The 144,179-nt window shown below is 38.0% G+C and overlaps 9 protein-coding genes, 1 non-coding gene and 1 pseudogene across 20 annotated transcripts; 5 read left to right on the plus strand and 6 right to left on the minus strand.

The window, feature by feature from the left end:
* The first annotated feature begins 15,267 nt into the window (after positions 1-15,267).
* Positions 15,268-24,888, plus strand: LOC104108555 (O-fucosyltransferase 29-like). Of its 5 annotated transcripts, XM_070177691.1 has the most exons (10): positions 15,632-15,770; positions 15,940-16,504; positions 16,584-16,673; positions 17,345-17,421; positions 17,586-17,674; positions 17,795-17,984; positions 19,568-19,749; positions 22,262-22,364; positions 23,074-23,402; positions 24,042-24,888. In XM_070177691.1, the coding sequence occupies exons 3-10, from the start codon at positions 16,664-16,666 to the stop codon at positions 24,379-24,381; spliced, it is 1,320 nt and encodes a 439-aa protein (XP_070033792.1). In that variant the 5' UTR covers positions 15,632-15,770; positions 15,940-16,504; positions 16,584-16,663; the 3' UTR covers positions 24,382-24,888. The 5 variants fall into 5 exon arrangements, with proteins under 5 accessions (XP_070033790.1, XP_009615914.1, XP_070033792.1 ...); XM_070177689.1 differs by lacking the exon at positions 16,584-16,673 and having other exon boundaries at positions 15,268-15,770; positions 16,420-16,504; positions 17,258-17,421; XM_009617619.4 differs by lacking the exon at positions 16,584-16,673 and having other exon boundaries at positions 15,270-15,770; positions 16,420-16,504.
* A 14,329-nt stretch (positions 24,889-39,217) lies between these two features.
* LOC104108556 (probable aquaporin TIP-type RB7-5A) lies at positions 39,218-40,777 on the plus strand. Its single transcript, XM_009617621.4, has 3 exons — positions 39,218-39,431; positions 39,726-39,976; positions 40,261-40,777. Exons 1-3 carry the CDS (start codon positions 39,305-39,307, stop codon positions 40,633-40,635), a joined length of 753 nt encoding a protein of 250 aa, XP_009615916.1. The 5' UTR covers positions 39,218-39,304; the 3' UTR covers positions 40,636-40,777.
* A 415-nt stretch (positions 40,778-41,192) lies between these two features.
* Positions 41,193-46,241, minus strand: LOC104108557 (formyltetrahydrofolate deformylase 2, mitochondrial-like). 2 transcript variants are annotated; one of them, XM_009617623.4, is made up of 8 exons: positions 46,043-46,241; positions 45,740-45,852; positions 43,421-43,571; positions 43,248-43,321; positions 42,967-43,126; positions 42,594-42,692; positions 42,394-42,480; positions 41,193-41,544 (listed from the first exon to the last, which is right to left on the minus strand). In XM_009617623.4, the coding sequence occupies exons 1-8, from the start codon at positions 46,145-46,147 to the stop codon at positions 41,398-41,400; spliced, it is 936 nt and encodes a 311-aa protein (XP_009615918.1). In that variant the 5' UTR covers positions 46,148-46,241; the 3' UTR covers positions 41,193-41,397. The 2 variants fall into 2 exon arrangements, with proteins under 2 accessions (XP_009615918.1, XP_009615917.1); XM_009617622.4 differs by having other exon boundaries at positions 46,013-46,235.
* A 3,436-nt stretch (positions 46,242-49,677) lies between these two features.
* Positions 49,678-63,639, minus strand: LOC104108558 (phosphatidylserine decarboxylase proenzyme 1, mitochondrial). The gene is made up of 12 exons (XM_009617624.4): positions 63,380-63,639; positions 60,286-60,374; positions 60,090-60,140; positions 59,914-59,979; positions 59,773-59,833; positions 59,506-59,615; positions 59,145-59,398; positions 58,578-58,684; positions 57,346-57,413; positions 56,282-56,359; positions 53,930-54,052; positions 49,678-50,311 (listed from the first exon to the last, which is right to left on the minus strand). Exons 1-12 carry the CDS (start codon positions 63,549-63,551, stop codon positions 50,171-50,173), a joined length of 1,320 nt encoding a protein of 439 aa, XP_009615919.1. The 5' UTR covers positions 63,552-63,639; the 3' UTR covers positions 49,678-50,170.
* A 10,367-nt stretch (positions 63,640-74,006) lies between these two features.
* On the plus strand, positions 74,007-75,366 carry LOC104108565 (serine/threonine-protein kinase ZRK1-like). Its single transcript, XM_018774978.3, has one exon. The coding sequence runs from the start codon at positions 74,184-74,186 to the stop codon at positions 75,258-75,260; it is 1,077 nt and encodes a 358-aa protein (XP_018630494.3). The 5' UTR covers positions 74,007-74,183; the 3' UTR covers positions 75,261-75,366.
* A 1,074-nt stretch (positions 75,367-76,440) lies between these two features.
* On the plus strand, positions 76,441-77,794 carry LOC104108559 (non-functional pseudokinase ZED1-like). The gene has a single exon (XM_033659265.2). It carries the CDS (start codon positions 76,441-76,443, stop codon positions 77,239-77,241), a length of 801 nt encoding a protein of 266 aa, XP_033515156.1. The 3' UTR covers positions 77,242-77,794.
* A 1,684-nt stretch (positions 77,795-79,478) lies between these two features.
* LOC117279692 (U6atac minor spliceosomal RNA) lies at positions 79,479-79,606 on the plus strand. The gene has a single exon (XR_004510098.1). It is a non-coding gene; the product is annotated as a U6atac minor spliceosomal RNA (small nuclear RNA).
* Positions 79,607-80,741: 1,135 nt separating this feature from the next.
* On the minus strand, positions 80,742-81,916 carry LOC104108560 (3-isopropylmalate dehydratase small subunit 1-like). The gene has a single exon (XM_009617626.4). It carries the CDS (start codon positions 81,736-81,738, stop codon positions 80,962-80,964), a length of 777 nt encoding a protein of 258 aa, XP_009615921.1. The 5' UTR covers positions 81,739-81,916; the 3' UTR covers positions 80,742-80,961.
* A 1,893-nt stretch (positions 81,917-83,809) lies between these two features.
* Positions 83,810-89,221, minus strand: LOC104108561 (uncharacterized; annotated as a pseudogene).
* Positions 89,222-98,253: 9,032 nt separating this feature from the next.
* LOC104108562 (2-oxoglutarate-Fe(II) type oxidoreductase hxnY) lies at positions 98,254-105,253 on the minus strand. 3 transcript variants are annotated; one of them, XM_009617627.4, is made up of 12 exons: positions 105,024-105,253; positions 104,719-104,911; positions 104,058-104,138; positions 103,743-103,794; positions 103,365-103,486; positions 102,798-102,898; positions 102,657-102,715; positions 101,228-101,284; positions 101,013-101,058; positions 100,288-100,367; positions 98,780-98,843; positions 98,254-98,535 (listed from the first exon to the last, which is right to left on the minus strand). In XM_009617627.4, the coding sequence occupies exons 1-11, from the start codon at positions 105,099-105,101 to the stop codon at positions 98,780-98,782; spliced, it is 933 nt and encodes a 310-aa protein (XP_009615922.1). In that variant the 5' UTR covers positions 105,102-105,253; the 3' UTR covers positions 98,254-98,535. The 3 variants fall into 3 exon arrangements, 2 of the variants coding, with proteins under 2 accessions (XP_009615922.1, XP_009615923.1); XM_009617628.4 differs by having other exon boundaries at positions 98,254-98,540; positions 105,024-105,247; XR_001971703.3 differs by lacking the exon at positions 101,013-101,058 and having other exon boundaries at positions 105,024-105,247.
* A 14,212-nt stretch (positions 105,254-119,465) lies between these two features.
* LOC104108563 (uncharacterized) lies at positions 119,466-124,901 on the minus strand. Of its 4 annotated transcripts, none has more exons than XM_009617631.4 (8): positions 124,602-124,901; positions 124,089-124,140; positions 122,844-123,114; positions 122,647-122,741; positions 121,075-121,225; positions 120,862-120,958; positions 120,341-120,423; positions 119,466-119,638 (listed from the first exon to the last, which is right to left on the minus strand). In XM_009617631.4, the coding sequence occupies exons 2-8, from the start codon at positions 124,134-124,136 to the stop codon at positions 119,631-119,633; spliced, it is 753 nt and encodes a 250-aa protein (XP_009615926.1). In that variant the 5' UTR covers positions 124,137-124,140; positions 124,602-124,901; the 3' UTR covers positions 119,466-119,630. The 4 variants fall into 4 exon arrangements, with proteins under 4 accessions (XP_009615926.1, XP_009615925.1, XP_009615924.1 ...); XM_009617630.4 differs by having other exon boundaries at positions 124,089-124,149; positions 124,602-124,845; XM_009617629.4 differs by lacking the exon at positions 124,602-124,901 and adding an exon at positions 124,417-124,565 and having other exon boundaries at positions 124,089-124,149.
* Between the last annotated feature and the right edge of the window lie 19,278 nt (positions 124,902-144,179).

The raw sequence follows: 144,179 nt of genomic DNA on the forward strand, positions 1-144,179 counted from the left end.
CTTCTCTGATGTGTTGCATAGATGTATTTATCATTTACTCCATTAAGCATAGAACATATTATCTGTAGTCAAATTCAATATGTAAATGTGATGTTCAAATCCTTGGTAAGTTGCAATTCATGTAATATAGTTTCACTGGGGTAATAGAAGTAGAAGTAAAGTATTTGAAAAAATCCAGTATCCAACTACCTATAGGCCTCTGTAATACATATTCAAATAAATCGATAAACCGTCCGATAATAACTAAATCGATATCAATCCGCCTGATATCTTATCGGATGGCTAGCGAATTAATATATTTAAAAATTAATAATCGATAAGAATCGTTAAAAATAAATAATTACATGATCCACCCGATAATCGACCCTAATAGGCGTTGTCCGCCATATTTATTCATGAATAAATGAATTGAAAGGCTGACTTTTTCTTTGATTTCCGTGATTGGCTTTGGCTTCTAATATGTTGATGTGTTAGGCGATTGCAGATTACAATGAGGTGTACTATTTAGTCAGAAAAAGGACGTAGTTTCTGTCTCTGTAATCCTTTTCTTTAATTGCATGTGATTGCTTGTTTAATACGGATGTATATCGCCCTTTAATTCGGGCCCAAAGATTCTTTATTGATGCAAAGCAGCAAACCCCTCCTCATCTACTCTATTCAAATCCCCACATCGCACCAGAAAAGGGATTTTTTTTAACAACTAAAGCTTAAACAGTGATGTTTAAGTAATGTGAGGTCAAAATCTCTTTACCCTTTTCTGCAATTACACAGTCTTTCTTCCAAAGCAAAGTTTATAAATTACTCTTAGGGGAAATTTCAAAAATAAAGGCATGAAATAGTCACTATATTTGGTGTATCTTTGAAATATGTGGTACTTTTACCATATACTTGTGTTCTTTTCGTCCTTAATTAGAAATCTTTATTGCATAGACAAATTTAAAATAAACTTTATAGGTTCGAGTTCACAATTTGACCACAACTCATTTAGTGGGCGTTTGGGCATAAAAATTATAAAAATCCGAAAAACGTTAAAAAAAAAAAATCAAGTAAAAATGATATTTGAAAATTAGAGTTGTATTTGGACATGAATATAATTTTGTGTTGTTTTTGAATTTTTGTGAGTGATCTGAGTGAAAATTTTGAAAAACAGCTTTTGGAGTTTTTCAAATTTTCGAAAAATTCTAAAATTTATCTTCAAGTGAAAATTGGAAATTTTATGGCTAAACATAGATTTCGAAAAAAAAAGTAAAAAAAAAAATCGAAAAAAATTTCATGACCAAACGGACTTTTAATTTACTAGATTTAAAATTAGTTATTTGTACTAATATTGTGAGTTTTTTAATGTATATAAATGATCCAAATCAAAGACATTAAGGATCCGTTTGGCCATAGATTTTACCAAATTAAATTTGGATTTTATTTGGCAAACACATGTTTGGCCATAGATTTTACCTACATTTTGGTCAAATTGAACTGGTTTTGGGCCAAAATATCACTATTATATTTTTTAAAAATTGCCCCAAACTTTTGTATTTTATAAAAGAGCCCACCATTTATTATTTTGTAACGATGTTGCTTCGTCTTCTCGGTCATCTGATAGTGTATCATGTAGTTCATTATAAAAATGATAATTTTGTATCAAATTTATTTATGTTCAGGACTATGTTTTGCGATAATATAATGAATGTTATTGATAATGGTATTGTTGAGTATTTGTGATAGTTTTTAGAACCTGTGAGTATACGTCATTTTCATATTTTTTCAAACCAAACTTCACCCAAAACAGATGTCCAAACACATTTTCATTTTCAAACCAAACTTCACCCAAATTAGATTTTTCAGAATAAATTTGAGAATTTATGGCCAAGCGCTAGCTAAATTTAGATGAATGCATAACTCAAAATCTACCTGGCATAGATTTGATTAGTCACGTCAGCAAATTTGAAATATCAAAGATATGAAGCAAAACAAAAGCAAAATATGAAATAGAAGTTCACGAAATATTTTAATTAAGTGCGGTGAAATCTATAGATCGGGCTATTTGTTACTGCTCTTAACAGGATGATTGTCAGTTATACCCCTATTTCTTGAAATTATTTGGCCACTACCTCCTGACCTTTGCTATATTTACACTTGTATAACACGTTTTTCAATCTATTTTATATTTTTATTTTTTCCCCTGTTTTTTGTAAAACACCGTCAGAGGTATTGAGTAATTCCGTCAACTAAAACTTATATATAGAAAAAAGGGTTGCCTAGTTTTTTTTCTTAAAGATCATTTTTAGTTTTATGAAGCACGTGAATATGTGAATTCATAATGTTGCTACTACTCTGTTTGATGCATTTTATAAATCACCCTCGCGTGACATGTTTAGCAAGCTATCTTAAGCTCAAATTGCACACATAATAGAGACAATATATAAACAACTATTCTCTATTCTTTAAATATTTCCAAATTGAAATTCTTGGACCCAAAATTTTATCTTCTTCTTCTTCTTCCTAAAGTTTGGCTTGAGTTGAATTTTGGTCCACAGAGTATATCATTTACTATAGTTGGTATATTTAGGTGGTCCGAAAATCACCAGCTTTCAGAAATTTCGATCTCGTGCGAGAATCATATGATGAAGCTGGAAGGTAATGGTAGAAAAAATAACACTAGAAGGAGAACAAAAAAGTCAAAATCGCAAACAGAACAAGGAAAAAAAAATGCTAATATATGAAAAGAAAATAGTAGAAGGAGGAGGAGGCAGTGACGGAGCCAGAATTATCTCTAAGGGAAGTCAAATATAAATAAATAAGCAGATAAAAAAGTTAATGAGAGTCAACACATAATATATATACATAAAAATAAAATATTTAACCTATCTACGCGCTATAGTTTTCCGACGAATGAGTGTCAGTTGGCTCTCCTTGCCACCACTGGAGGAGGGCAAAAAAAAAAAAAAAAGAAACAGATCTTTTAACTTAGTGCAGAATATTATTGTATTTATTTACTTTTGTGGAACTGTCTATGAAATGTAATATAATATATATATCCCTAAGAATTATTTAACAAGATATATAATTCGAGTCGATAACAAAATAAATCACTACCATAACAACCCCCTTCTATTATGCCTTCGTTAGTTCCAATTTTGGGTGTCAAATTTGATCTTGTTGCTGCACGATTGGTTCCATAAACATTAGCAAGCTTAATAAAAATTTAATAATTAAAAAGTATAAATAAATCACTCATAAAATTTTATAATTATAAAAAGCAAAATAACAACAAATGAAGCTTTTTTCCCTCAAATCGTTGATAAATGATATCTTAAAATTTGAAACAATATATGAGTTTAATACATCATGACTTCACTTGTGAAATTGATTGAAAGAACAAAAATTGAAATATTTAAATTACACATGATAAGGAAGAAACCATACAGTTAGAATCAAATGTTTAAATAAGCAAAACGGGATACTCTACAATAATTATGGTAATAAAAATTACGTCCCACATAAGGATCAAGATCATGTCAAATCTAGTTTTAAAGAGAAACTTATATAAAATTTATTGTTTATTAAATTATTATATTTATATATCGATTTAGTACAAATCAAATTAATTTTATTTTAAGTCACTGTATACGGTCTAAATCGAGCTCGCCTACGACTTGGTAGATTAGGTTTGGAACGTGGCAACTACGGAATGAAGATCGACCTCGAGTCCCATCGAACTAGGACCCGAGGTCGGAACACCTGCCTTCGACTAGCGGTGAGTCTGATGTCGACCTTAGCCTCGAACAAGCTTGGAGAGACATTGTTGAGATAACTAACAGAAGACCGAAATATCCGTGACTGGTCGGATATTGCGGCGAGAATCTCGACACGTATCAATAAGGAACCGGCAATCAGCAAATTAAGAGATTTTTTACCTTCTATAGAATTGTACCTAAAGTAGGACTCCTCTACTATATAAAGGGGGTCTGATAATTCATTGAACATATTGTAACACACATCCCAAAGCTATATATTATTATTGTTAGTTCTTATTATTCTCTTGTAATTCTGTTCTGATGTCGATAAAAGCACTTTTGGCTCGAGGGCGGCTAACCTTCTAAGGCTAAGACTGTTCAACTTGTGTTATTTGCATTTACTTTCCCATTGTTTATTTCAATTTCAATCTTATTTATCATTTTGTATGAAGCTAGATCACGTATCGTTAAAACTGCGTATAAATTTAATTGTTATCCGATTTTGAGGGTAAACAGTTTGGCGCCCACCGTGCGGCTAAGGATAATAGTGGTTATTTGATACAAATCTCCATAACACACACACTACTTTATGCTTGCTCTTTGAAGTGTCTATGATTTTAGGTTAAAATACAAAATGTCGAACTCTCAATCAGCATCCTTACATGTTAACAACGAGTCCGGTTACCACGGGGAAAATAACAACGTAGCACCCGGTAACGAGGTACTGCCCACTGATCCAATCGAAATTCCGGTCGCAGACCCAATTGACGCTAATTCACATGTGGCTATCGACGCAAACTTGTCAACTAACCCCGAGAATAGCGTCCGTGGTGGAGCCCGATCGGCAACTCAAAATACACAAAAAATTGGAGGGGACGGGATCAGTTTACGGGTAATCTTCGAAATGCTGTAGGCTCAACATGCAGTGATAGCTCAGTTACATAGCCAAAGTCGAGCACCGAGCAGAGTTGAACCCGATCCACCCCGGGAAGTCACCTATAGGGATGAACCGGTCGCAGAAAGGTTGAATGAACATGAATCGGGGGCTAACCCCAAGATCATAAAGATACTCGAAGAGTTGACAAAACGGATAGAAATAGGGGAGAAGAAAATCGAAGCTAATGACAAGAAGGTGGAAACCTACAATTCCAGGGTAGACTAGATCCTAGAAGCACCACCAATATTGAAAGGCCTGGATTTCAAGAAGTTCGTGCAAAAACCTTTTCCTCCTAGCGCGGCTCCGAAGCCGATCCCTAAGAAATTCCGCATGCCCAAGATTGTTAAGTATAATAGAATGATCGACCTAAATGAGCATGTGACCTCTTACATATGTGCCATCAAAGGGAACGATTTGGAGGATGACGAGATCGAGTCTGGCCTATTGAAGAAGTTTGGAGAAACCTTTTCAAAAAGGGATATGATATGGTATCACAACTTACCTCCTAATTCTATTGATTCATTTGCTATGCTTGCGGATTCTTTCGTGAAAGCGCACACCGGGTCCATCAAGGTCGAAACAAGGAAATCAGACCTTTTCAAAGTAAGACAGAAGGACAACGAGATGCTCAGAGAGTTCGTGTCCCGGTTTCAGATGGAACGAATGGACCTACCGGCGGTTGCTGATGATTGGGTTGTTCAAGCTTTCACTTAGGGACTTAATATTCGAAGCTCGGTGGCTTCACAACAGTTATAGCAGAACCTGATAGAATATCCGGCCGTTACTTGGGCCGACGTGCATAACCGGTATCAATAAAAAATCAGAGTCGAAGATGATCAACTTAGGGCCCCTTCGGGGTCCGTTTATCATGTCAGAAACGTTGATAGAGCCAAGAGAGACATATACCGTGAACCATGATCGAGCAGGGATCGCTATCAACCTACAATAGGGACCGAAGAGGTAACAGATCTTCATAAGAAGCGAAAAGAGAAACGATCGAGATTAACATAGTAGGGGACTCATGAGTAAAAACGGCTTCGACAGGCCCGTCGGGCCTAAGGAAGCACCGAGATTATCAGAATAAAACTTTCACGTTGACGATGCCGCCATCGTATCAGCTATCGGACGTATCAAGGACACCAAATGGCCTCGGCCGTTACATTTATATCCATCCCAGAGGGATCCTAAACCATATGTGTAAATATCACGGCACTCATGCCCACATAATGGCGGATTACCGATAATTGAGAGAGGAAGTAGCCCAATTATTTAACAATGGGTATCTTCGAGAATTGCTTAGTGACCAGCAAATAATTATTTCAGGAATAGAGATTCTAACAAGCAGGACTAGCAAGAAGAACCTCAACACGTCATTAATATGATTATCGGTGGTGTCGATGTTCCTCAGGGGCCGATGTTGAAACACACCAAAGTATCCATCACAAGGAAGAAATGGACTCGAGATTACATACCGGAAGGAACCTTGTCTTTCAATGACGAGGACATGGAAGGAATCGTGCAGCCCACAATGATGTACTGGTAATATCTGTACTCGTGAATAAATCCTGAGTTAAACATATATTTATTGACCCAGGTAGCTCCGCCAATATCATCTGATTGAGGGTCGTGGAGCAACTCGGTTTACAAGACCAAATCGTGCCTGCAGTTCGAGTTCTAACTGGGTTCAACACGGCATGTGAAACCACTAAGGGCGAGATAACGTTACCAGTAAATACGCCGGGACCATCCGGAAAACTAAACTTTATGTGATCGAAGGAGACATGAGGTACAATGCTTTATTTGGAAGGCCATGGATCCACAACATGAGGGCAGTGCCCTCGATACTACACCAAGCACTGAAATTCCCAACACCTAGCAGAGTCAAAATAGTCTATGGTGAACAACCGGCTGCCAAGGAAATATTCGCGATCAAGGAGGTGATACCGGCATCTACAATCTCAACATCGAAGGATCCGAACCACATGGTCAAAAATGGGGTCAAATAGCAATCACCGATACCAGTCTCGGCAGATTCGGACAAACGAGGGGAAGACGGGGATGATGATTACGGGGTCCCCAGATCTTTTATAGCCCTCGATGATTCCGATGCCACTAAATCGATGGTCGAAGATCTGGAACAAGTAATATTGAGAGAACACTTGCCCGATCAAAAGGCATACCTGGGCACGGGTTTAAGCTTCAAGCTCAGGATAAAACTCATTCAATTTCTTATAAGTAATGAAGATTGTTTCTCTTGGTCCCATCTTGATATGACAGGGATCCCACCGGAGATAACCACTCACAAGCTAAGCTTGGACCCAAAATTTCATCCGGTCAAACAGAAGAGGAAGCCCCAGTCCGAGGTTAAACATGCTTCCATCAAGGACAAGGTATCTAAACTCTTTAAAATAGGGTCAATTCAGGAAGTTAAATACCCGGATTGGTTAGCAAACGTAGTGGTAGTCCCTAAAAAAGGGAACAAATTAAGAATGTGCGTAGACTATAAGGATTTGAACAAGCCGTGTCCCAAGGACTCTTTTCCTCTGCCCAACATCGATCGCATGATCGATGCCACGCCCGACCACGAGATCCTCAGTTTTTTCAATGCATATTCCGGGTACAACCAAATACGGATGGACCCGGATGATCAGGAAAAACCTCTTTCATCATAACGTACAACACGTACTTTTATAACGTGATGTCATTCGGATTAAAAAATGCTGGTGCCACTTATCAACGCCTAGTAAACCGAATGTTCGAGGAACAAATAAGAAAATCAATGGAAGTTTACATTAACGACATGTTAGTTAAGTCCTTGCGAGCATAGGACAATTTAAAATATTTGCACGAAACGTTCAGCATATTGAAGTAATACAATATGAAGTTGAACCCGAAAAAATGTGCATTTGGAGTTGGGTTGGGTAAATTCCTCGGATTCATGGTATCCAACCGGGGAATCGAGATCAACCCCGATAAAATCAAAGCCATCGAAGATATCACGATTGTGGACAACGTGAAGGCCGTGCAAATACTAACCGGATGCATTGCCACCCTAGGGCGATTCATTTCGAGGTCATCCGATAAGAGCCACTGATTCTTTGCACTATTGAAGAAGAAAAATAACTTCTCATAGACCTCGGAATGTCTTGGAGGAACTCAAACGGTACTTATCGAGCGCATGGCTTCTTCACACACCGAAGGTAGACGAACAACTATACTTGTACTTGGCAGATTCAGAGATAGCGATAAGTGGAGTCCTGGCCCAGGAAGAGCAAGGTACGCAATTTCCAATTTACTATGTTAGCACGACCCTAGGTGAGGTCGAAACTAGGTACCCTCACCTAGAAAAACTGGTGCTCGCTTTGCTAAGCGCCTCTAGGAAGCTAAAACCATACTTCCAGTGTCACCCTATATGTGTCGTAACTACTTACCCGTTGAGGGACGTTATGCATAAGCCCGATCTCTCAGACCGGTTGGCCAAATGAGTCATGGAAATAAGTGGGTTTGATATTGAATACCGACCCCAGACCACCACTAAGTCTTAAATCTTGGTAGACTTTGTGGCCGACTTTACGCCGGCCCTAATACCCGAGGTCGAAAGAGATTTATTAATTAGCTCAGGGACCTCCTCGGGAATCTGGACCCTCTTTACGGACGGTGCCTCAAACGCAAAAGGGTCTGGACTAGGCATCGTATTGAAGCCACCAATAGAAAATGTAGTTAGACAATCTATTAAGACTGTGAAATTGACTAACAATGAGGCCGAATATGAGACCATGATTGCAGGCTTTGAACTAGCCAAAAGCTTAGGGGCATAAGTGATCGAAGCCAAGTGCGACTCCTTCTTTGTTATAAACCAAGCTAATGGAACATTCGAGGTCAGAGAAGAACGAATGCAAAGATACTTGGATAGGTTGCAGGTAACATTACATCGGTTCAAAGGATGGACTTTGCAACACGTACTCCGGGATCAAAATTGTGAGGTCGATGCCCTCGCTAACTTAGGGTTATCAGTGGAAGATGATGAGTTCAATTCGGGGGCAGTCGTATAACTTATGAGATCGGTAGTGGAAGAAGATCATGCCGAGATTAATTCAACGAGCCTAACTTGGGACTGGAGAAATAAATATATAGAATACCTGAAGACCGTAAAATTATCGTCAGATCCAAAGGAATCGAGGGCCCTACGCACAAAGGCAGCCCACTTTAGCCTATCCGGAGATGGAACCCTGTTCAGAAGGACATTCGATGGCCCACTTGCGATATGTCTAGGACTAGGGGACACCGAGTACTTTTTGAGGGAAATCCATGAAGGTACATGTGGAAACCATTTAGGCATTGAATCATTGGTTCGAAAAGTTATCATAGACGGCTATTACTGGATCGATATGGAAAAGGATGCAAAGGAGTTCGTACGAAAATGTGATGAATGTCAAAGACACGCTCTGATGATTCCTCAGCCCGGGTAGCTGTTGCATTCGGTTTTGTCACCATGGCCATTCATGAAGTGGGGAATGGATATTGTCGGTCCCCTTCCATGGGCACCGGTAAGGCTCAATTTATATTATTTATGACTGATAATTTTTCTAAGTGGATGGAAGCCCAGGCATACGAAAAGGTCAGGGAGAAAGAAGTCATCAACTTCATTTAGGACCATATCATATGCCGATTCGGAGTGCCATCCAAGATCGCGCGCGACAACGGGAAACAATTCATCGGTGGCAAGGTCAGCAAGTTTCTCGAATATCATAAGATCAAAAGGATCCTATCAACACCCTAACACTCTAGTGGGAACGGGCAAGCAGAATCGACCAAAAAAACCATACTCCAAAACCTCTGAAAGAGGTTAACTGACGCCAAAGGAAGATGGAAGGAAATCCTGCCCGAAGTCTTATGGGCATACCGAACGACTTCAAAGTTCAGTACCGGGGCCACCCCGTTCTCACTGATCTATGGTAACGAAGCTCTAATACCGGCCGATATCGGAGAACCAAGTCTCAAGTTCCGATATGCAACCAAAGAATCAAACGACGAGGCTATGAACGCGAGCCTAAGTTTATTGGATGAAAGGCGTGAAACAGCCCTTATTCGATTGGCTGCCCAAAAGCAGCGAATCGAAAGGTATTACAATCGATAGGCCAACCTTCGACACTTCAATGTCGGGGACTTGGTACTAAGGATGGTTACATAAAACACCCGAAACCCGAACGAAGGGAAGTTGGGGCCGAACTGGGAATGCCCTTATCAGATTATTGAGATCACTGGTAAAGGGTCATACAAACTCGGAACGATGAACGGTGAGTAACTACCGAACAACTAGAACATAGATCACTTGAAGCGATACTACTGCTAAAGTACGATCCCATTCATTTTCTTTTATTTATTTACATTCCGAACTAACACTTGCAGGGAATCATCAAAGAACGATACAACCTTTAGGCCTGAAAGCACACGTTGTACTTTTTTTCCCTTAAACCGGTTTTTTTTCCAAATGGGGTTTTCGGCAAGGTTTTTAACGAGGCAACAAGTAAATTATGCCAACTTAGAATTGAAGGCCGGTTATGAACCGGTATCGAAGAACACAACAGTATTCGAGGCCTCTCTTCGATAGGCCCCGTACTAGGGGAATCACCCTCGGTTAAAGACTTTAGCAAGGAAGGAAATTTTATGATTGAACGGTCACGGCTCGATCGATAGCATTTACTGTAAGGGCCAAACGGTCACATGAACTGTGCCCGCATAGACTAATTGAGCCCTGGCACAAAACTTGTACACATGTGTAACTATCACGCACAAGAATAAAAGTTTCTACCTTGCGGATAACTATCTTGTCCTTTAAGAATTTATCTTTTTTCTCTTAAGGAATTTCTTACATTCGATCCCCTAAAGGTATTGATCCCAAGGGCCGCCTTTATCCGGGTTCAAATGATCACTCCCAATCAGAGGTTGCCATCCGAAAACAAACTCGGACGACTCGGATTATCGGAGCCCGGAGGCACAAAGCCTATTTGGCGTTGCCTGAATTAAAAGGCTACGACCATTCCGGGATATAGAAACCCGAGGGCACAAAGCCTATTTGGTGTTGCCCGAATTAAAAGGCTACAGCCACTCCGGATATCGAAACTCGAAGGTACAAAGCCTATTTGGCATTGCCCCAATTAAAAGGCAACGACCATTCCGGGATATCAAAACCCGAGGGCACGAAGCTTATTTGGCATTGCCCGAACTCCAAAAAGCTACGGCTAACCCCGTTTGGGGATGGTTATCTAAGGCAAGTCCGGATAACTCGTGATGACAAACCCATTGGGCAACACCCAAACTAAAAAGGCTACTGCTATACTAAAACGGCTCGGAGATGCCCGAGACCCGTAGCAAAAAACAAGGCCCTCAAAATTTCATAACTAGTTCTAAAGGCTACCCTCGGTAAGCTATAATCTAAACTACTTTGGAAAAAAGTTTCCGGTAATACCGAACCCCCACGATGCCTTAAAATGAAATAATGTTGAAGGCAAGGTTTGTTCGAACCTCCGAACGTAACCTAACTATTTCATGCTAAGGCATTTCGATCTTTGCAAAGATAACTGTTGAAGGGAAAAAGCCTTATATACATATCAAAAATTATTTTTACAAGGGTCAAACAACCCCGTTGCAAGTTTTTACAAAGGCCGAACGACCTCCACAAAAAGATAATACAAAAAGTAAAAACCAAAAACATCTGACAAGGGCCTAATTGGCCTAGTCTTTGTCGGGGATCACATCATCACCTTTGGGGTCTCCGCCACCCTCGGACTCACCCAAATATTCAGACTTGGAATCTTACTCCTCGGGATAGGCCAGCTTTCTGGCCTCGGCTTCGAGCACATTGGCATTCTTGATCTTAGCCGGTAAATCAAAACCCCGAGCGTGAACTTTCTCGAGGGCCTCCTTTCGGGATTACCACTTCATATGCTCAACTATATTTTTTACAAGGTCCTGAGCCTCCTCGGCATCGGCCTTGTACTAGGCCACCATTTCATCAGCTTCGGATTTGATCGCAATGGCCTCTGACTTGGCCGTTTTAAGCTCCTTGGCCAGACTTTCTTGATCTGAGACAACCGAACCTAACCGGGATTGGAGTTCCTCAACCTTTTTGGTATGAACCTCGGCCCTCTCCTTTGCCGCTCTAAGCTGGATTTTAGCCGAAATTAGTTGTGCCCGAGCAGCCTCTTTTTCTGAGACCAGACGATCCATTCAATCTCTCCATTCATCGGTCTCAGCTTTGACTATATCCATTTTAGCTCGAAGCTGGTCAATCCGATCGAGTTTTTGTTGGACCTGCATATTTTGACCATCAGTCACCGAATCAAATTCAGCGTCACTAACCTCAAAAACTTTTACCTACTCGACAAAATCCGCATGTTCCTTTCGAGCAAATTCCAGCTCGGCACGAAGGTTCTCAACCTCCTATTCGAACTGCTCGCTAAGAATTTTAAAGGCGTCTCTCTTCTTAGTGAGCTTGTGAATTTCAACTTTGAATTGTTTTAGCTCGTCCCGATACCTTAAAAAGGTCTCGTGATGAAGCACCGAGGCCTACGAGCATGAAGAAAAACACTAAGTTATTTATGAAATAATCCAAGTGTAAATCAAAGAATCACTTAGGAAAGCATGAAGTTACCCGGTTCAGCGCCTGTTGTGCTTCGTTGAAAAGGCAGGGTGCATCCACCTCGTTCATCTTGGCTTGATCATACTCGGTCACCAACCACCAAAGATAACTGGTCACCCCTACGGGGGCGAAAAAGACTCTGGCATCCTCCGAAAGGAAGATAACAATGGATCGCTTCCGATCGGGATTAACACTTGGGGCAGGGAATCGATTGGCCAATTTCGGGCTCGAGGAAGGCCCGTTTGCTTCAAAGGGTGAGATCTTCCTCGGTATCTCTAAATCGCCAAATCCAGTGGCGTTTTCAGTGGCCACCGAATCCATGCCGTCGAAAAATCGCGGAAGAGGTCATTCACTCTATGGGTCCCCTCAATGGGGCCTTCTTTTGCACCTTGGGCCTCGTTGAACATTGACTTTGTGAACGAGGGTGACTCAGTAGTCTCTATCAGGCTAAGTTCTTCCTGCGGGGCTTTGCCCGCATCCCGGGAAGTTTTAGTTCTTGCCTCTTCCTCGGCCTCCCCGACTTGATAAAGATCGGCCTCGACTCCCTCTAGTTCGGAGCCCCCTTGCCCTTCGTGTTGCGACGTCATGCTGGCCACCAGATCGAAGGCTTCTCCTTCCCCCTCAGACTTATCCCTCAATCGATAGAGTGAGTCCGGAGATAGTACTCGAGCACTGGTGCTTTCCTTGGGTTTACGTGCCAATCGTTTTCTTGGCTTCTTCTTCTCAGAACTCGGAGAACTCGGAGCCCTTTTTCTTTTCTTCTCTTTGTCATGCCTCGGAGCAGATGGTTCGGTAAGGGTATTGTCGTCACCAGATGGAGGCCTTATTGCGACATCTTTTTATAAACCTGCCAAAAGAAATAAAATGAGTAAGAACTCAACATCGCAGAAGGGAAATAAAATACCACTTAAGAAAAATCTTACCATGGGAACGAGCCTCCCATCGGCCCTTTGAAAGCTCGCGGCACGAACGCTCGGAATAGGGCCTTTGTGTAGTAATGCCCTCAACCCATTCCTTGAGTCGAGGAACTCCATCCGCCATCCGAGCAATAACTGCACCACCATAAAACATCGATAAGAAGGGAGGAAAATGAAGAGCGATGAACAAAATCTTGAAAGCAAAGAATATACTTACGTGTCATGTTCCACTTCTCAGGAAATGACATATGATCTGCTGGGATTAAATTCGAGGTCTTCACTCGGACAAAGCAGCCTAACAAGCCTCGATCCCGATCTTTGTCGATGCTCGAGAACGGGGCCTTACTGGCCCGACGACCAAGCTTGATTAGTCCCCCTCGATAAATTCGGGGACTATATAAGCGCATGAGATGGTCGAGGGTGAAGGGATACCCCTCGATCTTGCTTACAAAAAAAATGGAGGAGAATTACTATCCTAAAAAAAAAGGATAAATTTGACCAAGGGTCACCTCGTACCTCTTACAGAAGGCAATAATGACCGGGTCCAAGGGACCCAGCGTAAAAGGATAAGTGTAAAGACTTAAAAATCCCTCCATGTGGGTTGTGATGGCTTCCTCAGGCTTGGGGACCAATATGTGCTTATTAGCCCAGTTGCAATCTTTCTTGACCTCGGAAAGGACGTCCTCGGTGATCGAGCAAATATATCTCGAGACCAGCTCACACCGACCCAGTACCGAGGAGGGCTTCTCGGTCTTGAAATTAGCACCAGTCAGGCAGCCCCCGAGGATAAACATTTTCAGAGGAGGTTCCGGTGCCGGTTCCTCTGTAGCAGTAGATGAAACATTTTCCTCTACAGCCGGTCGCGAGGCAGAGGTAGTTTCTTTTTGGGAAACGGATTTTGAAGTTTTCGCCATTTCTTTGATAAATGAAATAAAGAGAGGGAGTTAAAAGATTGAGCTTGATGGTTTGGAATAAAAACAGAGTTGAAGTTCTTATAAAAGGATTTCAGAAGAGTCAGAAATTTAATGCTCGGAAGTGTTGAAATTCCTAAAGGTACGAGGTGGGGAGGTTTGAAAGTAAAAGTTTGAATGAACTAATGATTGGCTATTTATAGCTTCCCAACGACTGTTCACATCTGGGAATGGCCGATCGGCAACTGACGAGCATTTAATGCCATTAAGACTTGACTGACGAGACGTTTTGACTGTTTTGTCGTTTCTGTCACAAAATATCGAAGTTGGGATCGGAAATTAAGTTCATGCCGTTTTTCGTCATCTACTCTCCGAAAAACTAGGGGACTATGTGTATACGGTCGAAATCGAGCTCGCCTACGACTTGGTAGATTAGGTTTGGAACGTGGCAACTAAGGAATGAAGATCGACCTCGAGTCCCACCGAGCTAGGACCCGAGGTCGGAACCCGTGCCTTTGACTAGCGGTGAGTCCGATGTCGACCTTAGCCTCGAACGATCTTGGAGAGACATTGTTGAGATAACTAACGGAAGACCGAAATATCTGTGACCGGTCGGATATTGCGGCAGGAATCTCGGCACGTATCAATAAGGAACCGTCAATCAGCAAATTAAGAGATTTTTTACCTTCTATATAATTGTATCTAAAGTAGGACTCCTCTACTATATAAAAAGGGTATGATAATTCATTGAACATATTGTAACACGCATCCCAAATAATATATTGTTATTGTTAGTTCTTATTATTCTCTTGTCATTCTGTTCTGATGTCGATAAAAGCACTTTTGGCTCGATGGCGGCTAACCTTCTAAGGCTAAGACTGTTCAACTTGTGCGTTTTGCATTTACTTTTCCATTATTTATTTAAATTTTAATTTGATTTATCATTTTGTATCAAGTTAGATCACGTGTCCTTAAAATCACATACAAATTTAATTGTTATTCGATTTTGAGTGTAAATAGTTAGTTTGAATCATTTTTTGGTTCAATTTGATTTGTAGATTTTTCAATAGCACCCTGTAGGGGACGTGTTATTTTTTTTTTTTGGGAAGAAAAGAGTATTACTCCTATAATTTATTACCTAATGAATAATGATTCCAACCTCCTGACCTGTGATTCCTTCCTGCATCTCCGTTTCCCCAAAATTAAATCAAAAAAAAAAAAGGAAGAAAGAAAAGGGCTATCACACTCTACGTTTGAGAAAGCTCCACAGTCTGTCACTGCTTGTAGCAGCTTCTTATTATATGAGACATTGATTCATTGTCATTCCCTATTGTGGGTTGATAGTATGGTCGTAATATGATTTTAAAAAAAGGTTAGCAGAAAAATCAAAATCAAGTAGCTGTAGTTATGAAATTTTGGATGTATAGTTGTGGGGTATTGGCTAATAATCCCCAGAAGCAGCAGCATTTCTTGTTTAGCTGTTGTTCGCGGCGACTGATCTCATGTACCAAATTTTGTGGGTTCATGTTGTTTGCCTTAGGCTTGATTTCACTTTTCACTGGCCACGTCGCATCCAATCTTGAATGGTACTCTCACCCACTCCTCAAACCTTCTTGGTTCTACAATCAGGTAATCTAAACAGAAATGCTCAATTAGCTTCATTTTCACTGTATTTATATTTTTCTCAAAATGTTTTTGTTTCGACCAATTTAGAATGTAGCCAAAATTTGATTTTTGTTTCAAAATTTGACAAATTATTTCAACTCTTTTTTGCTTTTGGGTTCGATAAAATACAAAGGGAGAGTTCAGAATCTCATGTTATAATGCACCTAAGTGTGTGGCCTAGTGGTCAATGAAGTGGGTGAGAATCGTGAGGTATCAGCTTCAAATCCCACCGGAGTCAAATACTAGGTGATTTCTTCCCATCTATCCAAGCCTTGGTGGATAGAGCTACCGGGTACCTGTTGCTGGTAAGTATCCCGTAGAATTAGTCGAGGTGCGCGCAAGCTGACGCCGGCCCGGACACCACGGTTATCAAAAAAAAAAAAAAAAGAATCTTATGTTATAAGTTTGCTGGTGAGTGATCGAATGATTTTTTATCTGTTGGGACAATGATGAATTTCACTATTCCTTTGCTATCTGGCAAGAAGTTTATAGGAAAACTGAAATTTATGGCTGCAACACTAGCTAGCTGCTATGAAGGTGGAAGATTAGTTTTCGCTTGCCTATCCAGGTGTTTTGAAGCATCACATTTCTGTTATTTGATACTATATTTTAGGATGGAGGTGCACCAATTGATATTTGGAAGTCAAGGTATTCCGCATCTTACTTTGGATGCAGTGAGAGAGGCCCTCGTTTTGCTTGTAAGTAACCGCTTTTCGTCAGATACTCAGTGTCCTAACTGTTTATGATGTTACTACTCGTATCACATATTGTTTTTAGGCAACATTATTTGGTTGGTCAAAATCTGAAAGTGAGGTCTTGAAGGTTCAACTCGACGCTTTTGGCATCTTAAATGGGTTATGGAAATCGGTATTTATATCTTATATCATGATTTCAACTAAAATGTTATGATATACTCTCCAGACAATTATAAAAAAGTAGAGTACTATGTTTGGAGGAAGAGGCTGGAGAGAAAATTGGTTACTTTTGGGTATGGTAAATATGTGAAGAGAGTTGACTTGCTGGCATCCTACTTTTAAGAATAGATGGTTTTTAGTTCCCACGCTTTTTCTCATTTTTCTTATATACGCTACTTGCACCTGCTATTTGTTGCTTGATTTGATTTTCTTTCCAACAAGAAGGTGAAAAGAAAGTCAATGAAAAGCAAATTTGCTAAGTTGCCTGATCTAGTGTAATTTTCAAAATAATATTATTCTTATCTTCACTCTCCCATCAGTCATCTTAAAGGAAAGAGTAGCCTTATTGCTATCTAGCATCGTAGTTGATGTGTATAAGTGAGTAAATTATTGTTCAGGTCTGCCATTGCATTGGATTTTGCTGCTTTTTGTTATTTGACACAATAGGAGTTAAAACATGCTTATTTAAAATACTTGACAAGCACTTGCACTTAGTTATTGTTTTAATTGCCTAAAGTCTTTCTCCTGCCTATTTAGGTTTGAAGTTCACTTATATGCTTCTGTATCTCTCTTCAATTTTGGTGAGAATAACTTGGACTCTAATGTTTCCGAAACGAAATGTAGCTGCTGTGAGTGTGCGATCTTCAAATGGATATCTACTTATTGCAGCTAGCGGAGGACTCAACCAACAAAGGACTGGAGTAAGTATAATGTTCTTGACTTGATATAGTTTATCCACTAATCTTTGGCATCTCTCAAGCAGTTTTCTTTTGTATTGATAAGTTCTCTCAAACGGGTTGCTTTTGCTAATTTCATTTCTTTATCTCAGTAATCTAACCTTTGGAACCTATCTCGTGCTTACCAGATAACTGATGCTGTGGTTGTTGCACGGATTCTTAATGCCACTTTAGTTGTACCTGAGTTGGACCATCATTCATTTTGGAAGGATGATAGGTTGGTGGGCATTTTAAAGTTACTTTTGGGAGTCTGTCTATTGCATAAGTTCATAGTGGATCATAATAGCAGAAGCAGTTTGACTCTTTTTTTTCACTAAGATATCCTTTTAACCTGCAGTGATTTTGTCAACATCTTTGATATTAAATGGTTCATCTCATACCTTGCAAAGGATGTCAGTATTGTTAAAAGAGTTCCAGTGAAGGTCATGAAGTTAATGCAAAAACCTCCATATACCATGCGCGTTCCAAGAAAATCAGAACCTGAATATTACTCGGACCAAGTATTGCCTGTACTTTTAAGGAGACGTGTAAGTAAACAAAAAGCAGAACAATTAATACTGTCTTTTATCATATCTGTTCAATCATTTACTCACCTATACTAGCTTCTGTTTTCTAACCGTAACCTCATATTTCCCAAAAAACTATAAGTGAACTTTAGGGAATGTGGTCACTCTTCTGGGTTTATTGTTCAGTGAGCTGTTTAGGCAGTCAAGTTGTAGAAATCCTAAACTATGGTCTATTTCAGGATGCACACATCTTTATGTTTCTAGAATCTAACGGAGCCCATGTATGACGTAGCTATTCTCAATCTCAGAGATGTAATGTGGCACAGATAAAGCATGTATTGAAGCCATTGTTCTGGAGACTAATGGTGTTTCTACTCTCTCTAGGCATAGTTATATCATGGTATGGTTGGAGCACTTCTCTTGTTCTAAAAGCTCTTTCAGATGGATTATGTTGAGGTCATAAATTTACATGATCATAACATTTTATCATGTTTATATAGGTTTGTCTTGAAAATGGCATGCTTAAATGGAGGATATTTTAATTCCCCTGGTTAATGAGGTAGTGGAATAGTCAAAATTGAGTGGTTAAATTTACCGGGACCATTAAAATGAATCTAATATCTGCTTTACCTAACTTAGAAAACATGTTTAACAATCAATCGACTTTCCCCATTCATAGATTCATAGTCTCATATCCATTGGATAAATGTGTATCATACTTATCAATTGGTGATACATGCCGGATTAGGGCGCTTGACGAGGATGATTTTCAAGTCAACATCATAGCATTGGAGTGCTTTAAAGGGGTCAAGATCAAGTGTGGCTATATTAACAATTTAGGCTAGCTTTGTAATTTGGCTCTACATAGCTTCCTTACTAGCTTAAGTGTATTTTGGTCATTTAGCGTAACTAGCACTCTAGTATAAATAGTTCCTTACTCATCTTGAGGAAAAAGCTTGTGATGGATTGATAAACAAAGACAAACCTTGAGAGGTTTAGGGTATCTTTATTTTCTCTTTATTTACCATATTTTCTTAGATTATCTATGTTAGGTTAATCTTGTATGAGTTCATGTTCATACTCTTGGATTATCTTATGTATTTGAATGTTAATCCATTGTTCTAGTTAATATATTTACTAGGGGCTTTGAATTTTATTCTTTACTTGGCTTAATCCGTGTTTCTTATTCGTGCTCTTCATTGATTGGTGTTCATCATAGGAAATTCAAGGGGTTTAACTTGTTCGTAGTTAATTCTTATCTTTCTCTATTTTAAACCCTAATCTTCTATCTTTTTGATTCCGCGTATTTTGCAATATCCATATTTTCGATACGATTCCGTATCAATTGGTCTACCTGGTCATCTAGGAACCATATTGACATCATACAATCTCTTAAATGTTATTTAAAATTCACTGCAGCTTTCGTTGTTTCAGTTATCCTTCAGTCTATAGTAACAACTTCAAGACGTGGAATTTAACAGTTGATGAAAGAACACACATTTTATGAATTTATGCTCATCGAGCATACAAGTCAAAAATTGGTAGTAGAAAGTGGATGCTTCTGCTCATGTTTTATTAATGTTTGATCTCCAAATTGTATGCAGGTTCTTCAGTTGACAAAATTTGATTATCGGCTTGCTAATGACCTTGATGAAGAGCTGCAAAAATTGCGTTGCCGTGTGAATTATCATGCCTTAAAATTCACTAAGCCCATAAGGAATCTTGGTCAGAAACTTGTAGTGCGTATGCGAAAGATGGCAAGACGTTTCATTGCAGTTCATTTGAGGTTTGTTTGACTTACTGTGTTTGAAATCAAACCTTAGTCTACTATCTGTTTAACTTTGCATAGCAATATTACAAAGCAAAGTCTGAATTGTGGAACTGAAAATTAATGCTGGAACTTTGAGGATTTTGTGTTTTGTAAAGAAAGAATTTGGGAATGAATTTCTCAATTATTCCCTAAAGCATGTTGGGGTTTAAATAGTGTTTACAAGTAATCCTTAAAAGTAAAAGAAATTAATTTCTATTCCTAACTACACAATCACAGGGATGCAAAACTTTTCTTGTATTTACAAGGAATGTGATCTCGCTGTATTAGCAATTTTCTTAATAAGGAAACCTTCGTATTTCTTAACACTCCCCTGCAAGCTAGAGTGTGCATATTGTATTCTCCTAACTTGTTGCAAATATACTCAGTTCTGGAGCCATGAAGTGACTTCGTAAGAATGTCTGCTTGCTAACAAGTCACTCGAGCTGACAAAATCTCTCACAACGCTCTTTGACTCAATCTTTTGTTGAATGAAATGACAATCTACTTCTATATGCTTTGGTCTATCATGAAATACTGGGTTTGAAACAATTTGTATGCAACATGATTGTCACAGATCTATTGCTTTGGTGCATCTCCTCCTCATCTCCACTCTTCAAAAAGTTGCTTTAGCCATATAAGCTCACATGTAGCCAAAGTCGTTGCTCGGTCTTCTGCCTCTGCACTTGATCTAGCTATTGTATCTTGCTTTTTGCTTTTCCAAGATATTAGATTTCCTGTAAAAGCACACCTAGCAAGAAATAATATCTTGGAAAAGCAAAAAGAAAATCTATCTTGGAAAAGCAAAAGGCAAAAAAGCAAGGTGTAGTAGTTAGATAAAGTGCAGACGCAGAATACCAATTAAAAAAAGATACTATTAGATTTCACAATACCCTGAAGTAAATCATCTCTTTGAAGGAGATCCAGCCCGGTCTGCATCAGAGTACCCAATAATATATGCATGTTCCATATCCTCATACAACAGACCCTATTCAGGTGAACATTTGGTATACCTTAGAAGGTGAATTTACTGTATTTCAATGACATTCACAAGGAGTTTGGAGAAACTAGTAACATTAACAGCCAATGAGATGTCTGGTCGGTAAGATAATTATGCTTGTCAACCAATCTTCGATGATAAAGGGGTTCCTTCAAAGGCTCCCTTGTGTGAGAAGAAGCTTAGAGTTTCAGCCCACAGAAGTGTCAATAGGTTTGCAATTCATCCATTACCTTAATCAATGTAACACACGTAACACTCCCCTGAACGCCCATGACTGGACGTTTGGTGTGAGAACAGTATAACATGGGTATCCAATATTGGATAAACCAGGAATATTGATGAGCCTTGCTTTGTTAGTATGTTAAGAATGAAGAGAAGAGAATTTGGGAATGACTTTCTTGATTATTCCTCCAGCATGGTGGTTTAAATAGTAGTTACAAGTATCCTAAAAAAGAAAGAAAAGCAATTCCTCCTTCTAATTACACAATCATAGGGATTCGAAATCTTTCCCATGATTACAAGTAGGAGGGTCTTGCCATATAGTATACAATTTTCCTAAAAAGGAAACCTTCCTAATTCCTGATGGAGCTGCTGTCTGTCATGAGAATCCTGTATACCTTCTCTCTTCTTTTTTTCCCTTCAAAATCCTCTCTTGTTTTTAAAAGTTCCAAATCCATCCTAAGGTGGCAGCGGAAACCAAAAAGTGATTATAGGAAGGAGGGGGGTGTATTGGCTAAACCTCCTTGTACCTAAGTGAATGAATGGTAAAACCCATTCTTTTACATTTGAAGCTTAGAGAAAAATCTGATTGCCTTCCTAATCTGGTGGGTTATTATTCTGAATAATCTTATTCCATTACCAAAAAAAGAAGAGAAATTCTGAATGATGTATAACTTCCTGCCGAATATGATATGGAGATTTGTTTGCTCAAACCATGTAAGCATTCTTTCATTTATATTCATAATTCTTAAGAATTGCATATCAACTTGAGATCAAGTTTGTATGCTCTGGGGAAGGATCATAGACAATTAAGGGATTAAGAGAAATCCTAATTAGTTGTTGGGTAACAAAGACTTAAAAAACGTAAAATGAACTGCAAGATCCATGCTTTCTTTTGCTGAAAGGACAAAACGGTGTTTTGACCTTCTGACTTGATAGTACTTGAATATCTGTGTCAGCTAAGTGTTAGATGTGTGTTTAGATTACGAGTTGTACCTGTTATGCCTTCACTACAACAACAACTACGCTTCAGTCCCAAACAAGTTGGGTCGGCGATATGAATCCCCATTCCTTTCATTTAGCTCAACTCATATCATCATCATTATCGAAATAAATAAAAGTGCAAGTAAAAAAGATAAATATAATAATAATAATAGTAATAATAATAACGTGTGTTGTTATATATGTCTGTTATCCAAGAGAGTTCCTTTCACATTTATGCTTTCCATTGGCACTTAACGTGTGTTGCTCTGATACATATATATATTTCAGGTTTGAACCTGATATGCTAGCATTTTCTGGGTGCTACTATGGCGGGGGTGATAAGGAAAGATATGAATTGGGTGAGATAAGAAAACGATGGGCCACTTTACCTGTAGGATTTCTTTCCTTAAATAATTATGACTTTGTTCTTTACTACTTGGCAATTTAGGCAATTTTACTTCTGCTTGATCAGATTAAGGATTTTTTTTATTGATTAAGAAATTGAAAGTCTCAAATCACTGGTCCTGTGGAGAAAGAGTCTTCTCAGAAATGTAAAGTCCAGATCTATATGTTTCCCCTAGATTGGGGAAGGGTGGCCTATTCCTATTTGTTTATTATTGTGTCTATCTGGGATCTTTGAGTTTATCAATCTATTGCCATGTCATAGAACTTACAACTGTTTTCTGGCTCATAGCCCTTCATTATTCTATTTGAGTATTGCATGGTTCGAGGACACTGGGATTTGAAATGCTTTCTTTTTCTGGAATAACTTGGAAAGATGAAATATGGTTTTTACAGGAGTAATGAACAATTACTTTACAACCATATCTTTGTTTTTGCATTTGTAGAAGAAATGTCCAAATACCACTAAATGTGGGTCTTAGTCTTATATGCTTAACATATGTCATTTTTTTTTTTATAAAAAGAGTGCAGTACAGACTGGTACAACCTCCCCCCCCCCCCCCCCCAAGAAAAAAAAACCCTCCTTTCCTTGTTTTTTCCTTATTCAACTGGACCTCGTATGATCTGTATACCTTATCGCAAAATTAAGGTTTTCCATACTTTTTGATAACACATTTCTATTCAACTTGTGGCTTCAGGAGCTGAGCCCTGATGAAGAGCGAACTCGAGGAAGATGTCCCTTAACACCCCACGAAGTTGGGCTTATGCTGCGGGCGCTTGGCTTCAAAAATGACACATACCTTTATGTTGCATCTGGTGAAATATATGGTGGAGAAAAAACTCTCCAGCCTCTAAAAGAGCTGTTTCCAAACTTTTATACCAAAGAGATGGTTGCTGGTGATGAGCTGAAACCTTTTCTTCCTTACTCTTCTCGTCTTGCAGCAATTGACTACATTGTATGTGATGAAAGTGATGTCTTTGTCACTAACAATAACGGGAACATGGCTAAGATCCTTGCTGGTAGTAGGTGAGGCTCTTCTTTTTTTCTTTTTCTTTTCAGCACACTTACATATCTAATTAAACATTTGTTCAGAGGACACCTGTTTTTTGTGCTTAGCATGGTACGTGTCTACTTCGTTGAACTAAGTTTGTCTAAGCTAAGCAAAAGGGAAAAAGGAATCAAGATTAAAGCGCATTGTGCTATCGGTCCATGGTTAAGAAAATTGAGCAAATTTAGTGGCCTCTATGTCACGAAATCATGTTGAATCAGTTAATAATTAGTTATTTGCTTCAAGAGTTTATGTCGTAAACCAAAATGGAATTGTTTCTTCTATTCATCGTGTCGATTAAAAAAATTTCAGGAATTTAAATTTGGTTGCCTAAACTTTGTCTGAGAGTTCTATGACTTTTAAACTTAGTAACTAATGTGGAGATTAAGTTTGCTGATTCTAGAACTTTCAGATTAGTTGTGATTTAAACTCTAGCTTATTTCTTTGGAAGCAGGTTAATACTGGAAGTAAGTGTTCAATTTCAACATCTTTTAGATAGATAGTTGCAACTCAGAAATTTTGTACATTGAAACTTCATTACAAATAATTTCTATTCATGTTCCTATCTTCTTGTTTCACCATTGAGCTAATTGTTTTCTTTCTTCATCATGCCAAAGGAGGTACATGGGGCACAAGAGGACCATCAGACCAAATGCCAAAAGACTCAGCGCTTTGTTCATGGCTCGAAATAAGATGGACTGGGAGACATTCTCCGGAAAGGTCAAATCATGCCAAAGAGGATACATGGGAGAACCTGAGGAAATGAGACCAGGGCGTGGAGAGTTTCATGAATTTCCATCCTCGTGTATCTGTAAGACACCATTCAACCATTCAAATGTCATAAACAGATACAACGATCATATTTCAGGAAGTAATCCAACTCTGCCGGAGTCACAATATAGGTACATAAGCAATAGCAGTGACCTTGACGAGAAGAGCTCGGAGAAATTTCAGTAGAGGAAATTTGACAGGACATGTAATTGTATTTAAAGAGGATCCTGAGGCGTTGGTTCAATGGTAGGGACGCAACATGTGATGTATGAACTAAAAGGACATCATGGATTCGAACCATGCCATGGACAAAGCCTAGTATTTATATTGGGAGGAGGGTAGAGAGCCAGAGAGTATACTCCCTGCAATTTTAGACCTTGCACGAAATGGAGTCGGGTCAGAATCCTACAGAATCTTTGTATTAAAAGAGACTGATTTAATCCGATTATATGAGTTACTCAGGGGAAGTGTTGTAGCATTGTCATATTGACATGGTCCTCTAGAATTGTTTGCGACCGCCTTCTTTTGGCAGGACTTGAGGTTGTCTAGATTTGTTTTTTTGGTTCACCGCTGTTTTTATAGAAAGCGGATGTTGATGTGCTACGACTGTTAATATATATTTTTGTAAGATATGTAGAGAACAAAAAAGAAAAAGAACTTTGATCTCCATTTATATGCATCCTATTCTGTGCAGTTACCACTGTTTACGTTGTATTCTGGTGTTTATATCTCTTTCTCAGTATAGCATTTGATGTTGAAATCAATTTCATCTTATTCAAAGGGTTATCAACATGTAATGCACCCTACCAAGATTAGTTCATTAATTGGTACACTCGTACCTTATTCCTTCTTGATTCCATTCATGTATACAGATTAGGCGCTGACCGCTTGCATCAGTCTGTAAAATGTATATTATTATTGTATGTGTTCTAACATGCATCAAAATAATCTGACATTCCAACTCCCCAGCTAAAGTAAATCATATATCCAGGCTACTGGTGTAAACCTGCGAACTTTGCAAAATGCAAACTTCTGATAATTTCGAAATTATTCCTGCAATTTTTATCCAACTAGATAGAGAAGTCATTTAGAACCTTTTTGGGGTAGAACATTTAAGGACTAGTTCATTATGGACATCTACTGCTTAAATTTTAAGTGGAAACATCCAGTCCAAATATTTATCTCTAGAATAAATGTACACACGAAACATCACGCCAGCCATCCTACCTGTTACGCGGCGCCTTCCTGAGATTTCTTGGAAGAACGACGTAAGGTTAAGCAACTGATATTCGTGTAGTTACTATCCGCCAACTGGGGTCCCCTCCGTACGGTAGACGAAATTGTCAGTGTCGTACGGAAAAATCAATGTCAGAGCAATTGAGAGAACAAAAAAGAGAATTGAGAATGAAAAAAAACTTGATTGCATTAATGAAAACTATTATATGAAAGGAACACGATGTCGAGGAGGAGAGACACCGGTACAGAGAATTGCTTGCTTGCTAGAAAGTTTGATTGCTTGACCCCCCTAATAGTACCTAAAAAAATAAACCAAAGTTACAGGACTTGACATAACTAAGCTAGAAAGACATAATGGAAATTCATGAAGTAAAACTACTCTATATTTACAATAGAAATGACATACATTTCTACAAAGCAGAAGCAAGTCCGTTGGCAACATCCTTGTCTTTAGCATCAGAGTCTGCGCGCGCGGTGCTGTTGGCATCTGCCTGAGGCTTGGCGCTAGCGAGGGCTATCGGTGGGGCGACATAGGCACAGACGCGCTTGACACTTGGCACGGCCAAGACCACGGGGCCGTGCATGGCGCTAGGCGTTGGGAGGCTTGCTAGGACACCATGGGGCGCGTCCAAGGGGTCATGGGACATGCATGGAAAGCCACCCATGACATTCTCCCCCACCTGAGTTGGCGACATCTTCGGCGCCTTACTTGCAAGATAATCTTCGATCATGCTCTTGTAGGCTTTGAGGTTTGTTCCCCTCTCCCAAGTATTCTCCTCTGCATCAAAACCCTGTCATTTCACCAGGAACTCTTAGATCTTTCCTTGAAGCATGAATCACTCGATCATCAAGAATAGATTTTACCCTCCTTTTCCCGGTTGAATTAGGGCCTCAAATACTGGGTATTGTGAGTTGGCTCCGCGAAGGATTCTCCATGTCTTCCCGAAAATGTTTCAAAAGGTTGACATGGAAGACTAGATGAATTTTCCACTAGGCTGGGATATCCACCCGGTATGCAACTTTCCCAATGCATTTCTCAATGGACAAGGGTCCAATGTACTTTTGCAATAGGCGAGGATCATCGACCCCTGCAAACAAGTACCGCTTTGGAATTTTCACCATCACTTTGTCTCCTACTTGATATCCAACAAAGCGATAATTTTGATCAGCATATTTTTTTATCCGCTTCTGGGCTTTGATAAGATAGCTCTGCACTATCTCCAAATTTCGCCTCCATTCCTTCGAGAAGCTAGCAACTCGAGGAGATTTTGACATATTTGGGGCATTCACAGTGTGTGGGAGTAGCGGTTGCTGTCCGGTAATAATTTCAAAAGCGCTTTTGTTTATACTAGATCTCTTTTTTGAATTGAAACACAGTTGAGCAACATCCAAAAGCTTCACCCAATTCTTCTGCATGATCTAGTAACAAAATGGCGGAGATATTCCTCCAGCATGCCACTGAACCACTCCATTTGGCCATCAGATTGTGGATGGAAACTTGAACTATGGCTCAATTTGGACCCGAGGCACTTAAAGAGCTGAGTCCAAAAGTTGCTAGTGAAGCGAGAGTCGCGATCATTAACGATGTCTTTATGCAGACCCTTATATTTGACAACATGAGAGAAGAACAGTTGAGTTGTATCTTCTGTCGATATTTACTGTGGGGCAGCTATAAATGTAGCATACTTGGAAAACAGCTCTACCACAACCAAGATAGTTATAAGATCTCCGACCTTGGGCAATCCAGTGATGAAATCCAGTGAAACGCTTTCCCAAGGTCTCTTTGGAACAGGAAATGGCTCCAAAAGTCTCGTTTGTGTCAAGTGGTCTGACTTGTCTTTCTGGCATACTAGGTAAGTCTTCACATACTGAGCAACATCATCAGCCATTTGAGGCCAATAATAAGCATTGTGCAACAATGCCATAGTGCGTTCTTCACCTGGATGGTCGACCCACAAAGTATCATGGCATTCCATCAGAAGAGTCCTTCGCAAATCTCCTCCTTTAGGAACAGAAAGTCGGTTCCCTTTCACCTTCAAGAATCCATCTTCCATGTAGACCTGGCGAGTCTTGCCCTGTCCTACCAAATCGACCAAATACTGTGCAGCATGATCCTTTGGGAGTATATCTTGTATTTGGTCTCTTATAGTGGTGGCCACTTCGCTCCCCCTTAGGGTGGCGAGTAGGCACACTGATGCTAAGTCAGCCCTTCGACTGAGCACATCAGTAACTTGGTTGGTCTTCCTACTTCGGTACTCCAGGTTGAAGTGAAATTCCACTAGGAGTTCCTTCCACCTAGCCTGTCGGCCATTCAGCTCTGGATGGGTCATGAAATGGCTAACAACTGTGTTGTCTGTCTTGACCACAAAAGGGGTTCCCAACAGATAGTGCCTCCAAAGGCGTAAGCAATAGACGACAACCAATAATTCTTTTTCGTGGGCGGTATAGAGCCGTTCTGCATCCTTCAACTTCAGGCTCTCATACGCCACTGGATGCCCTTCTTGTAGTAAGACTCCGCCCAGGGCATAGTTAGAGGCATTCGTTTGTACTTCGAATGGCTTGGCCAAATCAGGAAGTGCCAAGACAAGGCTACTAGACATAGAGATGAAACTTATGAATATGTAGATCCTAGGTCAAATAGTACTGAAGCATCCCTACTGCAGACAGAAATAATACATGTGATCACGGCATCTGAGGCCACTGTATCTGTTCTGGCTGGAAAAGCATAGAACCTAGCTGGAGCGCTACCTAACTGGCCTCCACCCGACTGGACTCTACCTCTAGGATGACCCCTACACACCTGCCCTTCACCTCTGGGTGGCAAGACGGATGGTGGGGCAACTGGTGCTAGAATCATAGGATGCTGACCCTGCTACACTGCCTTGCCCCGAATCCTGGGGTAGAATCTCCACACGTGACTAAGGTCCCCGCACTTGAAACAACCTCTCGGTACGGTGGACTGTTAACCTGAAGTCTGACCCTTATGGCCTGAATACCCACTGGAGGAACCCTGAATAGTGGTGGGCGGTAAGAAATCTCTGGCATGGCGCTGAAATAAGGTCGCACTAGAGCACCGCGAGGAGGTGGCAGTGCTGGATATATGGGCCTGCTAGACTGACTCCTCACGAACTGACCCCTTCCCCCAGCTGGGGCACCACTGAACTCCCCAGAATACCGGAACTGCTTATCCCTCATAGCCTGTTCCCGACCATGCTGACGTGCACCCTCGATCCTCCAAGCTATCTTCACAACTAGCTCGTAAGAAGTCCCCATCTCAACCTCTCGGGCCATAATGGCCTGGCTAGCAGAGTGCAAACTTGCAACAAACCTCTGCACCCTCTCTGTATCAGTCGGAAGTATCATAAGTGTATAGTGAGACAACTCGGAGAATCTCGCCTCATAGTCGGTCACTGACATCTAGCCTTGTGGAGCTGCTCGAACTAAAATCACAACTCTTTCCTCTTAGAGGGTGGAATATATTTGTCCAAGAAGAGGCGTGTGAACTGGTCCCAAGTCATAGGAGGAAAACATGCTGGTCTGCCGAGAAGATATGACTGCCACCACCTACGGGCCCTGCCCTCAAGCTGGAAAGTAGTAAAATCCACCCCATGGGACTCCAATAGCAATCTGTCCCTGCACCGATCAATAAAGTCCCGGGGGGTCCTCGTGTCACTAACTTCCAAAGATAGGAGGTTGTAGCCTGGTCCATCTGTCCAATAGCCTATGCGGATCACCGGCCGCAGTTGGTATGGGCTCAGGTATAGCTGCTATAACTGGCTGAGCTCCGCACACGAGTAGTGCACCCGGGGTCTGATACACGACAACTGCATGCCCTGGAGCCTGAGTAGTAGGGGTTTGTGCTCCCCTTCTCGCCTGAGATATGGCAGGGTCTGCTAGAAATAAACCGGCATGAGTCATAGAATCCATTAACCGTAGCATACGTCCCATGACCTCCTGGAATCCCGGTACGGACATGAAATCCACTGGGGCTGGTCCTGCTGTAGGCACCTCACCCTACTTCTCAATAATTGGATCCTCTACTGGATCCACTAGTGGTATATCTGGGGCAAATTTAGGACGTCCTCATCCCCTAACACGGGATGGATCCCTCCCTCGTCCTCTGTCTCAGCCTCTAGCAACGGGGGAGCAGCCCCTCTATGGTCTGGAAGATCCGATGCATGCGTTCTCGCCATCTGTTAGAGAATAAATGAAAGATACTTAGTACCACATCAACTACACGATAGGAGATGAAGAAAGAGTAGTTTCCTAACACCCTATAGATTCTTGAAGATAAGTACGGATGCCTCTGCACCGATCTGCAAGAATCTATTAGGCCTGCTCATAACTTGTGAGACCTACATGAACCTAGTGCTCTGATACAATGTTGTCACGACCCAATTTCCTTTATAAGCCGTGATGGCACCCAACGTCGCTGCTAGGCAAGCCAACGATGAATTAAGCCATGTTATTTCTCTTTTAATAAGTCTTTCAAGTAATTAAACTCTATTTAATAATAACTTAAGGAGTGGGAAATTTAATAACTGAAATGAAGACAACTGAATGGCAATCATAATGATGTAAGTACTCCAAATCCATAAAGTCCACTAGTGCATGTGCCAAGACCTCGTGTCACAAGTATATGAGCATCTAGTAGAATATACAAAACTCTAGCTACTGTCTGAAATGTAAATAGACAGAAATAAATACAAAGGAGAGACTCTAGGTGCTGCGGAACGGCTCAGAAAGCAGCTCACCACTAAGCCTCAGGATATTTGGGATGCGTGCCGGTAGTACCGCCAAATGCACCTGCCTCATATCCTACACAATTAGTGCATTAGTGTAGCGTGAGTACATAAACAACATGTACCCAGTAAGTATCAAGTCTAACCTCGAAGAAGTAGTGACGAGGGGTCGACATCGACACTTACTATGGGCTAACAATAGCAGTACGAAAGTTCTAAATAAGCATGGGTTATATAGATGGTAATAATAATAACTCGTTAACAAGAAGGAAATAATTAAACCTTTCACGCATGGAAATTCCCAAATTAATTCAGTCATATATGATTTTGACTTCCCAATCCATGAAATGATATCAAATGTATAATTAGACTCTGAGTATTATCACGCACAATTATGTCGAGGTCGTATGGCCCGATCCTGAATAATGTGTATACTGCCGAGGGTCGAGCGGCACGAACTATAGATGCATCTATCTACTGCCGAGGCGTTCGACTCGCTCCACAAGAAGAGAGGATACTTTATAAGCATTTGACCTAAATGTTATTAAAGGCTAATACACAATGTAATACAACTTCCATTAACGACCTTTCACAATTCCTTTAACAAGTTCTAATATAATTTAAGCACTTTAATTAACAAGTAGGGTACAAACATTTGAAATAATTCATGATTTGGGTCCTAAAACTACTCGGACATAGCATAATTAGTAGCTACGCACGGAATCTAGTCACCTTGTACGTACGTAGCCCCCACACTTTGAAGCAAACATTAATTTAAATTACTTATGGGGTAAATTACCTCTTACAAGGTTACAAGAGACTTACCTCGTCTTAAGGCCTACTTTTCGGTCACAATTTCGCTCTAAAGCCCCAACTCGGTGCCGAACAATCCAAAACTAGTCAAATTTTATATAAATTAATCAATACATGTTCAAAAGTTCATATTCTAACTATTAGAGTGATTACCCAACCCCAATTGAAGGATTCCTGAAATTCATCCCCGGGACCACGTGCCCAGATTTCGGAAATTTTTGAAGAAAGTTGTTACCCATAACCTCACGAACTCAAATATATAATTTTCCCTCAATTCCCTAACCATTTTCGTGGTTAAATCTCATTTTTTATCAAAACCTAGGTTTTTCATCTAAACCTAAAATTTCCACAATTTTCATGTTAAAAATAGAAAATATAGTTGAATAATATAGTGTTGGGTCCTGAGGACCAGGATGGCCGAAGATCAAAATACCCTTAATCTATGTATTTAACATATATTAGGTAGAATTTACTTACCTCCAAGTGCTAGGTAAAAACCCCTCTCCAAGATCTCCTAAATCGCCCAAGAGGTGAAAGAAAATGAGTCAAAATCGTCTAAGTCCCGCATTAAATGTTTCATTCAGCCTCCAGGACTTCCGCATCTGCGGTCCCTCGGCCCATACTGTTGTCATTGATCGGTCTTAGAGCTCGAAGCTCGACCCCCATACTTCGGACCTTGACCGAGCTTGTTATGTAGATATCCTTTGATCGAAACATTATCGTCTCGACCAGTCCGTACGACTGACTCAAATCAGTTTTCACCGCACACAGATAGTCCCCTCGTTTCTTGGAAAAGGATTTGGCGAGAAACGATATGATTTCCCAGCAGCTCGATCAGATATATACTGACGTTTTCATCGATCCCGACCATGACGTATATAATAGTTGTCCCATCGGTTCGGTTTTACCGAGGCATTTAATGTGTCAGACGGTGGTCGGCCACCTCCAATATTGAACCGTCATTGCTTCAATCTATAAATAGCCTTTCCTTCCACCATTCATCATTTTACGTCTTCAATCTTCCAAATTTTCCAAGTTTCTTTTCGTCTTTTTTGAGTTTTCTGCCTGTAAATCTGTGAGTTTTACTGCAAACTCTTCCTTAGAACACCAAATACCTCCATTCTTTGTCTAAAAAATTTTAAATGGCAAAAATGTCTAAAACTGTTCCATAAAAAGAGACTGTTTCTTCATCTCAACCTGCTGGTGGCGAGGATGTGGAAGAGCCCCGCCCTGAGGAATTCATTTCGGTTGGGTGTTCGACTGTAGGTGATTTTAAAATTGAAAAGCCTTCTCTGATACCGGGTCGGTGTAAGCCGATGTCGAGGCATCAATGTTCAATTACCGAAAAGGTTCTCGATAAAGTTATACAGGAATGCAACTGGGATAATAAACTAGTAGTAATCCCATCGCCCGATGAATCAATTACTACCCACGTCGAAGGGTTCTTAAGTGTTTATACTTATCCTTTCACGTTGGGACCTCTAGACCCTATCATCGTTGCCTTTTGTAAGAGGTACGATATGACCCTCGGCTAAATCCACCCTTCCTTTTGGAGGATAGTGATTCTTTTTCAATTTTTCTCAAGCAAGGTCGAGGGGCGTATCTTCACCTTCGATCACCTTATGTGCCTTTACAGTCCCCGACTTTATCGAGGAGGGTTGATCAAGCTTGTTCGCCGAGCAACCAAAGCGCCATTCTCGAGCATAGATGAGACTCGGGATCAGGGTTGGATGGGCCGCTTTGTTCAAATCAGAACCTCGGACCTAATCCCTGCCGATGACTTGCCATTTCCCGAGAGATGGAATATGAGCCGTGAGTAAATGTTTCTCTTTGCCCGTTTTGATTTTGTGATTGCCTTCTATTTTGTTGATCCATTTTTCTTTCCTAATCACAGCCATAGCTCGAATGCCGGAACTGATCCCGGATCTTAGGCAATAGGTCGAAAGTCTGGTGTTACAAAGACCGTACTCTGAGCGTGCTTGGGTCGAATTATCAAAGGGTCGATGGGAGGCCCGCAGTCATGGTAAATCTTTTTTATCGACTTGCCTCTTCATCGGTTTGTATGGTAAATCTCCCTCTTCCCTTTTGTAGGACTTGGGAAAGATGTAGTCATGAGGCCCCCATCTGGTGGCGAAGAAGTTCCTGTCCTGAAGCAGGTAAAAGAAAGGAAGAGAAAAGAAGTATCGGCTCCCCGAGCTCGGAAAAGAAGAAACCGGCTAAGATATCTCGAAAGCCGAAGGGGGGATCTGGTGTTGTGTCTTCGGAAGTGGTCCGCCATTTAAGGTACGAGCCCGAAGAAGGAGAGGAGAATTTAGCCTGCATACGGGCTAATGTTATGATTCAACAGTCTTCCAATTTGGTGGAAGCAAATCAGGGAACCTTGGCCATAATCCTAGAACAAAAAGAAGTCGAGATTATCCCTTCTCGAGCTAAGATGATAGAAAGGGATACCGAGGGTGGATCTTCTCGGGCAGTAGAAGGTATTTCAAGGGATGAATTCGGGATAGTTGACATTGGAGAATCCCCTCAGATTTCGGATTCCATGATTCAAGAGGCCGTCATGTTGGAGGATCAGTCCTATAAGGGTATTCAGGAGTCGGCCAATATCCATGGTTTTCTGGAGGGGCTCGAGTCAGGTGCCTCGGAGGAGGTTGCCGATTTTGGTGGAATTAGGTACCCAAAAAAGCATCGTGGTCGGGTTCTGCTGAGCCTTCATCGATTCATAAACTGGTGGACCAATTTTCGGTCCCGAGTATCGATCCCGACCGAAGGCGGAAGATAGTGCTCTCTGTACCTACGGATACCCGAATTCTTTCTTCCCCTGTGGGGATTGCCAGTTACCTTCGGTCCTTGGTGACCAAAGAGGATCAATCAGTGATGAATAAGTAGGGCCCGCCTGTTTCTTCAACGAGGCCCAACATGCTTTGAATCGGGTAAATTTGATGGTGTTTTCGCCACTTCTTTTACATATAGAGTTATAGGTAATTCTAATGTTTCTTCTTTTGTTTGCAGGCTTCAGTGTTGCATCACGAGGCCTTTCTTCGAATCCGGGAGGAGCATGATGCCGAGGTTCGGAGCCTCACTGAGAAGAGTGACTCGTACAAGCTCCTTAGTGAAAAACTTCGAGCAGATTTGACAGCAGCTCGGGAAGAGCATGAGGAGATGGCTAAGCAGGTATTCCGAATGTTCCATGATAGTGAAGATGAAAAAGAGATAACCACTAATGATCCGATTTTACAGGTTCGACAGAGGATTGAGCAGATTGGACGACTTAACTCACAGGTAGATGCGCTACTGGCCGAGGCAGAAGAATTTAAAAAGTGTATGGATATCCATGCCTCGAAAAACGAAGTCGTCGAAGCTCAGTTGGAGTTGTCTGATGCCCAACTTTGATCTGCGAAAGAAAACACTTTGGGGTTGATCAAAAAGATGAAAGAGCTTCAGCATCGGTTGGATTTGGCCACTTCAGATAAAGCAGATTCGGCCAAAGAACTTGAAGTGGCCAGATCTGAGGTGATCGAGGCCAATTAAAGAGTTAATGCCAAAGTGGCTCAGTTCAGGATCGATGTCGAGGTTAACCAAGCCAAAGCTGAGAGCATGGTCGAACATGCAAAATGGCAAGCTCGACGAGAGGCTCTCGAGGAGGTCAGAGCTCAGGGCTTCGATATTGGGGCCGAGATTGAAGTCGCCAGGGCGGAAGAGAACAAAGCTCGGAGGTTGGCCTTTCCCGAGGAGGACTCCAATGACTCGGGGGAGTCTGAAGATGAGGATGATGCTGAGAATACAGCCTCCGATGAAGATTGAGTCATTTAGGGCCTTAGGTCGTTTGCTGCGTTCTTTCGATACCGCTTTCGGTTTTTGTATAAAGAACTTCCTTTTGGCAGAGTAGCCGCCTCTGTACAAAATATTTGTAAATATAAATCTTTCGTCCTTTTGAAGCAAAAGAGCCTTTCAAGCTAAATATATAGTTTGAATTTTAATCTATGTTGCCTTCGAGCCTCATGGGTAGTCCCCTTTGCTTTATCGGGCTCGAACATCCTTCAGCTTTAAATAGTCAAGTGTTCGTTTGAATTCGAAGAAATGAGTAGTTTTACTCAAAATAATGTATCCCGAAGGCATAATGGTCGAGTGAGTTCTTTCTCGAATTCAAAATAAAAGTAGCCCGTAGGCTTAGTAGTCGAGTGAATGATTCGAACTCAAAATAATGTAGCCCGTAGGCTTAACGGTTGAGTGAGTTCTTGCTCGAACTCGAAAATAAAAGTAGCCCGTATGCTTTGCAATCGAGTGAATGATTTGAACTCGATGCAATGTAGCCCGTAGGCGTAATAGTCGAGTGAGTGCTTGCTCAAACTCGAAATAAAAGTAGCACGTAGGCTTAGTAGTCGAGTGAATGATTCGAACTCGAAATAATGTAGCCCGTAGGCTTAATGGTCGAGTGAGTGTTTGCTCGAACTCGAAAATAAAAGTAGCTTGTAGGCTTTGCAGTCGAGTGAGTGCTTGCTCGAACTAAAAATAAAAGTAGCTCGTAGGCTTTGCAGTCGAGTGAATGATTCGAACTCGATGCAATGTAGCCCGTAGGCGTAATAGTCGAGTGAGAGCTTTCTCAAACTCGAAATAAAAGCAGCCCGTAGGCTTAGTGGTCGAGTGAGTGCTTGCTCAAATGCGAAATAAAAGTAGCCCGTAGGCTTAGTGGTCGAGTGAATGATTCGAACTCGAAATAATGTAGCACGTCAGCTTAACGGTCGAGTGAGTGCTTACTCGAACTCGAAAATAAAAGTAGCCCGTAGGCTTTGCAGTCGAGTGAATGATTCGAACTCGATACAATGTAGCCCGTAGGCGTAATAGTCTAGTGAGTACTTGCTCGAACTCGAAATAAAAGTAGCCCGTATGCTTAGTAGTCGAGTGAATGATTCGAACTCGAAATAATGTAGCCCGTAGGCTTAATGGTCGAGTGAATGATTCGAACTCGAAATAATGTAGTCCGTCGGCTTAACGGCCGAGTGAGTGCTTGCTCGAACTCGAAAATAAAAGTAGCTCGTAGGCTTTGCAGTCGAGTGAATGATTCGAACTCGATGCAATGTAGCCCGTAGGTGTAATAGTCGAGTGAGTGCTTGCTCGACCTCGAAATAAAAGTAGCCCATAGGCTTAGTAGTCGAGTGAATGATTCGAACTCGAAATAATGTAGCCCGTAGGCTTAATGGTCGAGTGAGTATTTGCTCGAACTCGAAATAAAAGTAGCCTGTAGTCTTAGTGGTCGAGTGAGTGATTGCTTGAACTCGAAATAAAAGTAGCCCGTAGGCTTAGTGGTCGAGTGAGTGCTTGCTCGAACTCGAAATAAAAGTAGCATGTAGGCTTAGTGGTCGAGTGAATGATTCGAACTTGAAATAATGTAGTCCGTCGGCTTAACGGTCGAGTGAGTGCTTGCTCGAACTCGAAAATAAAAGTAGCCCGTAGGTTTTGCAGTCGAGTGAATGATTCGAACTCGATGCAATGTAGCCCGTAGGCATAATAGTCGAGTGAGTGCTTGCTCGAACTCGAAATAAAAGTAGCCCGTAGGCTTAGTAGTCGAGTGAATGATTCGAACTCGAAATAATGTAGCCCGTAGGCTTAATAGTCAAGTGAGTGTTTGCTCGAACTCGAAAATAAAAGTAACCCGTAGGCTTAATGGTCGAGTGAGTGCGGGCTCCGTTCTGGGGGTGATTTCTCGAAGCGGATTGGAATCCGGCCTGCTTTGTATACAAGTTTGGCTCTGCAACTGAGCTATCGCTACTTGTTGGGCTTTTAGCATCTCAAAGATCATACGCAAGCTGGCCCCGATTTCTCCCGCGTTATGGGTGTCTCGGGCTACGGATCGAGTACCGCCCTGAATGCTTCTTTCCGGTTCGGAACGCTGATTCGCCTCCAGAGCTATTTGTGAATTGACATCCAATGTTACTTCGGCTCGAATTTCGGGTACTTCGATTCGAGCCTCAGTGCCATCGTCAAGTGGCCTTCCGGCCCCGGGTGCCAAGTTGTTGGTTTCATCTTGAAGGTCGGCTTTGAGGTCGATAGGTAAAGCCATTGCTGATTTGAAGTTGTAAGCTGGTGTGTACTATAGATTTATATCAAATAATCACTGTTATCCTTAGCCCCACGGTGGGCGCCAAACTGTTTACTCGAAAAATCGAATAACATTAAATTTAGTATGGTTCTAAGGATACGTAATATCCTTTGATACAAAGATAACAATACAAGTATTTTGACTACGAGAATAGGAATGATGAACAGAAAGAATGTATAGGATGAAGTAAGACAAGCACAAGGAGATATCTTTGTCTATGAGAAAAGGCCTTTTTCCAATCTGTTCAATGCCCTTTTGCTTACAAGGATCCCCCTCTTTTATAATAGAGGGTCATTACTTTATTTACAATAAAATAATAAAATAAAGTATATAGTGGAGGACCCATGATGACTTATTTCTTCCTCGATTTTCGCCGAGATTCTCTCCCATAGTGCGGTTGCAACGGCCCTTGTCTGCGAGCTCGATACTGGTTCGAGCTCGGCATTGGACCGAGCCCTCGGCCTTGGTCCGAGCTCGATTCTGACTTGGGGTCTCGGTATTCGGGGTGAGTGTTGGTCGGTCTATGCATCTTCGATAATCTCCATTTTGCCTCGTAGTTCGATTTGGATATGAGCTCGATAATGATACCGAGCTTGTCATTGATCGGTCTTAGAGCTCGAAGTTCGACGCCTTTACTTCGGACCTTGACCGAGCTTGTTATGTAGATATCCTTTGATCGAAACATTATCGTTTTGACCAATCCGTATGACTGACTCAAATCGGTTTGACCGCACACAAGATTATTTTCGAAAGACCCTCGACGTCTTGGAGTATAAAATAATTTAGTAAAGAGAGTAATTGTTCGTTAAAAATCTTGACACCATTCCAAGCATACCCCTTATTGTACTTCAATTAATTATCATTATATCAGCATAAACATTATAATAAGTTTCTTGCGTGTTGGAACGTCATTTTAGTTATTCTAAAGAGGAAATAGTTTCTTTTTTGCTCATGACATCAGACATCTGGACTACTATACTGGAGTTTACCTTTTCTTCTCCTCTTTTTCTTATTGTTCCTCTAAAAAAAATTATCACTTTTTAAATGCATTAGTTAAACTTATCTCAACAACGTTTAAAATTCATTTCTTGAATGCCCATTACAATGTAATAGTATAACTTAATTAGTCGTCTCCATGAACCATTAATACGTACGGAGTAATATAAAACACCATTGGGGAGTTCAATTTGCAATAATTTCTTGCAAAAATGTAAAGTACCTTTTTGTTCTTGCAAAATTTTACAAATAAAAATTTGCAGCTCTTTTTTTTCTCTCTCTCCAAATACTAGCTCAAAACCCACAAATATTTTTGAATTTATGGCATACTTTTAGAATGCGTTTGATGCAACTATTTTCCTTTAGGAAATATTCACAACAATCTAAGACAATCAAAAAGTAGAAAATAGTTTGTAAAAAGGGATGTGGAGGACATCTTAATCAAATATTTTCAGTTTAAAACTTGAAAATGAAAAAACACCCGAAAGGAAATGATTCGTTCTTTAATATGTCCTACACAATGTGAATTTGAATTAGTTTGGTCATACGGTATATCATATGATTATAAATAAAAAAAATTAGCAAAAGAATATAATTTATTAAATATTTTACATCATACCAAACACAACCGCATTATATATAATCTTAATTATCATTATCACCAGCATCAACATTATAATGATTCCCCTATGCGTTGGAACGTCATTATAGTTATTCTAAACAAGAAAGAAATTTGTTCTTGACATCAGACATCTAGTATTATAACTCTAGTGGAGCTTACCTTTTCTTTTCCTTCTTTTTTTTCTTCTTAAAAAACTATCACTTTTTAAATCTTGTTATATTAGTTAAGCTTATCTAAACAAAGTTTTAAATTCATTTCTTAAACGTCCATTACAATGTAATATAACTTAGTCGTCTCAATTAAACCATTAATGTGAAATATAAATCAAAAAAAGCCAAAGGGCGGTGGGACGGCGCCAATCATTTGTCCTAGTCCACTCAAATAAGGCCCATGGTCGGCAAAACCAAACACAAAATGTGTTATTTTTAATTTTTTCCTCTTTTATTGTTAAAGTTGCAAAATGTGTTATTTTTGGTAAGACCCTATGGATATATAAAGACAGGTTATGTGAAACTTGGAAAACCATCAAGTTTTAAGCAAAACCCTCTTAAGAACTTAAATTGAGCTTCTTTTGGGGCATTTTTCTAGTGAGAACTAAAAATGGTGAGGATTGCCTTTGGTAGCATTGGTGACTCTTTTAGTGTTGGATCATTGAAGGCCTATGTAGCTGAGTTTATTGCTACTCTTCTCTTTGTGTTTGCTGGGGTTGGGTCTGCTATAGCTTATAGTAAGTAACACTTCTCTAATTAAACTTGCATGCTAACATAAATACTTAATCTGCTCTAGCACTAAATAGTAAAAAGAGCAATCAGGTGCGCTAAGGTCCCATTAATTCGTTATGCACATGCCACGGAGTCTAGAGAAAGACTAGACTGGCTCTATCATATTCAATTTTACCTTACATTTTACTAGATGCCGTTTTCTCAATCCATAACTGAAAACAACATAACTTTTACAGTTACACCAAGACTGCCTAATTAACCTTTTTTTTTTTTTTTTGCTTTGTGGGGTGATTTTGTAGATAAATTGACAGCAGATGCAGCTCTTGATCCAGCTGGTCTAGTAGCAGTAGCTGTGGCTCATGCATTTGCATTGTTTGTTGGGGTTTCCATAGCAGCCAATATTTCAGGTGGCCATTTGAATCCAGCTGTAACTTTGGGATTGGCTGTTGGTGGAAACATCACCATCTTGACTGGCTTCTTCTACTGGATTGCCCAATTGCTTGGCTCCACAGTTGCTTGCCTCCTCCTCAAATACGTTACTAATGGATTGGTATGTACTGCTATCATTTTCAATCCATATTATATGTCTTTTTATATTTTTCACAACTTCAATAAAAAAACAACTTTACCTAAGATCAGCCTAAGCGGTCGTATAGCCGTCCATCCAACCCTTTAAATTAAAAAGAGCCGGCAGATACATAATATATGTATATTTCATGTAGAATATTTGTATAATTAGTGTATATTGTACGTATATCGACTAGAAAAAATAAATAATGAATATGACCGTTTATTTGTAATTGGAGTTGGGCCTCATATGTTGGTTTTTGGCAGGCTGTTCCAACCCATGGAGTTGCTGCTGGGCTCAATGGATTACAAGGAGTGGTGATGGAGATAATCATAACCTTTGCACTGGTCTACACTGTTTATGCAACAGCAGCAGACCCTAAAAAGGGCTCACTTGGAACCATTGCACCCATTGCAATTGGGTTCATTGTTGGGGCCAACATTTTGGCAGCTGGTCCATTCAGTGGTGGGTCAATGAACCCAGCTCGATCATTTGGGCCAGCTGTGGTTGCAGGAGACTTTTCTCAAAACTGGATCTATTGGGCCGGCCCACTCATTGGTGGAGGATTAGCTGGGTTTATTTATGGAGATGTCTTTATTGGATGCCACACCCCACTTCCAACCTCAGAAGACTATGCTTAAAACTTAAAAGAAGACAAGTCTGTCTTCAATGTTTCTTTGTGTGTTTTCAAATGCAATGTTGATTTTTAATTTAAGCTTTGTATATTATGCTATGCAACAAGTTTGTTTCCAATGAAATATCATGTTTTGGTTTCTTTTGAAAGACTGAGGATATCTAAAGCCTATGCATGTGTACATTCATTTAGACAAAGCTAAATAACTCTAAAATAACAGTGGCCACACAAGAAAGAAACAACAACAACATACCTAGTATAGTTTCGCAGGTGCGGTTTGAGGAGGATAGTGTGTACGCAGACCTTACCCTCACCTGGCGAGGTAGAGAGGTTGTTTCCGATAGAACCTGGCTCAAAAAAAAAGGTGAAAAGGGAGAAAAGAGAAGAAGAAGAAGAAGAAGAAGAAGAAGAAGAAGAAAGAGGAAGAAAGAGGAAGAAGAGGGAAACTAAGGACGATAAGGAAAGAAACTGGAAAGAAAATTTCAAGCCACTAACCTTTTCAAGTAACACATAGTTTAGAAAGTTCTACACCCAGTTACGGCTTTGAAGCAAGTTTGATGATAATAAGATGAATTGGAAGAAACCTGTCATTTTCTCTCTTTTTCTTGAACAGTTCTTGACTCATGTAGTATTGGTATAAACCAGTCAACTCTTCTCTTTTCTGAATAGTGTGTGTACAATATATTAAAGTCACAACACTAATATCCATACTTCCCTGTAACTAAATGTACAAAGATTTATGGTGTCCCCATTCCCACTTGGGTTATACTCAAAATACAACAGTCTTGTCTTTTTCATATGGTAAAACGCGCAACTCGCAGTATGATTTAATTGCTTTTGCTAAACACTGTTTCTCAAGATCCTCAGACTTCTGAATAAAGCTCCGCAAATTGTCTCTATGAGAAACTCTTTCAACCTGAAAGAAGAAAGGTTCTGTAAAAGCATGAAGCTGAAATCATAAAATGATGGTGAACGTTTAGCGGATGATAATCGACTAGTTTCTCAAATTAGGGGCCGATTTGCTAAGATGGTAAGGGAACACTAGTATAAAGATTTCAAATATTTTGAACTTAAAAATGCATTATCCTCTTCTCAAATCCTTTCCATCGCTTCGTATTCCTTCGAGAGAACCAATCTCTCAGGTCTACCTTCATACATTCTACCGAACAGTTACTGGATTTAAAGTCAAAATATCAAATCCAAGGCCAAGACTCAAGACGATGCAAGTAAACGAAGTGCATTGAAACAATCAAGAACATGAAGCAGCATTATGCCAATGAACACACACACGCACACGCACGCACGCACCCATGTGGCATTTAGACAGCTTTTTGAAAATATTTTTGAACAAGAATTTTTATGAAAAACGAATGTGTTTGGGTGACCATGTTTTCGTATTAGGATTAATGTATTTTCTCTAAGAGCACACAACCAAATTGTAACTTATTGCTCCGTAAGACTTTCAACCAAAAGCATGTCTTTGTTTTACAGATAATTCGTTTTTCAAGAAGAGTAAAAAGAAAAAATGGGTTAATAAGTTTACGAAGTAATGATACATAAATTATGATTGAAGGCATGCTTTTAACTTCACGAAACAGAATCCAAAGAAAGAGAAAAGCTAGGTAGGACTGCAACCATAGAATGATAAGCTGTTAAAGATTGAACATGCAGGTTGGATCCTAAAACTAATTTTTGGAGTTCCAATGCACATAAAAAAGCTTACAAATAGTAAAGACATTGCATGGTTAGACATAAGAATACTTACCATTTGCTCGATGATTGGACCTGCATCAAGTCCTTCACTAACAAAGTGACTTGTTGCACCAATCAACTTAACACCAGCCTCAAAAGCCTATCAAAAGATCACGAATAAAAAGCCTCAAGTTTGTAAACCATCATAGAAAGAAGTTCCAGAGTAAGAGTGGAAAATGACCATTTTAAGGAAAAGGAGTCTGGAAATTGAACCTGCTTAGATGGACTCCCGCCCTTGAATGATGGCAAAAGGCCATGGTGAATGTTAATGATATCCTTCCCATAACTTTCTAAGAACTCTGCAGAGAATACCTGCATGACAAGTGCAACCTTAAATTACGAAAGCAACTTAAGGAGTGAACTGCAACATTTATTAGGAGTTTTATAATGGTGAACATCATGAAATGACATGAATCATGTAAATTATAAACAACCAGTTTAAATCATTTAAACTGAACCATCTAATATAAGCAATAGAAAAAAAGTTTTCTAACACAGAACTGCCTCTGTTGCCCAACAGAACCGCCCCTTGATATAATCAAGAGAAAGCACCAGTAAGAGTTCAATGTCCCAGAATTTTGATTACCTGCATGTATCTAGCAAGTACCAAAAAATCAGTATCATGAACTAATTTCAAGATCTCTACTTCTCTTTTCGTCCCCATAGTTGTCGGCAAATAATAGTATGGAATTCCATGCCTTTCAAGTAACCGAATCACATGAGCGTCTGGACCTCGATCGTGGTTGCTGTTAAACAAAGAAATACATTTTATATGATAAAAAATATTTTATAGTAAGTAATTTACATGATAACTGATTCTTTGAATTGAAAATAAATAGTATAATGAAGAAATTGCATATGCTTAACCTTATTACAGAAGTTACATCAACAGGAAGCCTACCATTCTGCCACCTGTGCAACAAATCTACAAGACAATGGTCCTGCAACAAGTTGATGACAGTTTTTACATTAAAAATGGTACTAAGAAAGGTTTCGGCATAACACATAAATCAGTTGTTGACCAGTCTTGGGATCAGAACCTGCTTTGAAGCAAGAACTGCGATCTTATATTTGGGATCTATTTCAGGAACCCGAACAACAGACTTCATTGCATTAAACATCTTTGATAGCTTAAAGAAGTCCTCATCCATTTCCCCTCGGGGCCATTTAGCAGGGTCAAAAGCAAACTCACTGTAATTGAAGCAAGATTTACTTTGTATTATTCTTATGACTTACCAGGAAAAGGAAAAAACAAAAATAAAAGAGCTATGAACATAGCTGACCAATCCAAAACAAAAGATAATATTCTAGGTATCTGGCAAAACGTTACGGCTAATTCTGAATAAATATACCACATAGTACCACTTACAAAGACACATAAGGACCATTGGTTCATTACTTCTTGCAAAATGAACATTTTACCTCTTTCACCACAAATAAAAAGAGAAAAGAAAATACAGTTCATTTTAATATGCTTCATAAGACAGTAATTGACAAAAATACTTAGCAAGACATTAGGTTCTTCATTTACTTTTGATCAGTCCTTAGGTTCTTACTTTATAAACAGATCAACTTCAAAAGACAATTGCTCTATCAACACTATTGAGTGAATAATCTTTATGAAGATCTCTTGTTATTAGAAGATACAGAGTAACTGAGTATATCGTCATGAAAGCATGGAGTTAACATTTTCATAGACGCCTGAAACAGCCCTGAAAACTCACATAAGTTAATCTTAAATTGAATATTACTGGCCAGGGTCTCTTTGCAATAGATATAAGTTTTTTTTCTTTTTCTTTTTTGGCTTATGCAAGGTGAGCCTCATTTGACTACCTAGATAAATATAAAATTGTTTGTGAAGTGTTTGCCACTCTCCAAGCATGCTAAGTTAATTGATTCTCAAAATCACTCTCTACCGATAGAATATTGTAGCTGCAAGATTATATAATGTGTCGACAAAATGGTCCTTCAGCATCCTTATCTGCTGCTACAGGTACCTCTGTTACTGCTTATGTTATTATGAACTAACCAAATGATGATTCACCAGTATTATGTCACTGCTATAACAATTTTCTCTTATTGATACAACAATCACAAGAAGAAGCCACTGCAGAATACTCAATATATTTCTTCTCATTATTTTTTACGAGCATACTTAATAAAGCTCATTGTGATTAACCATGATTGCAAAATTAAAATTTCTTATAGAAGAGGAATGAAGTAATCCGGTACAAGCATGTCCAAGCATGACACTGTACACAAATGTTTTCCTTAACCAGAATCCAGTTAGGATGAATAAATGGTAGGGGATGGATAACTTTCTTTTTGAAAAACAGAATCCAGCTACGCTATACATTATCAAAATTTTTATGAGTTTTAAGTTCTATAGGCTACAGTATAAAACATAGTTACACAATCTAGTCACTTACAGCTTGTTTGGATGGTCGTTACCTATTATATCGTATCGTATTGTTACTTTAAATACGATATTTATTTTGGTTATTACTTAAATTTTATTGTATCGTATCGTTAAATCCGTCGTTACGTAACGACGAAATGTGTCACTTTATGTAACGACCGATTTGGTGTGGTTGCGTCGTTATCTTGTCTTTTTCTCTCATCTCACCCTTCACTATTATTAAATTATTTTATTTTATTATTTACCCACCCTTTTTATATAATAAATTTACCCCGTATCATAATTTTACTTTATAATATGACAAATTTATTATTCATATTGCTGGTGCATGATATCATGAAACAACGGTAAACGATACAATTTATCCATACATTGTATTCATCAAATAATAAAGTACAATACAATACAATACAATACGATACATTATGGAACGATGTGTAACAACCATCCAAACAAGTTGTTATCAGGGAATTACAAGTAATCTCTATGATAAACATTACTTGGTAACTTCATGCAAAAGGTAACTAAACAGCTATAGTAGGTTAAACCATGGGAGGGGGTTCATCCGACCCCCTTCACCCAAAAATTACATTGTATATATAAGGCAAAATCTATTTTTTACCTCTATATAATATGTTTTGAATCCCTTTGATACAACCCAAAAGCATAGCTTAGTGATAAAAGGAGTTCAAAATTTTTGTGAGGTCAATGGTTCAATTCCCTCTAGCTACAATCTCTTTTAATTTTTTTCTTTTTTGAACCCCGTTAGCGAAAATTCTGCCTCCGCCACGGGGTTAAACTACACTAAAAAAAGTCTTTACACTTTCAGTGTATATAACTTAAGTCCATTTTCTATAGTACTCCGGCTAGTGCAAAAGATTACACATAACCCAACCCCAAATGAGATACTACAAACTTAAGAGAAAGTAAGAGAAAATACCTTCTTGAGTAAAAGACATTCTTGTCTTCTGGAACAAAAACATCAGCGTTAAGAATATTTCCACCCCTTGATGCTATGCAATCTGATAGCTTTGCTACGATTCCTACTTCATCCTATTCACAAAAACGAATTCAATTCTCGTCTCAATCTCCCAATCAGTAGTCCTATTACATAAGACAAATAACCCACATCCGAATTCATTTATTACCCATGTTGGAAATGTTTATGTATGCTGGTAGTGCACTGTGCATACACATATGAACACTTACTTACTGGGCAATGAAAGACATGAATGCCATGTACCAGGGAATTTGAGGAGGACCCAAATGGGAATTTTACAGATTTGAGTGACCTTTTCGCAAATTTACTAACTTGCGGACCAAAGTTTGGGGATACCAATAGGTTCATGTCCTCGCTCCCACCTTCAGTTCTAATTTTTCTCTCCAAATTCTCACCAGCATTTCATATCCAAGTTTATCAGTCAAATCATACTCTTATCTGTTTCAGACATCTGTCCAACTTCCAACTTCCAAATGTGGGGCACAACAAGTCCACCACAACCACAACCACAACCACCTTTTGGACCTTTTAGGCACGTTTGCTTACATTTTTATCGCTCTCTTTCCGTCTTTTTATATTTTTGTACTATTGGGATATATTATCAACCATGCAGTTTAGACATAGTATTATATTTTATATTTTATGGAATAATTATTTATTTAATTTATTCAATTCAATAAAATACTATTTAAAATAGATCAATTGTTACATGTGTGTCCTTTAGTTTTGTAATAGATAATTTAGTGTATGGAGTCTTAGCTCATGCAAAGAAGATGTCGGTTCTCATAATTAATAAATTATGTTCACAATCGAAGATGTTATTGGGCAAAATATCTTGATGATTATAGCACAAGATTATAGTATAATTTGTCTTGATTATGGGAGTGGTTTTACTCCGACTTCTTGTGCTAGTATACTTAGTGTATATTGAACGGACCGAGTAGAGAAAAATTGTTATTGTACTGAAAATATATAAAATATTTTCTCTAATTCATTAAATGATCTTAAACTCCTAATCTTGATATAATTATTATGATCAATGTGATTTGTTTATTGTTTTGATTTATCAAAAGGTACAACTCTATTCAGAGTTAGTGTATGCTTAATAGATTGGACAATGACGAATAGCATTTGTGAAATAGTTGATAGAAACCATAACTCGGTTTTGAGTTTGATGATATCCCTTTTATGTAAGCTTATAAGTTTTCATGTGAAAACTCGACCGGTGGATTTTGTATCCGTCACATGAAATAGTTTAAGCGAAATTATAGAGGATTTAATTAGTTGATTAAATTAAATTATTAGTGATTTAATTTAATTAACTGATATTTGTGATCTTAACATGGGGAGTTAAAATAAGTGTTAGTGAATTTTCGAAATTCATATTGAGGAGTTCAATTGCAGTTTTTTAGTGGAATAAACTGCAATTAATTATAGTAGGAATTAATTCATCCAAATTTTCGAATTAATGCTATAATTGGTTGCCTCTTACTATTTATGTGGTCCCTGCTATACCTAGTAAAAACCTGGACTGGCTTGGGTAAAAAGTGACTCGGGAGAAAAATCATCTTGTAGAGTTAGATTAGGATTCTACTTGCACAAGCAGAATTCTACACGTTTTGGAGCCCTCTTTGGCTGAAAAACGAGTCTACATAGAAAGATATTTTTCACCCAATAACTCACCTTTTTTGAGTTGTACTATTGTTCTTGCTCACTCAAAGCAATTTCGTCCAAGGTCTTACTAGGACCATAGCAGAAGACTGTAGCCCTGGATTCTTGCTCTGAGGAGGACCTGTGCAACGTTTTCAAGAGGTTAGTGGTTTCGAATCTCGTAATTATATCATTGTCTAATTTACATGTATTTGATGCCTAATTTGTATGTTTACTTTCGCTGCGCATGTTCTAACATGTACATCACTTAAGAATAACTATTCAGCAATCTTAGTATAAGAATAAAGAATTATTTATTTAATTTATCATGTATCTCTCTTAAATATCTCATTTACTACTCTACTAAATGAAACGATGAGGGTAAGTTTTTTTTTTTTTTTTGTAAAAAATGTAAATGTACTTTTTTTTCTTTAGAAGTCAAAAATTCAGAGAAAATGACGAACATGGTCCCTTGTATTTTTGGGTTGGTTTAAAATAATCCCTTAAATATACTCCTAAATAGTTTTGGTCCTTTAAGTTTGCATTTCTGGTCTCCACCAACTATACTTGACTGCTTCATTTGAATTTGAAGTGCGGCAAATATGAACTTTATGATGGAAAATTTTGACAAATCTCCTTGCAGAAGTGAACGTGATTCACTCGACAAGAAATGCAGAGGAAAGGATGAATTTAAAATAGCAAAGGGGATGCCTCTTTCAAGCACCTATGCTACTCTACTACTCTATGGGGGAAGAAATGGCGTGGATTAAATGGTGGTCTATCCTCCAATTATGGATGATCCAATGCATGATCATGGTTAGTGGTGTACAAACCGAATCGAAAATCCGTGCCAAATACCAAATCGATTAAAAATCCCAATTATATTTGGTCTAATTTAGTTTGGTATTGAGTAAAACAAATTCGAACCAAACCAAAATATAAATATATAGTTTTTATATATATGCCTTTAAGACTTTTTATAGAATTTTCTTTAAAAAATATCTAGAAATATTTGCGACTCTTCTGGCATGTAATATTTCGTTAAATATGAAGTGCTCCATTTTTATTAACTTTAAATAATTGGTTGTACGATCACTTTCTTATCAAGTGTTACTAAAATGCGTCAATCTCTTTGTTCTTCCATATTCATATGTCAAAATCTATCAAAATTCGTATATATCTTTTTCGAATTTGAAGTGAAATTTCGATAATTTAAAATTAAATAGAACATATCATTATTTAGGTATCATATTGATTTTTATACTTAATTACTAAATTTGGTTAACTTTGAAAGTGTACATCAACGAAAAATTAGTCAAACGACTAAAATAAATAAATATCATGTGTTATTAAGAAAATTCTCCTATAAGAATATTTTAATAGATCATATGTTTGTAAAAAAAATTAATTTTTACTAACACATATATTTACTTATCAAAAATTTGACAAAGTAAGATTAAAATAATATTCATCTAACAAAAAAAAAATCAGAAAATGCTGAAAACCCGGCAAAACCGAACCAATCCAAACCGATATAGTTGGTTTGGTTTGGTTTTGATATAAACCGAACCAACTCAGTCCATTTGCACCCCTAATCATAATAGCTTTAATATTTCAAGATATTATTAAGTTAACGTTGTCAATATCCTGGAAATTTTGCAAAATGAATCAAGCCTATATGGCTGTAATATGAATTTAAAAGCAGCTCGATGTGGTGGTAATATGTAATTTACTTGATTCTAAAAAAATATCCCAAGTATTAATAATTTCTGCTAGGAAGAAGGTTAGCTACGATTTACAGCAAAGCCAGAATACAAAGAACCATAAAGTGATTGAAGCTCGAAATATACGAAGGAACAAATATTTTTAAAAAAATACGCAATGACTTAGAACAAAAGAAAGTGATATATTTTTTGTTCTTAAACAAGCATCCCCTCTAAAGAATGGCAGTTTTCCTTTGCATGTAACTATTATGCTCCCTTCGTTACAAAAATTTTGGACTACTATTGGGAACTTCTTCTGAAAATAGTACTCTGAAAAGACTTGGTACAAAAAAGATTTCAATGCTAGTAAAGAGTGGTATGGAGGAAAATGTTTTCCTTGAAAATATTTTTTTGGAAATTAAATAATTTTATCACTTATTTTTTCCAATTGGAGGAAAATAAGTTTACGAGGAAAATATTCTCTAGAATATTTAAGCAAACAAAACAAGGAAAAAATAAAAAACATTTTCCGAAAGATATTTTTCTTCATACCAAACAAGCAAAAACACCCGTAGTCTTTTGAAGATTTACGAGTATTTTGTGAGAATAATTCTCTTCCGGAAAAGAAACCGCTTCTCCAGAAAACATGTCTTTTAAGGAAACATTTTTCCACACTTCATGAAAAACATTAAACTTCACTCCCCCCCCCCCCAAAAGATGGGGGGGAACTGTGTTTCCGCAAGCGTATCTCAGTGTCATCATCCCAAAAGACATTAAATTTACAAATAGTTTCTGACCAAAATATAACCTGAGCTCCCACTGATACGACCCTTAAAATGGAGTTACCTCGTAATATTGTAACGAAGACCTTCTCAGCAAAATTTTGTAATATGATTTTCTTAGGACTTAGGGAGGGGAAAGGGACAGGGGCGTGCGAAAGCATTTCCCTTTTAGGCTTTTCTATAATACAAATTGACCACCCCTTATAATTCTATAATTGAGATTTGAGACATTGTAACTAGGGATCATGCCACCTGCCCAGGGCCTCTCCCATGCGAACCCGGTCTCCCTTTTTAATACAAAACCTGAATTCTGCTGACATGCTTATCGGAGCTTGGAAGACCAGAACCACTGTTGAACCCATATTGAAGGCTGCTAGCTGTAGAATTCAACGGAATCAAATAGAGAATTACTCAATTGATCTATATATTGTTTCGAATCAAAAATGGGAGAAAGTAATTGTACAACATTTACATACTATTATTTTGTCCATAAGATGTTGACATATTATTATACAAAGCTATTCTGGTATTCCCGAATATCCATGAACATATTTGCAACCTATGATGAGCGCTTCAAAATCAATTTCTTGGCTAGAGCCATAATAGCACTACCTAGCAAGAACTGTTTCTTCTAGTCTGTATGTGTATATATATTACGGATTGTAATGCAGGGATTAGTTATGTAGGGATTAGGAATACACGGATCGCTTCTTGTTGGTTGTTGGATTTATTGCACTAAAATTGGATATACAAGCTATCATTTGAAATATTTGTTTATTTTTTAAACTAAAAAGCAATGAGTTTACAATTATACCCTTGGATGCTTGACCTTCATTGGCTTCTAGGAAAAAGACAAGGGTAATTTCGTCCTTTTGGTGCTTTATCCATATATAAGTTATACATGGATAAGTTATTCCATTTTGTTGGTGGTATATGGTGTATTAAGTTATACATGATTCAAATTACAAACCAAACATTGGATAAACTTATACCAAATTATATATCACGGAAGATATCCGGGTGAAGGTGGGCGTGGCTTCCATGGAAGACAAGATGCGGGAAGCTAGGCTTAGATGGTTCGGGCACGTGCGGAGGAGAAGCATGGATTCCCCGGTAAGGAGGTGTGAACGGCTAGCCTTGACGGGTACGAGTAGAGGTAGAGGGCGGCTTAAGAAGTATTGGGCAGAGGTATGGGTGGCATGTGGGCCGGTTAGGACCGGGACCGGCCCAGGACCGCAAGCCCACATGGGCGGTGGGCCTAAACGGTCCTAACCGGATAGGACCGGGACCGTGGAGTGGTGGGCCGGGTAGTGGGCCGGTCTCATAGGGGAGGCCCGCGAGACCGGGACCGGCTGAGAAGTGGGCCGGTTCAAGCGGTCCTAAACGGTCCTCTCAACGGATAATTTTAAAATAAAATAAAAAAATTAACCGTTTGGCCATTTAAAAACTAGCGGTTTGGTCTGCCAAAATAGCCGTTGGCTATTTGCAAAATAGCTATTTAACCCCCCAAATTTTGTTTTAACCCCAAACTTTTTATAATTACACTTTTTCCCTATTTTCAACTATAAATACCCCCTCATTTTTTCATTTTTCTCACAAAATCATCAATCTCTCTCAATCTCTCTCTAATATTCTTCTATAATTGCTTACTTAATTGTTACAATTTATGCAAAATTGTGAAGTTGGTGAATTGAAGTCTTAAGTCTTCAACGATAATTATTTTTCAACAAGTTGTTCGTCAATTCGGTAAACTCGTTCCAACTCTTAAGTTTTAATATTATAGTTTTGTTTGTTTTATTTACTTTGCTTGATTAATTAAGATGGCTTATTCCCTAAAAAAATGTTTAGTAAAAATAAGGGAAAATCCAAGAGTGGTGAATCTAGTGGCCAATCTGTTCCTCCTCCACTTCCCCCGGCTCCCCGGCCGAAACCCGTTACCCGTCCTACACCTGCTATTCTTGATAGCGATAATAGTTTATTACAATTTACCGAGAGTCAATTTTGCCATAATATTGCACCCGGTGAACAATTAAACCATGAATATATGAATGCTCATTATGGTAATCCAACTATAAGATGTATATATAGTATAGTATAGTATATATATAGTATAGTATAGTGTGTGTGTATATATATACAGTAAGATATATATATATATATATATCTTAAGATGTATATATAGTATATAAATCGAATATTAATGTATAAATCTTAAGATGTATATATAGTAAATCGAATATAGCTTATATATCTTAAGATGTATATATAGTATAGTATAGTATATATATTATAACGCATTGCTTTGAATATCTCTTTACAATATTTTTGTCTTTAAATTTGAATTAAAAAATTTTAGTGGCCAATCTGTTCCTCCTCCACTTCCCCCGGCTCCCCGGCCGAAACCTGTTACCCGTCCTACACCTGCTATTCTTGATAGCGATAATAGTTTATTACAATTTACCGAGAGTCAATTTTGCCATAATATTGCACCCGGTGAACAATTAAACCATGAATATATGAATGCTCTTTATGGTAATCCAACTATAAGATGTATATATAGTATAGTATAGTATATATATATATATATATATATATATATATATATATATTAAGATGTATATATAGTATATAAATCGAATATTAATGTATAAATCTTAAGATATATATATATAGTAAATCGAATATAGCTTATATATCTTAGATGTATATATAGTATAGTATATATATTATAACGCATTGCTTTGAATATCTCTTTACAATATTTTTGTCTTTAAATTTGAATTAAAAAATTTAGGTGACAATTCTATAATATAATTTACTAGGAATTGCCTTAGATATTTTTATTACCATTTTTTTTTCTCTAACTTGTATAAAAATAATTTAAAAAATAGAAAGTTTCCGTTGGGCCCGCTTAGGCCCAGGACCGGCCCACTTAACACGGGACCGCTAGTTCGTAATCCCGGTCCCGGACCGGTTCCAACGAGAAGCCCGCGAAGCCCGGGACCGCTTAGGACCGGCCCACTTAGGACCGGACCACTTAGGACCGGGCCCGGCCCACATGCCACCTTTAGGCAGAGGTGATCAGGCAGGACATGGTGCGGCTTCAGATTTTCGAGGACATGGCCCTTGATAGGAAGTTGTGGAGGTCGAGCATTAAGGTCGTACGTTAGGAGATAGGAGGCTAGTCCGATAGTGTTGTGTCTTAGGCTGCTAGTAGCTCTTGTTGTGTCCATACTACTTCATTAGGGTTGCAGCCTTGCAGCTTAGGCTGTAGGAGGCTGATTTGATAATGTTGTCTTAGGATGCTAGTGGCTCTTGTTGTGTCCTTATTACTTCCATTGTGTCTGTAGCATTGTGCCATTGTTACTACTTATTGTTATTGCTTTTCTTTCTGCTTTCTGGTTATTACGTTATTGGTGTTATCTTTCTGATTTCCTTTGATGTTACTGCTCCACTGTCCTTTACAATCGTCGTGAGTTGAGGGTCTATCGGAAACAATCTCTTTACTCCTCCGGAGTAGGGGTAAGATCTGCATACACACTACCCTCCCCAGACCCCACTTGTGGGATTACACTGGGTCATTGTTGTATATATATTACGGAACTTTATTAAAAAGGGGGAAAGAAAAGGAGAGGAGATCATTAGTCTAGTTTGGTAATATCTGCATTACAAGCCTAAAAGCCAAACTGCAAATCCATGCAATAAAAGTACAAACCATAGGTATAAAAAGAACGAATAGATCTTGCAGTTCATTGCAAAATGGGATTTATTTCTCGTACACACACATCAACTGGACAAGTAATATAATTTATCATGATATTTTGCATGCTCAAAAGATGCAACTGCAAGATGGGATTTATTTCTCGTACACACACATCAACTGGCCAAGTAATATAATTTATCATGATATTTTGCATGCTCAAAAGACGCCACAAAAACTGAAGTTTAGCATGCATATTTCTCTTCCAAACTAACATCAAATTTCAGGATGGTACCTCATCTCCTTTCTTCAGGAAAACACCAGTGCCTTTGGGTTCATATACCTGTTCTTCAGGAGGTTCTGGATGTAGCATCTTCTTCCATGGCCTATTTGTTCGCAGAGTTGGTTCAATGAAAAGCTGAAACATCAGAAAAAAGTTGAGTCAAACAGAACCAGGTGAAGGCCACGGTGGGATCTGCAAATGGGTATCACCGCGTACTTCATCCACACTATTAGTGGGTCTGTCTTCAATGAGCTAGTAATTGAGATTTCTTATATGAGTTGTCCACACTCATTATCTCTTGGTTGATTAATTATAGAGCGGTCAATATTGGTTTGGCCCGCTGGGCCGGCCCAACCCAGTCCGTAATTTAATGGTTTTGGGCTAAGATTTTTGGAGCCCATTCAAAAACGAGGCTTTTAAGCCAAGACCAAGTATGCATGTGGCCCATGAGGCTTGATCAAGGTTGGGTTGGGCCGGCCCGTGGGCTTAATAAACTTATTTAATTAAAAATATAAAATAATATAGAAAACTAAAAATAACAAGAGAAGTCCAATCTCAAACTGGTATTTAAATACTTTTTTCCTTAAAATTTTAGTTATTTCTTAATGTTTAACTAATTAACATTGCATATAATTATAGTGGGCCGGCCCATCCCAGTCCGTAAAATGCCAAAGCCCATGTGGGCTGGGCTAGGCCATCCCGTATTGACATCTCCAGTTAATTATATGCAAGAGTGTCAGTTATGCTTCACTAGCCTGGTTACTACCGGGGTTTCTAATGGCAAAGTCGATGACACTGTATGACAATCAAAAGCTGATGCCTCTCAATTGTCTTAGTCATCCAACTCCAGTTTCTCTTTCTATTTATATATTATATTAAGCTCAGAAAATTTTTGTCCTTGCTAGTTTATATTGTAGAATTTCATAGCCATGATCCTTGTTGAAAAAATCATAGCCATGACAATGCACTCGAATGTCACGGCTTGCTTATAGAAATTCTTCAGGTCATTATTAGTGGGGGAAAGGGCCAAATATACCCCTCTACTTTCATATATTGTCTATATTTAACCTCTGTTATACTATCGGGCCAAATTTACCCCTTCCGTTATACTATCGGGCCAAATTTACCCCAACAATCAGCAAACTTTTAAAAATACCCCTTGATCTGTTAAGTAATCCAAAATCTCCCAAATTCATTTTATTTAAATCACTTGTTGTTCTTTTTGGTCCACTATTTTTGAAATAATTGGCATTTACCTGCTTTCTGAATTAAAGAAAAAAAATAAGAGAAAAAAATATTAAATGATACAACCGAATAAACAAAGTATAGTAAATTAAAAAATCTAAATTAGGTAGCTTTTCTAAATTCTAAAAGTATTTACAACATCCCAATTTTAATGAATTCATTGCACCAAATGTATGGAGACTTTGCAAGTATTAGTGATTGAAGTTGAAGTTTCTCGGAGACTTTACATTGTCTAATTCAATTTTGCTTTAATTAAATGCCTACATATTTTGCACTCTTAAGTTAGTCGATCGAACTCTATACTAACCAGGTAACGATAAAATATATTTGAATATACATGTATATACATGATGATCAGCTGCATATAATACACAATAAATAGACCCACTAAATTCTACGGTGTGTATATGATTGAAAAATAAATAAAATTTTAAACCAATTTTATTTATAACAAAAGAGAAATGGGTGCATTGGTAATAAAAAAAATTATAAATAATTTGTATAATCTAGTAACTTTAGCATTCACATCAATAGTAAATTTTGAAATTAAAATAGTGGACCAAGAAGAACAACAAGTGATTTAAATAAAAGGAATTTGGAAGATTTTGAATTACTTAACATATCAAGGGGTATTTTTAAAAGTTTGCTGATTGTAGGGGTAAATTTGGCCCGATAGTATAACGGTAGGGGTAAATTTGGTCCAACAGTATAACGGAGGTTAAATACAGACAATATATGAAAGTAGAAGGGTATATTTGGCCCTTTGTGGAGGAATAAATCTCATCTCGTGATTCATAATGCAATATTATCACTAAGGCACCTATCCAGATGTACCTACAGTGCAAAAGCCTAGAAGACTGATGATAAGTTTCTGCACAAGTAATAAATGAACACACCCCCCCCCCCCCCAAAAAAAAAATAGTTTTGGATTAAAACCCCCCTTGCTCAGTTTAACTTAACAAAATTGAGTAGCTTGATAATGAAAAAGCTCCAGTGGGCAGTCCTCCTAAAAATATATTTACAGAGAAAAAAATGAATACTTGTATACAAACAGATAGCTGACACACTTTAAACATACAAAATTAAGTGTTCCGCCAAGGGACAAGCATCATATCTAACCTCAATGGAGCCAATATTTGTTGCACCTATGGCTGCCATTGCCATAAAACCTTCTTGCCATTTACCTTCAAGCACAATCTGATAATAGGCAGAAATCACAAAAGAGAAAACACACATCATTTTGTTAGACATTGATAGTCACAGAGAGAATGAGCAAGCATAATCAGAAGAAAAAAAAATCAGAGGATATGGGAGGGACTAGGAATATGCAACTGAAAACAAGAACATTTTAACATTTGAAAGGAACAAACAAGTAAAAACATTCTATTAGGAGGACTTCTCTACAGGATTTGAACCCTGAATTCCAAGGTTTGCACCTACTTCATTGACCACTAGATCACACGTGGGACTACTATCGTCCTTATTGTGATACCTTGAGCACATATATTCCTTTAATTCAAAAAAAGTAGCAGGCCAATCAATCTCTGTACTCTTGATGCAATGGACTCCTTTGGTCCAACTGTCGGAAATTCCCAAATGAATTATTTAAAAGTAATGGAAAATGTCATTTGTTTTGCAAACAAAACGCAATTGGGTTTTCTTGCCCAATTTCATTCTATCCCAACCACGGTTAATTTCGTTGCTGGCAGACTTTTTCCTTCGATTTTGTGGTGATTCTCTTGTCTGGGATTTTTTTTTTGGGTGACTCGGAGGAAAATATATGGGAATTGCTTTTTACTCTAGTCACATGAAAAACACGTGATTTCTGTTAGTTTTAGTGGCCCCATTTGGATGTTCAGCCCATTGAACCAAAAGTGCTTAGTTTTAGCAAACTTAAAGGACCCTATATGCTCAAGATAATACAATAGGGACAAAACCAACCTTCAAACTTAACAGATGTTAATTTCAACTGGCTCACCAAGTTCTCCACAAAGAGGGACATACATGGCAGGTTCAATCATAACATTCCATGAGATTAAAAATTTATGCATAACTTGCTTCTGGTGCAAATAACAACAGCAATAACTACTTTATAACCTCTTTCGGAGAAGTCACCATCTCAAAAAGATCAAGAAAAAAATAGGGAATTGAACGCAACTACAGCATAGTTAATCAGAATTTACCCTTTCATTCTCCACGTAAAGATTTCTTATTGTCCTGGTAGCTCGTTCATTCATGGGAAAGAGACGACCTATCAAACAAATGAACGGAATAAATAAACCACCGGTAGGAAATTGAATAGGAAGACTTTACATGCATCAAATTTTCTTTTTCAATTGGAGGAGATGGTGACACTCGAAGCGGACTGTTGCTTTGATATCAAGTTAAATTGATCCCAAAGAGGTTGAATAAATATTTTTTTTTAAAAAAAAAAAAGGTCAGCCCGGTGCACAAGGCATTCCGCGTTCACGCAGGGTTCGGGGAAGGGCCGCACCCCAAGAGGTGTGATGTAAAGAGCCTACCCTAATGCAAGCATTAGTGGTTGCTTCCACGGCTCGAATCCGTGACCTATAGGTCAGAAGGAGACAACTTTACTGTTGCTCCAAGGCTCCCCTTCCTTAAGAGGTCTCTTGAATGAATCTAAAAAAAAATATTTAGCCAATTGGACACTCTCACTACCAAGTCACATAATTCCTTTACAGGTGACTCAACCACACTGAGTGGCCTTAAGTTTGGCAAATTGATGTGTTAATACATTTTCCTATCGGGTACAAGTATCTGATTGTGTACAAACACGATGGTCATTATAGTAAAGTCCTCTACGTTAGTTTCAGTCACATAATATCTTTTCATTATCATATGAAATACGGTTAGAATATGCATGAAAACAGAGAATAACAGTAACCAACCCTCATGTGTTGAAGACACAAATACAGATATACCGGACTATCAATATCGACTAAATGAGAGTGTGGCTGACAAGGTAAAAGAACAAATCAGCCACAGTTTTCTAGACCCCTTTTGGGGGGGAAAGGATAGTGGGTAGGGCTAATCTTTCCCCCATATTAGTTTACTCACTGGTAATCATTCCATGTACAGGAATTGGGGAAAAAAAGGGCTTGAACTACAGGGATCTGATACCTGGCTTTCTTGGTATAAGTAGTTGTCTATATAGGCTGACAACGTTTCCTAGGTTGTTTCGGTATCAATAAATTATGGTAGCCAAAAGATCCTTTCTGCATGACCGGCGTATCCTTTCTATATCATTGAAACATGACTTTTTTGGGCAGGGTGGGGTAAAGGATGCGAGGTGAAGCGATCAAAAAGATAGGACAAATAGAAAACGTCACAAACAATAAGCCTAATATTGTGGATGAACTCTTTTTAACCAATGGATGCAAATGTGAAGACTTACCAGAGAAATGTCGACGACCAAGAACTTTCCAATCAACTGGTGAGTGTATGCGATGATAATCTCCAGGTCTCAAGTAAATCACACAGTAAAAGAGACCTTTCATTGGACTGCAATAAGTCAACTTTCAGTTTCAAATTAAGTAGCATTCTCTCCTTTATCACCAAGAAATTATTACCAAACGCAAACAAAAAGTAGAAAACATAAGGAAAGAAAAAAGGTTCACCTGATGACCGAGTACTACATGTTAGGCATCTGCTAACTAGATATAATTTGTCTAGTAGTATAGATGATCATTCCCATAAAAAGATGTATGTCGTCCAGAATGGTTTAAGAATCAAAATATACAGTTTTAAAGGAGTACTGGACATAGAGCTTTTTTTTTTTGGTGGAAAATAAGGAGATGGAAGAAGGATCCTAGAGAAGATCAACAAGTGCCTTGGCAGTTTTTTATATTCAAAATGATTAATTAAAGGAAACAGACATTTTCATAATACACTTGAGGTGTTAACATGTTGTGGTATATTATAGATATCCTCACAGCACACAGTTTAACATTCATGTGATTACCAAGCTGGTGCAGGATCTCGGACTTTGGGAGAAGCCAATGAAACTCTCCACCAAGACTTTTGATTTGCATCATCCGTAGAACCTTCTTGCCCACCATCTTCATTTTTATTGTCATCAACCACAGCCATGGGAAGAAGGGAGCTGGCACCAAGAAGTGAAGAAGCAGAATAAGTGAATCCTTTGACTTGCTCAATCATAGCCCCAGCTTTTTTCAACTCGCCAAATTGGAGAACAGTACCATCAACTGGACTAACCTACAACCATATAAACCAACTCAAAAAGGTCAGAATATTTGATAATCTGCAATATTTTGAAACACCAAGAGAACCGAGAGATAACTAGGAAGCTGGTTACCAGTTACCAGACAACAGGGATTGCAATCAATAGGTCTGGTACCCTCTTTCAATCTTCTGACAAAAAACTCCCGTAAAGATGCATATTCTTCCAAAGGCAAAGCTACTTCTTCCAAGTCTGGATTCAAAAATGGAGTTCTCTAAATATTACCATCATCAAAAGCTTATCTTTACATTCGCAATGTGTCATAGAATAAATATGAAAATCTAAAGCATCAAACTTGTAAGAAGAATGTTCAGAGCATCACGAAGTAGAAACTAGAAATACTGCTTACTTGAATGAAATGCCCGAGCCCATCCTTTATATGCATATGGGCGCAGCCACATCGGAAGTTCCTGGTAGAGCATTGCATGGAGTCAAATTGATCCAGAACTTTTGACGAATCTTCTGCTATTTGAAATTGCTAGAGACTTACCACACTGGTCAAGGTACCCCAGAATCTAGAAATGGAGCGTAGTGGAAGCAATCTCATGAAAGTAGCCTACAATTGAGAAGGAAAATTATTTCCAGTAAGTTCAACATGAAAAACTGCATAGAATAATGTGGCAAGCTGAAAGATTAATTGCATAGGAAATAGAAATGCGTTCTTACCTTTGCATCAGGCCGGAATTCTAAAGCTCCCTTTTCTCTTGCCTCTTCAACCTGCGACTCAAAGAGGATTAGGAATGCTCCATGGGAGAAAACATAATATCTTAACTTGATGTCATCTGATTTTGCACAAACCAAAATAGAAACCCAACAGGCAATAGTTTGCTAACGGCATTAGATTTATGAGTTAGAACAATACCTTTTGATCATCATAAAGACGTCGGGCATGGAGAAGACCAAGCATAACTATAGTTGCGACTGTTGCACCAGGCAATAAGAGATTGCTACCTGCATACCAGTAGCCTCAAATCTCAGCTGCTGTGCCGTATGATAATATTGGGATAGGTTAACAAGTAACATGATTAAGCACTATTAAGTTATAATCTGATGGAGCATTATATATAGTTTTAAAGTTAAGGAACTACCAGTCCTTATTAATGGAAGCCCGGTTGGCTTTTTCTCTCCACAGAAAGGGTTAAGACAGGGAGATCCCTTATCCCCCTTCCTCTTCATTCTAGCCATGGAAGGACTTAGTCAGATGCTAGACAAAGCAACGCAGCTACAATGGATAGAAGGGTTCAGTGTTGGAAACTCTTCAATAGATTCCATCTCAGTTTCACACCTATTATATGCAGATGACACAATAATCTTTTGTGGTGCTAAAAGGTCTCAGGTACAATACCTCAATCTCACTCTACTCATATTTGAAGCAAGCCTACATATCAATATGTTAAAGAGTGTAATATACCCCGTCAATGAAGTCCCCGATTTGGAAGCTTTGGCTGCTATCTTATGATGTGATACTGGTACCTTTCCAACTACTTACTTGGGCCTCGCCTTGGGGGCTAAATACAAATCAGCTGATGTGTGGAATGGAGTCATTGAAAAGGTAGAAAAAAGACTGGCAACATGGCAGCTACAATACATTTCAATGGGTGGCAGATTGACCTTGATAAATAGTGTCTTGGACAGCATTCCAACCTATTGCATGTCACTCTTTCCTATGCCTAGTAAGGTCTTAAAACAACTGGACAAAGCCAGAAGAACCTTTCTATGGAAAGGTAACTCTGAAGCTCATAAGTTCCACCTTGTCAAATGGTCCAGAGCAATACAACCTAAATCCCAAGGTGGACTTGGAATCAGAGACCTAGCAAAGCACAACAAGAGCATGCTAATGAAATGGCTAGGGAGATTTGGAGATGAAGGCTCCAACTTATGGAAGGAGGTGGTTGCTGCCAAACATAGACAACAAACCCACTGGTGCACTGAAAACAACAGAGCACCTCATGGAGTAGGCCCTTGGAAGCACATCAGCAGCCTGTGGGAGGAATTCTCACAGAACATATCATTCAAGATTGGAAATGGGTTACATGTCAAGTTCTGGAAGGATAAATGGTTAGACACAAACACACTGAAGGACAACTATCCATCCTTATATCAGATAGCCAATGCTCCAAATTCAACAATAGCTCAAAACAGATCAGAAGGAACTTGGGACATCCTGTTTAGAAGGAACATGCAGGACTGGGAACTAGAAAGTCTACTGGAACTGTATGGAAGACTTGGGAACTTCTCTATGAATGAGCAAGCATCAGACAAACTCAAGTGGGGTAACTCTGAATCAGGCTCTTACAGTGTGAAGGTAGGCTACAAACACTTCTGTGAGCAAAATGAAATCATCGACTCTTGGCCTTGGAAACTGATTTGGAAGACAAAACTGCCCACAAAAGTCATCTGCTACTCATGGACAGCTCTAAGGGGAGCTTGTCTCACACAAGATAATCTCTGTAGAAGGAGTTTCCAACTAGCTAATAGATGCTACATGTGCCAACAAAACTCAGAGTCTATTAACCATCTTCTTCTTCATTGCCCAGTAGCCACTTCCATGTGGTCTATGTTTTTTTTCCATTATGGGAATAAGCTGGACCCTACCTCAGGGCATTAAGGAAGCAGTTGAAGGGTGGAACAGGTGGAATGTTGACAGAGCCATCAGGAAAATCTGGAAGATGATCCCTCCTTGCATCTTTTGGGTTCTTTGGACAGAGAGGAATCGTAGATGTTTTGATGGAGTTTCCACTACTCCTCATTTTTTGAAAGCTAAAGGTCTAGTGTACCTTTTTAGTTAGAGCAACCTCACCCCTGTAAATAGCGTTGCCTCCTATCTAGATTTTATCAGTTCCCTTACTTTGACTTAGGCCATACTTTCGTTCTTGTGTTTTTTTGTTGTTAGCTCTCCGACTGGAATTGAATCACATTGTAATGGAGCTAACACTTTCCTATTTTGTATTTCTGCATCCTCTAGATGCCATCAATGAATCATCTTACTTCATCAAAAAAAAAAAAACAAGGAACCATGAATCAGATTGAATTTTCAGCAGTTCACAATAGCTATTCTGGGCAGGTAAAATATTACCATGAAAAACCCCATCAGACACGAGCCTTACATACGACCATAGTCAAATCAAAATCTCTAAAAAATAAAAAATAAAAATAAAAAACAGGAGGAGACCTCCAGTAGGCACAGCTCACTCCAGCTATCAACTCCACTTTCACTAGATTTAGTTTGGAATTTGCCACATAAGTCGTTGTGCTCTATTTTGTTAATGTGTTAATTTGTGTGCCTATATGAATAAGGCACACGATAATATTGTATACTAAATTTATTCCAATCCACTGAGTTTCTTTAACCCAACACTTCATATTGGTAATAATTTTCCTGCATCAAATAGAATATTCACTTGACTATTTTAGGATTCTTTACCTTCCAACAGAATCTGATTTGCAGCCTCTGAATGTTTACTTTGACCAAGAAGAGTACTCAAATGATAAATCATCACTTACGAGTTGACAAACAACATTTTAAAGTAACATAAGCTCCATTACCTGACAACATCTTACCTTTCACTCTGGGTGGGTACCCTGTTAGACTCTCATAGTACTCCTCCATTTTAACCATCTCATTTTAATTCTATGTCTTACCTATTTATCTAGCACGCCATTGTCCAGAACAATAAACCTAGAATCTGAATTGTCTAAATCATTTTATTTAAGTTCCTTTGCTGTTGACGGTGGTGTCTAAGAAAACATGTGTGCATCTCGACTATTCCATTGATACAACTTTACCAACTTTCGGAGATAAATCAGAAAGTTCATCAATAGAATTAGAATTACAAAAATAATTTGAACTTTCACAATACATTAAAGTTCTCATCGCTCGTGACGGCCTCATTTCATATAAAATGCAACTCATTCACAAATTGTGTTTCAAACAGAGAAGTAAAATAGAGTTGTACCCTGAGAGCTGCTGTTACTACTACTACTGCCGCCACTATTGAGCGATGCTCGAGCTTCGGTGGCTTGTACCTTACGAAGAAAGGTAGTAAAATGGAAACGCTGTGCATTTAGATGATTGAGACGTCCATTGTAAGTGAAGCACGGAATTCTCTGGCAACCCCTGAATTTCATCTTCTTGTTAAATCTTCGAAGTGGGTTTTGTGGACTGCGTCTTGAATTGGTACACGAATTTCTTGTTAGGGTTGGGGTAAAATTTGATTAATTTTAAGAGATTCAATCATTAGGCTAAATAAATATAAAAGTTGTTATAAAATAAAGACGGTAAAGTAAAGAAATCGAATAGACAGATTGATATATTATTTAATTTCAAACTAATGTATACAATGAACTGAATTGTCCTTTATTTACAGAAGAAATAAAGTTGTTGTAAGCTGATACTACAAGCTCGTTGTAAGCTAGTACTGCAAGTTGTTGTGTAAGCTGCTGTGTAAGCTGTTTGTAAGCTGTTGTGTCAGTTGCTACTGCACCATATATAGATAATCTTCTACCATGGGTAATATTTATCCATAATTGAGTACCAATAGGATAAATTTCTTCAAGATGCTTATTTTCAATAGAATACTAAATAGATAAACATATTTACGGCGGAGTCCCATATGTATAAGCTTCTTCAGGAAGCTTATTTACAATAGAGTATTAAACGAACATCCACAATATAATATATTTATAACACTTCTCCTTGGATGTTCATTAAAAGATATTGTGCCTCGTTAAAACCTTACTAGAAAAAATCCTAATAACGAAAAAAGAGTACACATATTTAGTAATACGCAATTCTAGCTACCTCGTTAAAAACCTTACAAGAAAAATCCCATGGAAAAAACCTTAGTAAGGAAAAAAGAGTACAACGCATATTTCACTCCCCCTGATAAAAACCTTGTTCCAAATATTTGAGTGTCTGCATTCCAATCTTGTATATCATCTTCTCAGAAGTTGAAGTTGGCAAAGTGAACAAATCTACTAGATTGTCACTTGAACGGATTTGTTTCACATCGATGTCACCATTTTTCTAAAAATTATGTGTGTAGAATAATTTTGGTGAAATGTGCTTCGTTCTATCTCCTTTTATAAATCACCCATTTAATTGGGCTATGCGTGTAGCATTATTTTCGTATAATATTGTGGATTTTTTATCACATTCCAACTCATATTTTTCTCGAATAAAATGAACCATTGATCTCAACCATATGCATTCCCTACTTATTTCATGAATAACTATTATCTCGATATGATTTGAAAAAGTAGCATCAGTATATTGCTTTGTGAAGCGCCATAATATGACAGTACCTCTACACGTAAACACATACCCGATTTGAGATCGAACTTTATGGGGATCAGATAAATAACCTGCATCTGCACAACCAATATGATCTGCACCACCTTTGTTAGCATTAGCAAGATATATAAGTGCACCAATTGCACTCAAATAGAGTATTTCAGGACCAAGGAGTTCCTCATCCTCTTCTAGAGGTCGGAACGGATCCTTATTCACTTCATGTGATCAAACACCTATTTGGTGTACTTAATGGGTGTGCTTTGTCCATGTAAAAGCATTTTAAGACATTTTCTGTATAGGCAAATTGATGGATAAAGATCTCGTCTGCTAAATATTCAATTTGCAGACCAAGACAAAATTTTATTTTTCCAAGATCTTTCATCTCAAATTCTTTCTTAAGATATTTAATTGCCTTTTGGAGCTCTGCTGGAGTTCCAACAAGATTTACGTCATCAATATAAACAGCAAGTATAAAAAAATTCGGTGATGACATTTTCTTTATAAAAATACATTGACAAATAACATCATTTATGTAACCTTCTTTCAGCAAATATTCACTGCGGCGATTATATCACATGCGTTCATATTGATTTAAACCGTAAAAAGATCTTTGTAATTTGATCTAGTACATTTCTCGAGACTTTGAATTATATGCTTCAAGCATTTTAAATCCTTCACGAATCTTCATATTGATTTAATCAAATGAGTCATATAGGTTATAACTTGCATTTAAATAGCGTGACATCTTCAGGTGTCTGGACTATATACCTGATCCTCACAATCTTTTATAATATCATGCACTATATTGGATTAAATATATCGTTGACGATCATTTTGTATCGGTTCCTAAGAGACATAACTTGTTGAGATCTCATCACTTTCTTTATTTTCAGGTACCTGAATTTCTTCTAGAGTTTCATGAAATGTTATGTCGTGGGCTCTTCTAGAGCTCATTTCCTCCTTATTATGATCATTTTGATCATTTGCTCCTATCATTTTTCAAGGATTGTTACCTTTGAAACTGATCGGTTTACTATGCTTCATGCGTGCAGTAAACTTTATCCTTTGGGGACTTTAATTTTAATAGGAGCATTTGCAACTGAAATATGATATTTAGTTTTGGATCAACAAATGCTTCTGGCATTTGACTTGAATTATCTTTTAAGTGAGGATTATATTAATGATAATTTAATTCATATAGTTGTTGTGTAAGCTGCTTGTAAGCTGCTAATCTAAGCTATTGTGTAAGTTGCTACTGCACCAGATATAGATAATCTTCTACCATAGGTAATATTTATTCATAACGGAGTACCAAAAGGATAAGCTTCTTCAGGAGGCTTATTTCCAATAGAGTACTAAATAGATAAATATATTTATGGCGGAGTCCCATATGGATAAACTTCTTCAGGAAGCTTATTTACAACGGAGTACTAGATGAACATCCATAATATAATATATTTATAACAAAAGTGAAATTTTGTGTTCTTTTCTATACGTAGTTCATACTTTAATTATGTTCTACTCCTATTATTTAAAAGAGAAAGAATTGAAATATCTCTCTATAATACGAGATTGTTATGGAATAATATGAAATAAAGTAACACAAGAGAAATTTAGAGAGATAATACTAGATCTTTTCTTGATGATATATTCTCCCAATGAGTAGAGAAATCTTCTATTTATAAGAGAGTTGCTTGGTGACCAAGTAACTAGTCTTGGTGGCCAAGTAACAAATCTTGGTGAGCAAATAATTAATCTTAGTGACCAAGTAACTAGACTAGTTTATGACTAAGTTACTCCGAAGTAATTTCATAATACATGGATATCCACTCTTAATATTATTTATAACACTCCCCCTTGAATGTCCATTAGTAGATAATGTAACTCGTTAAAACCTTACTAGGAAAAAACTCAGTGGAAAAAATTATAGTGAACGAAAAAGAGTACACATGTTTAATAATACACTTTTTGATTGTCTCGTTAAAAACCTTGCAAGAAAAATTTAATGGGACAAAATCTTGTAAGAAAAAAAGAGTACAACGTGTATTAACTCCCCCTGATGAGAGTATCAATTCACATCTTTGAGCCTTTGCATCCCAATCTTGTACGCTAGCTTCTTGAAGGTTGACGTCGGTAGAGATTTGGTGAACAAATCAACCATATTATCACTTGAATGGATCGGTTGCACATTGATATCACCATTCTTTTGAAGATCATGTGTGAAAAATAAGTTTGGTGAAATGTGCTTTGTTCTGTCTCATTTTATGAATCCTCCCTTCAATTGAGTCATGCATGTTGCATTATCTTCGTACAAAATCGTGAGTATTTTATCACACTTCAAACCACATTTTCACGAATAAGATATACCCCAACCACACACATTCTAGACTTGCTTCATGAATAGCAATTATCTCTACATGATTAAATGAAGTAGCCACAATTGATTGCTTAGTCGATCGTCAAGACATGGCAGTGCCTCCACATATAAACATATAGCTTGTTTGAGATCAAGCCTTGTGTGGGACAGATAAATAACCAGTATCGGCATAACCAACTAGATCAGGACTGCAATCGTTGCCATAAAATAAGCCCATATCGGTAGTTCCTTTTAGATACAGCAATAGGTGTTTGATTCCATTACAATGTCTCCTTGTAGGAGCAGAGTTATATCTTGCTAAGACACTAATTGAAAAAGTTATGTCAAGCCTTGTAGTGTTAGCAAGATAAATTAGTGCACCAATGGCACTAAGATACGGTACTTCAGGACCAAGGAGCTCTTCATTCTTTTTTTGAGATCAGAATGGGTCCTTATTCACATCAAGTGGTCGAACAACCATCAGAGTACTTAGTAGATATACTCCATATATGTAAAACTGTTTCAATACCTTTTCTATGTAGGCAAATTGATGAACAAAAATCATGTTTGCCAAATATTCAATTTGCAAACCAAGACATAATTTTGTCTTTCCAAGATCTTTCATCTCGAATTCCTTCTTTAATGTCACGACCCAAACTAACCTTGTCGTGATGGCGCCCATCGTGGAACTAGGCAAGCCGACTCATTTCCAAAATAAACCGATATTTTCATTTTAAAGATAATTTCAAGGCTATCTAACATAAAAAAACCTTCGTAAAGGAGTTCAAATCAAAATAAAAGTGCGGAAAGAAAAGCCCGACATCGGGGTGTCACTAGTTATGAGCATCTACTATAATTTATCTGATAATATCGAGACTAACATAGTCTGAGAAATAGATAAATACAACTAAAGGAAGATAAGAGGGAGAAGAGCAAGGCTGCGATCGCCAGGTAGCTACCTCGCTATCCCCGAGAAAATCTGTAACCAGAATAGTCAACAACCGCTACCGTGTCCAGCTACACCTGGATCTGCACACAAGGTGTAGGGAGTAACGTGAGTACGCCAACTCAGTAAGTAACAACAATAAATAAAGACTGAGCAGTAGTGACGAGCAATAAGCATATAAGGTTCATATCATGAAATCTCAGTAAAATACCACATGCTTTTAAAATCAGGGTTTGAATCAAAACATCTCGTTTAAACCCAGTTCCAGTAAAATCATTTAAAGATATTTTTCAACAGTTTTCAAACAAAGGCTCAATGCAAGGTAAGCAAAAATGATAAAATCATAAACAGCCCTCCGGGCAAAATATCACTCATATACAGACCCTCGGGCAAACCTCACAGTCACTCGTATACAAACCCTCAGGCATACCTCACAATCACTCGTAAATAGCCCATCGGGCATACCTCACCATCACTCATACCTCCCAGTCACTCAGCACTCGGCACTCGCACTCAGTAGGTACATGCGCTCACTGGGGGTGTGTACACACTCCGGAGGGGCTCCTTCAGCCCAAACGCTATATCAAGCCAAATCATGGCACAAATCAATCAGGCCCTCGGCCTATATCAAACATGTTGTGGCATGCAGCCCGATCCCATAAATATCCTCACAAATCATGCCCTCGGCCTCACTCAGTCATAAACCTCTCAAGCCACTCGGGCTCTCAGTAAAACAGGGTATTCAACCCAAAACAATATTTATATGCATCAAAATAGAGTAATAAAAACTGAGTTATACAGTAAACAGGTATAACCATGACTGAGTATAAATTTTCAATCAAATACAGTGAGGGGATAGTAAAAAAAGGCCCCTAAGGGTTCAAATAGCACTAGCACAAGGCCCAAACATGGCATTCAGCCCAATTTACAGAAACTCTTTCTAAAACACATAAGTATCATATAGTTTCAACAAAATATGCAACTTTACAGTTGCTATGGGACGAACCAAGTCACAATCCCCAATAGTGCACGCCCACACGCCCGTCACCTAGCATGTGTGTCACCTCAAATAGTAAAATGATACGAAATCCGGGGTTTCATACCCTCATGACTAGATTTACAATCGTTACTTACCTCAAACCGGTCAAATCTCTACCCCGCGATGCTCTTGCCTCTCGACACGGCCTCCAAATGCTCTGGATCTATTCACAATCAGTACAATACCATCAATATACACCAATGGAATGAATTCCATAAGAAAAACTATCAATTTAGACCAAAAACCCGAAATTGGCTCAAACTTGGTCCCACGATTCGGAATTGGGTAAAAGTCACAAATTATGGACACCCATTCACTCACGAGTCTAACCATACTAGTTTCACTCAAATCCGACTTCGAATCGACATTCAAATCCCAAAAATTCATTTTATGAAGTTTCTATAATTTTTTTCCAAATTTCCACCTCAAAGTACTAATCAGATGATGAAATCATTGATATATTCATGTATATTAACCAAATTCGAGTTAGAATCACTTACCCAAATGAATTTCTTAAAAAATCCACGAAAAATCGCCACAAACCGAGCTCACTAGGTCCAAAATGTGAAATAATGCCCTAAACCCTATTTATATAGTGCACCCTCTGAACTCCCACTATGCGGTCCGCGAAATTCCAAGCGCGGTCGCGCCTCCCAGGTCCTGCGGTCATGAAAAAATGGTGCGGCCACACCTTTTGGTGGCTGCACTGCCAAACTTTAGTATTTTGGCCATAACTTTCTCTACAGATGTCCAAATTGTGACTTCTTTACTTTCTGGAAACTAGACACGAAGGGATACAACTTTCGTTTTTGAATCATCTCAAAATTCCTTGTAGATCAAAAGATATAGGCTTCCGAAGTCAGACTAACGGATTTGCAGAACTTTTCCCCGGAGTGCGGTCGTGGAAGAATTATACGATCCGCAAAATTCAAAGCACCAGAACCATACCCGAGTTTCGGAAATGCCCGGACTAGCTCAAAACTCACCCCGAAACACACTCGAGGCCTCCGGAACCTCAACCAAAGGTACCATCAATTCCTAAAATACCATACAAACTCAATCGAGCTCTCAAATCACATCAAACAATAACAAAAATATGAATCACACACCAATTCAAGTTTAATAGACTTGAAACCTCAAACTTCCACAATCGATGCCGAAACCTATCAAACCTCGTCCGAATAACCTAAAATTTTGTACAAACGTCACAAATGACACTACGAATCTAATCCAACTCCTAGAATTCCATTCCGACTCCGATGTCAAAATTTCCACTGCCGACCGGAAATCACCAAATTTCCAATTTCGCCAATTCAAGCCTAATTCTACCACGGACCTCCAAATTATATTTCGGACACGCTCCTAAGTCCAAAATCACCTAACAGGGCTATCCGAACCATAAAAATCCCAATCCGAGATCGTTTACTCATAAGTCAATATCCGGTTGACTTTTTTAACTTAACCTTCTAAATAAGAGATTGAGTGTCTCATTTCACTCCGAAACTACTCCGAACCTAAAACTACCTACCCGATACAACACAACACCGCTGAACAACACATAAAGAAGCAAAAATGGGGGAAACAAGCTATAACTCTCAGAACGACCGGCCGGGTCGTTACATTTAAATAATCAATTGCCTTTTGGAGTTCTGTAGGAGTTCCAATAAGGTTTACACCATCAACATATACAGCAAGTACAACAAACTCCGATGTTGTTTTCTTTATAAAAATACATGGACAAATGACATCATTTATATAATCTTTCTTTAATAAATACTCATTAAGGCGGTTATACCACATTCTTCCTAATTGCTTTAGACCATACGAAGATCTTTACAATTTGATTGAAAATATATTTCGAGACTTTGAGTTATGTGTCAGGCATTTTAAATCTATCGAGAATTTTCATGTATATTTCGTTTTCATGTGTGCCATAAAGGTATGTTGTAACCACATCCATTAAATGCATGCCAAACTTTTCATGGACAGTAAAACTAATGAGTTAACAAAATGTTATTGCATCCATAACCGATGAATATACCTCTTCATAATCGACACCAGGCCTTTGTGAAAATTCTTGTGCAACAAGGCGTGCCTTATATCTTTGTACCTCATTTTTCTCATTTCTCTTACGTACAACGACCCATTTATAGCCAACAGGCTTAACACCATTAGGTGTTTGGACTACAGGCCCAAAAACTTCACATTTCGCAAGTGAATCCAACTCAGATTCGATTGCTTCTTGCCATTTTGGCCAATCACGTCTTTGTCGATATTCTCCAACAGATTGAGGTTCAAGATCCTCATTATCGTACATAATGTTAGATGCAAAATTGTAGGCAAAGACATAATCCACCACTATATTCAATGGATTAAAATATGTCTCAATATCGATTGGATTTATTGATAGTTCCTTATTTTTTTGAGCCTTAGGCTCATTGATTTCCTCATGAATCTCAGGATTGGTTAAATCACGTGTTTCTTTATGAGACTCATTCGTAATGTTATCTTGATCATTTATTTTTCTTTTTGGATTTCGATCCTTAAGCCCCAATGGTTTGCCACGCTTTAGGCGTGCTTTTAACTTATTAGCTATGACACTAGAAGATTATCTACCAGGGACATCAATACGGATTGAAATATTCTCTGTAGGGATATGTGATTTCGTTATCCTTTTCAGATTTGTAAATGCATATGCATTTGATTTGCTATTTTCTGCAAATGGATAATCTTTTGAATATTTTTTTCACAAATAGAGGCACGTGGATCAAGATGAGATAATGATAGATTTTTCCACAAAATTTCTCGTTTGGTTTCACCAATTTCTCCCCTTAATTTTGTGAAAAATGCCTCATCGAATCGCCAATCTGCAAATCGAGCAGTGAACAAATCTCCCATTAATGTTTCAAGGTAGCGAATAATGGAGGGCGATTCAAACCAAACATATATTCCTAACCTTCTTTGGGGGCCCATCTTGGTGCGATATGGATGTACTACATGCATATATACTGCGCACCCAAAAATTCTTAAATGGGATATATCAGCTTCATGACCAAAAAATAATTACAACGGGGAATATTTATGATAATTTATCGGTTTGAGACGAACTAGCATTGCTGCGTGCAAAATTGCATGACTCCAAATCGAAGTGGGTAACCTCGTTTTTATGAGTGTGAACATGAGTTACAATATGTTTCACTTTTATTCCAATTGATAAGCAATAATCATTAAATGTTTTGGATGAAAACTCAACAACATTATCAAGTCTAATAGACTTAATTGGATTATCGGAAAATTATGCCCGTAATCGAATTATTTGTGCCATTAATTTTGCAAATGCTAGGTTGCGAGATGATAATAGGCATACATGAGACCATCAAGAAGATACATCTATTAAGACCATAAAATATCTAAACGACCTACTAGGTGAGTGAATAAGTCCATAAATATCCCCTTGTATACGTTTCAAAAATGCAGGGGACTCAATCCCAACCTTTGTTGGTGATGGTCTATAATTAACTTGCCTTGATAACAAGAAGTGCAAGAAAAATTATTATTTAAAAGAATCTTTAAATTCTTTAATAGATGCCCATTTGAGTTCTCTATAATTTGTCTCATCATAATTGATCCAGGATGTCCCAATCGATCATGCCAAAGTACAAAAGTATTGTGATCAATAATCTTTTGGTTTACAACAGAATGTGCCTCAATTGCACTAATTCTTGTCCAACACAGGCCACAAGATAAAGATGGAAACTTCTCAATAACCCTTTTCTGGCCGGAGACATTCTTGGTAACGATGAGATATTCAAGATTATTCTCATCTATTGTCTCAATATGATATCCATTTCGGCGGATATCTTTAAAACTCAACAAGTTCCTCTTGGACTTGGAGGAGAACATTGCATTATCTATGATAAGTATTGTTCCCCTAGGCAAAGTTACATTAGCTCTTCCAGAGCATTCAATTAGATTACTACTACCAGAAATTGTAGTAACATCTGCCTTACACATACTTAAATGAGAGAAATATTTCTTCTCTTTGAATATCATATGTGTCGTACATGAATCAATTAAACAAATATTTTTACAATTGGACGTTGATCCAAGTTTGCTTTGAGAAATATCCATATTTGCTTTCCATGGTTTGACATACAAAAAAAAAATATACGAATAAACATTAATATTTTCAAAGAAAAGGAAAGAAAACAAAGTTAAACCAATGATTCAATAATAACCTTTTAATATAATTTCGAGCAAACTCTTATTAATCATAGCTAAAAATACAATCGTACTTTATTTACACTTATCACTTTTTCAAAAGTTTCCATCATGCTAATAGTAGAAAAGTAGTACTTTCTCTTTCAGAGTGAATCACCAACTTTAAAAAGCATTTTAATAGTAGTGATTAATTTCCTTTCTTCTCTGCTAATAGTAGGAAAGTAATATTTTCCTTTCTTTTAAGGCTAATTATATCCTTGTCATTAGCAAATCATGTAATTACTTGTCATTGATTCTAATAAAGCTTCAGCTTAAAGTATAGTGAAGATAACTTTAAATTATAGTAAAAGATAAATGGGTAAATCTGAACCCTTTTTTTGACATATGAAATTCACTCAATACAAGTTGGAGCTCGATAAAGTTAAGAGAAAAAAAAAGGAGATAATTTACTGACCACAAAGATATGAATAGCTCTAAAACATGTTTTCCAAAAGCAAATTTACGTACTTTCTTTTTATTTTTGTGTTGAATACCCAATGTACACTCCATGTGTGTGTCCTCGTGAATTATGATCTCTTTTTCTTTAAATTTTTCAAACTTTCTTTTTGGACGAGCTATACAGTTGCAACTGGTAAAGTGCACGGAAATTCAAGAGAGAGACACTATAAAGCAATTGCAATGAAACTACCGAGTGAGTAGTTTAGAAGAAAGTCCAATCAATAGCCATCTGTTGCAATTTGTCATTTTGTGTGGAATTTTAAGCACGCGCTAATTGGAAACATTCCACAAGTGTAGATAAGGCCACTACATTAAGTGGATACGAGGGGTCAAGAGTTGAAGAGAAAAGTGACTTCTAGTATTACATTTATCTATTACTCTTCGCCAGAGGATTTGGCAAAGAACAAATGCATCACTTTGGCGGACTTATGAGGAAACTATCATCCTCTGCATCTGCAGAAAGGCTGAAGAAAAAGCAACATTATCTAAATAATGGAAGTGCAGTGCTAGAGGAGCTTCTTGCTGTATGCGACGGAAATTGCCGAATTCCCCTCCGTTACCTAAGCGCCACAGAGATCGAGAATGCAATTAAGCAATCTGGAAGAAAAATAGCGTACAACGTCGATGGGGATATAGTTACGGGCTCGCTGGACAACCGGCTCGTTTTAGTTAGATTCAATAATAAAAAGAGATTCGGTATCCACCGAGATATAGCAATTACTGCTCAAATGAGCCATCTCAAGAATGTGCTGAGACTTTTCGGCTGCTGCCTTGAATTCGCAAAACCAGTTCTCGTATATGAATATGTTGAGGCTATAAGTCTTTGTGAATTACTTTTTAATGAGGGTAATCATGACCGTGCCAGAAGACCACTATCTTGGGAAAGTAGATTACGGATTGTGAATGAGGTCGCTTCTACAGTAGTTTATCTCCATACCGAATTTTCTACGCCTATCATCCACAGAGATATAAAGCCATCCAAAGTGATAATAGATCAGATTAGTGGCGCTGCCAAAATGGTCGACTTCTCATTGTCCATATCATTGCCTCCAGGAAAATTGGAAGTAAAAGATGATGTGTGCGGAACAATCCTGTATATAGATCCTGAATATGTCCGCTCGGGTATTGTCACTCAAAAAACTGACGTCTACAGCTTAGGGGTTCTTCTCTTTCAGCTATTAACTGGAAAAAGCTGGCAAGAGATAATAGATATTAGAGTTAGTACTCCAGTCAACGTCGAATCTCAACTCCAAAGTTATATTAAAGAGGGCAGTGCAATAGATATAGCGGATCCTGCCATTCTAGAAGAGCATGGAATTGAGATTCGACAACACTTGGAAGACTATTTGGATCTTGTTAAGAAATGTGCTGCGTTAAAGGGAGAAGATGGACCATATATGATTCAAGTTGCAAAGGAATTACGCCGAATTGAGAACTGCTTCCGTGACCATCAGTCAAAATTAAATGTTTATTTTAATACATGAGGTGGAAAAAAATTTACGTGCACCTCGTTCAAGTGCAGACAATGAAATTGTCAATTTAGGTTTTTAAACTTGGAAAAAAGTCATTATTAAATGCTCTCTTTTGCTCTATTTGGATTCAAATCTACCTTAATTTTTTCCGGTTTACACTATAAAAAAGTGAGACCATGTTACTTTCGTATTTGGCATCTAATTAATTTTTAGTAGTTTCAGAATATGTCATTGTTTATAATTCACCCTTAGTCTTTACCCTTTTCCGGTATCCTTGGCGGTAAAAAGTCAGTTGCTAGTACTTGCTATGAGAGCAGAGTATTTAAAGGTATGCATCATACAGTCAATACTGAAAGAGTAATTTTAGGACTATTTACTACTCTGGATTAAGTTATGGCTAATGGTGCTATGATAATGAGCAGTTAGAGAAGTAGCACTCAAAATGTATTTAAGCAGGATGAGGTGTCTGCATACAATGTTAGTGATTGCTACTTGCATAAAGTTCCCAGTGATTTATCTGTTGAATTTCTACTCTCTATTATCATAGCTTTAGGACAATACGTAATTTCTTTGTCACAAATTAGGTCATAAATCATAATATTAAGTAGTAATATGTTTGTTAAATGCATTTAAACTAGAAAAGAAAGATAGAATGTGGCAATAAAAGTGCATGGAAATTCAAGAGAGAGACACTAACCAATGGGCAATGAAACTACCCAGCAATTCAGAAGAGAGTCAAGTCAATAGCCATACGAAGCAATTTGTTGGCATTGCGCGTGGAATTCAATGCACACGCTAGAGTAGAAAAAGACCAGCAGGAAGCTTCCAATTTACTTATAATGATGTGATTGGTGCCTTATTGAATTTAAGCCCACTGCATTAAGACTAGTGGACACAAGAGTTAAGAAGAGAAAACAAACTTGTAAATTACTAATTCATTACTTTCGCAAGAGTTCTTGGCAAGACAAATGCCTCACATTATCAGCGGACTCATAAGGAAACTGTTATCCTCTGCCTTTGCAGAAAGAGTGAAGAAAAGGCAGTATTATCTAAAGAATGGAAGTGCTGTGCTAGAGGAGCTTCTTGCTTTATGCGACGGAAATTGCCGAATTCCTCTCCGTTACTTCAGCGCCAATGAACTCGACAAGGCAATAAAGAAACCTGAAAAGAAATAATACTCTTCGGAAGCTGTATGGTTAAGTTCGACAAACACCTTGTTTTAAATAGCTTGTGGCACCATGGCTATCACCATAATATTTTCCGAGATATAGCAATTACTGCTCAAATGAGCCATCTCAAGAATGTATTGAAACTTGTTGGTTGCAGTCTAGAATTGGAAAACCCAGTTATGGTATATGAATATGTTGACGCTATAACTCTTTATGAGCTACTTTTCCTAGAGGGTAATCATGATCAAAATAGAAAATCATTATCTTGGGGAAGTAGATTACGGATTGCCAATGAGATTGCTTCAATAATTGTTTTTCTCCATAGCGAATTCAGTACGCCCATCATCTACAGAAACCTAAGTGCATCAAATGTGATAATAGATCAGAACAGCGGCGTTGCAAAAATAATGGACTTCTCATTGTCCATATCATTGCCTCAAGGAGAACTGGAAGTAGCAGGTGCTGTGTGCGGACATTCTGGGTATTTAGATCCTGAATACATACAATCGGGTATTGCTAGTCAAAAAACTGACGTCTACAGCTTCGGTGTTGTTCTCTTTCAGCTATTAACGGGAAAGAAAATGAGTATACTTAATGGTAAGATGATAGATTTTACAAAGATTCCCCATGTCGAAACCAATATTGAAGAGGGCAGTGTAATGGATATAGCAGATCCTACCATTTTGGAAGAGCATGGAGTAGAGATTCGACAACAACTGGAAGACTACTTGGATCTTGTTAAGAAATGCACCGGTTACAAGGGAGAAGAGAAACCATACATGATTCATGTTGCAAAAGAATTACGCCGAATTGAGAACAGATAAATTCTCGAATTTTAACATATTGATAGGTTTGCATAGTAAAGCTGGAGAATTTAAAATGAGTATGGCTAGGAAGCCACAACTTTAATCTCAATTATAGTTGTGTGTAAAGATCCAAAAAGAAAAACAAGTGGGCTTCGGCCCATTAAACAAAAAAAATTAAGGCAAACCAGCCCATTACCGTTAAATATAATAAAACCTGACCCCCCAAAAAAAAAGAGAAAAAGAAAAGAAGAGGCGGTCAGAGAGAGAAACGAAAAGAGTCGGCTGTGCAAAAATTATAAACCAGCGTTGCTGGTTTCAACAGAAGCTGCCCAGCAGCAAGCTCCTTAGAAAAAGAAAAAAAAGAAAAGAAGAAGAAGAAACGGGTTTCTGTTAGCTCTATCCTAGTTTTAGGTTGGGATGGTGGAGTTGCAACGGGTTTGGGAATTGTAATTCTATTGCTAGGAATATTTTGACTCCATGAGTTTTAAAAGTAATTAATATTCAAATGTTATAATGTATTTTTAGATAATTGACGCAATTGTTGGAAGCTATTTGGAGCCATTCAGCAACAGTACTGTGAGTGTTGACTTTTCCATAGTTTGATTTTCAACTATAGCATATTTGAAACTAGTTTCTTGCATGAAAAATATTTTGACATAAGTTAGACCCGGTGCAACTTGTATGATAGATATATCACACTTATACCCTTTAGAAGGGAGCTGACAGGGTGGTCAGACGGCTATGGTAGACCCATGGTGTCAGAAAGTATGTCGACTCTTGTTTAAGTACTTCCCATTATAAAACAAAAAGGATATGATAGAGATAACTATTGAATCATGATGATTTTACATGCTGAATTTATTGTTTTCATCCACAAATTGTAACATTGGTTTAAATAGCGTATTGTTGAAAACTTTATGAAATGCATGATATTTTATCTATACTTGTCCCAAATAAATACTATGGTTTATGTTATTACTCACTCAGTCGGTGTTGCTGACTGTGTTTCTTATTTTCTTTTTCTCCCCCACAGATAATCTAGGTCAGGCTGACACTTCGACTCAAGAAGTGTGACAGACAGAGCGAACGATGGATCCGGTAAGCCCCGCACTTGCTTCGCGTGGGCTATCATTTTGTTAGACTACTTTAGTATGTTATTTGTTAAACTTCTAGAGTTTTGCTACTTAAGTCAGTCTTGGGATTGTATTTTGGCTTGTGTTAGTGGTAGCGTAGCTTAAATTTATACGGTTGTTGTGAGAGCTTGTGGCTTGAGATTGTCGATATTTCCTAAACTTAGCATGTTAGAATTACTAGTGTTATGATGCATTGATTATCTCAAGTAAGTTGGCGCAACAGTGATTTGCCATAGTAGCCACGCAAATAAGAATAAACAATTGTCATTAGAGAAAGCAAAAGTATCGAAGTCACAGTGACTATATCAAGAGTAACATATGAGCACATTATAGACAATCTTTAGCATCTATACAAAAATACAAAGCAACATTGCCACCAATCGAAGGGAGATTTTGCATGCTGTAACGCCAGTCTGCTAATGCTGCAAATACTGCGAAGATTTTTGAATCAAAATTTACCCCAAAAAGAAAGGACAAGGGGTTTTTACAATAGATGAGTATACTTTTGGCAATTCACTGAAATGAGCATAAAGGCTATTGCCTTATTTCACTGGAGACAAGCCAATTTTGTCTCTGGAATGATAACAAGCAAACTTTTGGCAAATTGCCTTGTTTATAGCTGGAGACAAGCCAATATTATGATGTAATTTACTTATAGCCCGTTCATCCAGATGGGGATCAAGTCTAAAAAGAGGAGGGTATACTTATAGGTCCACGAAACTTGCTTTCATTACGAAGGAAAAGGAGGAAAGTCCACATGACATAAGGTGACAAAGAAAACAACCTAAGAGATGACGCCAGGAACGAGTAATTTAGAGTCTTAGGGTTGTGTGGGGGCAACAGAGTGAATTAGTGCAAGACAAGAGACAAAATTTTCAACTTTGAACCTGGGATAAGCAGAAAAATCTCAACAAACGATGTGCATCATGTAGGTCCATCGATCATTGCTAGGCAAACTATGTAAGTTAATATCTAATGGGATAAAATTACATGTCATAGAAACTGCTGAATCAAAATCTTCATGTTGTCAACGGCTCCTAGAACAAAATGATGTTATTTTCTAGTAATTGAATGCAGAAGATTTAAGCAAGATTTAAGCATTATATTTGGAACATCAAACATGTGTTCGAAGAAAGAAGAGATGGTTGGCATCTTCCCCAATAGGGACGGGAACAGCCTTCGGGCTTTACGTGTTGCCACACACATCCGGTTAAGGCTACCCACTTCGGTGGATCTTACCCCAACTTTATCAACCAAAAAAACATTTTTTTGAAACATAGCGAACTATCTCAATGATTGTTCTTGCTCATCCCTAGTAAAATCCACTAATCATATCCTAGTCAATTTCCCAACCCCTTTAAAACCATCTCAAGTAATGCTGCTCTACTCTTTTTTTTTTTTTTTGATAACTATGGTGTCCGGGCCAGCTTGCGCGCACCTCGACTAATTCCACGGGATACCTGCCACCTCCCACCAGCAACAGGTACCAGGTAACTCTATCCACCAAGGCTCGGATAGATAGAAGAAATCACCTAGTATTTGTCTCCGCTGGGATTTGAACCTGAGACTTCATGGTTCTCGCCCACTTCATTGACCACTAGGCCACACCCTTGGGTGCAATGCTGCTCTACTCTTAAGAATCCAATGCCAACAGAACTTGACTTTTATTTGATACAATATGTCAGCAGTTATTTTACTTGGCAGTTCCTCATATCAACTCTAGTTTCATCTAAACCTTGATTACTGGTCAAGGACGACCTTCGATGTAGTTCAAACCTTATTAATCATCAGGAAGTCACTAATTTCCTTAATAGATATTTGCCTGATTGCCACCTAAATATAATCACTAATAGATAGTTAAAGTTAGTATCATTTTCCTTGTAAGTTTATTGAGGAACCATTCTCTAAGTTTCTGTAGGACCAAATTGTAATTTTGAAGGTCTTTATAAAAAGACCAGGTTCCTTTGTTGAGACAATTTGAGGAAGGCGGGGAAGGAATTGTGTGAGACATGCATAAGGCCAAATATGAGTTGAACCCTTGAACTTTAGTAACATGAAAGATCTAGCAAAGTAAGGCTCTTCGGGTATCTTCAAATTAGAAGTTGCCGTAGTGACAAACATCTTTCAAGTATGACTCTGATATAAGCATAAGAAAACATTTTGACATACCCTTTTAGGATAACTGATTCTTTTTCCCAAATCATAAAGCAACCACCATAACACAGCCTACATCTTTCCTTTTTTTCTTCTGATAAAACATAACACCGCCCATGTCACAAAGTAAAGCGGTCTCAAGCTAGGATAAAGGAGAAACAATGCTAAGTTGACAGTAAACATAAAAAAATCTAATTATAATGAATCATGACAAATCCTCCGAGGATCATATAGTCAACCCAACTATTTTCGGATTCATATGTTGTTTATCCATTGATTTATACTGAAATAGGCATAACAGAACATAAGACACCTTTTTAAAGGTGCTGATTTTTTTCTCCAAATCATACAACAAACACCATATTTATTATGCAATCATCTGTTTTCAGCAAGCCTAAGTACAAAACTTTAAAAGAAAACTAGTGAACTGAATCAATTACCACTTCGAAAACTAAGCTTCTCGGGAAGGAATCATTCCAGCCTTTCTTGCATAAGCAAAAATGCCACCAGCTTGAATGACAGGACCAGCATCACCAATTGGCTTCAATTTATACTCTTTTCCAGTCGTATGATTAATCAACCTACTCTCTCCTAGCTCAACAGTCACCACATCACCCGTCTTACACTCCTCACAAATCCTCACTTCCGATTCAAGCGGATAAACTTCGCCTGTCGCAACCGAGTTCCTGAAGAAAATCCTAGCGTACGACTCCGCCACCACCGCCGCCACGCCCGCGGCTCCTAAAGCAACCGGTGCGTGCTCACGCGACGACCCGCACCCGAAGTTGTCTCCGCCTATGATGATGGAGTACTTGGATGTGAATTCATCCGGGTCGATGAAACGGGTTTGGTAGGATGAAGGGAGTCCGCACAGCGCGTAGGACCCGAGTTTTTTGTACTCGTCTGGGTTTGACGGGACTAGGGTTAGGTATTCTGCGGGGATGATTTGGTCAGTGTCGATATTGTCCCCGACGACGTAGCAGAGGCCGTGGAATGTGGTGGCGGTCGTGGTGGTGGTTTCCGGTGTGGCGGAGGCGGCGGAACAACGGAGAGGTGCGACGGTGGGGTTTTCCGGAGTTGGGCCAAAATGAGAAATTAAGGGATTGAAAGGGTTATTGGAAGAAATCGAAGGGAGTTTGACGGAGGCGGTAATAGAGGAGGCGCGTGGTTGGCACGGAGACAGTTTGAAGGTGGTGATGGAACTGGAAAGAGTTGATGAAGCCGCCATTGCTGAAAGCTTCGGAGATTGCTAATTTTTCCTGAGAGAGTGGAGTGTGCGCGCTATAGGGTGGAAGTACTTACTAGTAGTATTAGATATTGGGCCTTATTATTATGGATGAAAAAAAGTAGGCGAGCCGCCAGTTTAATGGACCAGTGCCGCCATTTAGAGTCCACCTAACCGGCTAACCCTACTCTTTCTAACCAGTGTAGTTTGGTACGCTCACTAAATAGATTATAATTGCTGGACTAATTTATTCTACCTGAAAGGTGAAATAATATAATTTTAAATTTAATGAGATAAAATGAGATATTTTATATTAAGATTGAGATTAAATTTATACCATATTTAGTTAATGGCATAAATTTATAAATTTATACCGACAATCAAATATGATATAAATTTATAGCATATTTGGCCAAGCTTCTTAAGAGGCCAAAAATGTATTTTTTTTTTCTCAAAAACACTTTTTCCCCCTAACTTTGGGGAAAAAAGTGCTTTTGGAAAGAAGCAAAAACAGTTTCTGAGAAGCAGAAAAAAGTAGCTTCTTCCCAAAAGCAGAAGCAGAAGCAGAAGCCGTTTTGACTTTTCTTCTTACCAAAAATATCCTTAACAAAATATATTATATACCAAAATAACGGTTAAACCTAATACTTAGGATATTAATGTATAAATATTTCTTATTATTTTTAGGATAACTTTATAATATATAGTGACTTTAATGGTGAATACTTTTATATTTGTTGAATAATTTTTAATATATTTAACTTATATTAAAAGAATTAAGTACTTTTAAATTTTATTTTCATATTTAACTTAAATAAAATAAAAAGATTTAATTATTGCATGTAATAATAAATTTTTAAGATTATTTATTTACTTATAATATTAACTATTAAGTAAATTTATCCATGTCCTTATTCGTAATTTGATACTTAAAAGCACTTTCTGAAAAGTTTGGTCAAACACAAATTATTGCTCAAAAGTGATTTTCAGAGTGATTAGCCAGACACAAAGTGTTTCTCTCCAAAAGTACTTTTTTTAAAAGCACTTTTGAAAAAAGCACTTCTCAAAATACGTTGATTTCTTTAGCTTGGCCAAACAGGCTATTAATCCCACACTTTATTTCACCTTATTTCGCGTAAAAAAACGACCCCTAAATGAATTATTTCATTTTCTCCTCTCTTTTTTGAGTATGTGTTAAGTAGTAGGACATAAGGGTATTTTATAACAAAAACTCATGTTTCAATAAACCAATATATGTAGCCAAATATTTCAAAGTCTTGTTTGAATAGCGTTGTTGGGTACATTTTTCCAAAACCAAATAAACATCCTAGCAATGGTAGCATAACCAAACACCAGTGTAGACATTGGGAGGCACTCAAATGCTTTTGGTTCATCGGCTGGCAATTGTATTGGAGTTGTATATGCAGTATTAACCTAAATAACTGTTCACCCAACTTGAGCCGAGGGTTACCGAAAACAGCTTTCTACTCCCTCGGGGTAGGAGTAAGGTATGCGTACAATCTACCCTCCCCAGACCCCGTTTGTGAGATTTTACTGGATTGTTGTTGTTGTAACCGTTCACCCAACTTCTTAAACTAAAAATAGCCAAGGAATGTATAATATATGAATGATCCCATGTGTTTTATGTATAATCAATATATAACTATGTATACCGGCTAAAAGAGTAAAAAGAATCCGACAGACTATTTGAGTAAAGAGCCCTTTATTGCGCAGGAACAAACATGTAATATGCCAGGTCCACGTCAACTTTTCATTCAATTGCTTAAGCTACTAAAATTTCGAAATTGTTGAATTTTAGTGATTACAAAATCCATTTTTGTTTTTCATGTAGGTGAGGATTATAAATACTTTATTACTGGTAAAGTTGGTTAATTTCTACAAAAGAATAATAGATTTCTCTTTTCTCGGCGCTTCATTTGAAGCAAAGACATCAGGCATTGAACCTTCTTCAATGGTTCATAACATACTGAATTCAATACAGCGACAAATCATGCAGTTCTAAGACAAGAAAAGCCACTGCTATGATCTGAATTTTTAAGGTAGATACTGTACAAGTTAGAATGTTTACTCGATATTTGCAACTAAGATTTAAAAGCTGGTCAACCCAAAAGAAAATAAAAGTGACAAAGAACGATATATAGAATGTTAACAGAAACAAAAAAGAAATAAGAAGGCTCAAACATAAGTTAAGATTAAAGATGATACAATGACAACATAAGCTATAAAGAAAAAAATTGCTCTCTGAAGAAAGAATCTGGGATTGTCCCTCATGTTTGGAGATGTTACTGCCCTGCAACAGAGAAACAAAACAACTGATCAATTTTCTCCAAAGCTAGAGTTTTACTGACAGGAAGGCTGTCTAATAGTTCAACTAGTTCCAATTGCTGGTGCTGCTAGGAGATTTACCTAGCAATGCGTTGAGAAAGCCTATGAAAAGGCATGCTTTGGATGAAGACAGCACCTGGCCCCGTTAGAACAGCCGTTACCAGGTTATAATTCTGTAATTGCATAAACATGGTTAGAGACAACATGCCTCGGAAACCAAATCATAGAGATGACAAAAGACTCAAGTTGGATTACTTGCATAAAAGAACTCAAAGCCAGCGGAATCATAGATAATAAATCACATTTCCCATTGGATAACGTTTCAATCATTAGTAGAGTGCCAAAGTAATTATGCTATTAGCAGCAATATAGAAACTACATACATTGGTTATTGAATGCAATTTGGATCTCAGACATTCTAATGGAAGAAAGCACCAGAAACTTGCAGTATAACTGAAGTTCCAAAAAAGATCATGACCAGTATATCTGCTTTTCAGTTTTTTCTTTAGAAAACTGTTCCCTTATGTTGGATCAGTCGCACTTTGCTCATGTGGCTACTATCATTCCACGAAATAAGTACCATGTATCACAAAAAGGGAATATCAAAGAAAAGCAAGGATGGCATATACAAGTTTCATGATAACATACATTACAAACTAACTCCACCACCAAACAAACATTTCCTGAAGCACCTCAACTTCATTCACCTCTCTTAATTTCTCAAGTTTGACTGCAAGTTTCAAATGATAATTCACATAAATACCCCTGGAACTCCTTGCATATAAGCACCAGGTAGGGAGTAGTGAGGGAGAGATCAGTCATGTGTAAGAGAAGGTTCAGGTTGAAGTATATACCAAGTAGAGTTGTTAACTTCATGCGTTGCTGTTGTTAGCTGTTAATCTTAATTTATGTCCTAAGCTACTTTTAAGTTTTTAACATGAGGAATTTTTTGCCGGGAGGGCAAACATGAGAGAGAGTCTAAATATATATATATATATAAAATTAAGAATAGTGAAAAGGCAGAAACCAAAAGAAGCAGACAAGTCAAATACCCAAAATACCGCCCTTCTCATCTGTCCATTGTATTTGGCATGGAAATTGATAGTTCCTGATAATGCAACTATGCTTGCCACATCTGCAACAAGTACCTCTCCCACTTCAAGATTTTTCTATACAACTGAATGAGGAAAAAAATTGGGCAGGAATAAAGGGATCAGATGATAAAACTTGTGATGTTCAATACAATTAAGATTCCTTAATATCATAAAACAGAAAAACTTTAATGGGCCAAGTACTTCTTATTTGGTAACAAATATGCTAAAATTTTAACCATCCAATTCTCACGAGAAACTCTAATAGCATACCAATGAACACACAACGCTTCGTATTCACTGAGAAGGATCATCTTTCTGACCATAACCAACATCTAAGTACACTGTAGATCTTCACATTAAGAATATATTACAATAATCGGTATTCAAAACTAAAATAATGTCTGTCGGAAATCTGAAAAACAATGATAACATGACGATAGAAATGATAGAATCTCATTGCCTGTATCTAAGAGTTCTAAAGGTTCTAGGACGACCCACATTTTCTCTCTTCTGCCGGTTTAAACATACAAACATGAATCAAACACTTAAATAATAGCCATGCCTAAAAAGTAAAAGAAGTTTTTCACAGTAACTGAGATTCAGCTTCATATCAGAACCGCCTCCGACTATAAAAGCAAGCCCTTGTCCCAATATCTTATGCCTCAAAGATCCCTGGAAATATTACTAGCGTATCAAACAAAGGTTCGATCTGTCTGCTTAAACCACAAAGGCAGATAATCATGCAACACATAACCACAGAATAATTCTGTCATCTCACCTCTGCACTAGCAATCATGTTATGTGCCCTTTGGACAAAGGTATTACTGACTTTGACATCATTAATAGAGCATAGAAATGCATCTGGCTACAAAATATATCAATAAAAGAGATGATCCAGTTAGAAAACTTAAATAAACCACAAAGAAAATAAGGATGATTGTAAGAAGAAGCTAGAATAATATCCTTAGCACAAGGATGGAACAAGAGAGACAATGAGTTATCTTTACCTGGCATAAGATTTCACCTCCAAACATTGCTAGATCAATCTGTGCAGTGTCGGTGCATCAGATAAAAAAGAAAAAAAAAATTGATTTAGTAATGCTACAACTAAATTGGATCTATAAGGAAATAAGAATTATAAGACCCTACATTACATGGAATGATGGAATCAGATACAAGTATTAGGTAAAGGTGCAAATACAACACGCCCGTGAAGGACCATAAGATGTACCATGTCCATGTCATACCTGTTCAAGATGGGTACGTAAAGGCAAAAAAATTGTCCATCTAACATAATATAACTAACCAAACAAGGAAAGTAGCTGAGATGCGAACAAACCGGTAAGATTCTTACCAAATAAGGCGCAGCAATTCCAACAAATCCATCAGTTGTACCTGTATTCTGGAGAACCACACTTGAAATACTCTTTCCAAAAAGCCACTGCCAGACACTTGTATCATTTTCAGTGGCATAGACATTTTCCAAGTGAATGGAAGAAGACGTGTAGCACATGGACCCTGCAAAGTATTGTCACTTAAGAGTGAATAATAAAAATGATGAATTCTTTTTGTAATTTTATGATAGTTGGATTAAGTAAAATTGGATGTCAAATGAGATTCAGAAAACTGCAAGCATTGAGAACAACTAATTTATGCAACCAAATCTTAGAGTGGTTGTTTGTCAATAGAAAAGAATAATATATTGAGATGACACAACTACGAGTACTAATGGTAGTGTTGATTGAAGTCTGAGATCAGCCCAAGACTAAAGCCGAGCAACTAGATGCTGCAAGATTGGACATCTGTCTATCTCACCATGCTCCCCCTACTCATCTTTCTTACAGCTCATTACCTCAATGCTTGTTCAGCCCTTCGGCTTCTTCCGTTAAAAGAAAAAGGCAGTGTTTCCTTGGTAAATAGTGTCTTGAAGTGAAGCGAAGGCATTATCGAAGGAAAGAAATGGTGGGTCGCTCAATTGCATTAGGTAGGAGATGCAGGACTTGTCTTAACCGCAAGCGAATTCGCTATTCGATTCCATCCTAAATCCCACCAAATTAGAACAGTGATAAACCAACTAGAAGACTTAATACATAAACCTACATTATTTTTCCTTATTTTTAAGGTGGGGAGCAAAGAAATGGTGGGTCGCTCAATTGCATTAGGTAGGAGATGCAGGACTTGTCTTAACTGCAAGCGAATTCGCTATTCGGTTCCATCCTAAATCCCACCAAATTAGAACAGTGATAAACCAACTAGAAGACTTAATACATAGACCTACGTTATTTTTCCTTATTTTTAAGGTGGGGAGCAATTCGAAATTTTGGCTGTTCAACCGTCTACAGGGAAAACCAATACCTACTAGGACATTACCACTTGGATCATTCTTTTTTATCATGATTTCATGGATCCTCTTTCTTGCATATCATGTGGCAGACCGGTAAGAAAACCTCCTATTTTCATAAGGCAATGCGCTTCTATCCCCAAAAAGTGATAAGCTAGTATGCTTCAAGAACAACTTCTAGTACGTTCAACATATACTAATTCATCCTTGAGAAAATATCCAGTCAACTAGATTTTCAAGTTTGTAGATTTTGTGTAAGCCCGTCAGAACTGGCTCATTCTCCAATATCTGAATCAAACACCATGCACAACGAAGAGATGTTAATGTGTTAGGCATGCCATTAATGGTAACAACTGAAACCTCGTATAAGCAAATGTATCCTTAAATGGTTGTGATACCATGCAGGAGATCTCTTCTACAAATAACACAAATTACCATGCTTAGCAATAATCTTTTCTTGCGGCTTCAACATAATCTGAAACATAGATGAAGAAAAGGTATACAAAAATCAACAAATCAACCATATAAACTTTTCTAACAGCGAAACCAAAATAGGCAAATGAGTACCTGAACTATATGAGCTTCATTACCGAAAATTTGGAAAGGTGTCACAGCATCTTGCGGACTCTACAGAGCATAGATATAACACAAATGCCATGATACTAGTCATATACAGACAAAGAATCGCAGTCTAATGTTGAATTGTTAGGATTTCTTCAACAGAAGTCAACATTATCATATTTTTTTTGTCGTATTTTTAATTCCTAACCCAACTGTAAGCCACAAACTAAGCACATGTAACAGACTACACCTGTTTCCTAGTTTTCTATGTGAAACTAGAATACTCATGAGCTACAAGAATGACAAGAGTCCCTTTTTTTGGCAGAGTTACCCAATACCTATGCTGATGGGAGGTACTAGGTATCCGGTGTAACAGTCAGGTGTCTGCAAGCTGGTCCAGACACAACAGTTAAGGAAGTGAAAAAAAAGGAACCATAGAATCCCCTTTGTAGCAGATGCACCTAAATGTTTTCTTTTATTTCTCACAACTTAAAATGCTAAACTAGCACCTGCACATCTTTGTTACCCTCCCTTTCCACTTTATTTCCCAGTAAATTCTGATCTCACAGAAATTACCATCAATAACTAGCTAGCTAAAAATGAAGTAAAGACTACGGAACATGAGGTAACAAATTATCACTTCCCAAGTAATATTCACAAACCAGTTAGAAATAGACCCTCGGAAAAGATTTAATACCTTTACTGAACGGATACTCGGTAAAGAATATACTCGTTAGTCGTTAGTAACTGAACTTGGTCAGCCAAAAAACAAACCCCAATCGCCAAAACTAATCTGATCAAGGATAATTCGAATTACACAAACACAGAATACCTGATAAACTAAAGGTTGAATAGGCGTTGAAAAGAATGGAGCCGCCATTGAGATTGAACATATAACAGAGACTTAACAAATAGGATTTTAAGACACCATTACGGAGAACAATTCCAAATTTGGGAGATTCAGATCATCCGCAACATAAATGTCCCCTCGTTTTCGCTTCTAAATTTGTTTTCCTTTGTTTTATATTCAAGAGGGTTGTAGTTCAATTTGATTTGGTACATTTCGACTTATTATTGAATCGATTAATGTACCCTTAACTTTTCATTTTGTGCGCAATTCATATCGTTGGCTTACTGCAAAACGTTGAATTTGTCAATTGAAAATAATAAAGGGTCGTTAATGGATAGTAAAGTGGGATAAAATGTGAAAATAATGTTACTTGTTATAAAATATAGCTCGAAATAATAATATAGTACAAGAAAAAATAAATTAAGAGATATAGAAAAAGATACGAGAGATTCTTATTTCCTTTTCAATTGTGTGTATTTTTTCATCTATTACAAGGCATTTATATAGGCATGAAAAGTAAAGAAAAATATGTCATTAAGCATAGAAATATGTCATTGAATATGTCATTAAGCATTTGAGAAGATCACGGAGGAAGAGTAGACATCCACCATAATTTGATTTTTCTTATAACAATCCCCATTGGATATCCATAGATAATGTGCCTCGTTAAAATCTTATTAGGAAAAAACCCTATGGGAAAAAAATCCTAGTGAAGGAAAAAGAGTACACATGTTTAGAAATACGTCTTTTGGTTGACTCGTTAAAAACCTTGCAAGGAAAACCCAGTGGGACAAAACCTTGTAAGGAAAAAAGAGTACAATGCGTATTAACTCCCCCTGATAAGAGCATCAATTCACATCCTTGAGCCTTCGCATCCCAATCTTGTACACTAGTTTCTTGAAGGTTGACGTCGGTAGAGATTTGGTAAACAAATCAGTCATATTATCACTTGAACGGATCTGTTGCACATTGATATCACCATTCTTTTGAAGATCATATGTGAAAAATAACTTTGGTGAAATGTGCTTTGTCCTATTCCCTTTTATGAATCCTCCCTTCAATTGGGCTATGCATACTGCATTATCTTCATATAAAATTATGGGTAGTTTGTCACACTTCAACCCACATTTATCTCGAATAAGGTGTATTATAGACCTTAACCATACACATTCTCGACTTGCTTCATGAATAGAAATTATCTCAGCATGATTAGATGAAGTAGCCACGATTAATTACTTAGTCGATCGCCAAGATATGGCAGTGCCTCCATATATAAACACTCATGTTTGAGATCGAGCCTTGTGTGGGTCAGATAAATACCCAACATCGGCATAACCAACAAGATTGGGACTGCAATCATTGCCATAAAATAATCCTATATCGGTAGTTCCTTTTAAATACTGCAATATGTGTTTGATTCTATTCCAATAGCTCCTTGTAGGAGCAGAGCTATATCTTGTTAATACATTAACTGAAAAAAGTTATGTCAACCTTATAATGTTAGAAAGATACATTAGCGCACCAATTGCACTAAGATATGGTACTTCGGGACCAAGAAGCTCTTCATTATTTTCATGAGGTCAGAATGGATCTTTATTTATATCGAGTGATCTCACAACCATCGGGGTACTCAATGGATGTGCTTTATCCATATAGAATCGCTTTAAAAAAATTTTAGTGTATGCTGATTGATGGACAAAAAATCCGTCTTTCATATACTCAATTCGTAGACCAAGACAAAATTTTGTCTTTCCAAGATCTTTCATTTCAAATTCTTTCTTTAAATAGTCTACTACTTTAGGAAGCTCCCTAGGAGTTTTAATGATATTTAAATCATCAACATATACGGCGATTATAATAAATTTAGATCCAGATCTTTTAATAAAGACACAAAGACAAATTGAATCATTCTTGTACCTTCTTTCAACAGGTACTCACTCAGGCGATTATACCACATGCGCCTGATTGTTTCAATTCGTATAAAAAAATTTGAAGCTTTATTTAATAAATTTCTTGGAAACCTTAATATGCTTCAGAACAATTTAAATCCTTCAATGATTTTCATTATACGCATATCACGTTTTTCTTGTATTGCCAGATTAAAACCCAAAATGACGACATCCACCACAGGAGAACATGTCTCTATATAATCAATGCCAGGATATTTATAAATGTTCTTGTGATACAAGTCGCCTTTATGTCTATCGACTTGACCTTTTTTTTCTGCACAAGGACACATTTATACCTGCACTAGCTTTATACTTTCAGGTGTTAGGACTATCCGTCCAACTTCATATTTTTCAGGTGAAATCAATTTTCATTGCGTATTTTTCATTTGGCCAATCATTTATCTGTCCAAATTTCATGACAGATTTGAGCTCAAGATCCTCGTCAATATTAATAATATTGAGCACTACATTATATTAACAATATCGTCGACGATCATTTTATATCGGTTCTACTATTACCCAATAAAGACATAACTTATTGAGATCTCTTTATCTTATTATTTTCAGGTACCTGCGCCTCTCCCATGAGGTCTTATGAAGTGTTATGTCGTGGTGCTCTTCTAGAGCACTTACCTCCTTGTTATGACCATCTTGAACATTTGCTCTTCTCCTTCTTCAAGGAGTTTTATCTTTGGAATCGATTAGTCTATTATGCTTCATGCATGCCATAGACTCTATTCATTATGAACTTTATTTTATTTGGAGCATTAGCAGCTTAATATGACATTTAGCTTTGGGTCAGCAAATACGTCTGGCAATATTTTGCAAATGAATTATCACTTGAACTTCAAGTTCACATTTTCTCGTACGAGGATCTAGATATACTCATAATAATTCATTACATGCAATACTTTTTCAGCTTTTTATTTTCTCCCCCTATTGTTGGGATCACCAACACATATCCCTAGTCCTATTTGGGGATCCATCTTTGTGCATTGTGGTAGAACAATTAAATCATATAGCACATTCATATTTCTAGATGGAAATTATTTGGTTCCTGACCCTAAACCGATTGTGATAGGAAGAACTTATCATAACTTGGCTAGATGCGTACAAGTGTTGTTGTATATTAAATAATACATCACATACCAAATTTTATTTTGGCAGTTTTGTTCTCATAACCAATGGTTTAGATATAATTAGAGGCACGCAATTTCTGCTAAACCAACTTGGATTTAAACCAGTATTATCAAGATAAATCATCATAATTTATATTCTGGAACTGTGTTCTAATAATTTGAGCGCTCAATCTTGCAAAAGCCAAACTGCAAGTTGATAACAAATGCACATGTGACCATAGAATAGATGCATCTATTAAAATCATATAATAGTAAATTGTCCACATGGAAGGTGACTGGACCCATATATTTATCACCTTTTATTCGTTCTAGAAATCAAGGGATTCAATCTCAACCTTAACTGGTATATTATGAGAATAAGCACCACAAGAGAATTCTTGAAAAATCTTATATTTCTTCACTATATGCCAATGTAATTCTCAATTAATTTTTCACATCATAATTGAATCGAGATGGTCAACCGATCATACCAACTAATATTTGTTTCAGTAAACCTCTAGTTTACTTGTGACATATAATTCCATCATCATACTTATATTTGTGTAGTACAAATAGAAAGAAAATCGGGTAATCTTTCATATTTACCCGTTATGATTATAGAAATATGAAGATGTTCAATATTCCTTTCATTTATAGTCTCAATATGCCAACCACTTTGACTTATACATTTGAAACTCAAAAAATTTCTTTTGAGACTTTACAATATCAATGTCTTGAATAATTTTATTCATCCGGGTAGTAACAAATTAATTTTTTCGGATCTCTTAACAACTTTTGTACTACAAAATTTTTTGTCACACCACTCATATGGTAAATGTCTCATTCACGGAGAAAATTATATCATAATAAATTATCATGGTCAAAATCATCATAAGCAAAATTATTTTTTGCTTTAATTTTACCTTTAATAACCTTTTATAAGGCACAACAAAATATTTTTTTGGCGTATCACATGTACGCGACCAATGATATATTCATGTAACCACACAATAATATTTATTCTTTTTATTTCACTCAAACCTCTCTTAGAGATGAGTTGTGTGGTATTTATCTAATAATGTATTGCATGTCTTTATTCATTACTTTTATCACATATTGCCACATTCACCTTTAGGAATGAGTCTGCATTCTCAATGCTTATCACAAGTCACATTCTTTTCAAGGAATGGATCACAATCAGCGGCGTGCTTTATTATTTTTCATATCAATTTGATGGTAAATATTGCCTTCACATTTTGAAGGACTATTTTGAGAACCCTTATTGTTCTCCTTTTATAATCATCGTGATGATTATTATTATTTTGATCTTTGGAACGCCCACGTTCATTATTCAACCACTTGTCTTCATTTAGACTTATTATGCGTCGTTATCACATTCACTTCAAGAATGGAGCAAATCAAGTGGGGCAATATTCATGCCTTTTCATGAAAAATATATTATCTTTCTTTAGTCACCATTATATCATCAATATGGTATAGTGGGACTCAAACCCAATATCTTACCAATATAAAGGCATGTTAGGCCATAATGAATTGAGACTCAAACCCAACTCTTATCATCATGGAGTATCAGGACTTGATCCTGATGTCTTACCCTCATGGTGCATTGCAACTTGAACTCATTGAAATTGATATCATTAATAGCAAAGGACAAAAATAATTTCAAATACGAAGAAAATGCTTACCTCTTGAGTTAAACTCTTCATAATGTCATTTGGATATAATTCTCAACAATAGACTTTCGTTTACTCAAATAAGCTAAGTAATTAGTGTCAAACAGATATATGAAAATATAAAATAATATTAAAAATTCACATGTGGTCTTTGCTGCAATAAGCTTACTTCAAGATGAAAGTGATATGACCAAAACATTAAAGAAAAAGGATGTATCAAATAGAATAATATAGTACTACTAGTTACCATGCACTTTTGTGAAAACTAAGTATTATGCTCTCTAGATAAACAAAGAGATATAGCAGAACCTTTAGGTTAATCAGGGAATCAAAAAAAAAAATCAGGGGACAAATCTCTGTCTACTATCTACTACTATATGCTTTCCATATAGAAATAATTCTAAGAACTATCATCAATGAAAAGCTTATTGTAGTACATACTTCTAGTACTAATATTTTATCTTATTAAAATAAAATAGTTACGAGTATTATTATTATTATATTATATTTGACAGTAAACTAATCTATAATCATTATATTAGGCATACTAAAATCGTATTATAAGGTAAAACCATAAGCATACATAATAAATTATAATTTTAATTTTGTAGATTATTTAGTATACCGCATGTAACCTATTATTTAGTTCATGAAAATTTAAAAAGGTGACATCCCTAGCAGCCACATAAATATTAATTTTCTAATAATCGAACCATTGCTTATTCCAAATATTGGTATAAACTTATATGGTTTAAAGCCAGGACTTCTTGTTGTAGCAGAAAGACGTGCCTGTAACACAGAAGTGGAATTCAACCTTAAGGTTAGAGACTTCGTGCTGATAACGTGTTATAAAATATAGATCAAAGTAACAATATAGAATAAGAAAAAATAAGCTAAGAGATATAGAGAGAAAGAGATGAGAGATTCTTATTTCTTCTTCAATTGTGTGTATTTTTCTATCTATTACAAGGCCTTTATATAGGCATGAAAAGTAAAGAAAAATATGTCATTGAATATGTCATTAAGCATAGAAATATGTCATTGAATATGTCATTAAGCATTTGAGAAGATCATGGTGTAAGAGTAGACATCCACCATAATTTGATTTTTCTTATAACATGACTGAATTTTTAATTTTGATATAAGAAATTTTACGGTTGTTTATACCACAATCGTGATATTATTCGTATGCCACATTTGCTCTTTTTAAAACTCTTCTCTCAAAGTTTGCTAAGATAATTAAGTGTCACGACCCAAAATCTCACCCGTCGTGATGGTGCCTATCTCGATAGTAGGCAAGCCGACAACATCAATAACCCACGATTTTCATTTAGTTTGAAAACATAATGTTTAATACAATACCAAAAAAATATAGCAAATTCCGATACAAACACTCTCAAAACCGGGTGTCACTGAGTACATGAGCATCTATACATTAGTCTGAAAAACACAGTCTATAATAGTCTAAGACCAAATACAGTAAACAAGGAGATAGGGAAGGAGAGACAAGGTCTGCGAAATACGACAGCTACCTCTGAATCTCCGGAAAATCAGTTGTGTGAAATAATCAACACCACTATGTCCGGGAGCACCTGGATCTGCACACGAAGTGCATGGTGTAGTATACGTACAACCAACTCAGTAAGTAATAATAACAAATAAGAAACTGAAAGTAGTGACGAGCTTCTCAGCTAAGTCCAAATACAGTACTTTCCAACATAAAAGGGTAGGCATGCTCTCTAAGTTCAACATTTAAGATTTCACTGAAATTTCATGTCAAGTTTGACTGAAACAGAAAATAATGTTTTTCCGAAATTTCAAAAATAGTGATATATGACAGCTGAAATGCAACAAATAATGAAATCAAATGCATCATCTCAGAGTAACAGTCACTCAGTCCTCCCATTCTCTCCAACCTCACAGTCACTCATTCCTCACAGTCACTCATCACTTGGCACTCTCACTCTCACTCGCACTCGGCACTCACACTCAGTAGGTACCTACGCTCACTCGGGGTGTGTACAGACTTCGGAGGGCTCCTTCAGCCCAAGTGCTATAACAAGCCAATCATGGCATAAATCAATGAAACACGTTGCGGCGTGCAGCCCGATCCCAAAAATATCCTCACAATTAGGCCCTCGGCCTCACTCAGTCATCAACCTCTCCAGTCTCTCGGGTTCAAGATGTCATGAAAATCAGCCCAAAAATGATAATAAGATATATCAATAAATAGCAAAAGAGTCTGAGATATGATATGAAATGAATGAATATGACTGAGTGTGAAATTACAATTTGAACATATAATTCAACCACAGAAAATGACCCCAGTGGGTACCAATAATAATAACATATGTCTAAGCATAATTTTTAACACGAGTCTCAGCTCAATTTTCTCTAACACGTAGAGAATGTACGGATACCAACATATAATTCAACTACACAATTCCATGGAATTTGACCAAGTCAAAATTCCTACGGTGCACGCTCACACGCCCGTCACCTAGCATGTGTGTCACCTCAAAACCAATCGTATAACACATAATCTGGGGTTTCATATCCTTAGGACCAAATTTAGAACTGTTACATCAAACCGTAAAATTCTTTATTCTGCTATGCCCTTGCCACGAGAATTGGTCTATGAAAGCCTCGTATCTAGCCACAATTAATTCGATTTAGTCAATACCAATTATTGTAATTAATTCCATAAGGAATACTAATTTTCCAATAAAAATTCGAAATTAACTCAAAAATCGTACGTGGGACCCACGTCTCGGAACCCGACAAAAGTTATAAAATATAAACGTCCATCCAACCACGAGTCCAACCATATAAATTTCACCAAATTTCGACATCAACTCAACCCTCAAATCTTTAATTAAAGTCTTTGAAGATTTCTACCATTTTCAACCCAATCTTTACCCATTTGAACTCAACAATATTTTCATAAACCTTATTGATACGTATAAATAATACTCTTATACCCAAGAATCATACTCTTAATCACCCATCTTTACCCAAACTCAAAATTGAAGACTAGGGGTTAGAACCTACCTCTTGGGTGAAGATCTTGTGATATTTCCTTGTTGGATTTCAAAGCTTGAACAAGATCTTGATGAACAACGCACTTGAGCTTCTTCCTCTCTCTAGAACACTCTCCCTTCTCTCTAAAAATGTCAGATTTTTGCTCCAAAATGAGCTTAACTGGCCGCATAATTGAAGCTCCAAAATGAGGGTCGCATGGATAGGTCTGCGGTGATTATGCGGCCCACATACCTGTCCTGCGGTCGCATAATGCACCACAGATTTTCTCAAATCTTGCCTCACATCTGCTTCACTTTGCGGCCATTATGCGGTCTGCAGAGTGATTCTGCGACCGCATAGTGGGCCGCAGAAATGTCCTTTTCTGCCGAAAATTTTTCTTTACTCCTCAGCGCATTGTTCAACCTAAAACGTTCGAGCCGCGTCTCGCAAGCTCGCCACGAGAAATTTATATAACCTTTGTACTAATTGATCTATCTCGGCACCACAAAACCTTAAATTCCTTAGCAAAAATTCTCCGGGGTCGTTATACATAAGTCAACATCCGGTCAATCTTTTCAACTTAAGTTCTAAACCTTAGAACTAAGTGTTCTAAATCATTCCAAAACCTTACCGGACCCGAACCAATTGCCCCCGGCAAGTCACATAACAAATCTAAAGCATAAATTGAGCAGTAAATGGGGGACGAGGGTGTAATACTCAAAACGACCGATCGGGTCGTTACATTAAGGTAATTGAGAATAAAGTTTGTTCAAGTTTGAAACACATATTTTACATTATAGTTAGTATATCACATTTTTAATCCAGCGAACCAAACATCTACAAATAAAAGTATATCCATCAAATAATTCCGTCATTTATTAAATCCCATATTATAATTCCTATATTATAAATTTATAATCATGGTGTAATTTGTTTACAAACCAAACGATTCCGAAGGGAAAAGGCACGAGAACTCTTAACTTATCATGTATTATTAGTTTCACACTTGAGAGTCGTTTGTTTTGGAAGTTAGATATAGATAGATAATAATATAGGAATTATAATGCAATTTATTAATGTAAAAATTAAAATGTAGGAATTAATGATTGCAGAGATTATTGATTATTAGACCATTCACTTGTTGTATAAACTAATACAATCTATAATTTAAAATAGTTATTCATTCTTAAAAAAATAAAATATTGCTTACTACATGAAGGTCATTTAGTAATTCTATTCCATGTATTATAACACCCATATCCTTATTCCTTATTATACCATACATGAAATAATAACTAGATTCTCGCATAACTTATTTATGTATTAGTTATACGGTAAAGAAAAATATAAACCAAATAAATTGTCTATGGTGATCGTTAATTAATTAAAAACAAAAAGACAATGCTATTTGGCGCCATTTCTCCATATATAAATACGAGTAATTTATTTTGGTGATTTAAAGGGTAAGACAAATTAAAGACAGAAACCCCCCCCCCCCCCCCCCCCCAATTTTTGTTCTGGCTTACACAAAAGTGGATCTGGAATACCAGGCAGAAAACATAGATATGTTTCAAATAGACTAGTGATAATGTAAATGGCCACATATTAGTGTCCAAATAGCTCTTTTACACAAGCGTATATCAAGAAACTTGCTCCACCTCAAACTGTCCCCAGTATATTAAATTGTGAAATTGCTGAATACAAAATCACACCAAGATCGAGCTAAAACAATGTATATACTTCGAGGGAGCTTCAACATCCATAAACTTCATCAGCAAACAACAATCTCACCCTGTAACATAGTTCAACGACTGCTCGCGCAAAATCTGCACTAAAACAACTAAAGGCATTACAATCATTCTGATTTCACAGGAAAATACACAAGAAGAGAGACAACAACCTAAATTTATTTTCCCTACATTGACCTCTTCAGACATCTCTACTGAGAACTCAAACAGACGAGAGACTCAATTCAAAATTGTAATCAGCCTTCCATGTGAACAACTGCTGATCAAAAGTGTGGTAACTGGAAAGATATTTAAGTTATAGCAACAATGAGACAGCACTCACCTATGATGCGTATGTAACTTTAAAGCGCTCTTCCAAGTAGTCTCCGGCACGAATTGGAGAGAATCTGTTGAAAGATCAACAGGGAAGAACTGATATGAGACATAATAAGAGATCATAATTGTCACATCCAGAAGCATCCATATGTCTTATTTATCCTGATTAGTTTCTTTACCACAAAATTCAAGTGGCCAATTTCTTACCAACAAGAATAACCCAATCCATCTGTGAGTTTGTGCCCTCTGCCCTGAGAAGTTTTTCTTTATTTTATCTTTTTCAAAATATAAAGTCCACATCCCCACCATTCTCCCTCTTAGTTTGGATTCTCTTTTTTTTTTTTTTTTTTTTTGTGGGTGGGTGGGTGGGTTTCCTTTCTGGGGTCTTGAGGAGGGAGACTCTGAGTAAATTTGACGTCCCAAATGCTAAACTACAAAGAAGTCTAGCATAATGAAATGGAATGGCATTATGGCACCTGACACTCGTATTCGTTGCAATGAATGCCGGAAAGCAGCCAAAATATTTTAATCTAAGTTTAGTATGCCAATTTAACGAGTTAGCAATGAGAAGATAACAGTGTCAGTGAGTAAAATGTGGAACACCATATAGGAGATGGCTGGCTGTGAGGAGGGAATAGGTGTTGGCGAAACCTGAGGGCAGAGGGCAAGGTTGAAGGCCGGGGGAAAAGACGGGAATTTATTGTCTTGACCTAGGGGAACATAGGGGGTAGCTTAGGAGGGGCAAAGGGCAGTACTGGAGATTGAGGAAGGGGTGAAGGGGACTGCCATACACATACTCAAGAAGTGGGAGTAAGGGGCAGGCGAGAGAGAAGAGGGCTCGCGAAAAAGTTGAGGGTAGAATAGCATCTTGTGGACCATTCCTTGATTGCACCCTTTAATGGAATGGAAACTCCACTGAAGGCATGAACTCTGTCAACTACTGAATCAAAATTATGAGGGAGTCAAGAATACCAAGCATGAGAATAGAACGAAACATCAGAATTACCTTTCTGTTCTGGGAGAGTGGGATAATCAATTTGCATCAAGTAGGCATAAGGGAAAGCCAGAAAACCAACTTTGGAAATGTTTTTTTTGGGAAAGACCCGGAAGAGGAATTATGACAGAATCAAGAATACCAAATATGGGAATAGAATGAACACCAGAATCGCATTGCATTTTGGGATCATCCTACCGTATAGAACAGACCATATGAGAAAGCCTGCAGCCACCTATTGAAGGGAAAACTTTATGATAAGAGCATAAAGGCACACCGACAGATCCCCCAATCAAAGAAAATTATGGTTCATATAAGAAACTGATTAAGTTTGCAGAATTTCAAGATGGAATTTTCTTTTTACTACTTCAACATCCATGAACAATAAGAGCAAGTCCAGGAGATGTTAAATAGACAGATTAAAGCTTTGACCAAAGTCATCAACATATTTTCAAAATGACAGCATCAGGGCTCAGGCTCAGGGCTCAGGCTCAGGGCTAGCACAAAAAACTCGCAAGTACCTGGGAGGAGATGAATCACTACAGCAACTCTTCAAGCACTCCACCACACAATCTGGATTTGGTTCTAAAAAGAAAGCCATCTACATGTTGCAACCAGTATTTTGTTAGCTTAAGTTGCATAGTTCTAATGCCAGCAGAATGAAGAGTCAAGAGTATATTTAGAATGCGTTCAATTGTTCATACATTATCAGATAGCATATGGCAAGAAATGAGATATATTGCATAAGCTGCAACAGAAAAAGCCAAAAAGACATCCTTTTCACTAAAACAATTTACTTTATAGGATCTTCTTAAAAAGTACTTTTTAGGTATCTCATGTGAGAATATGAAAAAGAAAGATTGCGAGAATGTGTCACTTAATGCAGAATTCCTTCATAGACACTCTGTATAATATATACAACATTCCACCGAGCAGTGGAGATATTTTCCAACATATAATAGCTATCATCTGCACTAGATCAGCTCTCTTGGAAGTTTCCCTTTAATAGAAAGTTCAAAGAAATATAGCTATTGTTTCTCTCTCCCCACCCCACTGCTTGTAATACTTGTATCCTCCTTTTTCCACTTGCAAAGACGATAGATCCCAAACATGTCAGAACAAGGATCCAACTAAGCAAACCATCTATATCAATATTTCCCAGACATGCATTGATATGAAATAAGGGGTAAAACACAAAGAGTTTGACAAGAAAAAGGAGAGCAACATATGATGAAATCTTGATTACCGAAAAACGCTCTTGCCCTGTTGGCATAACTCTATGCAATGTGGACCTACAAATGTATAGTTTATGTTACTGTTGAGTTTAGTAAAATGAATTTTCAGCACAGAAAAAGGCAACATGAAGAAATATAACATCTCTCAACCCAGAATAGGTAAAAACCCTAGGGAAGGATTATGATATCTTTAGATATAAAAGAGAACAGAAGAGATTTGCCCTACCGAAATAAGCAGTTTGTCCATCTCTCCATCATATCTCCAATGTTAACTATGAAAGCCCTGCAGAACAACAATTGAAAAGAAACTTCAGCAGTTATGTGATGATACCATGTATTATGCTACATAATCAAGCCAAAGAGAAGATTAAACATTGAATAGAGTAGAAAGGGAATGTTGGCGACGACATAGGAAAGTACTGGCCGACACATTCATGGTATAATGCTTGTAAATAGATTAGCCCCTTATTGAAGCGGTTCTAAAAAACTTTTCCAAAAAGGTACACAAGAAGGTATTTAGACCTTCACAGAGAGAGACATATAAAACACACCTGCTAATAAACCTCTGACTTTATAAAGCAGTTACTTTTGAATAATAATGCCGCGATAAGTACCTTGTAGAAGGGATCTTGGAAATTAACAAAGAAAGATGAGAGAAGTTTTGAGGCTTTTGCCTGCTACCCTGACCCTCTTCCTTCGCAATTTAAGTGAAGAAAACTTGGTTAACTCGAACATATCTGCTTCTGGTATCTCATCTACAAGGGAACAACCTAAGACTAACTCATCCAGTTATACCAAGGTTAAAACAAATCTACTTTAGCAAAGGATCCTAAATTTTCATTTCCATTTTGGATCACTAGTCAACAGCAATCTGTAACCTGTAGTTGTGATAGACTCAAGACAGTAGGATTGTGATCAGGAACAGATTTTTACGCCGAAGGGGAAGGGCTCTTTCTTCTTCTACTTCCTTTTTTTTTTCTTGGTCTTTTTGGGTGGAAATGGGGGTCTGGGAAGAGGTCTAGGACAACTTGGCAGCCTTTAGAGAATATTAAGCATGACAGTAAAGAGATCGTTCAACTGGTTGAGAACATTCATGGCGTCACTACAGAATGCAGATAGCACATAGAAAAAAAGACAAGAAAAAGAAAGATAGAAGAGAACGTGTCACATATTAAGTAGTGGAGAGCTCTCTGAAGCAGTAGATGACACTCAGGATGCGCATAAGGATGCAGATATAGGAATGTCCCTTTATCTCAACAAATTTAAGAGATGGGCTTGAAATGGATTTAAAAGGATCATTTGCAATAGAACCCCAAATCATTAAATGTGGTGAGAATATCCCATTATAGCATTCAAGAAAACAGAAAACCTTTCCACATCTGAATAGCGTTTTGCAGATTGTCATCCAGCATTAGCAAATTTATCAGAATGATTGACACCTCACATTGGTTACAGCCTTCTAGAGTGGCGCACATGGACAAAAGGGAGACAGTGGAATATTGCAAAAATAGATGAACAGAACAATGTTCTTCATTTTCACGTTGAAACTTTTCACTCACTAGGATAGAGGCTCAAATTCAATCTTGATCAGGCTTGTTTCTGACTCCAGAATAATCAATCAAAAATATCTATATTTGAGTGACCATTGAACCTACCCACTGAGGTGATGCACATCTTCCCATATCTGAGGTCGCTTGAATTTCTCCCGGCAAACCTGTTAGCTATAGAACCAGTTAATATACGCATTCATGAGAACCAACATTTAGATAAAGAAAAAACATTCATATCAGACGTGCCTGAAGTCCACCAACACCATCTGTAGCTAGAAGAGTTAACATTCCATAGTCTGAATGAGCAGAAGCACCATACACCACTTGTTCAGATAATCGTAACTCACCTACAGAAAGTTTACATAAAGCATTTGAACTCATGATCAAACTGGAAGCCCCACTGTTCAATTTGCATAATTAAAATCATTTTGCCAAGCTCGTCGTTACCCTATAAGTTAAAGGAAATTCAAGTATTGCATCAGGTGCAGTTATTAAGCATGGAAACCTTGGCTATGTAAAAAGGACCATTCCATAAGTAGTCACTTTTTCAGTTCATAATGCTTCGCTAAACAAATACGCATAATCCAAAGAAAAACACTAATAGCACAGAAACTGCAGTCCCCCCTGAAAAAACTTGTCTTTGCATATTCACAAGCATCAATCAAATTGTCTCCCCTTTTCACTCCCACTTCATATCATCTGGAGGTGCGGCGGCAAAACTAATATTTAGACAGAAAACAGGTACTGGTCACCTATTAAAAAACAGGAAGAAAAAAAAACTCAAAAAGATAAATGCCGTTTATGGAACTAAACCTGGATAATGTAAGAAACGAAGGAATGCATTTGGTGAGTCACATGCCCCTGCTTTATGAAAAAAGTCCTCATCCAATTCCAATGCCAAAGCAATCAGTGAAATTAGTCTTATCCCAGCATCCCTGAGACAAGATAGTCAAATCAACCACAAATCAAGTAACCTAGCCATCTGCAAAACACTGAGCTGTTAGCAAGAAGATGAAGACCAATGATCAGAGATGCAACTTAAACGTTTAACTTTCAGTTATTATAGGCACAGGGAAGTGAGTGGTATGAAATATTTATAGGGGTTGGTGTTACAGTTGTTTATATCAAGAGGAAGTTTAGGGAATAAGGAAATCTAAAATTGCTTTTAAAAAATATCAAAGTGATACTCACAAGACTCTTTTATAGTAATCCTCCATGGTTGATCTCCAACATGGCAGAATTTCTAGACATTCCAAATGGAAGAAAAATCAAAGAGTCACCACACATGTTTTCTGGAGAAATCTGTCCTTCAAACATGAAATATGTCTCGAAGCACACGTGAATTGATGCACGAATAAAGAAAAGTGAGCATTTGATGGTAGAAATCTTTGCTTCTTGTTACAGCGATCATATTCAACACAATAAGGACGAACAAACTCCAAGAGCCTAAGTATATTAAGGACAAGATCATGATGTAAGCTCAAATAAGAAAGAAGTAGAGAATACCTTTTGCAGGCCACTGATTCAAGTTACTAACAGCCCTCTTGTGTTCCAGAGGACCGATGTAGAAGCTTTCTTTTGAATCACCTGCACTCCAATGATGAAACAATTAACTCCAGATTTAAGCTACCTTCTGTCTTACTATCCCCGAATGCAGATCAACTCGCAAATGTAACCAACAAAAGCCTACTGAAGAAAAGTGGCATAAGAGAAAAATCTACATTTGTTAGGCAAAGAGCTAGCCTTTTGGTAAACATGACTTTCGGACAGGGTCAATGTAGCTTAATCCACGCTTATACGCAATGAAATCAACTGATTTGCCACATGGTTGAGACCAACTCAACCAAATTGTTTCAATCATGTTGTATCAATAAAAATTTATGTAATTTCAGCAGCAAAATTAAATCCTTTTACAGAATTTCAGCCTTCTGCTATGCAGCAGCTAATGTTCCGTGTCAATGCAAACATAAAATCATCTCCACCAAATGTTCACATCAGATCAATAGATATTCCACTTTTAGATAATTTTTATCACCTTAATTAATATGCATTCTTACCTCAACCGGTGACTAATGCTCTCATGTTAGTGCTAAATTAACTTGGTTTTGTGCAAACACCGAGGGCATGATTGAAGCAAATAACAACTAAAAAGAAAAAGAAGAACTACCTTGGGTACCAGAAGAGGGATCGAGATTCTCAGCATAAAGGGGAGTATAACCTCTGTTGTTCCTCCGTACCAGTTTCATCTTCTCTTCAACTGGCAGTGAGAAATACTTTTGGCTGTGTTCAAGCACTTTCTTAAACAGCTTTTCCTCTACCCCATGGTTTATAAGGTAAAAGAAACCAACTTCTACACATGCCTACACCAATAATTCACAATGGATTGAATACCTGGCCTTATAATTCAAGATCAAAAATTTAGTAAAAGAGTCCAATTACATTGGTTTTGAGATAATAAGGAAAAAGAGAGACCTGACGAATTGCACGAGCGGTGGAAATACGATCAGGGGAAGTAAGGTCGATAATGGGGAGTTGAAGTGATTCTGCCATTATTACTACTCCACTTTGTACTAGTTTTGTTTGGTCCTTCCAAAACTTAATGGCTTTTCTACGGTAAAAATTCCGCCTCTACAAGAAGCAGACCGTGTGAGAGTTCAAAACTCAAAACCACCTCTAGTTTTCAATTTGTGACCATTTCTGGCAACGTCGTTTTCAATTTGTGGGTCAAGGTTTTGTAAGAAAAGATTGTTTTTGTTTAAGTTCATAAAAAGAAGGGTCGTGTAAGGGTGAGATATTCTAGGATATTCCATGGACGGATATTTCAAAGGCATTAGTTGTCCCACCTTCTAATTAGGATAATAATTTTTATTGTTTTAATATAAAATTATTCCGGATTTAACTAATATCTTAAATCAAACATAGAATAAAGTTAATCCTAAACTTTATTATTCTTATCGCATATACTAAACAACCCAGGGATGAATGCATCTTGATTGAGGTAACACTGCTTCGTCCGAAATTTTTACTAAATATATATATACAAATAATATACACGAAAATGTGATATCACATAAAAGCTTTAAAGTGACACTGTTTGCAATGAAGTGCTCCCACGTTCGATGGTTGAGCAAGCTGTCACTGCTTTGATTCTCATAGCTTACACTTTGTGTGTGTTTTAATATTTTTTGACCTTATTGTTAACAGCATCATACCACTTCATCTCAGCAATGCAAACGATCTTCAAGAGAAAATCCCTTCTGGAACTTCTCAAGGCCATCGGTTTTGGCCAGTTCGTAGGTATCCCTTCTTCATTTGCCCTTCTAGTATCCTAACTGTGAATGAGGACTGCAATTGTCCTAATATTAAAATCCTCGCCCCAAATATGGTAAAGCGAGTTACCTACTCCAAGAAAGGGTTTAGCTATGTCTATACGTATCCCTTTATTTTAGGTCAATTCTCTTTGGGGTCGAGTGAAGGGCTTGACCCAATAATTTTAGAGTTTTGCCACCGATATCAGGTCTGCTTAGCACAAGTACGACTGTCTATATGGCAGGCGGTGGCATGCCTTCGCGAATTGTGCACTGAGACCGGAAAAACTCTAACTCTTGCACATATAATGAACCTTTATTCTTAATAAACCTTAGCAAGTGTGGTCACCATACTCTCCTCACCAGCGTAGACGATGACAACGACCGTGGATAGATAGAATGGTTCGTCGTTGTTGCTACCAGAGACATCATCCCGCCCACAACTCCAGCTTTTTTTGAGTCGTGGAACCGTTTTCGTAAGTTTTCGGTTATTTGCTTCTTTTCTCTGTGAAAAGATCATTTCTATTTTGTTGATTTTCTATTTTCTTCGTTTCAGCTACCCGCTGGGAACCGCCACGGGTTCAAGGCATGGACTAATGGATTCAGAAAATTTTAAATATTACAACTGCAGAATCCCGACGAGGGAAGGAAGTGACCCCCAAATACGAGTGGAATGTCAAGCACCATGGTAAGCCAAGTCTTTCTTTCTTTTATCCTTGTTCGGACACAAGAAATCTCATGAATAAATTGCTAACTCCATTTTTGCCTAATACAGGGCTTCCGAGGGGCTCCGTCATTTGCCCCGAAATCGACGTCTTAGATGACTCCGAGGATGCCATGAGGGTGTTGCAAAATACCCTTGCTTGAAACACAGCTCGTGGATCTGCCCGGGCCTCCGGTGAGAGTGCCTCCTCTTGGAGTCCCCAGCCCGAGAACAAGAAACTAAAGAGAAGACGTTCCTCCTTGGCTGGGACTCAGGAGAAGAGGGCAAAGAAAACACCAACCAAGTCGACCACAGTACCTATAATGGTCCTCGATGACGAAGGAGAAGCCAGTAATGAAGAGGCTTCTCTTCAAAGGAAAAAAAATCTTCATCCGCTCAACCGGATGCTCAGCCGGGAGAGCTTCAAAACCCATCATCAAATGAAGTTGAGGCACTTTTGGGTGAGATGGGTTTGGTCGAGAATGTTGACTCTCGTTTCTCGACCCCCATTATTGTTTCCGGCCAAAGGAGTTCGAACCCCGAGCTCTTTTTGCCTTCATCTACTGAGCAAGCAATAATCACCATTCCTCCTGCCGCAACTGCTTCTTCTCCTTCTACACCAATAACTTCACGCCCATCGACACTAGTTGCTCCTTCGCCACCAGCACCAACTGTAGTTCCTCTACTGGCATCAGCTGATCAGATAAGGAATGCTTCTCCTCCTCGGTCTCTTGACCAGGGGGACTTGGGTAGAACCTATGATATGCCTTCTCAAGATCCCCAAGGAAGGCGAAGCGCCACTCTTTCAATTTCGAAAGAGTGTCATGTCCTCTCCAGGTCGGTGGAGCTTGCCAACGATATGAACCCTCTGGCTTCGGGGAAAGATTGGAAGAAAATGGGCTCTCCTCATACACAGTGTGGCTCAAGTACCATTCTAATTTCCTTCTAAGTCCTTTTCCGTTTATACACTGTAATAGTAACCTTAACTCTAACTTTTTTAGGCCAACTTCCTTGCTTCTGAGGGCCTGCTAAGGTTGATCCTTGACAAACAATGACTTGATTCTAAGCGGAATCAACTTTTAGGTGAGAGTGACCAGTGTCATGCGCCTACCGATGTTGGAGGCAAAGGTTGCAGAGATAGGCGAGCTTGAGGCTCGGTTACAGTAGAGCGAGCAAGATAGAATGGCCCACGGTCAAGAAGCTGCCCAATTACATGAAAAGCTTCAAGAAGATAAGGCTAAGTGGGCCGAACTTCATGATGTTATCATAGTCGTTGTCGAGCGCGAGTCTGCCTTCGATGAGCAAATCAATAATTTAAAGGCCAACTTATGCTCCAAAACCGAGGAGGCCAACAAGGAGAAAAGGGCCAAAATGGAAGAGAGGCTAAAGAGGGTCATGGAGCAGAACCGGCTTCACTCAACTACCAATATTGAGCTTGATTTCCGCCTTAGTGCCATGAAGGTTGAATAAGAAGAGCTCCAGGCCGAGATCGATAAACTCCGAGCCAAACTCCAGGATCAAGAAGATTCACTTGTCTTCAAAAAAACTTATGCTATATATCATATGAAGAGGAAGACTTTGGAGGAGGCCAAAGTGGGCATTGCTGATATTAATGATAACATTGCCAAAGCCCGAAAATTGGAGTTAACTACTCGTGAGAATCTTCCTTCTTGTTCCTATGCAACTAACTCCTCGAATACTAGTTCCGAGTATTCCGGAATCTAAGGAGAAATTAAAGAAGATGAAGTCCACGAACCGGTAGGCAGATCCACTACCTGGGGAAATGTAGACCCTTCTCCTCCTTCGGGTTCTGGTAGTAAGGAATAGTGTATATATTCTTCTCTTTCTTTTTTTATCTTTTGTAATTATGTCAAAACCTTTTACTAAGTTTGACACTTGATAAATAAAAGAATTTTTTGCTTAAGTCTTGTGCAAAAATATTCTTTTTATGTTAAGTTGATAAAGTTTCGGGTATATTGTTTCATCTGATAGCTTTTGATTTCGGGAATAAACTCTTCCAGAATCTACCCTTTATTATGAGGGTATCTTGACTAGAGAAGGCCCTTATATTTACGGTGTTCTTGAAGAGTACATCTCTTGTTCATTCCGGCACAAACATTTGAAGTTTTTGTTAACTTTCAAATGATAAAATTAGCTCATCATTTGGACAAAAAATAAGACAAAATAAAAGGACTTTATTTTATTCCCTCTATCTTTAAAAGTACATAGGCATTCATTTGCTCAAGTTAATAAAGTTGCCAATACATGTGGCTAACTTGTACAACTTATTTCTATGGGGTTGATCATGCAGTCCTTAACCCTGATGAGATATTATTGATCCTGATTCTAACAGTCCCCGGTTTTCGTGGCATTCTTGGTGTCGTATCATACATTTCCTCCCAGTGTTCGAATGCTAAGTATGAGGGTTCGAATAGTGGAAGTCATGTATTCATACTGTTGCTTTATCAGCGGAGACAACTTGTGAACGAGTAAATAATCCTTTTGAATTATGGAAGGCGAGGCTTGCCATCAGGCCAAAGATTATTTAACCATCCACAAGTTTTTTACCATGCGAGCTCGTACTCGTCGGTCCCATCGGTGTGAGAATTTTAGTGCCTTGATATTTAAAGGTCTTGTCTTTGTTGGTTATCCTCTCTTCGTAGTATGTTTTATGTTGTTGCCTCATTAAAAACCTTGCTAGAAAAACCCGATTGTGACAAAAACTGGTCGAAGAAAAAAAAAGTACAGCACATACTTTCAGTACCAACAAGGATCCTCAGCAATAGTACCTTTTGAGGTGAGTCACGTTCCAATTGATTAGTAGTTTGACTCCATATTGATTTTTCAACTCATACGACCATTTACCAGTGATAGCAGAAATTCGATAAGGACCTTCCACATTGGCCCCAACTTCCCGACGTTGACTTCTCGAGTGCTCTGAGTGACCTTCCTTAAAACCAGATCTCCCACTTTAAAATAATAAATATTTGCCCTGCAATTATAATACCTTTACATCCTTTGTTTTTGAGCTACCATCTCACGTATGCCAAGTCCCGATGTTCATCGAGAAAGTCTAGTTTCACCAGCAACACTTCATTGTTTGTTTCTTCATTTTCTCGAAAAAAACTCAAAGTCGGTTCCCTTACTTCCACCGGTATCAGAGCCTCTGAACCGTACACAAAAGAGAAAGGTGTTTCTCTCGTGCTTGACTTTTCCGCTGTCTGATATGTCCATAGCACTCTCGCCAGCTCATCGGGCCACTTGCCCTTAGCATCTTCTAACTTCTTCTTAAGGTTCTGAATAATTACCTTATTAGTCGATCCCGCCTGTCCATTAGCACTTGGGCCGCACGGTGAATACGTAATTCTTTTGATTTTTAACCCTTCCAAAATCTTTGTGACTTTTGAACCTACGAATTGCGGCCCGTTATTGCATGCGATTTCCTTTGGTATTCCAAATCGGTAGATTATGTGGTCCTATATAAAGTCAACCACTTCGCGTTCTCCAATCTTTTGGTATGGACATGCTTCATTACACTTAGTGAAATAATTAGTTAAAATAAAGAAAAATCTTACCTTTCTGGGGCACGGTGGTAAAGGTCCAACTATGTCCATTCCTCATTTCATGAATGGCCATTGGGACAACATCGAATGCAAAAGTTCTGCTGGTTGATGCACTAAGTGTGCATGACGTTGACATTTGTCACATTTTTGAACGAATGCCTTTGCATCCTATTCCATCCGGGGCCAGTAGTAACCTGCCCTGATCAACTTTAGAACAAATGAGTCTGCACTAGAATGATTCCCGCAAACTCCTTCGTGGACTTCCCTCATCATGTAGTCCGCCTCCGAGGCCCCCAGATACCGGGCCAATGTTCCTTGGAACGATCTCTTGTATACTGCCCATTTATGAGGCAGTAGCGAGTTTCTTTGGTTTGCAGTGCCCAGGACGCCTTTGGATCCTCGGGTAATTTACCATGTCGGAGATACTCGATGAACTCGTTCCTTTAGTCCCAGACCAAGTTAATCGAATTTACCTCGCAGTAACCATCCACATCCAACACCGAATGTAGAATTTGGATGACCGTACTGGAATCAGATCCTTTCATCTCGGTGGATGACCGCAAATTAGCCAATGCATATGCTTCCACGTTTTTCTCCTTCAGAATGTGGACGATTAACCACTCTCTAAATCGTGCAAGTAACGCTTGAACCTTGTTCAAGTACTGTTGCATGTGTTCCTCCTTTGAGTTAAAAATCACGTACACTTGGTTTACCACCAGCTAAAAATCACACTTTATTTCGATGACCTCGAAACCCAGTTCCTGGGCCAGTTTGAGTTCTGCAACCAAAGCATCATACTCGACTTCATTGTTAGTTAACAGAACAATTTTAATGGCCTGTCTCAGAGTCTCCCCCGAGGGCGTGATTAAAACTACCCCAAGACCGGACCCTTTCATATTGGAGGCTCCATCCGTAAATAGGGCCCAAACTCTTGATGTCATTTTCCGATTCTAGCATTGCTTTCTTAGCAGCCGAGAGCATTAACCCGGGACTGAATTCGGTCACAAAGTCGGCCAAAACTTGCGACTTGTTTGCAGTCCTAGGTTTATACTCAATGTCGAATTTGCTAATTTCGACTGCCCATTTAGCAAAATGGCCTGACAACTCAGGCTTGTGAAGGACATTCCTTAAGGGAAAGGTTGTCATAATGACTACCGGGTGGCACTGAAAATAAGACCTAAGTATTCAAGAGGCAACTACGAGAGCTAAGTCCAACTTTTCGAGGTGCAGATAACGAGTCTCTGCTCTCGATAGTATTTTACTAATGTAATAAATAGAAAATTGCATACCTTCTTCCTCTCGAACCAAGACGGCGCTTACCTCTACTTCCGAGACTACTAGATATATTAACAACTTATCGCCTTCCCCCGATTTGATAATAACGGGGGGCTGGACATGTACCTTTTCATGTCTTTTAGTGCTTGTTGGCATTCAGAGTCCATACAAAATCGTTCTTCTTTTTCAGAAGTAAAAAGGAAATGATGGCACTTTTCTGAGGATCTTGAGATAAACCTGCTTAGAGCCGCCAACCTTCCGCCCAATCTCTATACTTCTTTCACACTCGTCAATTGGTTCGGAATATCCTCGATATCTTTGATTTTATCGTGATTTACCTCGATCCCTCTTTGCGAGAGATTAGTAACCCCAAGAACTTACCGGAACCAACCTCGAATGCGCATTTCTCTAGGTTGCGTTTCATGTTATGCTTTTTCAGAATGTCGAAAGTTTATTGAAGATGTTTCAAATGATCCCGTGTATTCAAATACTTGACTAATATGTCATCAATGTATATTTCCATTGTTTTGCCTATCTGATTCTCAAACATTTTATTAACGAGCCTCTGATAAGTGGCTTCGACGTTCTTAAGCTCAAAACGCATTACATTATAACAATATGTGCCAAAGTTTGTTATGAAAGAGGTCTTTTCTTGATTCTCTAGGTTCATCTTGATCTGATTGTACCCGGAGTAAGCATCGAGGAAATTCATTAACTCGTGTCCGGTCGTATCATCAATCATTTGATCAATGTTCGATAAGGGGAATAGGTCTTTAGGGCACGCCTTATTTAAATCCTTATAGTTTACGCACATCCTAAATTTGTTATTCTTTTTTGTCACTACCACTGTGTTGGCTAACCATTTTGGATACTTTACCTCACGGATCGAACCAATATTGAGTAATCGGGTTACCTCTTCTTTAACAAACTTGTTACGAACCTCTACTATCGGGCATTTCATTTGCCTTCCCGATAGAAAGTTTGGATCCAGACTTAGCTTGTGAACTGCTACCTCTAATGGGGTACCTGGTCCACACCCAATCCTCACTCAGCAATGATTGGAAACGGTCGCTGAACGAATAGTACCCAACAATGAGTCGGGGTCGATTTTCTCAGGGGGTTAAGTGTGGGTGTTAGAGTGTACACTTGATGAGTGTAAAAGAAATAGGTTAAATATGCTTCCAAACAAGATGGTTTTGTAATTTACTTCTACAATATATACTAACAATGATTAACTAGAGAAACAAAAACTAGAGATTGAGCAAATATTTTTGGTTGTTTTTCAAATAGGTAAAAGGCCTAGTGATGTAACCTTCACCTAGGTGTTAGCTTAATGAGTTAATTATATTAATACTTATTTTAGTGATTGTGTGTATTATAGCTCTTAACTCTAAGTTACTCACTCAATATCTCTCGGTCATAGAGTAATTTTTGCCCAATTTGGCTTTCTCAAGCCCAATGGGTATCAAGTCAAATAGTTGATATGAGCTTAAGTCGGGTTTTCCCTATCTCTAGTTTAAACCCTTTAATTAGGCTATTCAAAACCTTAACTAGCCCAATTTCTTGTTAGCTAAGTTTTCCTAGACTAGATCTTTTTTTCTCAAGTAAAGACCAAGTCAAAAAAGCATTAATCAATATTTGCAACCATTAATTCTGGAATTAAAGCATGAACAAGGTTAAATAACAAACACCCAATCATAAACAAATATTAGATTAATTACCCATAAGATTTACACACTAGGGTTGGGCCACAACCCTAGAAAATATCTAGCTACTCATAATAGAAATAGAATAAAATAAAGAAGAAACACTAATTAGATCCATAATAAAAAATTAAATGATAAGCTTATGTGTTTTTAACTCACACATATTACAAATTACCAAAAGTGGTAAACTACAACGACTACAACTCAAAAAACTACCAAACTTGACCTCAAAAAGTGATTCCCGTCTATTTATAGTGGTCCAAAATTCGCTGACAAAAATATCATTCGGGAGGATCGGCGGCCGCACAATTCCATGTGTGGTCCGCGCTTTACTTGGATCTACATGTTGAAGACTTTGGCGGCCGCTTGTGGCCGCACTTCAACTTTTGCGGCTGCACTCTTGGCAAGGCTTCATACTTGGTCGTTTTGCAAGCACTCTGAACTTTTTGAATTCTTGTTAGTGCGACCATATTTTGCGGCCGCACAAATTGTATGTGTTTTGCACTTGGCTTCAGTCATCTTCTGAGTATCAGTCACCAGATCTGCGGCCATAGAGTGAATTATGCGGTCCACGCTTTCTTCTCCGGCCACAAAATTACTTATGCGGATCGCGCTTTGGCCTGTTGCGCTCCTTTTTGCCTTATGAGCTGTAACACTCCTTTTTGAGTTGGGTTTTCTTCATTCAAGTCCAATTCTCCAACATTCTTGCAATTTGCACAATTTTAGTAATTTTGGGAATAGAAATCTATACTTTCAGACTAAAACTAAAGCAAGAAGGTACAAATAAGTAGTTAAAATTCACACTTATCAGTACCTGTCATAAGTACAAAATTAGTTTTGAATGAGGGTAAGTATTTAATTGGAAAAATGATAAGTTTGGGGACCGGCATGACAAAGTGGCACAAGTATAAGTGCCATTTAGGCTATTTTGCCTTTATTTATTATTGAAATTTTCACATCAATACAGATGGAGTGCCCAATAGGTCATGGGTTTAGTTTAGGTGCTTATATGAAATTTTCGAAACTCGTTTAAGGGGTTATCTAGATACTTGGCCTAAGGGTGGTATGTGGGCCGGGCCCGGTCCTAAGTGGGCTTCGTGGGTCAGGTACTAACTTAAACGGTCCTAAGTGGGCCCGGGCGTCGCGGGCTTCTTGTTGGAACCGGCCCGGGCCCGGGACCATAAACTAATAGTCCCGGGCTAAGCGGGGCCGATCCTGGGCCTAAGTGGGCCCAACGAATACTTTCTAATTTTTTTTAAAATTTTTATAGAAGTTAGAGAAAAAAAAATGGTAATAAAAATATCTAAGGCAATTCCTTGTAAATTATATTATAGAATTGTGACCTAAATTTTTTAATTAAAATTTAAAGACAAAAATATTATAAAGATATATTCAAAGCAATGCGTTATAATATATATATATATATATATATATATATATATATATATATATATATATATATATATATATATATATAAATATATATATATATATATATATATATATTAAATATTGAATATTAAAATTTAGGATGCTAAATCAATTATAGGGTAAGCACATAATAGTAACCATTTTTGCCAATTCTTCCCGATCTTTTTTTGGATCATAATATAAGAGAGATTAAGAGAGATTGATGATTTTGTGAGAAAAATGAAAGAATGAGGGGGTATTTATAGTTGAAAATAGGAAAAAAGTGTAATTATAAAAAGCTTGGAGTTAAAACAAAGTTGGGGAGGGGGGGAGGGTGTGTGTGTGTTAAATGACTATTTTGTAAATAGCCGACGACCATTTTGGCAGAGGAAACATCTAGGTTTTAAATGCCCAAACGGGCAGATTTGTTTTTTAAAATTATGGCCGTTAAGACCGTTTAGGCACGCTAGGACCGGTCCCAAATGGTCCAGTCTCGCGGACCTCAGGCTAAGGACCGGCCCACTTGCCAGGCCCACCTCCCCCGATCCCGATCTTAAATGATTCAACCTGCTTAGGCCCACTACCCACATAAGCTGTGATCCTGGGCCGGTCCCGATTCTAGACCGGCCCACTTGCCAGCCTTAACTTGGCCTATATTTTATCACAAGAATTCGCGAACTTGAACTAGACTCCAGCGACTACCCTGCTCTAGGTGTTTATTGTTGAACGTGTGTCACATTTCATATTGACAAAGATTTCAAACAATTGCACGGTGTGGTATGTGAGGGGCTAGTGTAGTTAGCGGTACTTAATAAATAGTCTCGCGTCCTTTCTCTTGTACTAGTCTTGTAAGCGTAACGCACAACTATTTCAATAAGTATATAATTAAAAAATTAATAATATATTACTAAATAACGTAACTAAGTTATAAAATAAAATTTTACCAAAATATTATAAAATAAAAATCTAAAAGTGAAGTTCTTGAAAATAAATAATATTAATCATATTTAGATTGATCGATAAAGGAAAAAATATTGCCATACAGAAATTCTCAAGCATATAATGAAAACAATAATAAGATAAAATTTTAAAATAAAAAATTAATGTATATAAATTCAAACAACATATACATTTAACCCTGATTTTGATCAACCCATAGCTTCTTCCTTCGCGTCTAAAAAAATGCTATAATTGACTTGAATACAAAGAGATATTGTCCATCACAAATTTATCAAAATTTTAAATGGACACAAATCTAGTTGAATTTAAAGTTCACTATAAATTAAAATTTAAATAATAATTAAATAATATAAGACAATTTTAATTATTTTTCTTGCCTAATATTTATACTGAGCTTTTCAAATGTATTTTTTAAATTAATTTTGACTAATGAACTATTATCGTCATTCATAAAATGGCTCTAACTTTGATTTATCTTTGAGCTTTTTACCTATCCCTGAATCAAACCTTAAAGAATATATGATATCTCAATATTCAAATTTCTGTCTTTTGACCAAACTAATCTTACTATAACATCTTTTTCTCTAGCTGTTAAATTTCTCTTCAAGTATTATACTATATCAAAGTTCCAAAAGGATATTCTTTTTTTTTTCTTCAAAAAATGCAAATTCTCCTTTGAGTTTTTGGTTATTACCTAATATTACAATGAGTTTTAAAATATTAGCTTTAGTGATAGTAACATCTAAAAAGAAATTAAAATATCATGTGTATTTACAAAGTAAAAGGAATAGAGTCTGAGAGCCTAGAATATACTTGAATATAGAAGGAGTACCGACTAATATTAACGATTTTAATAACTATTAGTTCTTATTTATTCTTTGTGGATATTGCCGTTTTTGGTTTCTTGCTCATCATTATATCCAAGCTCATTTCTCTCATTTGAATTAACAATTAGTAATTTTAATTGAATTTATCATTTGGATTAGAAAACAATATACCTTAATATTCTTGATCATTCTTTAATATTAAAACAAAATTATTAAAACGGGTGAAACGTAGCACGTTCATTATCAATATTTATGATTGTTATTAGATCTTGATAAATTAAAAATTAAAATTAAATTTTTGGCTTTTCTCTTTGAACACGAATTAGATTAAAGAGTGATGGTTATTTTACACAATTCAAATAAAAAATAATTTATTTAAGTTAAAATCTTATTTTTTTAACTTCTAAATATTAGGAGTTCCTATCATATCAAAAAAAATAGTTAATGTTGAAGTTCTAAATATTTAAAATTGATTAAGTGACGTTTATATTTAATGTATAATATGATGTACTATGTGTTTTCCATCATTAATGATTAAAAGGTTTATATTAAAAAAAACAAATAGTTTATAAGTCACCTTAGACACTTTATGCAAATGTGATAAAAATAGCGTTAACACTACTCACATGGTCCAAAAAGAAGATAACAAAAAATTGAATTTTAAAAACATACTTCATGATTTAAGTGTTTAATTCTACAAAAAAAAAAAAAAAAAAAAGACAAACTTTGAAGAAAAGCTTTCGTTACAATTCCTAACATGTAAAGAATCGTGAATAGTTACAAGTTAAATAAGGAAAAGATTTATAAAAATAAAATCTTACTCAAGTTTAAATTCCTATATATTAGGAGTTTTTACATAGTTCAAATAAGGAACAATTTGATTTTAAAGTTCTATATATTAGGAAAATAATTAATATACAATCACAATTTTGTCCAATGTGACATCAATTTTTAAAGGGTAAAAAAGGCGAACGACATTTCGCTAAGGGGCTTCGCGCTTTTAGTATAGTATATATATATATATATATATATATATATATATATATATAGAGAGAGAGAGAGAGAGAGAGAGAGAGAGAGAGAGAGAGAGAGAGAGAGATAGATAGATAGATAGATAGATAGATAGATAGGCTTCAGTTAAGATCTACCAACATGGCGGGATTTTGTACTAAATGCAATATAATAATACAATGTTTAGGGATGGCAATGCGGCGGGTGCGGGGCGGGTTTGGCAAAACCCACAAAAATTTTAATCCGCTCCGCATAGCCATTTTTTCTGTTTTCAACCCGCCCCGCCCCACTTATTATTATTTTTTTTTTCCTAAAACAAACTAGTTTGACATTTTATACTACTAGAAGTTTAGATTGATAGTTCAATAGAAATGTACGAACAATAAAATATGATAAATAGCAATTTGTATATTGGATAGAGTGATTAAATGTTGAGCTAAAGACATAAAAGTAGTTTTTGCAGTTTAGAATTAAAATTTAATGGCATATTAATTTGTAGATCTAATCACTCTTATCCTAAGATTATTCATGATTCTGCCCCTAATTGACACTAGATAATTATCTCCACTGGAATATAAGGAAATTAGCAGTAAAAAGGAATACTTGTAGAAGAATAGTAGTTTTTCATTTTAAGAAAATTAAGTCACTTATGGTGTGACAGTGCTTAACTGATTATATATATATCCCTTATTTTCTGAAAGTTAACTATTCATGCTTTCCAAAGTTAACCATTATCATTTTTAAAAATAAATTATTGAAAATAAAATAAGTACAAGATACAAAAACAAGAATGCTTTTCTTGGAGAGAAACCGAAATTAAATTGCTAGTGAGTTAGAATGTGAAATTTAGTGGAAATGATCACTTTGTTTAAGAGAAGATCAAAATTCAAAGCCAATCCGCATTAAACCCGCTACCAGCCTCGCATTAACTTTTTAAAAACTGGTTTAACCTGCCTCCCCGCAGAAGAGTAAACCCGTCCCGCCCAGCCCCACACTGTCCCATTGCCATCCCTAACAATGTTTATAGCTAAAAGTTCTACCATTTTGTCATATTGTTATGTACCAAATTGCAATTTCTAAAGGCACTGTATTAAACAACACAGACAAAATCATATCAACCAGGTAGACTTTAATAAACAATTTAACAAATAGGTTGATTATAGATGACACAAAGTTACACCAATCTAGTAGAGTTAGACAAACAATTGAACAAGCACAAAATATGCCAATCAGATAAAGTTTGTGAACAATTAACAATATAGATAGAATAAATATAGCACAAACTCCGGTAGAAAAATTCCTGAGAGCATAATTGTGTGCATTGGTCCGAAAGCTATTTTTTTAAATACGGCCACCAATTACAAGGATATTCCGCTAAGACCACCTCTTATAGGGCCATTCCTGTCAATCTCCCGTAAGCTAATCAGGAAAGGGGGGAAAACAAACAGACAAGAGACGTTTATTTACTTTATAGGTTAGTACTTCACGTCATTGTAGAATATCATCCTTAACGATGAACCAATTAGTGTCTGAAATAAATCTGAATGTTTCCAATTCTATGTCGTCAACTGATCCAGGATGGAGGGATAGACAAAGCGTATCCACATTGTTTACGTGTACCTACCACATACATTGTTATCACTAAACCATAGTTAATAGTTAATACATACATATTCTCACTTCTCTATATCATTTAAGCATAGTAAATTAATATAGTATGCTGTATACGAGAAGTTAGAGATCTGGTATCTATCATTGTCATTACAGCAATCTTTTTCACCCTATACAGTTTATACTGTCCTTGTCATAGCTTTTCTCCCATTGACAAATACCATAAGTTCATCTGTGACTTCTACAAAAGGAGAATCTCATGAAGAGGCATCTCTAACTAATAAGTTATAACAATGTGCATACACAAGTCCCTTCTTGTCTATATTTTCATTAATGTAATGCTTATGCTTTCCTGAGCCGAGGGTCTATTGGAAACAACCTTTCTATGCTCACAAGGTAGGGGTAAGGTCTGCGTACACACTACCCTCCCCATACGGTGTGGGATAATATTTGGTATGTTGTTGTTGTTGTTGTTGTTATTGTTGTAATGTGCACACACGAGTAATTATGTATGAGAGAGTGAGAGAGAGAGAGAGAGAGTGCACAAAGGGGTATTTGTTATTAGAATTTAAGGTTTGCCGCCACATATTTTGTATGAAATCTTGGAATAATATAAATATATAAGACGAAGCTGACTGCATATTGTAAATGCTGAGAAGCATAACAATCTCATACTGAGGAAAAAATCACTCCATCTTCAAGTGTTCATTGGCCTGAAAACAAAAACGTGAAGAACTCAGATTAGTTCTCTTTAAACCAAAGCTGCTGAATCAGTGTATGCAATTGAAATTGCAGAAGCAAATTTTGGAAAACAATTCCATGTCCCCTTCCCACCCCCTCAACGACAAAAAAGAAAAGATAAAGAGATAAATAAAAGTTTTTTTTTTGGGTGGGGCGGGGTGTGTGTTCAAAGGAGAGTCCGAGAGGATTGGTGTGATCAGTTTGGACGTTCATCAACGTATTAAAGTGTACCCTAAATTAAGCTTAAATACCAAATAGATACATCACTACTACAATAGTACGGAAATTCAAAATTTCCCATATTTTGCATCTTTAAAGGAGATTGAGTTATCCAACCTCTAAACACAAGATATACGATAAGACAAAATTTGCTTTGTTTCTAATTTGATAGAGATTAAGGGGAGCCTTGGAGCAACAGTAAAGTTGTCTCCGTTTACATGTCACGGATTCGAGCCAACCCGATGCTTGCATCATGGTAGGCTACCTACATCACACCCCTTAGGGTGCGGCCACTTCCCCAGATCCTGCGTGAATGTGGGATGCTAGTGAACCGGGCGGACCTTTTTTCTAATTTGGTAGAGAGACAGGCTCAGGGGTGACATGCAAAAAGAGCAAGGTTGGTTTCTGAAAGCAGAGAAGATTAGCATTCCCAGCTATATAAATGTTATACATACCATAGTTTTGATGCACCTTTGTGAATTTATGGATGGTTTTTATGAGGGAACCAAATTTCATGGACTTCAGGGGCCCCATATGTCTGCAGCCATAAATGAATTTAAACTCAGATCCAAAACCTTTTTGTAACATGTCCTAAAATTAGTGCACGCTCCAGAAACGTTAACAAGTTGCTAATTATTAAAAAAGAAAAAAAATTATAACCATGATTTGACCACAAGGGAAGACAAGAAGAATCAATTCAAATATGAACTAACTTTATACTAGGAATATAACTTTGAGAGAATCTTGTACCCTAAGACACTATCCCTTATGTTGTTTAATAACTCCAGATAATCAACAATAAGAATTTCATAACAGATGCATGTCTGCAGTCAGAGTTAAACTGTTCAAGACTATACCACAGTAGCAGTACCTTTAATATACTCAAATCAAATGAGCCGACGCATTATCTAGAGAGTCACATCATGCCACAGATAAGCAAAAAAAAGGCCAAGTATTTCAGCAGGGGTGTACTTACTCAATCTCAGTGTACCGGATTCTCCATGCTGGGAAACCCATGTGACATCTCACAGGACCATAAACTAATAAAAGATCAGGCTCTCGTCCCTCATAACCTGCAGGATTGATAATTTATCCACGTGTATAGAAAGCTATCGTTTAAGAAAAGATGAAAAATTCATATTGATGAATAAATCAGGCAAACAGGGGGAAGGAAGATAAATCGACAGACCTGCTGCTTGTAGAGCCTCAGACATGTCAGACTCAGTAATATTCGGTTTTCCTGGTTTGGTGCTGGCGTAATGCTTGACAAAAAGTAAATTAGCTGCCTTGGCCACGGCAGGTTTTGAATCAGCAAAAGAGACAAACTCCAGATCTACATGCTTGCGGCACAGAAGGATATCGGCAAAAGAAACATAAGACAGTCATTAGTGCAATATTATGTAGATTTAACTTTAAGCTGAGACCCGGATGGCATTTGCCATTAAATCATTTAAACCTCATTATTCCACAGTTTTCATTTGATTTTATCACTTAGTTTGTTTTTGGCTCTTTTCACTTTGTATCCAGTATTTCTAGGTGTGCTTGGCTCTTTATCACTTCTCATTCAATCTTTCAGGTCTCTGCACTCCTCCCTTTTCATTTGTAAGATATTTATTTATAAAACTGGTTACAAAGAGCAAAATTTTAAAAAAGCAAAAATGGCAATTGTAACTGGGACAAAGTTAGATGTCAATCACATAGAACCTACTAGAAAAAGTTAACTTTCTTATGTACCAATAATCTCTTCTCCTTCACCCCCTAACCCCACCCCAATATAACCAAAAAAAGAGGAAAAGAACATAAACATTATATAGAGAAAAAGTGACGAGAAAATCTTAACTTATTTTGTTTATCATTCTTCTTTTCATGATCAAGGTTCACAGTCCATCATAATTGTAAAAATAGCACTGGTGACACTTCATGCGTTTAAAGTTGCTTCAGATTAGCATTCGGTAAAAAAGAAGAGAAATGTAATTCGAAAGAAAATATTGGTCACTGTCCTAGGCACGTCCGAATATTAAGATTTAACAGACACCCAATAACTTAGAGAAACTAAAATATACTGAATGACGAGAAAGGGTCTTTTGAGGGTCTTCTGTTTTTTCTCCGACCTTCCTATTTTAAGTGACATAATGAAAATTAGAGGTGGATAAAATATTCTGAGTAGGTTATCATTATTGAGCTAGTTAGAGATATCTTTAAACATAATATTTCCTAGATCCAGAAAACGTAAGAAATATATGTCATCGTAAATATAAAAATATTGTGCACTCCTCCCCTTCCCAGAACGTTGCCTGCGTGCTTTTCAAGAGTCAACAGTCTAATGTTCTGAAATGAGAAAATCTCAACTTTCCTGATCCATATAAAAAAGATGGACAATCAAACCACAGTATCTTTCATATAGTTTCTCAATTTCTAACTTCTGAAATGACGAATTTATCTTGTCCATTTTTAATTCCATAGCTGTCAAATTACTTGCAGAATTCAAGAAAATCATGGGAGGGAGTAAAGTTTACTATCTTCCATTAATCAGATTCCTCGCAGATATAATTTCTGACAGTAAGTCAATTTTTTCGGTATAATCTAGCTAGAGAGCATGTCACATAGATTTGCAGATGCCTTAATTTCCAACAAGAATCACGCTTCACTTGAATATATCAGGACTTAAAAGAAAAGAAATGAAAGTAAAGGTAAATGTGTACCAAAATGTAAAAAGTACCATAACCCATAAGTCCAAAACTATGCAGGAACTTGACAATACCTCAGGCAAGGTTCCATGATCCGATCCATCTATGATGGATTCCTGGGACTTGTTCAATCCTTCTATAATGGCTTCCTGGGACTTTTTCAGCACTCCTACAATAAGCAACGACTGTGGGAATCATATTTTTAGCAGAGTCTTGTAGATGCATCATAAAGCACTCGAACAAGCTGGTGATAATTTTTTGACAACCTTACCTTCTCTATCATAGAGGCAGATGCTTTTTATACCAATAGATGCAAGCCAATGCAATAATTCAAGAACTTTTGAAGTTTGGCGAGCTTCTTCGCTTTCAATCACAACAGCCAGGTATCGCACTTTACTAATGTTAATGGCATTGTAACTCTTTAGCAACCCGCTAGAAATGAGGGTATTCTCCACTTTACGAGCTATGCCCAATACAGAGTACCAAACATTGATGATCAAGTGTAGGATGAGCCAGACCAAATGAAGACCAAGGTTACCACACTGAAAAAGATGTCCAAAACCAAAAGTAAGCTAATATATATACATTTTAAGAAAAATGAATATTATGCTCCTCTAAACATAGAAAGAATCTTTAAACCTATGTTGCCTAGACTCTCCAAAATGATGGCGCACCCATGTCGGATCCTCCAAAAATACACTATTTTGGAGGATCCGACACGCACACGGCGACATTTTCGAAGAGCCCTTGCAACATAGCTTTAGACTACAATCCCCTTAAAAGCTGATAGCCTAATCACTTAAGAGGCCAAGAGAGTGACTGAGGAAAGGGGCTACTACTTTATCAACCTTTGTTACTTAGAGAGCCGAGAAGCAAGATGATAACTTTTCATTCATAGCATTCTTCATTGCTTACGGGAAGAAACTGCAAACCATAGTTGGGCAATGTTGAGTCCTTAGCAAATGAATTAGATTCAGCCATAATATAGATGCAATTGATACATTTCATATTATCTCTTTCATGTTTACAGCTCAATCTCAACGAACTTGAATGAGCTACTTTGTAACACAAGGGATCGGTTTAGTGTGACCAAAGACACTCAAAAACTAAACTCAATCCAGTTGAAGCTCAAAGGTTTCAAACACCCCTTCATGGAACACTTGGCTTTTGGGGTTTGGTTTTGGGGGGGGGGGGGGGGGGGGGGATCACTGATCGATAATGTAGGATCTTAACTCAACTTTTTATGACCAAAAATCAAATCAATTTTTCACAATATAACTCATTCGTTGAGGGTTCGTAGGAAGTACTACATATTGTTGAAGGTATCCAAGTGAACTTTTAGTATGACTATCTCAACTTAACCTCCCTTTGAAATGTCTAGTACTATCAAGATTCTTCTACTTATAGTGAGCTATAATATCGCTAAGAAAAGAGACTCAACACAATTATTTGCCAAGAGATACTTTGAACCAATATCAGCGGGACAGGAACATTAACCAAAATTATGATGGCTTACCACAGATGTCCAGCTTAGAATCTTCTGCACCTCATTCCCTAAATCCATTGATCTGCAAATACTTCAAGAAAAAATAGGTGAAAATAAATAAATAGCTCTAATTTTCCCCACAAACTAGTAATATTAGTAATTACCAACAATCACACATACAAGAAAAGCTAAAGCAAAACTTAGTACTATCTGACATTACATTAACCTAAACAAGAAAACACCATAACAAGATGCAAAGCATCAAACTTTAGCAACTTGGTAGTGAGAAGCTTAAAAAGAACCCAACTTTGATTTATTATTCCTTCCAATAAAATAAACCCGGATTAAGAAAACTTACAAATTAGTGAAAAGGGGGACTGAAATCCGAAAAAGTTTAACAGAAAGGAAAAAAGCAGTGAGCAGCATAACACTTTAAAGAAAAAGGGATCCAAAAAAGAGATGAAACAGTCACCAATGAAGACGAAAAGTAAATTTAAAAAATTGGAGAAAGAAGAGAGATATTTTAGAGGGCAATGATAATACCTATATTTGGTCCTAAATTGAGGGAAGTAATGGGTGCATGATTTGATCTCAGTTCAGTTGTACACAGAGAAACAGAAATACGCTGTGTTGCAGTCACGGGAGCTTCGTCTGCCTCTCTCTAACTTGATGAAATTTGTACACGTGACGCAATCATCTAATTATTCAACCAATGCACACGCACTGCTTGTCAGTTGTCTCTCCCACTTCTTTTTGTTTTGTGGACTGAAGAAAAAACGTTCAAAATGTCCCTTAAATTGATCCCTCATCCCTAATAAGTAAATGTATAAGATGGTGAACAGCAATTTTAAGCCTGCTACTTAAAAAATATTTACAATTTATATGTTTAACGATTAGGCAATTCACCTAACTTCATGACTAATTATTCTGAATTTTTTGTATTCTTAATTTTTGTGCTGCTAATTTAAAATTTATGACTAATTGTCTTGAATTTCTAAATTACTAATTTAAAATTCAGAACATAAGAATCGAATTAGTGACACAATTTTTGAACTTTAGGATACGATTTTAAACTTTGCGGTTTAAACTTCAGGATATCGTGTGCTGAAATTTGAGCGAATTTACTAATCTTTAAATATATTCTAAACTATAAATATATTTTAAAGAATATACTTAAAAGTAACCGTATGATATCATTTTCACAATATTATTAGTTCTTCATTCTCTTTTAACGGGGAGAGAATGAGCCTTTATGGTCATTTACAATAGTGGGATTAAGAAATGTCACTAATGAATTGGGCGCTAGATAATTGTTTTTTTTTTTCATTTCATTTGTATACTTTTTAATTATCTTTTGTTTTATAAAATATGGATAGTTAAAAGTTTTAGGGGTGACTTATTTATTTGCTTTAAATTTTGTTTTTACCGATAAATTTGGCATTGCAGTTATATATATTTTTGATCAAGTCACGCATAGTTTAATTATTTTAATCTGAGGAAAAATAGATTTGATTTTACTATTATAATAATAATTTTAATTTGATCAAAAATTTCATGGCTTTACGTTATAGGAGTATTGTGTAAAGTTAAATTGTTCGACCAAAAAATATAGATCTTGGTTCAACCAATTAAATTTATATCAGTGAGGGTTAATCTTAGTTTACAATAATATCCCAAAGATGAAATTCTCGGAAGTGCAATAAACAATATGTAGATATACTTCAATAGCAACGACGACACACAATCAATATTTAAGAAGTCATAGGAAATAATGAAATATTAAATAGTGTTGAACAACAATAAATGACACTTATGTAAATAGAACGGATGAGTCACCCAAGAAAGGATAGAATCAGTGAATGTTCTTTCTGACAATGATAAGTGATGGATGAGCCTTTTAATATCTAAGCTATTCTCGGATCCCGTGTAAAAGTGTGGACAAGAATCTTAGTGTAAATGTTGCTTTTGTATGCTTGCAATAAGATCCGATTCTCTCTTTTAAAGTTAAAGTGTATTTTACAAAATGAATATCACATGTCCTCTATCATTGTGTATTTTTTTTTTTTATAGGGAACATGTTTCTAGAAACCCTAATAGTACAAGTGCAGAGAATATTCACTAGAATATTCTCCTTCAGGTCCTATCTTAAAGCTAACGGTTATAACTCTATCAAGGGCATGCGACCTCAATATCGATTATTGACGACTCCTCGACTTCGATTTTTGCTAACTCTTCGACCACGACCTTCATTGTTGATTAGATCACTTTGACCCATGGCGACATGGAGATGCTTTACCAATATCATTTTGACTTATATTCTAGAGATAGATTTTGATCCATATATTTAGTCCCTCTGCTTATTGAGGTCGGCTTCGCGGACGGGTTCGATGAGCGAATCGTATTGTTGGTGGTCGAACTAATCAAGCAGACTACGTAGGTCGTAGTTGTTGTGGTGAGCAGGTAATGTGGCCCTCTGTGGGCTGCACATTTCAAATGCTTCGAATTTCCCGGGCGATTTATTGGAGTTAGGTTGTCCACGAGTTAGGATGACGTCATGATGTCATGCGTCATTATGACGCATATTCCCGATGTGTCGTTTTGTTTCGCATGTGACCTTTAATTAGACTTGTCGCTTCGGTTCCAATGCCAATCATGATGAGCCGTTTTCGGTTTCGGTGCCATGACCTTTATAAATAGAGGTCTTTGAACACAATTTTGGAGTTTTAAATCTTCTAACGCTTCAAAATCCCATACCTTTCTCTTGCTCTCTTTTTCTCCGAATTTCTCTTCTCTGTTTCAGCGACTTACATTGTTTTTCATTCCCTATTATTTGTTATTCTCCTTCCTTACGTTGAGTCATGTCTAACGTACCTTCTGAGGCTGGAGAGGGGAGTCATGTTGCTCCCTTGGCGGTGGTGTTCCCCTCCCATGGGGAAAGCATTCTTGCCACCGTTGAGGAGGAAACCTTTCCGTCGGTGGAGGAGATAATCCTACACAACCCTGATTCCAGATCCGATTTCACCAAATCACCAGAGGCCACCCCTGGAGCTTTTCAGTCAGTGATGACGGTGAAGGAATTAGCGGAGCTTAAGGCTAAATTCGGATTTTCCAATCATTTCGAGTTGATCCCGCCCGAGGGGGATACGATATAGGTCCACCGTCCTAGGTATAGCGCCCTCTACGCCTACCCCTTCCACGTCGGCTATTCTTTTCCCCTCCTTCCGCTGGTGGAATAATTCTATCATCACTATGGCATTTGTCCTGCTCAGCTCGCGTCGTATGTTTATAAAGCTATAAAGATGCTCACTAAGTTTCCTGAGCTGGCCGGGGTCTAACTGACATTGCGACACTTAATTCATCTATTCGCTCCCACCTTTTATAGGGGAACAATGTTGAACCTTTGCCACCGAGGGGTAAATGCTTGGTGGTGAAGTTGGACGACAAGTTCAGTCGTCAATTTTGGTTTAACTTCTTTTTTGTTAGAACCGAGGATGTTGTGGCCAATGTTAACAACTTTCCTGAGGCTTGAAAATATACTCGTAAATTCTTTGGTTTCTCCCCCGTGTTCGGTCCTGAATTTTGATTTCTCGCTTTCTTCTTTTGTATCCAAGACTTGGCCTCCTCCTTTGGATGCTCATATTTCTGACTGGGTCGAGCGGATCCTCTATCACATCGCAGGGATTTGTGAGTGACCATGTGTTTTCAAGAAATTCGGCCCTACTCTCCCTTTGACTGGTAATTTACTTTTTACCATCAGCTTCTTGATCTTTTTGCTCGTTTTTCTTCGTTGATTTTCCCTTTTCTTGTTTTTGTCTAGCTTCGGCCAGGGGGTCTACGAGGAAGTCGAGAGCTCCCGCGCCCTCATTACGAAAGAGGAAGGCTACTACGACCTCAATTTCTGCCTTTGTTTCGACCGCGACTGATCCTATCTTCGTTCCAGTTTCCTCTCTCATCACATCCGAATTTGTTCCTGCTTCGGTCGTGGATACTTCAGCTTCTTCTCAGGAAATAGGTTAGAACCACTTACCAATGATTTGGGAAAGAAGGAGTCTTGTAAAAATCGCCTCTAAGTTTTAGGTTTTGAAAATTTGAAGAATGAACCAAAAATCCCGTCTAAGTCATATTTTATTCAGCTGCAGATGTCGTATTTGCGAAGAATTCATCACAAATGCGAGAACCATCACACCTCTGATTTCTTCGCAAATGCGAAGAATAGTTCGCAAATGCGAACTCTGGCTGGATCGCAAATGCGAAGAATCCCCCTCCCCCTCCCAGCTCCCATCGCAAATGCGAAACATTGTTCGCAATTGCGAACTCTGGCCTTCCCCGCTACTCTTCGCAAATGCGATGAGTAGATCGCAAATGCGAACTCAACAATGGTCGCAAATGCGATGATTGATCTCGCAATTGCGAGATCTGAGGCCTGCAACAAAAACTGAAACACACTAGCAATGTTCTAAGTCCAAATTCACTCCGTAGCCTATCCGAAACTCACCCGAGCTCTCGGGGCTCTAAACCAAATATGCACACAAGTCCTAAAACATCATACAAACTCACTTGCGTGATCAAATCACCAAAATAACGCCTAGAACTATGAATCGGACACCAAATCAAAGTAAATTTTCACGAAAGCTTTAAAACTTCTATTTTCACAACTGGACGTCCGAATCACGTCAAACCAACTCCGTTTCTCACCAAATTTCACAGAAAAGTCATAAATATGGTGTTGGACCTATACCGGGTTCTGGGACCAAAATACGGACCCGATATCTAAAAAGTCAACTATGGGTCATACATTTCAAATTCATTAAGCCTTTAGCTTTCAAATTTTAACAAAGTCCGATATTTCGGGCTAGGGACTTCCGAATTCGATTCCGGTCATATGCCCAAGTCCCAAATCACAATACGGACCCACCGAGACCGTTAAAATACGAATTCGGATCCGTTTGCTCAAAGAGTTGACCAAAGTCAAATCAAATGGTTTTCAAAGTAAAATTTCATATTTTTCATAATTTTTAACATAAAAGCTTACCGAAAATCGAGGAGGGTAAAAATGAGATTTTTAAGTCTTTGGATCACAGAATTAGATTTTAAAACATAAGATTACCTATCGGGCCTGTCATGCCCCAAACCTGAAGGGACGTGGCCGGCACCCGGTACCATACTCGGCCCGAGCGTACCACTTTGTAACTATGAACTCTAGAGGAATAACCCTCAACCTAGGCCAATGAGGCCATATTCTGAATCATCTGAAAATATCGTCTGTCTCATCTAAGGGGTAAACATACCCAAAAACTCATATAGTGTTATACAAACTATACAAAACTTATCTACAAGCCTCTAGAGATAGTTGAACTGTATATAAATGTAAAGACTGACGAGGCCGCCGTGAACATCTACTATTATACAAACTATACAGGACTTGTCTACAAGCCTCTAGAGATAGTTGAATTGTATCATGGTTGGGACAGGGCCTCGACCTATCCATCAAACTTGTATATATAAAACGGACTCCAAGGTCTAGACTTGGTAACTCCGGGGAAGTGGAGCTTACCAACCAAGCTGATATTTGGCTCTGTCTACTAGGAAGGTTTATCCAGCTGTCTATCAGGACCTGCAGGCATGAAATGCAGCGTCCCCAATAAAGGGACATCAGTACAAATAATGTACTGAGTATGTAAGGCAACAAAATAACTGAAAGCTGAAACTGAATTGATGATATAATAACGGAATGTAACTGGGAGTAAAAAATAATCTAAAGATATGCTTACCTGCTGATACTGACTTAACTCTCTCCATATAGTATGTAAAATAGTTGTCCGGCTCTATAAGGCTCTGTATGTGTAACTGCCCTGCCGTAGTAGGCTCGCTCATAGGCGCTCGGCCATACTAGGCTCTGTATCTCGGCCATTCTGGGCTCGCTCATAGGCGCTCGTCCACAGTAGGCTCGGTATATAACTTACCATCTGATCAGAGGTTGCCCAATAGGGGCCTGCCCACCGATTATAGGTCGATGGTGGTAAAAAATACTGTAACACTGTATATATATATACACTCTCTGCTCTCTTAGCTGAAATAAGACAATACTAAACTGAATATGAAGTCCCGATAAGGGAGAATACTGTAACTTCTGAGACTAGGATAATGTGAATAAATTCAGGAATACGAACTTCTCTTTATGCCTCGTTATCAAACTCATGTAGTTACGGGATCATGCCAAAATGAAGAAAGGTTTAGCCTTAACATACCTTATCACAATCTTTCCAATCACCAACTTGAACTCGCCTCTTCTCACCTTAATCTACAACAACGATAATAATACTATCATTAAGTTACGAAAGGTACAACTAACGCACAACGAACGACAAGCTTATTTTGTATTAAAACGGACAACATTTCCCCTATAATCCTTACTTCCTCCAAATTCAAGATAACACCACAACACCAAAAACAACAATAAAAACATATATACATTAGTTTCCAATCTTATGTATACCACACAATACTACAAAACAGCCCAACACACCCCAATCTCTTCATACACAAAACGACCACCGTAGTAGTGTCAACAACCCAAAATTGTTATGATGAACGACCCGCCCAACATCCTGTATTTATGTGGTGTTTCTCCACACCCTTCCTCCTCCAAAACTCTCACAAAACAGTAGTAAAACACGCTGCCCAATAGCACCACAAAATAGTCCATAAAACAGTCCACAAAACAGTCCGCTACAAGTGAATAATTCAAACTCACGGCTTCCGATCACCGTCCCGTGAGTTCTTACAAATATAAAACGACTTACTATGCATATACAGCATAAAAAATGGATGAAAGAGAGCAGTAAACTTACCTTATTTGTTGGATAACTCGGCTCCTATCTTGGTTCTTCAAACTCTAGGCTTTACCTCCAATTAGAACTTGAAAGGGAGAGAAAATCAATTGGGGTTTGGGGGAAATTTTTGGGAGGAGTTTTGCAGAGATTAAGTCTGGTTATTTTTCCCTATTATAAACCTAATATATGAAGGGGATAAGCCTTTAAAAAGTCCTCTTTGAATGACCCGAACTGGCCCATTTTTGGACGACCCGAAGAGGCCCATTTTTGGATTTTCGTTTAAGCAAGTAGGTGACAGTCTGTGCAGTCTTGGAAAAACTCCCATATCTCTCTACTCCAATGTCGTATTGACAAACGATTTAATGCGTTAGAAAATAGACTCATAGATCTTTAATTTGATGGGTGGAACACCCCATAAATCTACGTATATTGGGAGAAAATGTCAGTTACATTGGACCCAAAGTTTCAGTAAAACTTATGAACGTAACTTGTGATGACTTTCATCGACTTTTGTTCCATCACTCACTTGACTTCAAAATATAACACACGACTATAATATGACTAAAATAAATCATAACATAACCTCCTTATCATGTTAAACACCCTGGTCTCACTCCAAAAGTACATGCTATAACATTCCCAATTTGTCGATTTTCGACTAAACATTATGTTTTTCAATTCCTTTAGCTTTTGAATCTTCCAACCATCTTTGTACTTGTTGTTCATGATTTCAATATTTATAACCTCCGAGGTAATATGATTAACTTACTTTGTAAACTTTTCAAATATGATTTCATTTCTGACCTTACATCAATTGACTTACGATGACTCGTACGTACGAAAATATGGGTTGTAACATCATTTCCCCCTTTGGAACATTCGTCCTCGAATGTTGACTGGTGCACTTATCAGTCTTATAACCTATAGCTCTTATAAATACTTTATTGCTGGCCTATACATCTAGGCAACTGTTCTATTATTAAATCCATAGGCCCGAGCATTCTCCCCTTTAGGCATCTTTCTGATACCACGACTTATGGTCTGAATCCTTCCAACCTCGTAATTATTGCGACCTTCTGTCTTGCATCCTGTACGACTTTGTCCTTGTATGTGTGCCTATGCGACTCTTCTATTCCTTTTCCTCCAGCTTTTAGCCAATCTCTAGGCCTCACTTTGGGAACATATATAGAACTATTACAAGTTGTTCCTCCCGGTGTATATAGGTGTAGTAAAGTTCTTCGCTCGGTAATTTGTCAAACTTACGACTGTTGCGATATCTTGTTTCGTAGCCTTGTAAATATATCCTTATGACTTTACTATATCTAGGTAGGTCATACTACACTATCACACTTGCTTCAGTTTATTATTGCCGAGGTTTGCTACCCAACTCCATGTTACCTCTCGCTTCTTATCCTATATGTATAAATCTAAGTCCTTTAGTTCTTCCTCATTACTGTTCATCTTAAAAATGAAGGCATGATATCATCTCATACTTTGGAACTTTTATCTGCCTATTGTTGATTCACCTTAATGTGGATCTATAATCTACCATTGATAACTTGAAACCTCTTACGTAATACATTGTCCTTAGGAATCACGTCTCATCAGGAAACATCTGAAGTTATTTTCTTGATCCATCTAGGGACGATACTATACTTCAATAACTGTATTTCATCGCATCCCAACGTGATTCATCTTATGAGGGGTATTGTAATCTCATGCAATTCATGAGATCCCTTCTCTTTTAATCATTAACCAATCAATGGCCTTAACGTTATCCTCTTATATATCACAATTACACCATTATTCTACTACCAGGGCAATATTTTATCTCTTCAAATTGCTCATAGTCTTAGACTCCTCTGAGTTCATTCAGGCTATACTGAGTTTTCTTTTTATAACTTATGGAAACCATCAGCTCTCTTGTTTTGATGGGCTTAATTTTGAGGCCTTACCTATTCTCGTCAACTTCTCAATAATCTTGTTGCTCTATTACACTTTAGCTTGCGATCTACACATATTTATTTATAGTACTTATAACCTTCCTTTAACTTTCTAGCACCATACATTTCCTTATGTTATTCAGGAACTTCAAGCGGGACATCAAATTGTCTCTAACTCTTCTTTACTCTCTTAACTAGACCTCTCGGTACTTGGAAACTATAGGCTAGAAGATATGTCCCTGACAACACCACTATCATTTGTGGGTACTGAATCATGGCGCTTCCAGCCCGCTATCTGATGTATGGACTATTCACAACCTTCTACATTTGAGCATTTCGTACCTTCTTAACCTTTACCTTACTTAGCTTTTAATCTCGCATTATATCTTCTGTCTCTTTAATAACCTCCCTTCCACATAGGTAGAATTCACTTCCACTTCTTGAAGCTCTACTATAAACTTGCACCTCTAGTGCGTACACAATCCGGTGGGAGCTTCATACTTACTCCTTATGAGACTGGTACTTTTTTTTTTCTAGCTTTATTGTAGAGCCGTTATAAAATATGGTTGTTGTACTATCTTTCTTGTACCTCTAATGTTAAGAGTGATTTTGCAATGTTCAGACTCCTAATTCACTTACCTGATGTAACTCGTTAGTTTCCTCTTCTCTCCCAGCCTTTAAGTAGGCTTAAGCTATCTTCCGATCTGTTGCTCAGGGTATTATTACTTTCTCCTTTGGTGGACGCCATGGAACATCCATAATATAATCTTCTAACAATTCAAGCCTTTGTCTGTGAGGTGGACTCAATTCTTTTTGTTTTAACTTTATACCGGCGTCTCCTATAGCTGTAGGAATGTCAACATATATGCTGCATGGATAATACTCTGAAATGTTAAGTGCGGTCATAACATAACTAACTCTGGGTCATTGATTTAATAATTCCTTTCGTGCCTTCTCAGTTTTCTTTAAAAGTGCGCAATTACTTCTCCTGGTCGTTCTGCCACTTATTGCATGAATACTTGGCTTATCCTAGTGCCAACACCTATTGGAATTTCGTGCAACTCATATGATCTCAAATATTTCTTTTGATTTTTACTTCCCGTTCATTAGCCACGATAGGTGCCACTTTCTTATGGAGTGTATACAATATTGTAGTGAGACTGTTGTTACAAGATCATTTCTTCTTTAGGTCACTATGCTTATGTTGAAGCCTTCTTCCTTATTTCCTTAGCTAGTCTTTCGTTGTAGCACTTAGGGAAGACCCTCTGACTCTTGTAGAGCTGGGAGCTTTTTACATCGTATACCCGACGAAAGATTTGATGCACTGACTCGCCAATAATTATCCTTAGTTACTTATCTTTGCGCCCTTATGCTCGTAGGGTTACTTCTGTACTCAAATTTTTATTATCTCCTCAGTGGCACTCTCTCTTTTATTTCCATAACACTTATACGGTACCTTTTACTGCCCAACTCCTATCAGAATATTCCTCAAGGATTACTATGTCGTATCTACGAGATCGAATTTCCTATGCTGGGTTTCACTTCATTTATCTTGCATGGTCTACTAATTTATCTAAGACCTCTTGTCTAGCCATGACTAGGCTCTTACTGAATTCCTGAATGAACTTCTAACTACTCATCAGTCCATGCTCATATTTACCTTCTGGGTAACCACTCTTGGGTTATGTCTTCTACCTTAACTTAACTTTTGCACTGGCTCCTAATGTATCAAGTGTTCATTCGCTCTTATTTATCAATAACATTTGGTGTGGGAACCCTTACTGCCTCCCCTCGTCGTCGTGCTTGCATAATGTTCTGGACTCGTATCATGTCTATAGGATCTGAATAAATGCAATATCATTCCTTTCACCATTTACTGCATTCTTCCTTTACTATTCCATAGTTACATGAATCACTTAACTCTGACTTAATACCATATTACACCATCTTCCCCCCTTTAGGGGAGTATTAACAAGTAATGCTATGAAGACTTACTTATAAATATTTTACCTCTTCATCTTCGACGTCTTTTCACGTCTTTATTGACTCTTACTTGCCTTGCAGTAACCTTTATGTATCAAGGATAATTGAATATCTTACACACGACGGTATCAGATACCTAGTGTAACTGGAACACTTAGTCCCTTAAGATTAACTGTGCTCAAAGTTCTTGCTTTAGGGAATCGTCTTCCTGAGTGACCTTTAAAGGTTATTCTTCTGTTGTCGATTGTATTATTGCTGGAATGCGATATTTGAAATTCTCTTGATGTCAACTATCATCACCTCATTTGATCCCTAATTGATGTTCAGTTTATCTTGTTCACTAGCCCATGCTAATTTCTATTACTCCGGGGGTCTAAATTATTTTGTCTTGGTAATCACGTTGGACGCACCAACTCATTTCTCGAAATGAGAATATGACTTTTGGCCTATACTTTTTTATTGTCTCAAGACCTGTCACCTCTTATTTTTTTTTGTTTTTTTTATTTTTTCACTTGACTATAGACTCTGTTATCATATCATATTTTGATTTACCGTTATCACCCATTTATCATATCTTACTCATAATACTTCATTTCTCTCTTCTTATTCTCCTGCTAATACTTCTGTTTATCGCATTATTCTGAAAACTTCAACAAAACATTGTTTCACTTTTAGCTCCCCTGGCTCAATCCACCATTTCGGGTTACTCTAACCCAAGCTGGATCTTGATATCCCATCCTTCTCTTAAACTATATATGTTAGCTCCCATAGGGCATAACTGAGATGGGTGTGGCCAATTGTACATACCTCTATTTCTGTTGAAGGTAACTTAGAATTCTTTTATTTCTCTACCTGACGTGGAAATTCGGACAGTCTTCATTAACTAGGTACCTTGTACCCTTCTTCACCTTGCTTCTGTTACATGTTGAAACTTATACTTTTACCTTATGATACTCCCATGGCCTACTATTCACAAGGTATGTTAGATATTCCCGTCTTAGGGTAAATGGGAAATTCGCACATATGGTAAGCACAATCTAATAGGGTCTCAAACAGGGCCACGTAGTCAAGAATTCTCTCTCTACTAATGCTTTTACCTGCTGTTGTATTAGACCTTTAGCTAGCTATGATTTTTCTAATTGAAAGCATCGCTATATCATTAGCAAACATAAGCTTTGGCTCGAACTCTTATGACTCAGCTCTATAGCACGATTTGGATTTGAATGAAGGGTAACAGACACCTAAATGCCTTGTAGCCTCCTGCTTATAAGTGTGGTGCACAACACACCCATAAACAAGACTCTACTAGACACGGCTTGTAGACTCCCTAGGATAGAACTGCTCTGATACCAAGTTTGTCATGCCCCAAACCTGAAGGGACATGGCCGGCACCCGGTACCATACTCGGCCCGAGCATACCACTCTGTAACTGTGAACTCTAGAGGAATAACCCTCAACCTAGGCCGATGAGGCCATATTCTGAATCATCTGAAAATATCGTCTGTCTCATCTAAGGGGTAAACACACCCAAAAACTCATATATATATATATATATATATATATATATATATATCTATCTATATAAATGTATAGACTGACGAGGCCGCCGTGAACATCTACTGTTATACAAACTATACAGGACTTGTCTACAAGCCTCTAGAGATAGTTGAATTGTATCATGGTTGGGACAGGGCCTCGACCTACCCATCAAACCTGTATATATAAAACGGACTCCAAGGTCTAGACCTGGTAACTCCGGGGAAGTGGAGCTTACCAACCAAGCTGATATTTGGCTCTGTCTACTAGGAAGGTTTATCCAGCTGTCTATTAGGATCCGCAGGCATGAAATACAGCGTCCCCAGTAAAGGGATGTCAGTACAAATAATGTACTGAGTATGTAAGGCAACAAAATAACTGAAAGCTGAAACTGAATTAATGATATAATAACGGAATGTAACTGGGAGTCAAAAATAATCTAAAGATATGCTTACCTGCTGATACTGACTCAACTCTCTCCATATAGTATGTAAAATAGTTGTCCGGCCCTATAAGGCTCGGTATGTGTAACTGCCCTGCCGTAGTAGGCTCGCTCATAGGCGCTCGGCCATACTAGGCTCTGTATCTCGGCCATTCTGGGCTCGCTCATAGGCGCTCGGCCACAGTAGGCTCGGTATATACTTACCATCTGATCAGAGGTTGCCCAATAGGGGCCTGCCCACCGATTATAGCTCGATAGTGGTAAAAAATAATGTAATACTCTCTCTCTATATATATATATATATATATATATATATACTCTCTGCTCTCTTAGCTGAAATAAGACAATACTAAACTGAATATGAAGTCCCGATAAGGGAGAATACTGTAACTTCTAAGACTAGGATAATGTGAATAAATTCAGGAATACGAACTTCTCTTTATGCCTTGTTATCAAACTCATGTAGTTACGGGATCATGCCAAAATGAAGAAAGGTTTAGCTTTAACATACCTTATCACAATCTTTCCAATCACCAACTTGAAATCGCCTATTCTCACCTTAATCTACAACAACGATAATAATACTATCATTAAGTTACGAAAGGTACAACTAACACACAATGAACGACAAGCTTATTTTGTATTAAAACGGACAGCATTTCCCCTATAATCCTTACTTCCTCCAAATTCAAGATAACACCACAACACCAAAAACAACAATAACAACATATATACATTAGTTTCCAACCTTATGCATACCACACAATACTACAAAACAGCCCAACACACCCCAATCTCTTCATACACAAAACGACCACCGTAGTAGTGTCAACAACCCGAAATTGTTACGATGAACAACCAGCCCAACATCCTGCATTTATGTGGTGTTTCTACACACCCTTCCTCCTCCAAAACTCTCACAAAACAGTAGTAAAACACGCTGCCCAACAGCACCACAAAACAGTCCACAAAACAGTCCGCTACAAGTGAATAATTCAAACTCACGGCTTCCGATCACCGTCCCGTGAGTTCTTACAAATATAGAACGACTTACTATGCATATACAGCATAAAAAATGGATGAAAGAGAGCAGTAAACTTACCTTATTTGTTGGATAACTCGGCTCCTATCTTGGTTCTTCAAACTCTAGGCTTTACCTCCAATTAGAACTTGAAAGGGAGAGAAAATCAATTGGGGTTTGGGGGAAATTTTTGGGAGGAGTTTTGCAGAGATTAAGTCTGGTTATTTTTCCCTATTATAAACCTAATATATGAAGGGGATAAGCCTTTAAAAAGTCCTCTTTGAATGACCCGAACTGGCCCATTTTTGGACGACCCGAAGAGGCCCATTTTTGGATTTTCGTTTAAGCAAGTAGGTGACAGTCTGCGCAGTCTCGGAAACACTCCCATATCTCTCTACTCCAATGTCGTATTGACAAACGATTTAATGAGTTGGAAAATAGACTCATAGATCTTTAATTTGATGGGTGGAACACCCCATAACTCTATGTATATTGGGAGAAAATGTCAGTTACATTGGACCCAAAGTTTCAGTAAAACTTATGGACGTAACTTGTAATGACTTTCATCGACTTTTGTTCCATCACTCGCTTGACTTCAAAATATAACACACGACTATCATACGACTAAAATAACTCATAACATAACCTCCTTATCATGTTAAACACCTTGGTCTCACTCCAAAAGTACATGCTATAACATTCCCAATTTGTCGATTTTCGACGAAACATTATGTTTTTCAATTCCTTTAGGTTTTGAATCTTCCAACCATCTTTGTACTTGTTGTTCATGATCTTCAATATTTATAACCTCCGAGGTAATATGATTAACTTACTTTGTAAACTTTTCAAATATGATTTCATTTCTGACCTTACATCAATTGACTTACGACGACTCGTACATACGAAAATATGGGTTGTAACAGGGCCATCGCATTATCCACCTCTAAAATAACTGTTCGTCCTCGAACGGACATAGAAAAGTACCTGAACTAGTGAAAAGGTGGGGATATCTACTCCGCATGTCCGACTCGGACTCCCAAGTAGCTGCCTCGACGGGTTGACCTCTCCACTGCACTCGGACTAAAGGATAACTCTTCGACCTCAACTGACGAACCTGCCGAGCTAGAATAGTCACCGACTCCTCCTCGTAAGTCAAATCCTTGTCCAACTGGACAGAGCTAAAATCTAATACATGGGATGGGTCGCCGTGATACTTCCGGAGCATGGACACATAGAACACCGGATGAATTGCTGATAACCCCGGTGGCAACGTAAGCCTGTAAGCCACCTCTCCCACTCTCTCCAGAATATCAAAGGGCCCGATATACCTAGGGCTCAACTTGCACTTCTTTCCGAACCTCATGACACCCTTCATGGGTGATACCCGGAGCAACACTCTCTCCCCGACCATGAATGAAACATCACGAACTCTACGGTCGGCATAACTCTTCTTCCTGGACTGAGCTGTGCGAAGTCGATCCTGAATAATCTTGACCTTATCCAAGGCATCCTGTACTAGGTTTGTATCCAACAACTGAGCCTCCCCCGGCTTGAACCACCCAACCGGCGACCGGCACCGCCTACCATATAATGCCTCATAAGGAGCCATCTGAATGCTCGACTGGTAATTGTTGTTGTAGGCGAACTCTATAAGGGGCAAGAAATGATCCCATAATCCTTCGAAGTCTATAACACATGCGCGGAGCATATCCTCTAATATCTGAATAGTGCACTCGGACTGTCCATCTGTCTGAGGGTGAAACGATGTGCTCAACTCAACCTGCGTGACCAACTCACGTTGTACTGCCCTCTAGAAGTGCGAGGTGAACTGCATACCTTGATCATAAATGATAGACACGGGCACACCGTGAAGACAAACGATCTCGCAGATGTAGATCGCTCCGAAGAATAGGTAACTGCCACATGAATGAAATGCACTGACTTAGTCAGCCTGTCCACAATGACCCAGACTACGTCGAACTTCCTCTGAGTCCGTGGGAGTCCAACAACGAAATCCATAGTGACATGCTCCCACTTCTACTCAGGAACATCTATCTTCTGAAACAAACCAACAGGTCTAAGATGCTCATACTTTACTTGCTGATAATTTAGACACCGAGCTGCATAAGCAACTATATCTTTCTTTATTCTCCTCCACCAATAATGCTGTCACAAGTCGTGATACATCTTTGTGGCGCCAGGATGAATAGAATATCGGAAACTGTGGGCCTCCTCAAGAATCAACTCACGAAGTCCATCCATATTAGGCACACAAACACGACCCTGCATCCTCAAAAATCCGTCATCTGCAATAGTAACCTTCTTGGTACCACCGTGCCGCACTGTGTCCCTAAGGACTAACAAATGAGGGTCGTCATACTGTCGATCTCTGATGCACTCAAACAAAGAAGACCGAGCGACTGTACAAGCTAGAACACGATTGGGATCTGAAATATCCAACCTTACAAACTGGTTGGCTAAAGTCTAAACATCTGATGCAAGCGACCTCTCACCGACTGGAATGAATGCAAGGCTGCCCATACTCGCTTCCTTTCTACTCAAGGTGTCAGTCACCACATTGCCCTTTCCGAGATGATACAAGATGGTGATATCATAGTATTTAAATAGCTCCAACCACCTCCTCTATCTCAAATTTAGATCCTTTTGCTTGAACAAATACTGAAGGCTCCGATGATCCGTGAAGACCTCACATGACACGCCGTAAAGATAGTGCCTCCAAATCTTCAGCGTATGAACAATGGCTGCTAACTCTAAGTCATGGACATGGTAATTCTTCTCGTGAACCTTCAACTGCCGCGACGCATATCCAATCACCCTGCGCTCCTGCATTAATACTGCACTGAGCCTAATACGGGATGCATCACAATATATCGTATAAGATCCTGAACCTGTGGGCAACACCAACACCGGCGTTGTAGTCAAAGCTGTCTTGAGCTTCTGAAAGCTCGCCTCACACTCGTCTGACCATCTGAACGGGGTACCCTTCTGGATCAACCTGGTCAACAATGCTGCTATAGATGAAAACCCCTCCGCAAACCGACGGTAATAACCCTCCAATCCCAAGAAACTCCTGATCTCCATGACTGAAGTTGGTCTAGGCCAGTTCTGAACTGCCTCAATCTTCTTAGGATCTACCTGAATGCCCTCTACTGATACAACGTGCCCCAACAAAGCGACTGAATCCAACCAAAACTTGCACTTTGAAAACTTAGCATACAACTGGTTGACTCTTAGAGTCTAAGTACAATCCTAAGATGTTGCTCGTGCTCTTCTCGACTACGGGAGTAGATCAAGATATCGTCGATAAACACAATCACAAAGGAGTCCAAATAAGGCTTGAACACTCGGTTCATCAGATCTATGAATGCTGCGGGGGAATTTGTCAACCCAAAGGACATCACTAGAAACTCATAATGCTCGTACCGAGTCCGAAAGGCTGTCTTAGGGACATTGGATGCCCTAATCCTCAACTGATGGTAGCCAGATCTCAAATCAATCTTCTAAAACACCTTTGCACACTGAAGCTGATCAAATAAATCATCAATCCTCAGCAATGGATACTTGTTCTTGATGGTGACTTTGTTCAACTGCCGATAATCTATGCACATCCTCATCGATCCATCCTTCTTCTTCACGAACAACACAGGTGCACCCCAGGGTGAGACACTAGGTCTAATGAAACCCTTATCAAGCAAATCTTACAATTGTTCCTTCAATTCTTCCAACTCTGTCGGGGCCATACGGTATGGCGGAATGGAAATGGGCTGAGTGCCCGGAGCCAAATCAATACAGAAATTAAATATCCCTGTCGGGTGGCATCCTCGGCAGGTCTACAGGAAACACCTCTTGAAACTCACGAATAACTGGTACTGAATCCATGGAAGGAACCTCCACACTAGAATCGCAAACATAAGCCAAATAAGCTAGACACCCCTTCTTGACCATATGTCGAGCCTTCACATAAGAGATAATCTTGCTGGTAGAATGGCCAGAAGTCCCTCTCCACTCTAATCAAGGCAACCCTGGCAAGGCTAAGGTCACCGTCTTGGAGTGAAAATCCAATATAGCATGATAAGGTGATAGCCAATCTATACATAAGATAACATCAAAATCGACCATATCGAGAAGTAGAAGATCTGCACTAGTCTCAAGGCTCCCAATGGTGACCACACATGAACGATAAACACAATGTACAATAATAGGATCCCCCACAGGTGTGGACACATGCACAGGAGCACTCAAAGAATCACGAGGCACAACCAAATATGAAGCAAAAATGGATGACACATAGGAGTAAGTAGAACCCGGATCAAATAGAACTGAAGTATCTCTACCGCAAACTAAAACAGTACCTGTGATAACAACGTCAGATGACTCAGCCTCAGGCTTGACTAGAAAAGCGTAACATCGGGGCTGGGCCCCACCATTCTGAACGACGTCCCTGGGATGACCTCTAGCTGGCTGGCCTCCACCTTTAATGGCCTGACCTCCACCTCTAACAATCTGGCCTCTACCTCTGGCTGCCTTACCCCTCCCTCTAGTTGGCTGAGCAGGTGGTGCAACCATTGGTGCCGGAACCATGGCACGAGAATCCTAATGCTGTGGCGTGACCCCCAATAACCTCGGACAGGCCCTCCTGATATGCCCATAACCACCACACTCGAAACATCCATCCTGGTACTGTGGCGGTGGAAACCGAGACTGACCCGAACGGGCCGAATGACCACGGTAGTAACTCTGGATAGGGGGTGCACTGATAGGAGCTGATGGTGCACTGTAGGCTGGCTGTCCATAATGAGGCACATAAGGACTATGACTCCCTGAAGCACTGTGGGATGCTTGAAGCGCTGAATGAAACGGCCTGGGAAGATGGCCTCTACCAAAAGTACCACTGCCTCCAGATGAGGCACCGCTGAACCCACCAAAATGACGAGGTCTCTTGTCAGACCCCTGACCTCCCTGAGCAAGAACTATCTCGACTCGCCTGGCGACATTGGCAGCCGCCTGAAAATAAATCTTACTCCCAGTCTCCTTAGCCATATGCAATATGATAGGCTGAGCATGTCCGCCAATAAACCTCTTCACTCTCTCTCTCTCTCGGTAGGAAGCAGAAAAAGAGCTTGACAGGCCAAATCCACAAAATGGGTCTCATACTGAGTAACAGTCATATTACCCTGCTGGAGACGCTCGAACTGACAATGATGCTCCTCTCTCAATGTGATAGGAAGAAACTTATCTAGGAAGAGCTGAGAGAACTGGTTCCAAGTAAGACCAAGCGATCCAGCTGGTCTGGTCAACAAATAATCTCTCCACCATTCCTTGGCAGAACCCGACATCTGAAATGCAGCAAAATCGACCCCATTGGTCTCCACTATACCCATGTTCCGTAGCACCTCATGGCAGCTGTCAAGATACTCCTGGGGATCCTCCAAAGGAGCACCACTGAAGTGAACTGGGAAGAGCTTGGTAATCCTATCCAATCTCTATAAAGCCTTAGAAGACATAGTTGACTCATCACCGGCCTGTGCCGCAATAACCGGCTGAACTACTCCGACTGGATGAGCTGCTGGAGTCTGATACTGGGGAGCCATCTGCTCCGGAGTGTGAGTAGTAGGAGTCTGTTCTCCTCCTCCAGCCTGAGAGACGGTTGGTGCCATGGGGAATGCGCCAGTCTAGGCCACACTCTCCATAAGGCCCACCAAACAGACCAAAGCATCCTGAAGCACTAGGGTGGTAATGAACCCCTCCAGGACCTGAGCTGGTTCGACAGGCACAACCTGGGCTGGAACCTCCTCATCAAACTCTACCTGAGGCTCCACCGCTGGTGCTGCTGCTCGAGCTCTAGGCTGAGATTTGCCCCTGCCTCGGCCTATGGCATGACCTCGACCTCGACCTCTTCCCCTCGTAGGAGCTGCCACTGGGGGTTTTGGCTACTGCTCAGCTGAAGATGCGGTACGTGTTCTCGCCACCTGCGAGAGAATAGAATAGAATGGTCCAATCAGCAATGATAGAATAAAATTGCGCGACAGAGAAGAATAAAAGTGAAACTGTTCCTAACTCTATAGCCTCTAGAAGATAAGTACAGACGTCTACGTACCGATCCTCCAGACTCTACTGAGTTTGCTCGTGACTCGTGAGACCTATGTAACCTAGTGCTCTGATACCAACTTGTCATGACTCGGTATTCTCACTATCGAGACCGTGATGACGCCTAACATTTCACTTGCTAGGCAAGCCAACGTTAGAACATTTTGTCCTTTTAACAATTTAAATTTAACTAATGAATAAGAACTGATTTAATTGTAATAATTCAAATATAAATGCGAAAGCTAAAACCATAAA

The sequence above is a fragment of the Nicotiana tomentosiformis genome, chromosome 6 (assembly GCF_000390325.3).
Source record: "Nicotiana tomentosiformis chromosome 6, ASM39032v3, whole genome shotgun sequence".
Lineage (NCBI taxonomy): Eukaryota > Viridiplantae > Streptophyta > Magnoliopsida > Solanales > Solanaceae > Nicotiana > Nicotiana tomentosiformis.

Coding starts and splice junctions, on each gene's coding strand:
- LOC104108563 (XM_009617629.4), bottom strand. CDS start 124,484: ATGCTGCTCACTGCTTTTTTCCTTTCTGTTAAACTTTTTCGGATTTCA. Junction 123,115..124,088: donor TTCTAAGCTGGACATCTGTG/GTAAGCCATCAT, acceptor CATCTTTTTCAG/TGTGGTAACCTTGGTCTTCA. Junction 122,742..122,843: donor CTGCCTCTATGATAGAGAAG/GTAAGGTTGTCA, acceptor TGCTTATTGTAG/GAGTGCTGAAAAAGTCCCAG.
- LOC104108557 (XM_009617622.4), bottom strand. CDS start 46,147: ATGAACCTATTGGTATCCCCAAACTTTGGTCCGCAAGTTAGTAAATTT. Junction 43,127..43,247: donor GATGTAACTTCTGTAATAAG/GTTAAGCATATG, acceptor TTTGTTTAACAG/CAACCACGATCGAGGTCCAG. Junction 42,481..42,593: donor GCGGGAGTCCATCTAAGCAG/GTTCAATTTCCA, acceptor ATCTTTTGATAG/GCTTTTGAGGCTGGTGTTAA.
- LOC104108559 (XM_033659265.2), top strand. CDS start 76,441: ATGGTTAAGTTCGACAAACACCTTGTTTTAAATAGCTTGTGGCACCAT.
- LOC104108558 (XM_009617624.4), bottom strand. CDS start 63,551: ATGAAATTCAGGGGTTGCCAGAGAATTCCGTGCTTCACTTACAATGGA. Junction 59,980..60,089: donor AATTCCGGCCTGATGCAAAG/GTAAGAACGCAT, acceptor TCTCAATTGTAG/GCTACTTTCATGAGATTGCT. Junction 59,616..59,772: donor GGCTCGGGCATTTCATTCAA/GTAAGCAGTATT, acceptor TTTTGAATCCAG/ACTTGGAAGAAGTAGCTTTG.
- LOC104108555 (XM_070177689.1), top strand. CDS start 15,549: ATGAAATTTTGGATGTATAGTTGTGGGGTATTGGCTAATAATCCCCAG. Junction 16,505..17,257: donor GAGAGGCCCTCGTTTTGCTT/GTAAGTAACCGC, acceptor CTGCCTATTTAG/GTTTGAAGTTCACTTATATG. Junction 22,365..23,073: donor AACGATGGGCCACTTTACCT/GTAGGATTTCTT, acceptor TTGTGGCTTCAG/GAGCTGAGCCCTGATGAAGA.
- LOC104108556 (XM_009617621.4), top strand. CDS start 39,305: ATGGTGAGGATTGCCTTTGGTAGCATTGGTGACTCTTTTAGTGTTGGA. Junction 39,432..39,725: donor TGGGTCTGCTATAGCTTATA/GTAAGTAACACT, acceptor GTGATTTTGTAG/ATAAATTGACAGCAGATGCA. Junction 39,977..40,260: donor AATACGTTACTAATGGATTG/GTATGTACTGCT, acceptor GGTTTTTGGCAG/GCTGTTCCAACCCATGGAGT.
- LOC104108565 (XM_018774978.3), top strand. CDS start 74,184: ATGCATCACTTTGGCGGACTTATGAGGAAACTATCATCCTCTGCATCT.
- LOC104108562 (XM_009617627.4), bottom strand. CDS start 105,101: ATGGCAGAATCACTTCAACTCCCCATTATCGACCTTACTTCCCCTGAT. Junction 104,139..104,718: donor TCCCTCTTCTGGTACCCAAG/GTAGTTCTTCTT, acceptor ATTGGAGTGCAG/GTGATTCAAAAGAAAGCTTC. Junction 98,844..100,287: donor AGTGATTCATCTCCTCCCAG/GTACTTGCGAGT, acceptor ATCTTTCAACAG/ATTCTCTCCAATTCGTGCCG.
- LOC104108560 (XM_009617626.4), bottom strand. CDS start 81,738: ATGGCGGCTTCATCAACTCTTTCCAGTTCCATCACCACCTTCAAACTG.